This window comes from Gymnogyps californianus, chromosome 7, assembly GCF_018139145.2.
Source record: "Gymnogyps californianus isolate 813 chromosome 7, ASM1813914v2, whole genome shotgun sequence".
NCBI lineage: Eukaryota > Metazoa > Chordata > Aves > Accipitriformes > Cathartidae > Gymnogyps > Gymnogyps californianus.
The window spans coordinates 36,454,667-36,598,845 of NC_059477.1; the positions used below are offsets into that span (position 1 = coordinate 36,454,667).

Genomic DNA, 144,179 nt, shown 5'->3' on the forward strand with positions numbered 1-144,179 from the left:
TTCTCCTACAAATATTTAATGTTTATGTGCCTTTTTTTACTTTCTTTGGGGTTTGGACGAGTGTTTGGAATATGGACACTGGCTGAACAAGTATAATGGAACACTAATTACAGGTAAAAATAGTGCTTGATGACTATACAACTTAGCGGTATGAATTTTGAATGTTTTTAAGTAGTGGAGAAATCTGTTCTAAAACTATGAGGTAACGGTTAATAAGATAAAACTATAACTTTAATAATTCTTGCAAAACGTTGCTTCTGCAAGCAGAATACCCTTTACTGAATATCTGTAATTTAACATGAGAGCTCCTGCTGGGATGGGATGTCTTTTCAATGACCAGAGAGCAAACTAAAGTCGTTAGGAGACAACGCTAACAGAAAACCTCTAGAAACAGCCATATCTGATTTGATCGGCAGGAAGATTGAAGATCCACATTAAAGTTTGTGAGGTGTGGGTCTTTTGGATAAAGGCATCTGTACGTGGAAGTGCACGGGGTGATGCCTGGTGCTACCAGGAGAATACAGTCCTTTTACAATACCTGAATTTACAGCTCTCAGTGGGGAGGGAACTCTGGATATTCAGCTTATTGCAGATGTTTTTCTTTTTAATGCTACTACTTTTCTGCAAGAAGAGTATTTTGCAAGATAACCGCTGATCCGGTTCCAGTTGGAGATTGCAGAACGGGGTTGCAGACAGAGCCAGGACTCTGTGTCTTACCTGCTCAGCTCTGCTCCCAACTACTGGTACCGGCTTTTGCAACTTGCTCATTGACAAGCATTCAGACTTGCTGAAAGTTTCTGTTGATATCAGCCGCAAATCAGGTTGTTAGCAGATGTCTTCTCATTTAATCGTGTTCTACTACTGTCCTTTAAAATCCTAGTCACTGTCCTTGGTTTATCCTTGGTATGAACGACACGCCCTCCCCTCTCAAAATTGAGTGTCTAAATTACAAAGATGATTTACGAGTTTGCAGCACTTTTCACATAAACAAAATCCAAATTGCTTTCTCAGGTATGTATTTTGCGCATAGTGCATTTCAGGACCAGATTTTGCTAGTAAAATAAACTAAATGGGATGAATCAGGCTGGATACAATCTCATCCAAGTCTAATTAACTTCATGACTCCCACTGGCTTCAGTGAGAGCAGAACTCCTCCGTTAATTTTTCTTCAAATTAAAAAAGCAGCTCTCCCTTTTTAATACATGTAAAGCACTGTATCTTACAAGATAAAGACCAAACACTTGCAGGTTATATTGTACACACATCAGCAGCCAGTTTTGTTGCTGTTACAGCATATATCATCTCTGACTAAGTTGATGTTACTTATTAAAGTATCAGTTGAAAATTGGGTTAAATAGCTGTTCAGTCTACAGTTCGGAGTTGGAGGGGTGGGATGTTTGTTGTTTTCTTGTTTGGTTTTTTTTCTTTTTAAAGAGACTAGTAGTTATCAGTTTCCAATTTCACAGTCTTTTTTCCAGGGGTGCTAACATTTTGGCATGGCTCTTTCTTTGTGATGTTTGCCCTACAGCTGCTGTGCCATCAACTTTTGACTTGCGATCTCTTTCCATTTGTAGTTCTCCTTTGGTCCCATCATTTTAGGGACCGCTGTAAAGTAGAGGAGAATAATGCACTGACAGATGTATGCTTTCGTTCAGGCTGAAAAGGCCAGGGACAGATACCGTTTCACTGAGATATGCTTTAATACTATTGCTGTAAATGTAACATCAAAACATATTGTTTTATGGGCAGTGACTTAAATCTTGTCTTCATATTTTTAAGCAGCTCTATAGGTTTTTTTTTTAAATTAGTTTGTAATTTCCGAATATTATATTTAAATGGAATGTGTAAACAGCAAACTCCGTGTATCCAGTGTAAGATGTTTACTGTAGGAATGTGTTGAAAATACCAGAGGCTGAACCCCAGAATGCCTCAGATGTGAGGCATCGTTCATGTTCTTTCTTCCAGGGAAAAATAACAACGTGCAACCGTTGCCAAAGTGTCTTGCTTTTATAGGTGTAATCCTTTACATATTCATACAATTATGAACACACAATAGTATGTTTTAATTCAGCAGACCTCTCTCAACAGCACTAAGCCACCTGTTTATTAAATGGGTAAATAAAATCAGGTCCTCAAAGCTTTGATAAAGTGAGTAATAACTCCACCTTCCACACGCAGAAACTGCTTTAAAAAAATTCAGTTGTGACCAAGTGAATAATACCCTTCTCTCTGCTGGGAAGATCAGCGCCAGTGCCTTGCGCTGTGACTCCGTGTCCATTTAGCTAAGGTGGGCTATGCATGGGAACAGAATTTGTCACCTTGTGTGAGGGCTCGCAGAACTGAAGCATTGTGGACCCTGCTGTCGTCACGTTTCGCAGCAATGATAACACGTGGCTGCTTCTCTGTACAGGAAAATACGTCTGTATTGCACTGCGCTGTCGTACTTGCAAATACTGGCCCTAGGTCAGTGCTGCTTCACTGATGGCCGGCCACACAGTAGAGGCTCGGTCCTGCAGGAGCCGGCGAAATCCTTGGCTTTAAGGAGAGCATGTAAATAACGCTATGGCATTTACCGGAGCCATCCAGGCACCTGGCAATGTGCATGCAACACGTCCTGGCTCGGACTCCAGCAGCTGCAAAGTAGTTTGAAGTATCAAATAGGTTCACAATAAATCAAGTTAAACTCCTGTCTGAAGGCAGTTATTTTTAATAGGGTTATACCCACAGCTAATTTGTTACATTCATTAACAGGTCTGTTGCAGTACAGTGACAGTGAAAACCATTTTTAAGAAGTCATGGGTTTATTTGCTTTTCACAAAGGAATACAGCAGAGGAGGAGGAAACAGCAGTTTTTACCAAAGGAAAAAAGAGTAAATTTTATGAGAAAAGTTACCCTGAAGATTCTAAGAGAGCTAAAAGAAAAATATAAGGGAATATTTACAAAGCTAATTTGAGCTTGGAGAAGTTGATCCCCCTGAGCTTGCTAGGCTGACCACTGCGGGGAGGTCCTCCAGAGGGCCGTTTGGGGCAGCTCTTTGGTTTCTGGTCTGAATCATTCCCTGGGGGAGTCTCTCTCTCTGTGAGTGAAGGGGGTCAAAGTCTGAAGAATCCCTGTAGCACGGTAAATTGAAAAAAAACTACTGCAATCTGAAAAAATGGAAGATTGCTGCTTTTTGCAGATAATAATTTGGAGTCAATGAGAGTTTTTATATGTACATGAGAACGTCAGGGTCAGGCTGGTACTACATGTGTTTGGTTTGAATTCTCTCCTAAAAGGTTGATCCTTTGTCTTATTTAAATGGTTGTGTTCCACTATATTATGTTCAAGCAGTTTGATTCAGAAAGAACAGAACACAGCGGTTCAGATGCTGTCAAGTTACTGGGGTTCAACAGGATGGGATTTTTTTTAGGTTTGGTTTTGTTTTGTTTTTTTTTTAGAAAAGTAAATGTCTGTACTTTAATGGCATAGAAAAATGCTTTGTTTTCACTGTTGTAGAAAAAAACTAGGGAGAACTTTATTTTTCAATAAACCTTTTTCTTGTGTGATTTGGATTTATGATTGCTTTGTGCTTAAATGGGAAGTCTGTGAGCTGCCGTTTAGCCAAAATTGCATTTGTGTGACTTATCCTTGCAATTCTGCAGCTGGGCATTTCTGTTGCTGGCCCACCTCTTCAGAGGTAAGTCATAGCATGAACAGTCCCATCTACCCACATTTTGGCCATAAGAACAACAGACAAGTAATTAGCTTTTTACTTTGTTTTGGTTTAAACCCAAGTTGGATAATGGATAAAATCAAGCCTCATTTCAAGAGGGCAGTTTTGCCACAGCGCTAGTTAGGAATTCTTGGTTTCCTAGAAATTTCCAGCATACAAGGAAGACTGTGGAATTGCCCAGTGGCACACAGATATACAAGACTTACTGGTGCAATACGCTATGTTGTTCAAAAACAAAAGCTACATTGTGGTAAAACAGCAGCTTTAGAGAGTGTTATCTTTCAAGATCCAAGTTTAAATGCAAAGGGCTTGGATGGCTTATGAAATACGTGCATATGGAACAAGAGATCCAGCGTGAAACTTTGGACTACGCGCCTGCGTTGCTTCCGGCAGCATGGCTCCCACGCCGGGTTGAGGTTTCAGCAGCTGACAGCAGCTGGTGCTGCAGGAGCCACCGCCTGAGCCGTGCCCCGGAACGTCTCTCTGCCAGAATCACCTGAGAGGTGGTAACTTGTGTCTTACGGGGAGTGGAGTGTGCATTCAGTGCACTTGATAGGTGCCACATTAAATCACCTTGGAAATTGTAAACGCATATATCAGAAAAGACGTACAATATAAATTTCCACAGAGTGAAACTTCTTCTATGGAAGTGTCAGTTTATTTCAGTTGCACCCATTCTGCTAAAAGGCTCTTTCTGCCCACCTCATTTTTTGTTAGCCCAGCCGAGACTGAGGGAAGGGTCCTCTGTTGTCAGCTTCTGCTAGGCATGTTGAGAGGTTTTGCTGAAGGTGTCCAAGAGTAATAGAACAATTAATGCGGGAGCAGTATGTAGTAGTAAAATGAATAGTAAAAAAACCCAACCAACCAACCAACAAAACAAAATAAACACCAGCTCTTCTTTATCTGTTCTAAAAATGTCCATTCGTAACATAGCTGCTATGTACTTTTTAAAACTACACTGGCGAGAAGCAACTGCTCACGTTGTTACAATACCTTTTCCCAAGTTTTTTGTATGCTTTTATTTTTTTACATGTGGCCACACATACCTGAGTAATGCAAAATCAGAATAGTACAGAAGTCAGTAACTATCAGCTTGGGATCCTTTTTTTTTTCCCTGTCCCAATTAATGACACACAATGCTGGTAAGCAATAGCATCAATAAAATTGTCAAACTGAAGTGGGAAGGTGAAATGCCTGCAGGTTGGGAGAGGGTTTGTGACTTGGGTTCGGGTATCCGGTTGCACAGTCTGTCCACCAGCCAGAATTGGGGAGTTCAGTGCATCGTGGCTACGCATGATGGTTTGCTGCTGCGCATTGCTGGCGGTGCTTCTGCCAGAGCCTTTTATTACTGTTTCACTGAGGTGAAGTACGTGAATATCCTTCACCAGTTGCCCCTTTTTATGGGTATTTCCTTGGCATACTTCACCTCAGATTAGAATGGGTGAAAATTTTGTTGATTCTGTGTTGCTATTCAACATGCCACAATTCCCAAATGTTTCCTAACGTCAAAATGAATTAGTGGAGGACACCGCTCCTTCAGTCCCTTGTTCTGGTTATTTTTGGAAACGTTTTCCTTCCTGTTTCATTCCCCTAATTACTGTTCAGCTTTGACATTATAAGGAGACATCTGTAAAATGGTGGGCAGCTAGAAGCAGATGTGGACTGTGTTGCAGTCACATAATGGAAAAAAAATGTATGAAAATTGGAACTCGGAATAAAAAATACACACGCCGTGCAGCTGTATTGGAGAGATCATTGCGGAGCTTAAATACTAAATACTTCAACTCTCACACACTTAGACTGGGATCAGTCAAACTCCATCTGGTAGAGTCCACAGATGGAAACATTTTGCTGGGACTTTGTGCCGCTCTCAAAAGCCTCACCTCGCACTGACACTTCCTCTTCAGTGTGCAAGAGATGGAGCATCCCAGTTTACTGCCTTACGATGCCCCGTATTTATGTTTATGCTTGTCAGGACTTGCACACTTTTATTATTTTACTGATAACGGAGACTGTATTTAACTAAAATCCTGGTAGTAAATCTTTGTTGCCAAAAAATTGAATATTGTTTGCACTGAACAGGCTCCAGATGTTAAGTCTCGCTGTATGTCCTGCTTTGTCTTGTGGACCGGGCTCGGAGGTCTTTCCTCCTGGGAGACTTGCTGCAGGACCTCGGAGGAGTGCTGGCTTGTGCACATTTGTGAGCGTGTTTGTGAGGAGGGAAACTTCAAAGCGAAAAGCGCTGGACAAAAATACTGAAACAGGAATACCACCTCTAAAGAAAATGTACCAAGGTATGAGCCTTTGGTGTTCCAGCAAGTAACAACTGGTGCTTGCAACGTAAGTAATCAGTACAGCGGATCTTTGAAGTGAAAGCTGCTGAATCCCTAGAGACCCCTCTTAGCTTCGACTTCCTCCCCGCCTCCATGGGAGGGAGGAATCGATGTGGTTTGCCCAAGGCCACGCTGCAGGCTTGGGTTCTGCTTGATGGGTCTGCCCCAGTAAAAGGAGGTTGGCATTTCGTGTCACTTGGCTGTTTTAGAATAAGTGTCGCCTTCACTCCTTGCTCTGCGGTGAGGTCAAGGGTGACAATCCCTGAAGGCCTGTGTCATGAAGAAGTGAGTTCAGAATACCAAGGCTGGTGGCAACAGTGTTAGCTGACAAAATAGGATCTTTCCTAGTTACTTGCCAAACTAGCGTAGAAAAGAGTAGCCCTTCTGCGCCGGCTTTGGATAAAACGTCCTTTCAGTCTCCCTGCATCCGAGTGCTTTTCCCGGTGCCTCTGTCAGTCCCTGCTGGACCCGCACGCTGGGGTTCTGCTCTGCTCTCGCACGCTCCCAGGCAGCGGGCTGGAGGCTGCCAGAGGAGCAGCTGTGCTGACCGCAGTGAGCAGCACCAAACCGGTAACATTCAAGAACCGTTCAGCGCTGCCTCAAATACCGATCTTGTGGCTGACAGGAAAACATCAGCTCCCAAACGTGGGAGGAACAGGAGAGGGAGATAGCCCTGGGTTGTCTGCTATTTGATTTAATTATGCTCTCCAATTGCGTAACCTGGACCCGCATGCCAGGCCGCAGGAATGTGTTTTTGTGTGCTACTCCTGCTTAGTTACTGGTACTCGATAAACACAGCCACAGGCTCCGTGATGTGCTTAGTCACAGCACCACTTGGTGGCAGCGCCCCTAACACAGACGAGCACCAGACTCTTAGGAGTAGTGGTGAGAAATTACAGGTGCTGCAAGCACAGCAAAACACTTTCCTACATCCAAACTCTGGATGAAGCATCTACACAAGCCCATGCACCCCAGGGATAATCTCTGGTCAAGTAGCTTCAGCGTTTCCTAATCTCTGTTGCTGCGGAGGCAGCTTTCTGCTATCGTGGCCGCCTCTTTAATACTCCTTCCTCAGAGACTTCAAAAGAAAATGGGTAGTAAAGACATTTCTCGAGTATAAATTTGACTGGTCAGGAAAAATGCATTGTCAGGCTGGGAACAAACATTCCTGCTTTGTGTATTATTAAGGCTTAATACTTGTCTAGTGACCTAGCATCTCCATGAGCTGGCCCACAAAAAAGGATGCCAGAAATGTCTACACTTTTTCCTAGGCAGCTGGCATTGCAGAAATGCAAATGGTAGCATTAGTGGTGAGCAACTCCCTGGTACGTGCCCAGATGCAGGTATACCTAGACCTGAATTTGCCCACGTCTGACAAGCTTCTTGTCTGGGCTCTTTACGTCAGGTCCATTTCTAGAACATCATTTTCAGCAAGGAGCTTCTTTTGAGGCTCCATTTTTCCACCATGGTTGGATGACGCTTATTTATGGCTTACCTACTATTGCTAGAAGTGAAATGGGACTAAATCAGCAAGCAATGTCTGGCAATTTCTTCATGACAATCTGGGTTCAAAAAATCTGGCTTTTAGCTATAAGTGGAACATTATCGTTTTCCATTATTAAAATATGCCTCATGCCTACCTGGTGCATGGGGGGCATGGCTTGGGATTCAAGACTGCAGCTGGTGTAATCCTTACTGTGAGAGTTCTTGATAGCTTCCTTCTCTGCTGAACAATATGGCCAAATTCAAAGCATCTGCTCAGATTCGTAGTCACTTTCAGGGATTAATTTGCAATTCTGAGTTTGGCCAGACTTTACTAAGTGTCAGTTTGCAGTCTCTGTACTGGCCAGTGCTGTTCCTTGTATGAACACTGAAGCTCCTTCCTTGTGTCCTGTGCACAACAAAGAGGATTTGGCAGTGCTGACAAGCTGCTGTGGCCTGTGATCACCAAGCAAAGTATTGTGTTAGCCAGTGCCAAGTTTCAGGTGATCAGTCTGAGCGCTTTTGAGCTATTTCAGCTTTTGAAAAGTCCACCTTCACTTAGCTGGAAGCACGCTTGTTATCTCATAGTTAGAAAAACCAACTGGCGCAGACATTTAATAAAGAAAACTAATATAGAAGCTGTTACCTTTGAGAGTGGCTGGCTAGAGCAGAGTGTCTCAGTAAATTGGATGAGCAGTTATTTTCTGTTCTATTGTCATGTACCCTACAAAGTCTCCCTGATGCTAGCTGGCTTTATCAGCATGTATTTGCTTTCATTTCTGAGTATCATTATTTCCTGGTCTTTTTCCTTTTAAGTATCATCACAAGTATTTCAGTTATTTTCTTGTATTTAACTGCTAATATCAGAAATGCTTTGAAGCACCTGTGGTAACTGAAAAGTTTCTGCAATTGGTTTAAATTAATCTGATAAGAAAAAGTAGGATGAACTTGTTTAACCACATCTCCTTTTCAAAGGCCACGCAGCTGGAATCTGTACTTACAAACATCCTCTAAGCATTCCAGAGTTCCAGAAAGAAGTGTGAAACTTCATTTACTCACTGTTTAGCTTTGCTTCATGCATGAGCACATCTGCATAGTCCTGTGCTCCTACTTACACTCAGCATTTCAACAGAATTATTTAACGTTTGACCTGGGTGTTGGTTTGAATGTCCTACATACCTTCAGTGGTCTAGGACTTCTGTGTGGCAAAGCTTATATCAGGAGTTAAGTATCTTGCCACAACCAATTACACCTCCTCACTTTCCTTCAGAAGCAGTTGGCGCTGGCCTCTGCTACAAACAGGCTGCTGGAGCGCATGGCCCTGCGGGCAGCGCTTTTAGTAGTTCTCAAGTGTCATTCTCACAACTAGCAATGGGACTGGAGAAGTAATAAAGCCCCTGGAGAGGCGGAAGAGGGTAAACAGTAGTAATAAAACTAACCCAACCATGAAATGTCTAATATAGCTATGTTCAGGCTCTGGTTCCATGATTCTGAGGCTGAAGGTGCTTGAGAAAAGCTAGTTAATCAGTGGGGAAATATCTGTTCCACAGCTCACTTCGTGGAACTATGAGTTAGAGAAGCAGCATAATGGGAAAATATCAGGACTAAGCAAAAGCGTAACAAATTAGGAACTTGTGTAGGAAGAAGGGGTCTTGGGGTGGTATTTGATATTTAAAAATCCACCTGTGATGGGTACAGTGACGACTCCTATACTTTACAGTCTTTCTGGAGTCCTTGCTGAATGCATTTATGAAGTAGCTCCTTTGTCTTGTCAAGCACTGTACTTACTTTCATCTTCCTGCTGAGTGACATGATGAACTCTAACATCATCCTGTGCCAGCAAGGCACAAGCTGCATTAGCACTGATAGCAGCAATATTATAAAGTTTGCATACAAATATTTATATAAACTTAATTGATCCAAAATATGTGTAAACAAACCATAGCAGCAGAACAAAATTCATTTTGCCGTAAAGAATTTTCTGTTTCAAGCAGAACTGAGTGTCTTCTTTCCAATACTGTGCACCTCATATGGGCACTGTCAGGTCAGTGAAACCTTTGGGTGGTCTCTTCCTACACACATCATTTGGAGTTGGCTTTTACTAAAGATCCTTAAGGATCTGGCTGAGAACTTGCTAAGTGACATAGGATGGGAAATAGAGTTTTAACATCACAAAGCACCAGGAAAAAAAATCAGTGTCCCCACTGTACATCAATCACTGAACAGTCTAATTGTACATCTACTCTAGTTTAGGTAGTCTATTGTCATGTAGCTAGAAATGGGCATTTCTAGCTAGCTGGCTACTTACCGTGGTCCTATTTCACACTCTACAGTGGCCTGTCTATTTTTTATCCACCTGTGATAAACAGAAGCAACAATACTGGTTCTGCGTTGTGAAAACCAACCTGGAATATATAAAATAAAGAGAAAATGGATATAGCCAGAGAATCCAGTTTAATAGGCTGCTATACAGGAAGACTTTGTTCTATGATACATTCTGGAAATAGTTTTCAAATGTTACTTACAGATACTGTATAAAATAGATACCAGTTTTATTGAGAATACATCAAGATTCTTTGATAATTTAACCTGCTATTAAGTAATACATAAGATGTGTGATGGAAGGTGAGCAACATTTTACAGGACAATCTAAATCTAATAAATAGATCTGTATCTCACCACCAGATTGAGCCACTGCTCTGCCATCGTCAGACTACAGAGCAACCACAAAGTCACACACGCTGGTACATCTGTGTCTAGTATAATAGAAGATGAGAATCCCATTCCTCAAGCAGCTCCTCTTCCTTGCACGACTTCTGGCTTTGGTCTGTACAGTAATACTGTGTGTGCTTGTTTGGTCCATGCAAAGCTATGAACAGTGTCTCGTTAAGAAAAAACAGACTTTAAGTTGAAGAGGTATAGTTTCAGTTAATTTAGGATTAAAATGAAGTATCTCTCTGATCGCAGAAAAGTTTGTACCTGCTCTTTCTATGCGTCTATTTGAATGGGGGGGAGGAAGTAGCTACTTAAGTGTTTTAAGCAACACAGCTCTTGGTGTCCAGACTCTACGTAGGCTACTCTGTTAGCCGAAGAGGTTAGCCCGGATTGTACTTCAGTTACAGCATGTGTTTGGGAAAATACAGGCCAGAGGGAAAAAAAAACAAGATCTGAAACCAGCACTTCTTTACCCACAGGCTTATCACACCATTAAGAACACTTTCACTCTGGAATATACAACATGGCAGCTGGGTTAAAACGGCGAACTGCACGTTTTCTATTGTCACAGGAATCAATAGCATACTTGAAAAAAAAAAATGCTGCTGTTTCGCTGAATTGCAAGCAGTGTGCACATATGCCAGTTTTACAGAGAGATTTCCCATTAAAACAAACTTCAACAAAAACAGACCACGGGAAACAAACTGCATATTTAGTAAAATACCATTGGCACCACTTGCCAAAACGTACGATGCTGTAGTTTTACAGTCCTTACAGAGGAGAGGGTGTGATCTTCACTCAAACATTTCATAATGGCGCGTTTGCCTTACACGGGGTATCATATCGATAAGCAACCTGCGGAGGAAAGCACAGGAGTGTTGATGCAGAGACACAGGAAAGCCCTGGCACTGGGGTGTTCTATTTACTTATAAATATTGATTTATTTTATAAATAAAAAAGAACTTACATGTAGTAACAGCCTTATCTTGCTTTCTCCTGATCAGAATTAATTCCGCCCCACCATTAATTCTGCCCAAAAGGGAGCGTAAAACAAACTGTGTGGAGAGGGGCTCTCCTTTAGGAAGCTTGGATGCAGGGCTGCGCTGAGAAACTGAAATGCACAGCAGCCGTCACTTCTGGCTGGCGAAGCCAGGGAGGGATCAGGGGGAAAGGGACTGTTGTAGCAACCTGTTTCACACCAGGCTGCTGTAAGACGGTATCTAACAGTAGAGGAGAATTGCAGTAGTTTCACAAACTGGAAAATCAGGTAGTTGCCAAAACAGAATTCAGTTTTAGCCTTCGTTAGCCTTCGTTGTGTCTTGGTGACGCAATGGCTGAGCGCGCTGTCGAGCAGACTGATGGCATGTATGTAGCATGAGCGTCAGTGGCTGTACAAAATGCTTCCGATGCTGTTTAGTATGTTTAAAGAAATACTTTTGTACGGATTTGCCTCTACAGTTTTCCAGAACAGCTAGTTTTACAATGGAAATAGTGATTATAGTGATTTTTCCAAGAATGGTATTCCCCATTAAAATGTTAATTTAATTTTCCAAGTTTAAAAAAACCCACACAGCTTCCAGATGACAGCTTACTGCAGCCTGGCCAAGGTCTGCTTCTCAACAGGCACGATTCCAATTAACCAAGGTGCTACGTCTCCCCCTTTCTCTTATGGCAGAAAGGGGGATAAAAAGCAAACCCCTTAGTTAGGTTCCATGCAGCCAAGGGAAATTGTGGCAGCAATGAAGCGCATGGCAGAGCTTTATTTGATTTTATTGTATTTCTGGTGTCGTGAATCAAGAAAGCATCTTAAAATTCAATAGAAACAACATTTGAAACATGACTGGCTAACCTTCAGTTCAGAAGTTGCTATAGGGTAGGGCTAGGATGGAAATCACAAGCAAGATCATTCTTTAAACTTGGGCACCTTACCTTTAACCTAGACTTTCTTTGGAAAAAAACAGTGCTTAGAAACGTGCCATAAAAGCAACAGGGACTGATTTTATCCCAGATTTGTGGTTATTTTTCAAATATTTCAAACCTTGTATTTCCAAATTCAGGTATACAAAAGTCTTCTAAAATTATTCCAATTTCTTTTTAAGTCCTGGCTTCTTTCCAGCTGATGTGAGACACACGATCTTTTATCCCTTTCCACACGCTCTGCTTCAGTATTGGCAGCTAGTCTAGTAAATTCCCGTGACTGATTTTACTGGAGTTATATAAGCCTTTAAGAGCTATGGCTTATTACATTAAACAGACAGCCCATCTGCTGCACATACTGAAATACCTGCTAGCAGGAGATAGATACTCACTTGATTCCATAGGCAAATATTGTAAGTCCAATTAAAACTCCTATACTGCCATCCAGATACCAGACAGAAGAATTGTGTTTAAAAACTTCTGCACTAAGAAGGATGGAGAATCCCATTATTCCACCTACAAGAGAGTTGAAACCTAGAAGGGGGAAAAAAACAATGAAAGGAAGAACCAAATCTGAAGGAATTTGCTTTAACCATCTTGCCTAAGAAGAGAGAATCTGTAGAGAGACAAGGCATTATTACACCAGTGCCACCAGAGAGGAGCACAGACCCTCGGGAGAGGTTACACAGTGGCACCTATGCACTCTCGCACTGCATTAAAGGAGGAGGCAGTGCAATTCGTTCACATGCGGTTAGCCAGAGGTCTTTGCCACGCTTCATTTCAACAAATCACACGTGGAATAGCTAGTGTCTGACCAGTGTTTAAGAACTCTGTCACTTGTCTTGGCTGATACAAATAACTTTCCATTAATCTCCCTGTACTGTGTGTCTTGATTTGGTCAGTCCCGATTTTTTCATTCTCTGTTTAGTTCCAAATCCCAATTCTAGCTGCTGTGTGTTTCATACGGCTTTCACCTCTTGATGCTAATTTTCCAAACAGCAATATTCCTTCAAAATGCTGGACCTGCTCCATGTTGACTTTCACAGTCAAGCACTTATCTCTCTTGTAGCTTATTGTCATGAACAGAGTGTCTTTGAGCTGGAAAATAGTGGCTGGCTGGCTGGAGCCCTGAGTATGACCGCTGGAGCCCAGTTATCTTCCCAAGAACCTGGTCCCCAAAGGCTCTCACTTTCTCTGAAAAGGAGCAAACTGGAGTCCAGTATACCCAAGGAGCTCATGAAAATGGTTTTGCACAGTAATGTTTCAAAGACCTTCTCTTGAGGCTTTTTACCCCATTCCAAGTATTTATTTACATGTATTTGGCACTATAGCTTAGAGCTGCATACACTGCTGAGTGCATTAGGGAAGACATACAGGATAATCCTAGGAATATTTTCAATTTATGCCTTAGACATATCACAGGAGCTTCCTATCTATTATTCACAATTTTTATGAACATGCTTTTAGATTCCTCTTTCTTTTTTAAATCCTTTCTCTTTGTCTCCAAGATTGTCCCTTCAAAATTCTCCCAGAGCTTTTGGAATAATTAATGCAATTTTTCCTTCAACTCTTGTTTGATTGGTTATTGGTTTGGGGTTTTTCAAGTCATTCCTTGTGTTCATTTTTTTCCTCAAATTCCCTTTTTCTGATTTTTTTTTCTCAATAACCCAAAAGACATCACTGTTGTTCTAAAAAAAAAAAAAAAAAGTCACTGTGATAATGCATTCATTTGGTAGATAGGTATACTCTTTAACCTAGTTAAATGAAAAATCGAACTTGAAATATTCTATATTGCTTCGTGAGTCAACTCTAGTCAGCTGCTGCTTATAGTACATGGCCAGTGTTTTTCCAATTCCCCATGACACTTATTCCTGAATGTCTCCTTTGATCCAGACCTCTCACAGCCAGTCCTTACCTAAATCATGTTAAGTCTTTCTGAAAGATGTAGCTAAAAATTGACCTTTCCTAAGTATCCCTACAGCTGAAATACTTGTATAAACCAGCAATATTTTGATTAAGATTCACCGGATCCCTGTCAGCAGGTACTGAAATGCAAAGGAAACCCTGGCACGGAAAAGCACGTGTTACTTAGCAAGTCTGTGGCAGAACGGGGCGTACAAAGGTTTCAGGCTTCCAGTCCTGCAAAGAAAAGGGAGTTTGGGTTTTTTTGGACTGTGGCAGTGCATTCTACAATTGGTATCACAGGCGTTGCATGTAAATGCCTGATTATTGGATTAATTATACCAGTAGAGTTAAACTAATATAGACACAATTACTCTGTCAACACTCTAGAAGAATCCTGATCCTTTTTTATTCCCAGGCAGTATAACTTATACTGCTAATACATGTCGATGAAATATTGTGTGTGTGTCTATATATAAAGAATATTAAGCATAAATTAATTAAATATAAATTTAAACCAGTGTTACTTCCCCTGCTCCAGCTTAAGTCAGAATCCATCAACATGATATGCAAAAGGCAGGAATAATGCATTTTCTTGCCATTATTAGCTGATGGTTCCAAATGATCTGAAAGCTACTTAGAAAGGAAATTGTTTTCTCTTCCTGACTGTCATTCAGTCAAACCTTTCTTTGCTGGTGTGGCAGGAAATCATGTAATGGCTGCAGGTATTAATCCAGACACCATGTTCTGTGCACGAGGCTAGCACAGGAAAAAACAGGTGGCTAAATCGGGGAAGGAAACAGGTACCTAAAACCTACAGGAAAGTTGGCTGACATCACCTAATTGTCACAACTCTGCATTTGTCCTCCAAGATGTTACAAAATTCAAGACAGGAAATGGCTGGGTTTAGTATCCAAAAGGCCATGAGCTTTTGCTATAAACAAATTGTACAAATAACATTTTGCCTTATTAGGATTCATACATTTAGGCTTTAAATAGATATTGTTGTCAAGCCCTGCTCTAAAACAAAATTATTCTTTAAAAAAATCGTTAATGGACGTTGACGTGTATGAGAGAGAATTTGCTGTTTTGAAAATAAACCTATTTTTCAGGAAGAAAAATATATGCTCTTGTTACTCAAAACAGTTTGTTGATCTACAGCCAGCGATCGCAGGAGGTAAATTAGCAGGAAACAGAAAACACTAAAAAAAGATATGCAAGGGAGCGCTAAATCTGTCTCAGCTGCTGAATCACATTGTCTCCTCCTGATTGCTAATAAATCGAGTATATATGTAAATATGTCTTGTGAAAGAAGATATTTAACCACACATGGTAAGATCAGCCTCCTACATTTTCTAAAGTAGTTCTGAAGGAGAGAAAAGAGAGATAAAAAACAGACCGAGGTAATTGTATACTTTATTCCCTAATTTTTTTTAATCAAAGAATGAGCAATCTCCAGCTCAGAAGCAATATAATTAGCACAAGGATGTAATTATGGGGGAAGAGATTTCTGTGTCATACAGGAGACCAATTCAGAGCTAGATTTATTCAGGAATTTTTCAGCTAATATTTTGAAAAAACTGCTCTGTTTCAAAAACAGGCTACATTTTTTAAAAGGGAGGGTTAATCATTTGCCTGCCTAGACACAGTTCTGAAACGGTCCACGTGGCCCACTTTTACACTCTGACAGCAAAGGAAGTCAGAGTCACTGGTCTGCAGTTCCCAGGATCCTTTCCAGAATCCTTTTTGCAGGTTGGAGATCTTTTAGCTTCCAAGTGTCTGGGGTGGCAGAGTCCATGGCAAAGAATAAGATCACTGAACAGCGTGGTCTGTTGGGAGTGAATCACAAATGTAGGGAGGCAGTAGCTTAGCTGTAGCCCCTGCGCTGCTGTTTTGATTGCTTTTTTGCTTATTTTGTATTTAAAATATATAAATACTCATGAAGTATTTATATAAGTGGGATGATATAAAATATAAATACTCATAATACGTGTTATCACACATCTCCCAAAAAATTTTGAGTATGTTTAAATTGCTTAAAATAAAGCAATTGTATGTATCCCTAGAGTAAGATGAAAATTGAATTTCCTTAAAGTGAAATCTTTAGCAGAGTAAAATAACTTGTGTACCACAATCCATGAATCATTAACACCCTACTGTGTATGTTTACAGAGTGTTTCAAACTGTCCTGTGCTTGCAGATAAAATCTGGTAGAGATTTGTAGGGCGCCGTGAAATCTCCGCCATCGCTGTGGCCTCACTTGTTTGCAGCGTAGGTCCCCGTGGCTTTCTGAAGATCCACAAGCTTGAGCCTTGTCAGTAAGAGGCGTATCTGGACCTACTTTTAAAACATGCCTTTAAACATACCTTTAAAACCAGCATCAGTCAGGCGCTACACATCTGAGCCAACAGACTAGTGGCAGTAAGGTCTTCTAAGGATACAGTGGATGAGATTCACCTTGTGCCAAACTCTGGCAGGGCCAGAGGAGTGCGGGGCAGTAGGCAGGCAAAGGCTTTGTTTTACATGTGCGACGCTCCACCAGCTCTACTGAGTGGCAGGAAAAGCACTACAGTGGCAAATTAAGTCTACAGGGGGTGTGTATGAATGATGGTTGCGACTCCTGCTCAAGGCAGGGAGGCGTTTTCTGCAACAGACTTGCTTCGTTTTAACTGTAGGGATGAAATGGTTTACCAGGCATAGGCAGTGAGGATAGATGTGACTTAACCAAAGCTATATAAATTGGTGTCATATCCCCCTCTGTAGTCTAACGTCTGACTAATACACACCTAATTCATTACATGCTCTACCTCTAACTCTCTATTATTGCTTACTATCCACACATTAACTGACTTCCACCAGACATACCCATTTCAGCTGAGGTATCTATGCAAGAGGCTAGTGGTACCACAGACTGCTCTGGGGTTTGGGGTGTTTTCCATTTCCCAGTGGCCTCCTTATTTCCATGCTCTTTCACAGTTGCCCTCGTGTGGGGGTCACTTGTATCTTCTGTGTCTACAGCATTCCCTGGAAGAGTCTATAAATGCAGCAGGATCAACTTCACACTCACCATCGGTTATCAGCGCTCTGCTTGTAAGGACCTTTCCCAGCATAAATTTGATTACTGCTAAGACAGTGCAAAGGATTCCACTTAAAACGGAGACACTATACAGAAAATCATCCTGAAAGAAAAGATGTCAGACATTAGTATATCTTCTGTCGTGCCCCATATATTAAATGACAAATAGTACTAGTTATTGTGCAATTATTTGTGCCACTGAAGTATACAACCTGAGAAAAAGATACCCTGAGTGAGGACTTTCACAACAGCTGGTGCTGATTTTGCTTATACTGCTGTCTGTAATTGCTTTTGCAAACGTAATTAATGACGGTTCCAAGCAACAGATTTTGAATTGACCCAAACTCCTCAGAATCAGGAAGTTATACACCTGCAGGGCTGACTGCAGACTGCCTAGTCACCTAGTGCCTAATGCAATCAGTAATGAAGTCCCCACATGCAGGATAAAGGCTTGAGAGTAGAATCTCACACCGAAAAATCAACAAAGGTCTGGTAAGTGGGAAATAACCATTTAATATCATTTCTGATTCTGTGCTTGCTTTGGTTTTGTTTGGTTTCCTTCTTCTAAGGTAAAGTCTGGTCCAAGCTACATCCATAAGAGTTTTGATACTGATGTGCAAAGTCAGGTTTAGCTCTTTCTTAGAAAACAAATTTTCCGTGGACTTTCACTTCACAGCTACAGAAATATCCACGTATTGCTTAATTTGAATGTATAACACGGGCTCCCTAGGCTCCCTCAACAGAAAGTGTCTATGTAGGGCAAATAAGAGCAACTTATTATTGTTTAACACACGTTCTCTAAAAGGTCACCTGGAGGCACCTACCGCTTTCTGCTGACTGTTTTGTGCTTGCTTGGGGTGGGAGGAAACACTCCTGGGCGCTGAAACACCAGCATTGCAATAAAGTGCCTAAAGGGAGTCCCTGTGCCTTCTCCCCGCTGAGGTACATCAGCCCATGGGCATGCTTGCCTGCCATCTAACCACAGAGCTTTGAAATAGATTAATTTATTACTCTTAATAGAAGTTTTAATTGTAAGCTGTTGCAACATCAGTACAAATAAAGCAAATAGCAAGAATTCTTTTTTTTATCTGCAGGTCTAAGTGGGCCAGTGCCATTGGGACCCTGTTACTGATTAAAACACTCTGGCAAAAATCCCCATTGATAGTAAAGACTATCATGATGATTCATCATCAGCTCCATCCATTTTCATTATTTTAGCAGCAATTCAGAACCCAAAGAAATCAAAAAATGGTTTTGAAAGCTGCTTAGGAAGATACTGGGAATTAAATTTATGGTATAATGTGCTCACATCCCTAAATAAATCATTCTCTCTAGTCCTGGTATGATATTGAATATTAAGACAAAATGCACTGAGGGAAAGAGAGCAAAACAGAAGCAGTGAGAACACAGAACTCAAGCACTGAGTAAAGGTAGGATAAAAAGCATTTGTAAAATTATTCTAACAAAACGACTGGAAAATACCCAGGTAATTTTGGAGTACTAGGGAAGGACTAAGGAAGGACTGGGAATATTTGCTTGCTGTCAGCCTAGCAAGGAAAGTTGGGAGCTTTCAGAAGATCTGAAATGACAACAAAGCTCCAAAAGTCTGGATAAGCTTTGCAAAAAGCACTTGAAATTTGAGATCCTTGTCAAATTCATGCTTCTAAATTTTGTGCACTTTCTCAAAAATGTATATTTACCATGCCCAAAGACTTAATTTTGATAGCCTGACAAATTCTGATTGGTCTTGACATGTTAATCTAATCTCATCTAATATTTTATTAGATATTTTACCTAATATTCAATATACAGCATATGTATAAGACTTCAGAATAATCTGAAGCAGAATGATATGCTCCATCAACCTAGTCATCTCTATCCCAACCTGCCGAGTGAGCGGTCAGAGTGCCAGTCCCACGCTATCGTACAGAATGTGAGCTTCCCATAGATGCGCGAGTTGTTTGGCTTTTACTTTAATCATTGGTAACAGTAAGCGTGGCAAGCAAACCTGCTTGTGATGCTTTCAGGAGCATGAAGGCCCCTCACTCACTAAATGGTGGGTGAGGAGCAGGTGAAAAGAGCAATGCAAAGGGTGTGCAAACTTGATGCGCTCTCAGCCGTGCACAGGCCAGTGGCTAGCCCCAGCTTTTCACAGGCAACGTGTGTGGGGTGAGTGTTCAATGGAGTAATCGACAGTTCAAGACTGTTCCTCTTGCATCTCACTTGCCAATGCTCAATGACTACATGAGATCTCTTACTGCATCATCACCCCACAGACTCTCCAAAAACTTACTGATCCTTCCCAGGCATCCCTAGCTCTTGTCTTCATCTTCCTCCTCAGCAAAGCACAAGCTGTGTCATTAGCACAGAACTGAACGTTGTAGACCCAGTGGAGGTGACAGCATAAATTACTTTTTGCTATCAAAAATTACATTAGTGTTAGCCTCGGGCTGACAAAACGCAGTTTTCCTACACCTACGAAAATCTTGGGGATGGACCTACAAACAACTACAAATTCACATAATTTGGAAAACAACTATGAATCCCAGTACAAGAGATTTTGCAAATTATTGATACAGATGTTCAAAAGCCCAATTATTAATTCAGAATCTTGAAAATGTTATGCCTTATTCCCTGTGTTATAGTGCAAGGTTTCATCCTCTGCATGGCACATTATTTTGATCTGGTTTGGTTTTTTCTTGTCATGGCATGTACCATAGATCTTTGGAGTAAATTCAGGTTTTTTTCCCGCATGTGTCACTACACTCACAGTATGTGGATATGCATCTTGCCATTTGTTCCGGCTATATGGCTGTGATCAAAATAAGTCTAGCTGCTTTACTGGAATCCAAGAATGCCTTAAATGTGATACAGATTTCTGAATCAACTCATAAAGTGAATTAATGAACAGGCCTTTTATAGAGCATTCAGGCACTAGAAATTCTTCATAAGTGTGGTGGGTTTTTTTTCATTGAATCACAGAAGATAAGCTCATTTTGTTGGTAATACTAATCCAATAACCACTGATGATGCAGAAGACCTGACAAATCAAAGCTCCTTTGTTATCCCAGTGGACACAGAAAGGGAAGAAATTTAAAAAACATGCTCTTAATGCAAACGCCTCAGCACTTTCTTGCTTTAGACTGTGCCAAACAGATTTTCAGAAGACGATATTCCTTTTTTTTTTATCTCTAAACCCCTAAATCTAAGCAATAGCTAAAATCAGTCTCCAGTTGTGTGCAGCTTTTCGCAACAGCCACGGGGAGGCGGCAGATACCTCAGTAACGGAGCGCACGATGCATGAAGACAAAACCGAAGAGGAAAAAAATCTTTTAAATTCACTTTGCTCAGTACTTTGCTATGCTTTCTGGGTGTCCAGGCACCCAAGAGCTGGAAGAAGAAGGCGGCGGCACCCAAGAAGAGTGAGGCTACTTGCTCCTAACAAGAAGGTTTTGCAGATGTAAGAGATGAGCCCAAAATACGTGGCGATGGACAGCCCCTGCGGCACGTTGCCTGAGCAGGTGAGGCGGTAACAGGAGCGAAACGGCTCAAAACGCTGCCTTGGCGCTACTTTGCTGCAATGATCAGAAGCTGGAACCAGTTTAGGACAGCGGCTGGCTGCACTGGTACGCTACGAGTCAGGACATCATGGTAGGAAGCGCCTGCTAAGAGGGATTCAACAAACGACCTGAGGGAGGGCTGCGGTGGGCTAAGCACCTGGGCTGGAGCTGGGGCCTCGCGGAGGCGGCCGGCCGACGGGACACACGACTGACACGTGCACTTCGTTGCAGTGCTATGGGCTCCGAAGAGTTAAACACGTCATACTGTGGCTGTGAAATGATTCCCATTCGGCTAACTCATCCTTTGGAGAAATGAAGAAAAGAGAAGCCGTAATGGAGATCTAAATTAATAAAATAAGCCTGGCCATCTGGCACCATCTCCCTCCGGATCTTCCCGCAATCCTGCCCTCTCTGTACCCCTTGCCTTCCCATCTGACAGTCATTAAGAGCACCAAGCAGATCTAGCCAGACTCACTGTACACGTCCTTGGTGTTATTTTAATTAAAGCAGCAGCAAATTGTGACAGATGATAAAAATTTAAATTCTGATCATTTCCATATGATAAAGGCTTCTCAGTGTGGTAAATAAAGCTCTTTCCTTTTCCATTTCTTTTCATCATATTCCCTCATTACTACTACACTGTACATGAGATCTTAATTAAAGGACACATATATCTTATTAGACGGCTTCATGTGTAAACCAGCACCGTACGTAAAGCGAGGTGCCCATCCTGGACTGCCATCTCATTACACAGCACTCTAATAGCTACAATGTCCCTATTTAAGATTTATTTTATGCAAGACTTTATGCTGTGACAGTTTCCCAAAAGAAAGCTTTCCTAGGATGGTCTTTTTTCAGTCCTAGCAAAGGAATAATAGAAGTCAGCAGGCAGCTTTCCTCCACTTTATCGAAACGCATTGTCCCCACCGGCGCAGCTGAGAAGAGGGGTCTTCCAAAATGTACAGAATGTACAGAACAACAGTTCTGTACTCATTTTCGAGGATTTCACCAAAAGCAGGAGTAATCTTACGGCTTAAGGAAAATTTGTGATGGTGATGTTGTGACTTTGATCTCTTTCTGAATCTATTGTAGAAACTAAAAAAAGCCACAGGGGATGCTTCAGTGCTTGGCTTATTAGGTGGAGATATTTTAACACAATTCCCAGCCTAGTAACTAAATTTCAGCTGATTTGTGCTCCTAATCTTTTCCTAGAATGCATCTCGCTAATTCTGACACTAAAACTTTGCCTGATTTCATATATTATTTCTACCAACTCCCCTCCACCCCCCCTCCTTTAATTACAGTCCTTTCACTTCCACTTCTGAGATGTAAAAATGTTCTCATTTCACCTAAGTGTACAGTGTTGAGTAAAAAGGTATTCATTGGTATGGGAGGAAGAAGGCATGTTCAGTGTTCCCCCCCAGTGGTCACAACACATACAATATTATGATTAAAGTCTATGTGCGATCCTCCTCTCTGGCCCTCCTCGGCAGCTCATTCCCGTGTGACCTCAAAACAAGCTGCTTCTCCTGCCCCCCAACAGCTGCAGGTTTCTTTCCACTCTTCTGCCCTCTTCTTAGCTTCCTCTGGGAACCAGCCAAAGGCTGAACCACCTCCTCACTCCCACAGGAGCTGGGAATTACTGGTACCGCCTTTTTCATGCCACTTCTACCCCTCCTGGTGAAGCCGGCGTCTCATGGCGTTGCACCTCTTCTCTGCTGAGCCTTGCTCATCTTGGCTGAGGAGGTAGGGACGCATTTCTGGAATGCTACAGATGCTGCTGGCAGAAGCGATGTCATGGCTAGCCCAAAGTGAGCTGAGTTTGGGGTGTTAAATATTAATTTTGCCCATCTCTGCAACTCACCGTCTGTCTCACAGGTCCTGACAATGACCCTTCTTCAGTCCAGGTGACTGGTCACCATCCTCCCCAGCACCCGTCAGGTTCTGCTACCACCCTGCTCCCCATCCTCACCTCCACACGCTTTCCACTGCCTCCCGCTCCTCCAGGTCCCTCAGCAGCTCTCATGTCATCTGGGCCTGCTGGCTGTCGGATCACTAAAAGCCACTCTGTGCAGCATGTTACTTAACCAAAAGGGACTGGTTTCCCCCCCCTCTCCTCCTGAAGGATTCTGTTTATACAGATAGTAATGGAGATGTCTAATACAAACCCTTTTTTTAAAAAAAAAAAGGTCCAAATCTCTGTCACACTTTCTCCAAAGTAATAGTTTATGTAATCAGTCTAGAGGGAGCTTCTGGGAAGCTGGAGGGTCTCTCTCACCAGCTAACTTCAAAAGGGACAAGAGTTTTAATTGCAGTTCACTGTCAGAAAACAAACCGACAGCCCCGTGTCTGACTCAAGTAGGAGACAGTCTCTTCACATGGAGATAGAAAGATCTATTATTAGTACAAAAAAAGTATCTTATGAATGTTTAAACTTGTATCTTTGGTGCTAAAGTGCTGTGACAAAGCAATTCCACGGTGCAGAACACTTCTTCCAGAAAGAGATAACAAAGACAGGGTGTGCCGAATGCCACAGCGGGGGCACCGGGGCCAAGAACCGAGGGGCTATGAACTCCAGAGAACTATCTTAGGTGACCTTAGGACTCCTGCAAAGGGTCTGCTTGAAACTCTGAGATCACTTGTGCTTCCCATTTTCGCAGAACTCATCTACATTGTTTTAGCATCAAACAGCTATAAAACATAACTGAAAATGGTATTTGTCCACCCTCGGAAGTGTTTCTCTAGTGAGACTGCCATTTCTCCAATTAGTAGGGCATTGAGACCAGCAAGACATTTCACAGAACCTACCAAGTGGCTAGCAGTTGCCAACTTTTATTTCTTATCACTGTGTGGTAAAGTTTGAAAACAAGACTTTCCACCAATCACTTGAACAAAAAGTGAAATGTAGTTGATACGTTCTTCCTAATCCTGGCTTACTAGCTAGTTCAAGTATCCGCAACATTCTCACCAACCTGTAAGGAGCACGTGTATTTTAGGGTTAAATTAATTGTTTAAGGCCAAACACCAAACCATACATAATAAGTAACAATTATAAAACAGGATTCTAATGTATAATTAATGTATATGGTACTTTGATTTGAAATGGTAAGCAATAAATTATATATACACAAGAGATTAGAAATGTATAGGGAAGTATGTATAAGGACATATATTATGTGTATATAATCACAAGTATTATTTGCTGAATTGCTATTGACCTATAATTCAACTGTTGACATTATTAAATATATTTATGGTGTATTATTATAAACGATTAAATTAGTAAATAAATTAGAACTCATAAAGCTACACTGTGCCACCCCTAGCTTCCCATTTCAACTGTAATCAATAGTATATGATAGAATTACATGCAGCCTAATCTTTCACGTGATTTCATTTATAAAAGCATTGGAGGCGCCACATCAGATGTGCTGCATGTCTTTGTACACAAACTGATTACATTTTTCCTTCTTTGTTCTGCAGGAAATGTCAGAAATATGGCGTGATGCTTGCTTACTCTTGCAAAAAAGTGTCCCTTGCCATACTAATGAGGACAAATGCCAAACTGCATTGACATTACATGTGTTATACTATTACCTAGGGAAATGGAAGCAGTAACTGAATAGTAAATGGATATTGATTTACAACCCCAGGTGAAATTAAAACAGTCATTCTCGGTGTGGCTGGGTTGGGCTTTTTTAGCCTTCTTTAATAAACAAGAAAATGTTTGCAAATTCTTTGTGGCAACAGTCAAAATAAAATACACCATTTACACTTAAAATCATATTTATACTATCCAAGAATATATAGTAGTTGACACGAAGAAGGTAAAGGGGCAAATGAAAAAGGATTTTTATCAGGGAGATGGCAAGCATTAACACTAGCAAATGCAAATGCAAAACAATGCTCGACACCTATGCCTAATCTGAGTTTAAAACTCCTTTCTCAACATATTAACAAAACATCAAAAATTACTAAAATTTACACAGAAATCCAAGCATAATGTCATCAACAATATGCAATATCGCTATTCCTCCTTATTTGTAATGAAATGTGTGCATACTAAATCCTCAGGGTCAGTACTGGCTCTGTGGATATAGCTCTCTAAAACATCAATAAAGGAATGGTAATTCCTTTTCCTAGTGGGAATTATCTTATTACGGCTAACATAGGTTGGAGAACAAATGCTGAGAGTAACAATAGGGGAAATATTCTGAATCTGATAGCTAGGGAAAAAAAACCTATAGTAAATCATTTCTGAGCCAACAAGAAGTGATTCTATTTTAGGTTCAACACTCAACATTGTAGAAAAAAAACCCTTAAATTACATGATCTGAGAAATATTCATTTAAAATTAAGTGGAAGGGTAAACAGAATGAAGGTTTTATATTCCAAATGTCAAATACTGATTAGCTTTGTAAGTCAGGTGTATTGAACAACAGCTAAAATTATCAGAAATCTTAATTCCAAACATCCCATAAAGAAGAGCAGCTGGCCTACTTCTTCTAACACTTCCAGCAAGTGTATTACAAACAAAGAAAAAGAGGAGAGAAGGGGGAAAAAAAAAAAAAAGAGAAAGATCTGATCAGTGAAAAATATTTCCTGAGGGGTCAACGATATGAAACTGAAATAACTGCGGCATGTCATGCTGAAGCAGACCCTCAAAGAATAAAAATTCACAGCTATAGAAGAAATTCACAGCTATATAAAAAATAGCAGAAGATCACAGAAAGAAGTGGAATTTGTAGCTGTAAGGTTCCTACACATTAATGGCACACCTCTCTGTCCTGTAAAAAAATGTGGGTTTGTTGGATTTCTTGATCTTTCCACATTTTTTTTAAGTTTTCCAGGTGTACAATAGCATGTTCACAGCTACTCCTCATTGCAAACATATGCATAGCATTTGGGCAGATCCACTGTACAGCACATGCATAGAAAGTCTAAGACAGTGTCACTTAAAAATTCTGGGAAGGGCTGGGGGCACTGTATGGGCTCTATACAGCACATGTACACCTACTTTTTACAGGAATTCTTACCCAAATATCTAAGCATCGCAGCTATATGATAAAAATAGGAGAGAAACAGTAAGATTTCCTTCAAAACCAACATGTTCCAAGACAAGTGGAAAATGTCATCACATCTCTAAATTCATAAAATAAGAAAGCTTTAATTAAAAATATTTTCACACAAATGAGAATGGAGGTCACAGCCTGACAAAGAAAGTGACTTGTGCGTACGTGTTAATGCATGCAGAAACCGCGTCTGCATACACACCCCCACACAAATTTGCCTCCAAAGGAAAATGAAGCATCTCTGCAAATTCAAGGTAAGGTTACATGACAGACAGATCCTCTCTGGAACATGAAAGCTTTATTCTCGTCATTTACTCCTCTGTCCAAAAATCAGAGACCCATAATACATTTTCTGATGCTCACTAAAAGTAATGTCCAAAGCTTCAAAAATGTGGGAGAAAAAAATCCATTACACTTCTCACTGCATGTATTCAATATTGGTGGTTTCCAGACTTTCTGGACAAATAGATCCCTTCAGTTGCAGTATTTCTCCTACATCTACCTTATCATCAACCCTGTAATTCATGACTTCATTAATTAATTCATTTTAAAACACAAGAGGCAACACAATTCTATGGATCGGTTGTTGGAAAACACTGCTCTACATCGCAAGTATTGAAAACACTAGCACAAGGGATTGTATTTTGAACCCTGAGGATTAATATATATCTCAATTACTTGAAAAGAGACTTTTCCCCATGATAGTAGGAAGTGTATAATTAATACAAATACAGAATTGTATAGTAAGTGTATAATTAATTCACTGGCTAACTCTCCTGACACAGAATGTCATTTTTCAGGGCAGGCTTCTTTTTAATTCTAATATAAATATAAAGTACTGTGCACAGGGAAAACCCTAAGTTTACCTAACAGTGACAATTTCTGAACTTGCTGTTAACTGCAGGAGATGGAATCTACAGTTAAAAGTTGTGTAAAAGTATCAATTCAGTGCTCAATAGTAACTTGCAAAAATGAACATATTGTATAAATCCCTGGTGACCCCTATACCTTGAATCCTGTGGGCTCTTCAGGCTTCCTCGTCTAAAAATGGAGATAAAACTAAGAAGAAAGGTACAAAGAAAGTCAGTGATGACCAAAGATGGGCCTTTAGCCTGACCCAGTATGGCCACGGTTGCTGTTGCATATAGAGAACACACACACACGCAGGAGTCAGAATTCCAGACAAACACTTATCATTAAACTTATCCATATTTTAAACCAATTAATCTACCTAGTCATTGATATCCTGCCTTACAGGCTATCTCAAAGTTAACTACAGTCCTTGGCATATCAAGCAAGGGAACTAAAAGGAGAAATACACCATTTCTGTGTTTCCCAAGGTTTTGAAGCGCTCAAAAGAATTACAAAAAACATTGCCTGTGCTGAAAGCCTGTGTAGTGACATAGACTACCTATTATTTATTTTTACATAACACAGAGAAAGAGGTAAAACAAATAAAAAGCAGAAAAGAAAGGGAGAAGCAGTACTAAGAAATGCAGAAAGTCAGGAGCTCTAATTGTCCTCTCTTCTATGCCAGTGCAGATCAGGAGCGCTGTCATTCACAGTGTTTCAACAAAATTACATTCGGCATGGAATAAAAGAGAATTCAAATAGATGACTGAAAAATGCCTGACTGAGCTAAACCTGAGCTCCTGTCCTGTACATTAAGTAGCTCCTCTCTGCAGTCTAACAAGAAACTGGACATTTAAGCCCTTTACAGGATGGGGTAGTTGAGCTGGAAATGCCATTAACGTGTAAACCTGTCATTCTCCTTTTGGTTCTCCGAATCCTGGTGAGGATCGTCAGACCTGCGGCTGAAATCATCATATGAAATGACAACAATACTGAAGACTCCTGTTTCTAAATGTCCACATAAGTAAAAGAAAATCTGTGTTCAAAACATTTGAAAAAGTATTTAAAATTATTTCTTAGTCATGTGAATTTTATATCCTTTCTTATCAGTAGTATTTTCATGAAAGCAACTCTTCTGAGATCCACTTCAAGGACAACAGAATCTCCACATTAAAGATCTCATAAATTCTTTCCAAGGGAATATCTTTCTTGCTACATGCATATTAAGAACTGACAGATGTGTAACCGATGTATCTTATAGGCAACAAGAAATACAATGAGCTTTGCATAATTGATCCAGAATTATTCAGAAGTGACTGACTATGCTTTTAGGATTTTAATCATAGCACCTTACAATTAGTAAGAAGATTCTTAATTGCTTGGTCTGTTTCATTTCTTAAATTATAGTTGTCCATATCATACTATTTTCTCCAAAACTTACACAAATTAAAATGAACTCAGAGAAATTACAACGGCTCCCAATTTTCAACTCTGACAAAGTCACTGCAGTTTACCACAAACTAAGATGTAAAAAGAGACCTTATAGTTCTGAGAATGATTCAGTCAGTCATGATGCTCTGCACTAACATTACGTTAATCTTGAATCCCCCATGAACAGTAGAGCAATGCATTCCAAGCCATTTCTGTCTTCGAGACTGACAATACTAGCTTTGTGTTCAGCATCTGAACACCAAGAGCAACATTTTCCAGTTGGGTTTTAGCCACATTATCTCCCCTAAAATTGAAGTCACACATCTAAAATTTCACAAGACGCTTTGAAAAGTACCCACATCTTCAACGACCTTTGCTTCAAGAAAGACTAATAAAGACGTAAACTGTACCGAAAAAATCATGTGGTTATGACTCACAGGTGAAACTCATGTTGAAGCATATGTCCTCTTAATCTAGTGCAGAGCTCTTCACCTTAATTTTATACCAGTTTGGGACACCAGTGGAGTTACACTACCTTTCCTTGGTCTTAATGTTCTGTTCTTGCTCACACCACGAGGATACTTCCGGGGCATCAGAGTAGCACGTTAATATGAAATCCCAGTAAAACAGAAATCACCATCAGAAAATATTTCAGGTCACTATTTTGATGCTGAACTGGTTACTTCACTGCTATGCAAAAAGCCATTAGCAGAAATTGCTGTTCTATATGTCCACACATTATAGCTAAATTACATGATATTACAGAAATTAGTATCATTAGCAATTAGTTCATTGGTGGTCCAAGAAGTAGAAGACAGCACCCTAGATAAAAGAGTAGAGGCAGAAACTTCTCCTCCTTACTGATTTAATTTGAGCAGATTTCCACTCTGCTAAGATGCTAATGATACCGCCTGGGCAGCTTGCAGATTAGCTGAGAACATACTCGATCAGCAAAGACCCAAACAACTGGGAAGAATGACTATTTCTGCTGAGACACGGAGCAGCTAAGGGAGCATTACGCAAAAGAAAATCAGCATCAGATTCAGGCACAGCTACAGCAACTGAAAAGGTTTCTATTAAACATGCTTTTCCCCCTACTATTTTTAATTTAGTAACTCTTAGGCGTAATACCTCACTGGCCATGACATGCAGCAATAATGCTGTTCGCTCGGTCTCCCCATTTTTCAGTGTTATTCTTAGTTTACACAGAGATATCTCACCTGTCATGCAACCCTTACTGAATCAGTTTCCCACAGTGAGATGTACTGAAAGACTTTGAAATGAGAATCCTTGCCATGTCAGTTAAGAGACACTGAACAAAAGTACCATCTTTTTTCATCTCTTGTCCTAACCTACTTTCCAGGCAGAACTGCAAGGTACGAAAATCCTTTACGTGTGTCCATGTGGCTTTTACTCTGCCACTAGTCAGCCACAGTCCATGCCCTGCCAGATACATCTTTCAAACTGCTGATAGTACTTGAGTGCCTAAATGAGCGAGAAGAGTCAGCCTGATGTCACAGGAACAAAACTATTTATCCTGATGCTGTGTCAAAGGTAAGCAGTACCCACCCTAACTTTTACCTACTTGACACAGTTCTAGCGCACCAAAGTCTGAATCCAAGGCAGTCTGTGACAAAATGGATCTGTACAAATTATTCTTACAGGACACTTGAAATGTAATGGGATCTTCTCTTCGGGGATACCTTTCTGTAGCTCTGATTTCATATTTTTTTCCTGCTGTAAATGCATTTCAAAAATTAAAAATAAAGAAGCACAACACATCTGCAAGTCATAAATAACTTTGATGCTCCAAATAGGAGACATTTCTCCCCATGTAAGAAACAGAGCCCTCACCTGTAGACAGTACCTGTAATGATGGAAGAGTGAAATACAGATGACACACCTTTTAAACTTTTGTTCCTACTGCCAGAATTATTAGGGCGTTTGCCCACAATGAATTAGACTGAAACATCCAAATTAATCTGATCTACACTACCATAAATTCACCAAATGCGTGTTTGGTGAATTATTATTGCAGCCTCCCTTCTTACTTTACTTCTGCTTCACAGAGTCAAGACTATATTTTTCATTCTCTCACTAAATAGGAGTCAAACTGTAGCCAGATGCACTGTTTGGGTACGGCCAAATTAAGAGGTTGTCCTTTAGCTGGCCATCACTGTAGGGTCTCCCCTCACCCTTACCAGGATCTCCTTCAGCCTTACTGGCACAATGGCATCCATGCTCACTCCCTAACCCAGTTCTGTCAAAATGTTTTGGTTGAGTTTAAGAACTGACTAGTAAAAGTGTTTAAGCTAACCTAGATCAATTTGACAGAACCAGGCTGGTGAACAACTACATGTGCTGTTATGCTAGCAGAGCTGAGGAGGCAGTAAATTATGAAGACTGGAAAAGAGGAAAAGTAAAATGCAAAGAGAACATGAATCACCTGCAGTCAAACAATGCACCTGGCTGCAATTCACTAATGCATCAGTTCATGGGCTTTTGCTACGCTACTCATCTTTGCCCAAATTTTGCTAAACTACTGAAAATAAGTTTCTGTAGTTGCCCAGCTTCTTGGAAGTTTCCATGAGAGCACAGGACCCAGTAGGTCATCTGCAGTGCTAACAGTGGGTAACAAGCTGAAATTCCATTTTGGCTTTTTTTTTCCAGCTCTGCCTCCATCTCCTGGTTGAAAGCGAGGAGTTTAGGTTTCTCTCTAGTGACATGTTGAGAATGGTATTTGGCAGGGTGAAGCCCCGATGCAAAAGTCTGCACACACTTACAAACAGACCAAACTTCATGAAGGCTGAATACAAAAGGTCCAAGTCAGGTTATATATACAATAACTGAACTGAAGCCTCATTTTTTTGGGGCACATTAGGAATAATCTTCTGGGAGTGGAACCATTGCCAAATGGCTCTCCCAGTGAGTAGCTGGTTTGGATGAGTAGAACTCAGGGAAGTTAATACCCAGTACTGAAAGGAAGCAAGCAGGACAGGACAGAGCAGAGCTGAGAGAAAGGCCGCCGGGGAGAGCTGCTCTATAGGCCAGGTAGGGGCTGGCTTTCATAACCAAAAGAAAGCAGAGAGCAGGAGAAAAGCCCTTTGTGATACTCCATGGTGAGCCAGTCAAAAAGCCAGCTCTTTCACCCAGCATGCTCTCCTCACCTGTTTCATTCCTGCTACTCGTACATGGCTCTGGAATTGGAGGCAAGAGCTGGAAAACAAAAAAATACAACCCAAAACCACATTTTTTTCACCTTAAAAATAAAATACTGAAGCCATTGGAGTAGTAAACTGTGGAAACATTCTCCTCATAAAATTCTACTACTTTCATTAAGCCCAGAGAGACCTCCTCTCTGTAAGTGAACACCTACAGTCCTGTATAAAATCTTTAAGTGATTATGCTGAGAAAGATTTGGTCCATAAAGGTAACCATGGAGAAGAAGAGATGGGGTCAAGCCTATAAAAACCCATAAAGACTAGATTCCATCACATAAGGAAAAAATACTGCTTGAAGACTAGGGCCAGTATGTGCAGCCAGGCAGGAAAGGCACCTGCTACAGCTTCGCCAAGTTCAATGGGGCTTGTTGAAAGGAGACACTGGCCTTTCTCAGTCTCACTGGCAGTGTAGGGAATAAAGAGAACATTTTAAAGAACATGAATCACCTTACCACTTCTGGAAGCACCTTCTTCGCAAGATCATGGATGGCTTTGATCACAATACATATAGATGACAGGAGGAATATGACACCCAAGATAACACAAGCTCTGGGAAAAAAATGAGAAAAATAAAAAGAAATGTTAAGAACATATTTGGAGTTGTCAACTCTCCCACTGCTGAAGGATAACACACAACAGAATATTAATAATAAAAAAATCTTAAGGAGCTAAAGATAGAGACTTGCATTAAAGAAGAGAATGAAAAGAAATGTCCAGTTCCTCTCCAGTTCTTAAAACCTAGATTATACTGAGAAGACAGGGCAGACCAGATGATGTTTCAGAGTGAGAGAGAAAGACATGTCTCTTCTGCTTCTGATGATTTCTCATACAGTCCTCTAGAGGTCTGTTTCTCTGTTTGTTTGTTTTGCTAGGATCTCGCATTAGAAATAATCAAAGGAACTTCATTCTCTTTACCAAACCAGGACAGATGTTTGGTAAATCTGGTCAGTAGCATAAAAGAACCTGAAACATCTGTTTCCTCCCCAAATCTCCAAGAAAAAAGATTTTAAGTGCAGATATTAAAAAAAAATCAGCAGGTTAGGTGCATCACTTTGTAGGCTGTCCAAGGATCTCTCAATACCTAAATAAGGATCAGAGTTTCATCAGATTAGGTGCTGTGCAGAATTAGACTCTCTATTCCTGCTCTGCAGAGCTTACAACCCAGTCCTATAAAAAGCAAACAAATGGGTTAATGAAGAGAAGATAAAGTAACAGAGAATAATTAACAGAGAATAATTAAGTTTTGTATAGGACACAGGCACAATGAGGCTTACAAAGCACATAATGCATACCCAGAACTTCACAGTAAAAAAGAAAACTCTTGCTTTTGTTCAAACATACAGACTGATACTACTCTCAGATGGAGTTCCTCTTGCCATGAAATACTATAGGATATAAGGCTTTGACTTTCTCTACACAACCAATAATAGCCAGTCTATTACAGAATTGATAACTCCATAACTCCATTTTACTAACAGCTCTTCATATAAAATTCTATTACTATAGATAGATATACAGTAAGAGCAATTTTAATGTTTAAAGCACGAAATAGTTAAGAAGTGATATCTATATGTACATTTTTTTCTTCAAAAGTTGTATTTCCTTTGTTTGTTATTCATCATTTGGTACCTATCTGTTAGCTCAGTTTACGGATGCTATAATTATTCCAGTAGCATGCTACTATTTTCAACAACTCAGACATCAGGCCATCTGGTGGTTGGCAGCACATGTAATGTTCACATCAGGCCCAATCTAGAGACTGCAGTTGAACTGGCATTGCTCTGCCTAGGTCAGAAGATGCAGCTGCAGCAGTGGTGCAGGTGAGTAGCTGGTCATTTTATTCCCCAGCACAAGCAACACTAAACCATGCTGTGCACAACCCACATAATCCTACAGACAAGTCCTCAGTAAAGGGGCTGCCCTTCTACAGAGGAGTACAAACAATGTAGAGGCTAGCATCCTTCCTAGCAACAGAGTGGTATGCTAGATGAGGTACTCGTCTCAGGTAGGCAAAACTCTGCCACACCAATTTTAAGAGATGTAAATTGCAACGCAGCCCTCATTCTTGTTAAACATAACCTGTTTTAAAAAGTCGGCAGAAAAGGCTTTACACAGTCTGATTACCCTAGAGTCCTTCCCCTAGGCTCAAACACAAGAACAAAAATATGGCCCATCATCTGTGATAGAGGAAGAAACTCACAGGATGGATTCTCTGCAATCCTGCAGTGATAGGTGATCATTAAATGGTAATATGGATGGGAGGAAAGTTCATCTCCCAAAAAGAATGAGTAAAATTGGAACTTAGAGCGCTTTCCATTTTCTATTGCATATTTGCAAGCATGTCCCTGTTCTGCAACAGATTCTTTTCAGAGATTTGCAGTTTCATTCTGTCTGAATGGATCACCGCACAGAGATCTGTCCGGAGCCTCTTGACCTACTTTTGTCAAACTCAAAACTTTTCAGTACCACCTTTATGTATTACTTCTGTAATATTTAGCACTGCCATAATCTAAGAAGCTTACACGGCACAATCCTTCACAACAGATTCTGTTGTAATGATTATTTTACTTTTTTGGATGAGGTACCGAAACATATACCAAAAGTTCTGCTCATTTACCTGGGACAAATGCAGGCCTTAGGTAACTTGAACACAGAACTGGTCCACAAAAGTTGGCTGACTTGCCTAAGGCCATTTGCTGAGCCAGTGACAGGTTGACGTAAGATACATACACTTCATGCAAGAATATGCTGACATTTCATCTGAAAGCAACACTGAAAGAAAAGCTTTTCTATCATTCCCAGCAGGCTTAAACCAACACAGCCACAAATCTGTGAGCTGGAAAAATAGATTAAACTTCCTTGTGCCAATACGTATTGTTGAATGCCAAGGGTATGGGGGAGAGAAGACAGTGAAGCACCATCACTTTGCCTGAGCATACCTTCTATTCCCTGCACACATCTTCTGAGGAAGACAGGCGAACATTCCCTAAGGGCCTGACAGGAGCCTTGCTGGCACAGGTCTAACGTGTCCAGGGAACCAGCACTTGCCCTGACCACTGGCTGGATTCGGTTCTCACATCTGTTGGAGAGTCTGGGGTTATCTCTGTCAACTCTCCAACCACCCAAGCCTAACAGCAAATATTTTCCATCTTTGCCTATGCCCCTAGATAAGTAATGACTTCAGCAATCTTGAGCCGCTTCTCTTATTCCCCAGATCAGTTTTACTGTGTCAAAAGAATTCCCATACACCTACTTAACCAGAAATAGCCAGAAGTAGAAAGAAAAAAGGAAGATGTTAGTAACAGTGACAGGGGTATTAATAGCAGACAGAAATGCAGTCTGAGGTTTGAATCAGCGTTCAGTTACCATATTTAGCAAGCCTAGCTTCTCCTTTATATCCTGGCTTTTGGAATCCATAGCCACGCAAAATTCATGAGTAATGTCATAGTACTTTAAGTGCAAAAATACATGTTTCTTGTCTTCTTGAGTGTATTGATTTATCTGCAAAACCACTAGAACAAAATACTGCATAGTGTCTTCTTTCAATCTCATTTTCCAGAAAAACAATTTCTATCTAGACTGCAAATCATGCAAAATTCAACTACAATTGTACAAAATAAGAAACCTCCAAAAATTAAGCTGAAATTTTAACTGTAGTACATAAAAAACAAATTGTAATTGGTTATTGTAAGCTTGCTTTATTTTCAAGCCATTAGACAAGGAAAACTTTAACACAAGCCTGCTAACTTCCATCTGCTAACAGTTACTCAACTGCTTTGTAACTAAATAATGTTTCCAACTGCACACAAAGGGTGTTAGTGCCAAGGTTGTTGGCAAATGCAATTTCATTAATAACATTCAATTAAATTAGATGAGCCAACTGCCATTTCTAAACAAGCTCAAGTCAACTCAGAAGTACCCATAAAAATTCATGAAAGAGGAGTTATACAGAAGTGAGGTTTGACTGAAAACCTAGTGAAGATTTTACAGATACCCCTGGCTTGGAATCACTGTAGTGTAATAAATGTTCCTCAATCTTCAGGTCCCCCATGATCACTGTCAGCAACTCTGGAGTAACTGGTGGTCCATCTAATGCCCTCATATTCCAGAACATCGGTATCTTCTTGCTAAGCCATGAGGGTACTCTCTGTCCAGCGACACCCATGATGAACACATCTCCACGTATCACCAGTACCACTTACACCTCCAGCAGCTATTGGAGATCGTGTACTCATTTTACAGCCATTCCTATGTGAGTTAGTATAAGAGCTTCCCACTAAATATCTACAACATCATTAGAGATATAATTGATCTATAACGCAAAATAATTGATCACTACAGGTTTGACAGGCAACAGAAAAGATCTAATGAAGAATGCATGAATCTGAAATCTGCCTGAGTTCCATGTAATATATTGCTTCTAAAAAGAAAGAGGAACAATTTAGTCAAAACATTTTAAAACATAATGGAAAACCATGATTTGATTTTCAGAAACAATAAGCTTTCTGGAATCTTTCAGAATGCAGTATAGTATAAAGAATAATAGACTAATTCAGAAAGGACAAGGTGAGTGCATCTCTCTGATATCCCAGCAATAATAAACTTTTAGGTCAACTAAAGCTCAAACTTCCAAAGGTTTTTTTCTTAGAGCAATGGCACTTGGAACGTGAGAGTAATTAAAACTATATCATTAAGTTGTCGGTAAGGAGAATTTAATTGCTGTAGGTCTTGGTAGCAGATCATGATCTGCCAAAGATACTTCTTGATGTGTTTTTGATGCAGTATTTCTATCTGAAAATCCAGAAGATGAAGTATAATTCATTGTATTAAAAAATGAACTCATCAATTTTGCCAACTTTTCAATATAACTTTGTCACAGATGAAACATACTGTTAAATCAGTTGTACTGCAGCCTCAGGCATTGAGAATTAAATTATTTGGACTTTCAAAACTGCCAAAGACTTTATACAGCTTTTGAGCTTCAGTTACTGCTAGTTCACTTCTAGTGGAACTCAGAAACATGATTATGTCTAAATCCTAAAAACTAAACTCATGTCTCCAATCTAAAGCTTGGTTCTGGGTGTGCTACAACTTGACAATTTCCCAAAGAAATTCTTCCGAAAGCAGTACTACAACCCATTTATATTTATACAACCCTATAAATATCCATTTTGTATTACACCAGTCCTGGATATTTGCACTTACACCCATCAAAATAACATCAGTGTAACTGTATTACATGACATACAGCTGCCACCTCATCTTTTCCGTAACACGTTCCCTGTACAGAGCACTAATAGACACAATTCTTTATTTTGATGACAAATTCTCACAACTCATAAGGAAACCAGAAGAGGAAATCTATCACTGTAAGCACCTGATAGCATAAATCAAAAATTTGTTACTTTGCATAAGTTAATGGCTTTTAAGCAAGTAGCTAGGAAAAATACTGAGATTCAGGGGGTTCCATCTCCACAAACTGTCAATTTTCAAGCTGTTATTAGTAAGTTAACGTTTTTTTTCCTCTTTTTGTCACAAAATTAATTTCCTAAGGTGAAAAAGTCCAACTATTCAATTCATTTGCATCTAGCAGACACAGCAAAAAGCCTTCTAATTCATGGATTTATCCTTAATTCTGTCTTATATTTGTAATTATGTTACAATTCCCTACAGGTAGTGATAAGACTAAAATTCTGTAATATTTCCATCATAGAACCAAAGACTAATCTCACTCTGATCTCTACGGTGATTAATCTTCAATGTAATAAAGCAATTTTACCTTTAGCAGGGCTCTTGCCACACTGAAAACTCTTTACATGAGTTGACCCATTCCAGCCAAAGGGACTGCTCTTCCATGTAAGCAGCAGTCAGCCTGAAGACTGCAGATTTAGACTCTCAGCTACTTGTTTTGTAACATTTTGTAAAAAATAAATAGATATCAGTAATAAAGTTACAAATACACCCCCAGTGACAAGCTCTGCTATATACTGCCTCAAAAGAGGTCCAGGGTAAGCTACGCAAGGGTGACTGATAACAGAATTTTCCTCGTATCAAATGACTGCTATAAAATAGCCACTGTAAGCAGCTTCCCTTCTTAATTATCATCCTGCTATCTTTCTGGCAAATAGAATACAGTAACACAGTACCAACGAGGGTTTGTAATGAAGCTCTTGGCAATTACTCCTCTCAAGTCAATCTGCTCTCATATGCAGCAAAGGTGGTGCAACAGAATTAAGGATTCAGAAAAAATTAGTGATGCATACAAATACAATCTGCAAAAATGTGTTAACTTTCTCTTAGCAGCTCACAGAGACAGTTGTTTTGGGGCAGTGGAGAGGGAAAGGGGTCTCACCTACTTGGTAGTATATCTGTTACATCCTGGAGCCTATTTTACCACCACACTTCAAGTTCATTAAAATAGTCCCTGAAATGTGACAACACCGTGTGGAATAAAACAAGATTGTCAGTAGCAGTCTAATTACTTCCCAGTTTTGTTAACATATGATACAACTAAAATGCAATATTAAAAACCTAACCTTCTTGTCAAATACTGCACTATTCTCCCACCTTTTTTATTCATTGTTGTATCTCAGATTACTTGATCTTTTTTGATTACATGGGTTATTTGGTTTTTTATTACTTTTACCAATATAAAGAACCTCACAGAACCATAGAACAGCCCAGGTTGGAAGGGACCTCAAATCATCTGGTCCAACCTTTCATGGGAAAGGGAGCCTAGATGAGATTATCTAGTGCCCTGTCCAATTGCATCTTGAAAACCTCCCACGATGAGGACTCTACCACGTCCCTGGGGAGGTTGTTACAATGATTGATTGTTCTCACTGTAAAAAATTTCTTTCTTGTATCAAGATTACTTACCTTATTCATTGAAAACATCACTTACCTTATTCATGGAAAACATTTTAATAATTTCAGCAGAGCTACAGAAGTAAACGTGACAAAGAGAACTGTGAGAAAAGTCATTATAAACCGCTAGCATTTGTATTAATATTCTTGAGGTAGAAACTATATTCTCACATTTGCAAAGCTGCCATCAAAACAAGCTTCAGTTCCTCATCCAATTCTCTCGCAGCTACAATACTATAAATAAAAGATAATACTCCTAATTCCTACATACAATTCTGTTACCTTCCAAGAGCCGGTTTACTCTAGTTTGTTTTAATTCTTTATTTTCTTGGTTGTTAAGAATCTTACCATGATATATTTTTCTAAGAGAAATGAGTTTTCCACCATGGGAATAGTGGAACAGTTTGCCCAGAGAGGTTGTGGAGTCTCCATCCTTGGAAGTTTTCACGGCCTAACTGGATAAAGTTCTGAGTAACCTATTCTGATCTCACAGCTGACTCTGCTTTGAGCAAGAGTCTGGGCTAGAGACCTCCTGAGGCCCCTTCCAACCTGAATTATCCTATGATCCTATGAATTTTTACTCACAAAATCTTTATTTCTGCAGACTCTGTCAAGATCTTTCAGCACTAATGGCTCCTAATAGCCCACAGAAAAGGAAATGTTAAAATCTCTACAGGCTGTTTTCACCGCTGGAGTGAAGAGGTAGTGCTAAAACTATTACTTTGCAAGGAACTGTAACTTAGCATTAAAATGAGCTGCAGGCCAATAAGAGCAATACGAGCTCTAAGCCCAAGAGTAATGTGAGCTTTTTCAGTGAAGCTGAGCAAATCAGTTTTATAATGGATACGGGATTTGATCTCTGAATAAACCCACTAATGAAACCTCTGGAGTTTAAGTAAGAAAAAATTTAAATGATAAAAGTAGTTAGTTTAATAAAAACTATAAATGTGCTAATTCCTGTTTCCCTATGATTTGAAAGGATTTTAGCATTAGTGGGTGACAGAGTGAATATCATATATGGAATCATTCAGGGGAAGTCATATGGCACAACACACAAGGCAATTGCCCAAGAGGTTTTTGCTATGTCAGGAGTTAGAAAAATATTTTTGAGCATACAGTATTCATTCACTTTTTAATTCTGTATCTCTCTATACATTTTTCTCAATTGTCTTCTGTGTCTAGCCACATGACAGGAATCCTTCTGTATCTCTTCGCTTCACTGGTACTCTTGTTTTCATTCTTTTTTCCCATAACCAAATACAAGTTACATTCTGTGAATGCTTCGTCATTAGTAACTTGGAGCTTGCAATAATCTGCACCACATTTCTTCTAGATAAGAGGCAGTCAGCCTGTTTAAACAAAGCTAGGCCTACTTTCATTTAATATTTGTATTATGGCAGCTCTTATAGTCTGATTACAGTAGCCAAGTATAAAATTCCAGTCACAGCCAGCCCAAGATTTCTCAAGCATTGGCAAAATTGAATGCTGATACTCAAAGGGTGAGAACTCGGGAGGAAAAAGCTCAGGTTTTGGTCACCAACAAATGATTTTCTGGTGGCAAACCAGTGGGTTCTGGCCCATGGGGATGAAGTGGAGCACGGCAGAGAAAACAGAAGAGGACTCAGAACTAAGTCAGTGGACAAAGAATATGGAAAGGGAAAAAGTCAGAGGATGTTTCGGAGAGAAGGGGCTGAAAGTGTTTGTTCAGGTTTGCAGTCATTTGGGGCACCAAGGGATGGCTGTGGATGTTGCAGATGTGGGCCTCTCTTTGCTTTCTCTTCCCTTGATCTCAACTGCAATCCATGTCCTTCTGAGACCCACAGTTTTTCTTCTCCTCACAGCTACCTTCTCCTCCACAGCAGCCTCTGTTTGCTATCTACATATCCTAATCTGCTGTCACACAAGTGAGGAATAGGAGGAATTGAGCAAGGATCATTCCTGCCCCCAAGGAAGAGTATGTAAAGAAGCAGGGGAGAGGCCTAAGCAGCCATGCTAGGAATGTCTGCCTGCACAGCAATAGCCACCCCTGCACACACCCCAGACACAGCAGGGGCAGGTGATAGCAAAACCTCTATGGCTGGGTACTGTATCTCTACGGCAGGAAAGGGCCTGTTCAGTCTGCTGCACACTGTGCCACAAGCACAGGTCTGCTGCCCATTATTTTAAAAAGAGGCATTAAAATTACAGTGCAGCTGTTCACTAACATTTGTTCTTTGCTACCCATTCTGCAATATTGCTGAGATAAGTCTAGCCACATTTTTCATTAGGATGTCATCCAGAACTGTGAAGACTGTAAAATCTGCTTCAAACCCATTAAAGTGCTTACTCTAACAAGAACAATTACTAGCCACTGTGGCATATTACTGTAATACACAGCCAAAAGATGCAATATCAGCCTCAGTCTTGAGATTCCTGCTTCTTTGTCATGCTCTACTGCTAATCCTAAGCTTCTTTGCGTCCAATTAGACAGTTATATTGCTTGTTTATGTTTGCAGTGTAGCTTATCTATTATCAGGTTTAGTTACTGAGGAGGGCTTGGACACCAAACTGTACAGAATCACAGCTGTTCAGAGTATTTACAGCTGCCTGTTGCTGGGTGAAGAGGGAATAGAGTCACTTTAAGATGCACTTTAAAAGGATCGAAGTGGGCTTGCTGTTCATCACACATGTTCCATAATCCACCTCCAACTGCGAGAATCCAGATCAGCATCGTTACAGCTACTCCTTTTTCTCACCATAAAAAAAAAAAAAAACCAGATTACAAAATAAAGAGAATTCAAGTAATAGTCCAAGTTATCATTGAAAGCAGATTTCTCAATTATTATGTTAAAAATATACTGTGTTATCACATGGTCTAACCTCTTCTTAAAGAACATGAAGGGGAAATGCTGTTTGTATCTGAGACTCAGATTAGCTATGCTGGGGATCCATTTCATGTTGAAAATGTTATAGGCCTTCTAAAACTTTTGTTATCCTCAGGAGTTCAACTAGTCACTATAGAACAGGGTATTTACATCCTTTAAAATCATGCAGCTGAACTGGGGCAACAGTTCCATAAATAATTTGATTCTCCAGGTATTAAGTATCTGTCAATAAAAGCTAACAGACATTTCTACACCTTGGAGATTTTGAAAACTCTTACAACCTATTTTCTAGTTCCTGGTCTGCACAGACTGTACAGTTGCACTTGTGGTACACCTGCCTTATAACCATCCTCCCAGCTTGTGAAGAGCTGATCACTGCTCCTAGCCTTATAGCAGGTGATCGGAGATTCTGTCATTCCCCTGAAGCTGGAAATTAAAGCCTTTTGACAATTTCTGTAACATTCATTTTTATGGTGATTATCAAATTCCTGTACAGAACAACACCATATCCCTGATTTTATATATATCTATATCTATGTGCAAATACTAGGCAATATACACAAATACTGCCTAATCAACTACCAGTGAAGTAAAAGGGAAGGCTTTCATAAATTAAATAGATTTTGGATATAGCTCCAGTAAAATCATTGCCAAGTCTACAGATGCCACGCTTTTAGAAACAGATTTTAGAATGTATAAATATATACATTTGCTATTTCATATTTAATATAAATCCTATGTGTGAGGATTTTGTGTGTGTGCGTGCATACATGCATTTCTGCCTGAATAAGAGCAAAGTTTATGATTGCTTCACTTTTGCCTGAATATGGGATAACGGATTTATAGAGAAATGATGCAGTTTAATAAGTCAGCCTAATGAAGCACCTCTAAAACATGTATCTAGCACTGTACTTGAATGTAGTATTTCAGCTAAATACTTCAGAAGAAAGAATGGTTTAGAAGTTGTCAGTGTGGTTAAAAAGAAACTATATTTCTCCTCCTATAAAGCAGATATCCAAGCACAGGTGAACATTTATTTTGTAAACTCTGCACTGTGCTCCACTGGGTAGGAGAGACATGCATGTGCCATGTGAGGACCAACTCATGGTAGCTGAGAACTAAACAAGAGCTGCAGAGGTAGGTTCTTAGCTATTTGCAGTTTGTAGGCTATCTCCATGCATTTGACATTTTTCCAGATCACTTAGCTATTCCATTCACTCATCACAAAAGAGTTTTTCCTCCAGCCACAGAGGTTTGCCCTGAACTGTAGGTAGGTGTGGATTTTGCCATCTGTGCTTCAAGTCTCTTTCGTATGTATGGCATAGATAAAATTATCCACAGTTTTTTCAATGTGACTGATATGTTGGATCTGAATTGAGAGGATTATTTTCATTCAACACTACCTAAATAGACAGTGCTCATTTAGTCGGGCTAACCAGTACAGCAGAGCCAATCCGCACATGAAAATTTAAACACAATACATGGCAGTATTTGAAACACTAATATGCCTATTTGCTGTACTGCCCCGTTTACCTGAAGAAGCTACTTACAATCAAAAACTGAACGCAAGGCATACTCTGTGGAAAGGTAACTGACAGAGAGTACGTACCCAGGAGGCTGTCAAGCAACCAAGGAAAGGGATTGGTACACTGGTAATGTTGTAGTCATTGGGTATTATAAAAAGGCTGTTGATATCATTAATATGCTTCATAAAATGTTTTTAAATATCCTAATTCCCATGTCATACTGTTACATAGCCGTAAGTTTCACCCCTAGTGCATGAAGTCCTAGAATATCCTTGTTTCCCTCCTTCCTCTCTTCATTACATATCCCTATGTATGGATAATGCATATATATAGATATCCACATAGTGGATTCCTAGAGTTGTCTGACAACTGAAAACCCCAGTGAACCACCACCAGGTCCTTCTTTCATCAGACAGAAAAAAGGCACAACAATGCTGAGCACTTATAAACTGAAGCTATATATATACACACAGATTAGAAATAAGATCTACATCTTTACCATTGAGCTTAATTAAACATAAGGGCAGGGTAGTGAAGGATCTAAGAGATTTTCTAACTGTTGCATCCAGTATTCTAATTATGAGTCAGGTTTCCTATTTACTCCATCCCTGAGGAGTAGTCAAATATCTTTCTTAGAGATTGCTTTTAGCTCAAACTAAGTTAGAAATTCTTGGATTGAGCTCTTACAGTTGTGCTCTTCTGGATGTCAAAACAGATGAGAATACCAGTTCATTCTCCCCATAATTTAAGAACCTATTAGGAATCAAATCCTCAGGGCAGGCATTTTTCACTTGGCCAATGGGTTCAGCATTCTGACAGTATCAAATCCAGCTGCCACAGCTGAGCTAATGTACGGAGATGGAAGTTAAGTTACAGACACATAGCAAAGTTTTTAGATAAAGTCTAATTGCAAAGCTGCAAAGACTGCAACACCTTCCCAGTTCTTGATCCATTGTTTTTAAACCTAGCATAAGGTGAGAAAAGATAGGCAAAATAAATACACGAGCAGAGGTAACTGAAGCCACTTACTGTTCCAGGTAAAGCGTCATCCTACCCACAAAGAAAGAGCACTCCAGAATCATATGCTGCCCCACCGAAGATAGGAATGACTATTTTCTCCTGGCAAAAAGCTTTCGCAGCAGCAGGTGGAAATATGACAGATATCTGCACCCTTGTCTGCCACACAGTAGACTCCATCTAATTCTTGTTATTTTAATATCACTGCCAATGTTTCGGACGACAGCTTCACCGATATAAGAAAAAAAAGACAGATCTGCATTCCTTATGTACTATGACATGGCAACATAGAGCGCCACGAGTTCATTAGAAATTATTTGCCCATGATACAATGTAATTTTCTTCTTACAGTAATAAAGGAAAGAATAGTTGGAGTCTGACATATGCAATCAAAAAAAAAAAAAAACCCAAAACCACCAAAAAAAAAAACCAAACAGTGAAAGAAATGTGAGCTTTCTGCTCTTGGCATAATCCAGAATGCTCATTATGAGTAAGGTTTCCTATTTACTCTGGCACTGGGTTAAGAAAGATGTTGACAGACTGGTTTTTGGGAAACACAGAATTTAACTTGGTACCATCAACAAAATAATATATAATAAACACCAGCTGCAACTGTCAAGAATCACTATGTTAAATATGCTGTACAGAGTTAGTTTTTGCAATACTGAACATACAAGCTCAAACAAAACCCAATAGCCAAAAAAATCCTAGGAGCAATGGATCCTACAGGCATATGCAGATACCCAGTCCTGTGCTGCACTGTACAGAAATGCAAGATTGTAGCTCTGTAATGTAACAATAGGGATATTGCTTTATAGCCTAAGAAGTAGCACTACTGCATTTACTCCATTTGACCTGAGCAGGCTGCCAATGAACTCTGTTAGCTAACCATGAGCAAAGTCCTGTTTTCCTGAGCAGAGGGAATCAAATAAGAGATGTTTCCTTCGTTCACAGTTTTGAGATCTTTTCAACCAACTACACATAAAAAGCTCCACCTTTTACAGCTTTTTCATAAGGCTGTGTACCTGAAGTTTGTTACTCTGTTTTCTCGATCTTTCCTTTTTTAGTGGTATTTTTTAGTGGTATTTCTCACTTTCTCCTCACACACAGTTCCAGCACTGCAATCCAAGTCCTTCATTCCTGAATTTTACAGATCAAAGAGCTGCGCTTTGGCTGTATATCTAGTTACTAGTTCAGCCTCTCATGAGACGTTTTTCCAGGTCCCTAATGCTTCAGTCTTCTATTAAGAAATTACTTCTACTGCTATTTACTGGGTTTACTTATGCACATGAAAAACCACTGTTATCACATTAATTTCAATAAATTTCTTCCTTCAACAGAATTTAGATTTGCTTCAGCAGTCCAATAAGTTATTATGTTGCTAAAGATTTACTAAAGATCAGAATATTCAAGAATATTTGTACATTGGTTATGGAGAGCAGGAAGGGGGACCGTTCAGATTTCTTTGCGCATCTTGAATGGCTCAGTGATCGTTCAATGTTCAAATCACAAAACAGAAGATTGGATTCAGACCTTTAACCTGACAACTTGCTCTAATCGACCCTGCTTTGAGCAGGGGGTTGGACTGATGACCTCCAGAGGTGCCTGTCAACCCCAGCCATTCTATGGTGTAGCACTGCACAAAACTCTTACCATGAAGTAATAAGCTGTGCCTGGCCCGAAGCGCACAGGTCGTGGGTCTGCTATATTTTTTACAGGCTCTGGTTTATCAGCTACATCAGAATATATTCCTTCCTCTTAGTTTCTCCTCTTGTGAAGAAAAATACGGAATTGCAAGAATTTTATTTTGGTTGTAAATTTTAATCTTTTTTTGAAAATGTAGTAGCCTGTTTTTATCCTCTTTTATGTGACTGCCAAAACAGAAAGATGGTAAAGTGTGAAACTATCCAAAAAGTACCAGTAACAAACACATCAAATATTCATCCCAATCCTACATACTCTTTCATTAATGAGCCAGCTAGGCAGAATCAAGCAGTGTCTCATATGGCCTACAATCTCAAAGTGGTTTACAGCTGATCTTGGTGAATATTCATTATATTTTCAAAGCCACTTGGTATACTTAAAAATAAAGCATAAAAATTTCATCATAATTTCATCATAATTTAAGACATACCTTGAACATAACCAGATATATCTTTTCACCATGACTCAAGAAAAATTCTCATCAATAAAAGACTTGAAAAGCCTGCCAGCTTTAGCTTCTCAGGCCATCAATATCAAAGAATTTTCAAGAAGGGCAAATCGCAGAGGTAAGATAAAATATATTTTGCAGTTACTACATCTGAACCACCATGAGAATCAACAAAGATGTATATTGTATAACTTTGGTCACATGTACACTGAAAAAGTACTTTCTCATCTTGCCCCAGAAAATGAGAGAAATCAAACCATCTAGTAAAAATGAAACCCATTAAACTGAGTTAAACTCAGCAGGACAAATTTTCATGATAGTTTCAGCACTACAATTCCTCTGAAGTCAAATGGAAATGCATTGGTTCAGCTTAGCAGAACTTGGCACAGCAAGCAGTTTTGTACTGTTCATTCTGAGTACCAGCCCATGATCTGTTGCATCTCTAACTTCCATATGGCTGCATCTTAAGTAAGATTACGCAGTTCTTTTACATCTTAGCATTTTAGTCTAAGTATTTAATTCATAGCACATCATGAGTCAGGCTGTATTCTGTGTGTCTTTTTCTGGGGTTTTGTTTTTCATTCTATCTTTATGTTCTCTCCCAATGACGTCTAACAGTTAGGACTGGATCTAACGCTGCCATTCCATGAGAGGCTTCCCACTGATTTCAACAGATTTTGGATCAATCTCTTGCTGTCAAGTTTATGAAACAGGAAGTTTTATAAATTTGCAATACATAATTAATTGGCAATTCCACTTGGCTTTTGTCAAGAAGTTCAGGTTATTTTCAGATATGTTAGGATACACAGACAAATGTAATATTTAAATCAATAAAAGACAGACCTATAAATAAAGAACTAAACTGAAGTCACTCTGGCACATCTTACTCTGGTAAACAGTAGTAATGCTTTTGCAGAAACCCAGAGTTTTGCACAGGCTCCTTGTGCTGGTTTTGGCTGGGGTAGAGTTAATCTTCTTCATAGCAGCTAGTATGGGGCTATGGTTTGGATTTGTGCTGGAAACAGTGTTGATAATTCAGAGATGTTTTAGTTACTGCTGAGCAGTGCTTACACAGAGTCAAGGCCTTTTCTGCTTCTCACCCCACGCCACCAGCGAGGAGGCTGGGGGTGCACAAGAAGTTGGGAGGGGACACAGCCGGGACAGCTGACCCCAACTGACCAAAGGGATATTCCAGACCATAGGACGTCACGCTCAGCATGTAAAGCTGGGGGAAGAAGAGGGAGGAGGGGGACATTCAGAGTGATGGTGTTTGTCTTCCCAAGTAACCGTTACGCGTGATGGAGCCCTGCTTTCCTGGAGATGGCTGAACACCTGCCTGCCGATGGGAAGCAGTGAATGAATTCCTTGTTTTGCTTTGCTTGCGTGCGTGGCTTTTGCTTTACTTATTAAACTGTCTTTATCTCAACCCACAAGTGTTCTCACTTTTACTCTTCCGATTCTCTCTCCCATCCTGACGTGTGGGGGGAGTGAGCAAGCAGCTGTGTGGAGCTTAGTTGCCAGCTGGGGTTAAACCACGACACTCCTGCACTAAGGCAAAGTATGGCAAGGCACACAGAAACAGGAATAACACACAGCATGACCTAAGCACCTACATGAATTTGCACTGAACTGTCCAGGAGTCTGAGAGCAGACTTCCCCACTGAGGCACTGGCACACAGCAAAAAAGGGCTGTGAAAGACCTGGTGTAGTTATAGGCACATATGATACAAAGATTATTTACAAGGTAAGCAAGCAGCCAGGAGGAGTCATGCAACATATCCCCAGTGTAGAGGAAAAATAATTACATGCAGTCTTTCAAGCAAGAGACTGATTAAACACAACAGGAAATTAGAAATGTGCCTCCCTCAAAAATCTGACACAGTAAGAATTGCCTTAAGAGACACAACGATCTCTTCGCTTGTCGGTACTACGATGATTCTCCTGTCAGTTCTAGAAATGGAGGGATAACCAGACTGCCTATCCAGTGATTCATATTCCCAGCATATGGTAACATTCTTTCACTCGGTACTGATCTCATCATGTAACCTTAGCTGTCTTAAACTAGAGGGCATGGCAAGTAATTCATCGACTTAATTTTGCCTTATGTAAAGCAGAGGGATTATATGAAAGCAAATTAAAAATGAGCATAAAAAGCAGGAAAATATGCTCGCTACTTTGCTTGTTCACTTTACTGGCTTAGCCATAGGGATATGTTGATTCTTCTTTTGTATTGGGATTTATTTTCTCTATAAAGTACTTTACAAGGTTCACTTGAAAAAGCTCAACAGAAGGAGATTTCAAAAATATGTTAATTGAATGTTGACAGGAATCTCTGTGGACGCCCACAAAAGCAAGATACTCAGGAAATGCCTGTTAAGATCTCCAAATTTGTGCAGGAAGACTAATTTTAATCACATATTTCTGGATTTATTTTTATGAATCAATGCCACATCAATCTTTTATGGCCTTTTATTCCAAACTGTTATGTATGGAGCCTTGCCAGAAAGGAACTCACAGCGCTGGCAAGCTGTTGCATGAGCCTGAGTTAATGCATGTAAAAATACTGCTTACTGTTTTCTTAGTTTTTAGGAAAGGACTATGAAAACAAGTTATAGTCCCCTCTGTGTGGCTTTTTCTTTTTTTTTTCACTTGATCCTACCAGTTATGTAAAAGCTCAGTTTCATCAGGCTTCCCTTCTTGTAGAAGGGACTTTGTTAGAGGTGTTTCAGAACAAAAGCTACCTTATCCCCCTTTATTGTAAAATTGTAGTCCATTCCAGGGGATAGTTGAACTATCTTCAAACAAGCCAGATGGGATACTGCTAGCAATGGCAGCACAGAACAAAACCAAAGCAGATAAATGTACTGCAGTTCTCCACCTAGATGTACTCAAAATTTGAGTAGGAGGTTAAAGTCTTCTTTATGCACTAGCTGGAACAATTCTTGAGCCAGCCTCCACCTGATCTTCTCAGCTACCACATACATTGCCAACAGAAATGCTGCACAATGCACAATGATGTAGAAAATAATTTCCACTGTGATCAATACTGCACTGCAAATTAAAGACTTTTTTCCCATAGGATCTATATAGCAAGCATTAAATATGCTTACTTTGCAAGCATATACTTTTTTCCATAAAGAAGACATGCAAGTATTGATATACTCTTACTTACCAAAACAGCGATAGTTCTGTAATAAAAAGGGTGTGTGTCTCTCTCTCTTTGTACAGCAGTTATTATAAACTGTCACCCTACTATCATATCACTAATACAGGCTCAATCTTATCAGATGTTCTGTAATCTCAACTTCTAATAATATCACTAGCAGTTGAAGTGATTTATATCAAAGAGAAGGGATTCATATTCCAATCTTGTTAAGGGAAGCACAAATATAATACAAGCAGCAATTTTAAAAACATACTCTAGTAAGAATAATGGAGTAAGATGCAAAATAAAAGATTTACAAATCCATTTCAGTTTGCAAATACAGTTCATTTGATAAAGATGCTGCAAGGAAAAAAAAAATCACAAAGCCCTAACAATTACTATCTTGGCTGAAAAGAAACTGAAAATCACCAACACAGGGAGGTTTGCCTAAGGAAAGGCTGCATGTTTGGGACCAAACAGTAAGTTGGCAGAAGGAAAGAATACTTGCTGACATGACAAAATGTTTTTTGTCAAAGCTCTGGAATCTGTACCATCACAGCTTGACAGCAAAAGCTCTGCAGGCCTCTACCAAAGCCAAAAGTAATTAAGTGTACTTACATGTACTCCCTGTGTGCAGAATGCACAGCAGCTGCGTTGCTGTAACGCCACAAAACTATCGCTGATGACAAAACATCCAGGGTAGCATCAAACTGAAAGAGATACAGAGTCAATTGTTTTGTGGGCCATTAAATGTGTCCTGTACTAACAGTAATGCATTTACTATCCTGCTGCACAGGCACAAAGCAGCTTCAGATAAACCATTTTAATGAAAGCAGGATTTACATTTATTAAATTGATCTTCACATTTTTGCCATGTATTATTGCACAATGATATACTTCAGAGCTCAGGAAGTCAATCAAGGGATTAAAAACTTTTTATTTGTAATCCATCACCTGCAGAGAAGTTAAGGAAAAAAAAACCTCCATCACAATCTGCCACTGTGGCACCACAAGAGTTAAAATACTAATATGACTCTTATGCAAAGACTCTAAAAAAAAAAAAAAAAGTGTTTGAAAATGCCTGTCAAGCAGTCCTTTTTCCTGCAAAGCCACTAATTTTATGCAGTAGAAGGTTTTGTTTCAAACCAAGCAAATACTAACTTTTTTTTCAAAATCCCATTGTATCGAGATTTCATATTATTCTGTATCATCAGTAAAATTGTCATGTTTGTATTTCCAGTTAATGAAGACATGATGTCAGGTAACACGAAAAACCAGGCTTGTCCCAATCTAAGAACTTTCATCCTTAAGTCAAACTTTCTACAGAGTCAATCTAACCTTCAAATTTGAAAGTAAAAGTCAAATTATTTGAAATGAGTCATTTTGCTTGTTGTTAGGAATTTTTTGCTCTGCCACTAATCAGGAAAGTCATGGCAACTACTAGAGAGGAAAGCTGTCATCCCGAAGTCAATAGGAGTTTTACGATAGACTTCAATGGGAAAAGGTCACGTAGAGTTCAGAAGGGAACTTCAGAATTTGGCTCAAGTTCAACAACAGAATTGATTAAGCTGAGAGATTTTGTAGAAGAAAACAATGTCTGGTGGGTATCATCTATCAATGATGAGATGTAAGTATTGATATTAACTCCAATATAAGACTTAGTAGTCAGAAACTGAAAAAGTATAATAAAAGGATCTTTACTATCCTTTCCAAGGTATGACTTCAACAATATTTTTTCTAATCCATCATTGACTTTGCAAACCTTGCCATGAACTTACAATAAAAAAAAATACAGCATTTCATGTTCAGAAAAAGCCCGTTAAAAAAATGGTAGAGAATATTTAAATTGTATCTCTACTTACAGCAAATCCAAATGATGACGCACTATATCTCATTACGGAGACAGCTAAAGGAAAGAAAATATTATTTAGAATCACTTTAAATCTTTTTTGTATCCTTTCTTCTTCTCTTGTCCAAGAGCTACAAAACTAGTTTCAACATATGGGCTTAGTTTCACCCAGTTCCCACTAGAACAACCTGACCGACACTTAAAAAGGTCTACAAGAAAGGCCTTGTACTGCAGGAAATGGTTAGGTCACTCGAACGATGCCTTTCTTTCTTCCCAAACCATAATGGGCCAGACCTTAGCACAGCATTCAGAAACAGTCTGTTTATGAAACATGCTGCATTTCAGATGCAGTTTTGAGTAAAAATATGTTGAAACCACAGTTTCCAACTCTCAGAAAACTTTACATGTCTCAAAGCGCTCCTTGCTCCAGCTAGGCACAAAAATCCACCTGAACTGGCTGACAGAAAACTATGCAGACCCATTCAGACTTTTTGATTGCCATCTTTTCGACAAAAAGCCTAAAGGTAATTTACACAGCCCCAAGAAATGCTTCAAATTCCATCACATCAGTGATTTCCAATGGAAAAAGTATTAGCAGGAAAAATTTTTACCAGCTCCGATTTTGACTGCATACTGTCTCTAAAAAATAAATGAGACTTTAGAAACGGGCTAACATCTAGAAAAAACTATCATTTTTATAATTTTACTCCATGCATCTTAATTCTATCATCTCACAGTTCCCAATTCTAGGAGGTACTGTGCAAGGAAAAATACCTTTCAGTAGCTCAGAGGAATACCAGGGAAGAAGCACACAGCAACAGAAGAGGCCATCACCTGGAGACGGGACTTCATCAAACTGCAACTCTCACAGGCTAACAGCAACACTACGGCTATGTCAAGCTCTCGAGCACTGAGCAGCTCTAGTCTTCTTGCTGTGTTTTGTAGACTGTCGAATGAGAACAGGACTAACCGAACCTGTGCTCCCTGAATAAAACACACAGCGCTAGTTCCAATATTAAAAGGGCTTGGAATAAAGCCTAAAAGGATTAATTTTACTACTCTTTTACTAACAGATATCAGCTAACTTACTAAGAAAAAAACATTTTTGTAAAAATAAAAATACCTGAACTAAAAAAAACAAGACTCATCAACGACTTTGTCAATCTTAGGCTGACAAACACAGTATCTAATTTTCAGTATTCCAGTATTCATTAGAACAGCTTGGCAGAACAGAGCCGCTATGGTTTGACTGTTCTTTTCAGTAACAGCAAGCTGCAGTTCTGTGGCACTTATCTGGATAAACAGAAATTAAAATCTTGGAAAAAATAACCCTTTTCTTATTGATCTAAGACCTAGCTGTGGCCATGAGCATGCCAGATGTCACAAATATTTGGACTTTATCATCACAGTTGGACAAAACACAAAGAAAAGTCATCAAGTTCATTTCCAGATTCCCATTTTCTTAAAGTCGAAGAGTATTGAAACAGTTAGTATGGATTTACATCTCCCTCTCATTGTTAAATCATGATTTCCCACACTTCATCTCCTAGGTGAAAAAAGAGGCTATATTTCTTGGTCAGACTTGCCAGGCAAGAGCTACACTTGACAAGTTGACACTAGCTTGCAGCAATCCAGCTGCAAATTTGAACACTTCATTGTGTAATAATATATTACCTATCAAATTTTCATTGTGTGCCTCCTTAGAGGCATATAGTTTCAAAAACTGCAGAAGTTGCATCAAAAAAAATATGGGCATTCACAGGTACACACAAGCTTGCAATGTTCCTGTCGTTACTGCTTTCATATGATACAGTTCAAAGCCACACTTTTACTCCTACTTCTATTTCTAGCCTGCCTCTGTAATGGAATTAGCTCCTCAGTTTTTACTAAATTGCCAGCTTTTTTCCCCACTCTAATCCAGACTTAAAACAAAATAACTCTATGGTTCCCTTAAAAATTAATATATAATTTCTACAGGTGATGAAGTGCATACAGATAGGCACACCTTAAGAATGCTTTAGGGAACATATTTGGTGTATTTAAAGCATAAGGTCTTTAGCATGAGAACTGTCTTTATTTTTATGTATTCTACCACAGTGAACATCCACAGCACTAACACAATCTGTTTGGCCTGAGCTATCTAAAACAGTAACGAAAAACAAGTATTAACTAACAGTGTCACAAGCCTGCTTAAACCTTTTTGCTAGCTAGTGAATACGACTGGAGGAAAGACTTTCCAAGGACTGGTACCCTACAATACTAACTTGTAGTGGTAAAAGGCCATAATAAAAGTAATAATGACCATTTAAGCACTAGAAAGATATATTTTTATATTATTTATTTACATACTGGTTTTCTAATGGGGAAAAACAACCCATTTGTCTTTCTTTCAGAGTCAAATAACAATGTTAAAGCACCTTCAGCCCTGACTTCAGCACATTAATACTTCTAGCTGACAAGTATAGTCATAAAGCTCACCAGTAAGTCATCCCAGCTTAAATGGGATGTTTGTCCATGAGTCTAGGCTCTATGGCAGAGAAAGCAACTGTAATATTGGCTTACAGGTTATTAACCAATACAGTTTGCCACAGACTGACCACATCCTCTAAAGACAACGACTGGTCCCCATTCTAGGCACTGAAGGTGAAAGGACTTTTAGGGAAGTACTTCTTAGCATCCAAGAACTTGAGACCCGTGGGCAAAGGAATAACCAGTGGTCCTTATGCCTCCAGTATCACTGCCGTGCTCCAAGAGCAATGTACGGCACTGCAGGAATGGATCATAGAGCTTTTGCTGAACCCTCACCTTCCTTCTTCTCAATACACATTTTCAGTTATTCCCAGATGAGCCTCTGATGTAAAAAACCTCAGAGATTCCTAATCTCCATATTGAATCAGTACAATGGCGGGAAACAAGCAATGAGGAAAGAACAGAGCGGGCAGCTTAAAAATTCTGTGGAGCCACTGTATACATTTAGCAGCTATGCAGCCATGACAGTGGGAGCCTGCTTTTAGCTGTTTTATTGGCTAAATTGGACAGTATTTTATTACCTCTACAATAAAGCAGATAATCCTAATGCATTTTCCTGACATTTGTAAATGGAACTTGCAAGCACTCAGAAACTAAAAATAGAGCCAGCACAGTAAGCCACAAATCTACCACTGCCTCCACCTGCACAGCGACATCAATTTGTGAAGTCTGCCAACCTATAGTTCAGATTTTGCTGTAATTCATTCACCCCTTCCAAAGTGATTCCAAATAAAGAAAAATACCCCATTTCCCACACATTCTACCCTCAATAAAATAAGGGGTTTATTCATTTCCATGTGCCTCAGAAAAATCATATGACTAGGGCCTTAACCCTACAAAATCATTCCAATTTAACTCTTCAGCCATCTAGTCTCCCACCAGCTTTTGCCAAGTTTAATCCATCCAAAATGTGTTCCTGGAGAGCCAGGACGTCACAGTGACCCTGGGCCTCTCATTTCCTTCTCTGCATTGGGAGAGCACCCTGGTACCTTTCTGCACAAACATAAGAGGCAAGAAATAGGACAGGAAATTAACTCTGCCTCCAGTTCTCCCAAACAGAAAGCTTTGGGATGAGTCTGGCTACAAATGAGAGATGGTACATACAAACAGCTCCTCCAACTGTCATAAAAATCTCCCCTTACCTACTCAGAGATGGGAAAAATATTTTTAGGAAGCTCTTCTTGGTGGGACAATCACTCCATCACGTTTGCTTTGAAATTAGTCTTTTTGAAAGACACCTGGATGTCAGCACATAAAATATCATGGCTTCAGAGCACATGACCTGCACTTAGCAGAAATCAGGTAGGCAATTTGAACATCACTGGAAGTGTTGGGTTTATTTCTATATATATTACCATGCATATCTTGCAGGTTGTACAGAGTCACAAGCAAAAGGAACTGGAAGCTGTGTTGAATCAGAAGTGAAACTGAAATACAGTCTGTTTTCATTGCCCAGTGTTGGTAAAACACCAAAACCTAATGTTACAATAAATATTTCAAAATAAATCCATTCCAAGCAGAGAAAACCAAATGAGTAATACTTTCTAAAAATCCCTCACAACAACTGAAGGCAAAGAACAGACATGACTCTGATACCATTAATACTTGTAAAAAACACTACTGACCAGGACCAACAGGTACACATACATTTCCCCAGGCACCTTCTCCCCTCCCCAAAATTCTAGTAGAGCAAAATTTAAGGATTTTTATGCACACGCCTAAAATTTCTGCAGTCAGCACAGCAGCCACAAATGGCTGCTAAACAACCAATATCTCAGACACAAGTCTGCCAGACATCTAACCTACATGAGCAGATCCAGTGCTATCCATCAGCATCATGTTCCTACACCCATATTTCTACCCCAAAGTCATTGGCAAAACTGTACCAATCCTATCTACAGAAAATCTTCAGCTCATTTTCCCAGTTTATAATTGCATCAACATGGTAAAGACCCTTATTTCTGGGCAATACCATTATACCATTATGTATGTATCTACCAAGTGGAAGCATAAGTTTAATGTATATTAAACCTGGATCTTGATCTCATTAGAATTTATGACTGATTTGTAAGGAAGTCCCTAAGAGGGTTCATTTTTCCACCTGCCTGAAAGGTGTCATAGTGACTCTGTGCAGAATGAACTGCAGCAGAGTACTAGGAGATTTCTGTCCTTAGGGAAGACTCAGCTGTGGGATGTGACTCAGTGAACGGGGCTCTAAAGGAGCCAGACATCATGTCCTCAGCTCTGCCACTGCCTGGGGCATGACTGTTAGGACAAGAAACTACTCTTCTTCAGCTTTTTGTTTTTCCAGTTTCTGAATTTGTTTTCTGTACAAATTCTATACACTTCAGAGCAGCAACTGCATCTTCCAGCCTGTCTCTACTATCCCCTGGACTACAGGCCAGGCAGGGCTGGAACTTCTGGCTTCTAAATGTGTACAAAAGCAACAAAGCTAAGGAACCTACGATTTACTACTCCTTCCTTCAAAAAGAAAGTGCAGTCCCACCAAAACTATTAAACAGCTTTAACTTTTTCTTCATTTTTTTAAACTGAGATCCTTGACATAAACGAGCAACACTCTCTACTATTTAATAACAATTTACTTTACTTCTTCCATAACAAAAAAAAATCCTCAAGGTACCCTAAAAATCTTTGCAGATTCAGTCTGGCAACAAATTCTGCTGTTGGTAGTGGTAAAGCTTTCCAAGCATATCTTTCTTTCCTTGTCTATTACTCAGTTAATATTTTTTGTTTGTTTGTTTCCATCTATTGCAATGGTGAAATCTTTAGCAGCTGCAAACTTCCATAACTTCATTTACTTCAGTGAACTACAACAGTGTATATCAGTTGAAGATTTTCCTCATTTCTCATTACAGAAACGGTAGAATTTCAGGGCTTTGCGCAAAGGTTTTTCTTTGAGTTTAATCCAAACAATTCTTTCCAGTTTGCTGACATGTTCACAAAAAAAAAAATACTATTATTAGTACTATTAGTCATCTCTGACTTCAGGATTTCTATCTTAAGTCATTCATTTTTCAATGTTTCAATTTCAGAATTTTTTAAAAACCTATTTTTTGTGGTTCTTGCAAAGAATTAAACATCAGTTCTCCCTTAATTCCCTTTGTTTACGTATTTTCTGATTGTATTTGTCTTGTGGCTGCATCAGTGCCTCATGGTAAAAGATCAGAAGACTTCCATTTCAGGGGTTAAATATTCACAGTATTGGCTTATCACACAGGCAGCATGGATGCAGTTTTCCCAGACTGGTTATTCATTATACCATGGTGCTCACCAACAGCAGCAATCTCAAAGAACGGCAAAGCAGTCCAGTCCTAAATCTTACTTAGTCTTCTGATTCACTTCTGTTTAATTTGCTTTCATCTTTCATTTACTACCGAAAGAGCACTCATGCCTCCACTGGCATGTCCCACAAATGAACAGAACAGACTGGGCAACCGAGCAGGACTGCACAATCCTGAACTATGAAACAATCCTACTACAAAAAACAAGGTATAACTTATCGAATGATGAAAAAATTATCCCTGTGGAGAAAACGGTGAACCAGCTTTCTCTACAATACACAGTAGACAGTCCCCAAGAGCATACCAGCAATATGAAAAAAAAACCCCAAGCAAACACTGAATGATAGACACACACACACACACAGAGGGTAAACCTGTTCCTGATTTCAGAAAAAATAATGCCTGGGCTCTTTTAACAGCTGCTGAAATATCTTCTATATACAACAAGCCTTCACTGCTACCCTTCAGTGAGTATAACACTGAAAAATGGTCAGCCAAATATACCAAAGCAGTCAATTTTGTATTCACTTTTTCTAGCATAGCCAGAGTCGAACACGAGAAACCATTTGTTTAGGGAAAGCTTTTTGTAAAACCAGAAAGCAGGCAACTCCAATAAGGCAGTTAACAGCAATTTCCAGGGTTGCTCAAAAGTCCACGCAGGGGTAATATTACAGTATGCGCAAGCACTGTGCAGAGCAGTGCACTGCGGTGCCGGTCCTGGGAGAAAGCAGGACCCCTCCTGTCCAGCATCCCACTGCTTCACACGCTCCCTTGCTTCCTTTCTCAGGTGCCAACCTTCTGTTTTCAAACAAGATCATCTTAAAAAGCAGAACGCAAATAAATCAGAGAAAAGGAGGAGTGGTATTTTTGTTTAGTTTTGGCTTTCCAGGGGGCAGGAACTAAGAGAGGGCCCATATGTTATAGCTCCAGTTGAGCTTTATCGGGATACTAAATGCATACGTTTGCATTTAAGAACAGGAATAACAAAAGCTGAAGGTCTATAAGAAACATACTTGTTTTCCTTCCAGGTACATGGTACAAACTCTCTGCAATTGAATATATAGGTGCATAGTTTAATCTGTTCTATTTCAAATGGGGTCACTTGAATCACCCAAAATAACTCAGTGCAATGACATTAAAGCACATTGTCTTTTAATGAAACTATGTATTATTGATGCCTCAACTCCAACTATAACAACTGAAATGGTCTAGAATGTTGCAAATGCCCGTAACTGCACATTTACCAGGGAAGTTTTTGCAGCTTATACCTACAATCCACGGGCTTTGTAATTTTGAACCTGAAACTAGCTTCCAAAACCAAAGGAAGCAGTTTGGCCCTGGACAGGGACAAGGAATGAGTGGTACCTTGGCTAAAAAAGCCACAAATGACCAGAAATGTTGAGTGATATCAGACACACTCAACAGCTGTTTCTAAAGCCCTGTGGCCAAGATTTGTAACTCGCTCTATCCAAATGAAGATTATCTAGACTTAATGACCTAGGAGACTCTCCAAAGGCAAAATTTCTCCCATCTTTTGTGTTTTACTAACTGTAGGCAAATCTAGCAGAGAAGTATTCAGGTTCTACACAGCATAAAGAATTTATTCTTGGGAGTTTGGCCAGTCGCTTTGAAGCAGGTTTTACCTAAGTTAACAGAATAAGCTAGAAGACTGAGGTGAAGGTTTGTAAATGCTCATCTGACTTGAATGGGTTTCTAGAGGCTTCATAGAGATCCAGCGAACTCATATTTTATACATGCATCCCCAAACCTGTAACAGCTTAGACATAGGCTAAACGTTTTTACCAGTCACTGAAGATTTTGAATTGTTCATAAAAGACCTGAAATATGGCCATTATTCTCAGGTTCTGGTAAGTTCCTGTCCTGTGGTCACATTAGAAAGACGGAGAGATCCTTTCAAAAAGATAATTAAAGAATGGTATCGTACACAAGCTACAGCTCAGATGTATTAACATAGACTTTACATGCAAGGATTCAGGCTAACTGCAGCACAACCAACAATAAGTGTATGAATACGTACTGTGCTATGTATTGGTGTCTATATGAGAAAATTATCGTTAATTAGCTTTTTATTTAGAACATAAGCACATTTAAAAGAACATAACCAGTGAGAACTGCATCCCCCCCATCCTGGACAAGGTTATTTGTCTCCATTCCTGTAAAAAGATTCTTAACTTGAAGTTTGCCAAATTTAGACTAAATGAAATACATCAGAAAAGTCCACATGCCAAACCTCCAGATTCAGCATCTTTTTTTATTTATTTTTTCCCTATTTTTATGCTACTATTTCAAACTTCACTTGATTGTGAATTGTATTTTCAACAGTTGTGGTATATAAGGCATCAAGAGCATTAAAACAAATCATCAGTGCTGCTGTTAAAAAACCAAGCAAGTCCAGTTTGAAAGTACTCCTAAGAAACCTAAATATTTGTCCAACATCGTAAAACCTAATTCTCAGCATGCTACAAAGATTCAAACCACAGGCCTTATGACGCATACAAACAGTATTTCATTGGTTGATATTTCAGGTTCAAAATCCTCACACCAGCAGACAAACATAACACAGCTTTAAATACCTGGAATCATGCTACAGTATAACCTCTGTTCCATATAAATTGGCTGACTGAAGCGCAGCATGGAGGATTTAGATCCAGAGAGGATTTAGCTAGCTTTGCCACATATCATATTTCTTTCTAGAAGTATTCCAACTATCCCATACGTTAAATATAGTTCTTAGATAAGGGCGGGGGGGGGAATCTATCTGTGGTTCAAGTCCATTCAAGTGGGATTCTTCCTGGTGTTCTCTAAATTTAGAGAAAAGAAACCCATTTCAGCCATGGTAAACATTTAAAACCAGTCCACAAAAGCACTGCCTAAATTCTCACTTTTCCACATTAACTCTAAGAACTCTTTCTTAGTATCTGCTATCCATAATATAACAAAGGTGAATTTTCTAGTTATAAAAAAATACAGACCTGCCAGATAATATTTTCACTGGAGTTGCATGTGAACTTCAATATACAAATTTTTGACCAAAGGCCTTTTTTTCCCAGAATTTCAGTAAAATTTTAAGCAGCTCAATGGATGCAGCAATGAATTGCAAAATTTTGTATTCACCATAGAAAGTTTTCCAAATAAATTAGAATCTATTTTATTTTATTTGATGGATTTTAACTTTTTCATTCAGTATGTGTGTGGAGAGAGTTATATTTTTTGAGGTCATTATAGACATATAACTATATTTACAATTACCTCAAAAAATAAATCAAACGAAACAATTACAGTAGTCTCCCTATTTCATAGATAAGGAAACAGAACTGGATCAGGGATCTTAAGAGATATTTGAAGATCAGGGATCCAGAATAAGTTTAATAGCCAGAACAACTGGACTCTGAAGAGAGAGTATAATTGTTTGAAAAGACAGCTAGGTCTGGGTGGTTGGCACAGTCTCACACATCATACTGTCTTACTGAGTAACTTTCGACAAAACCCTTAAACATTCCCTTTTTTAGGATTCTTATCTATAAAATGGGATGAAAGTACTTCCACACTTCAGGATGTTATACACAGGGAAAATCATTTTACCGTATGGAAACATCCAGTAATTCTGCAGAGAGTGACAGCAGGCACCATAAATATTTTATCTATTTGAATAAACTGTTTAGTATTATGATCTGCCTTTTATGATATTTCACATTCTCAACGAACTGCTTTAACTTTTAGAAATACAAACTTTAACTACGGAAAATGGTAACCCAATTAGAAATGATCTGCATGATCTTTATGGCATTCCCACAGCTTAACAGTTGTAAGATACTCTATTTTTATACTAGAAGTATTTCAACAGACTTCTGAAAAATCAAAGCAGACTTCCTTTTATACAGAAAAATAGCAGTACTTCAGAAGTGTATCAAGTGCTGAAAAAACATTCATATTGAAAATAATTTTGTATTGCCCTTTAACTTGCATTAGTATAATGTAATTATAATTACTGAAACTGATGTGACTAGTGCACCCCTATTAATGGGTTATTACAAGCTCATTTTTGTCCTGCTGAAACCTCTACAACACAAATGCAGTGAGACCCATGGATGCAAAGGTGACTATTTTAAGCATCCTTCATTTTAGATACCTTTGAAAGGTTCTGAATTTGGAACACAGAAAAAGGAGTTAACGCAAAATTGTCAGTTGGACACCCAATAACGAAGACACCCAAAATAATTATGAGAAAGAGCTATTGAAAACTACATTCAAATGCAGGTAAACGAGAATATACAGACAGGCTGATACTTTTTTTAAAAAAAAAAACAATTTCTAGTGTAACAATTTATCTGTGTTCTATTTTTTTGCAAAAATCACACAAATGCAACAGGAAATCTGTCAGAAGGAATGAAGGTAAAATAATATATTTGCTTGTCACTTTCCTTGGTATTTTTGGCTGGTTCCTCCCTCAACTAACAGGTGGTTAAATCCTGCAATGCTGTTCTTGAGAAGGATAAACAGAATTAGAATAAATTCTCTGCACATACACATTTGTGATTTAGAAATCTAAGACTGCTACCCTGGCTGGAGCCCATCTGTGACTGACCCTGGTTCAACAGATCCTGGGATAAGGAATGGCCACTCTAACCTGGAATCCAGAGGGCACAGATCATGATCCGACGCAGACCTGCCCCACACAGCGGTACAGCAGGCTGCTTCTCCGGAACCAACTGTTCTCTATACATGAATTGGTGCCTTCCCCAGCACTTCCTACACTAGCCAATGACTAACGGCACAACTGAGTCCCTCTGTCGTCAGTGGGAACAACACAAGAGAGGAGCGTAATAATGCAAAGACTGACAGGTTTTCCTTATCGTAATAAATAAAATTTAAAAAAGAAAAAAGGAAGCTTATCTTCATTTCTCTATGCATGGCTTTCCTGAACACGCAAAGAATGGAACATGGTGTGTGAAGACAAGACCAGAAGAAATTCACACTCATGACATTTAGTCTCATATTAAATGTTTGTTCTCTGAGCATTTTAATGACCTTAGAAATATGAAAACCAGGGAAGATTTGAATTGAAAAGCTTTGGTCGTTGAAAAATAATTAGTCATCTTCACAGCCTTTTTCATCATCCCTATCAATTTCAGAGACAAGACACATATCACGGTACCCACCATTTTAATTAGATGGCTAGTGAGCTGCTCCAGAACCAAAACAAGCTGCCAAATACAATTAAGCAGGGTGCCAGAATATAGCACAATACTACAGAGATTTTCTTTTTACAAAGTGAGATTAAGAATGCAAACAATCCCAGACACCTCAGTGGATTAGTGGAGAAACTTTAAAACCTGGCTTTACATACACATTTAAAAAACAGCATTCCAATTTAAAGTTGCTTTTTGGTGTACAATGTTTTAGATACCTCAACTGACTGTGGGAGAGGACATCCGATGAGACTTCTGCAGCTGTAGACACGCAGCCCGTTTTCGTACGTAGGAGCCTGAAGGCCTGTTCTCAGAGGTGAGTATGTCAGGCACAGAGCACGTCATGCTAAGGACACTTCTATGTACTACTAGACAGGAAACAAGCTATTCCATACCCCATTAAATCCTTCCATTTAATCTTCAGTTTTAACAAGTGAAGAGTTCAATTCCTTCCATTTAACATCTTAAACTTGTAAAACTCTCACAGGGGCATTCCCACACTCTAAGAATCTGCAGTTTTAAAAACAGAAAATCACTTGTAGTCCCTTTACTGGTCTGTATGTTCAAGAAGTCCTGTATGTGGCATATTTGACAAAGCACTAAAATTCAAACATGGAAGAATTATATTGGAATAAAGTAATATTTATTTTGGAACTGAGGGTAAATTGGGAAAACTGCCACAATTTTACACAATAAATTTTACTGGTCAGTTTTGCTAATAAACCTAAAAAATGCTCAAACAACTATGGCAGTTCTGAATCAGCAAGTATTTTCATAATTTAATTTCATTTCAGTACTGTCCTATCAACATTTATTTACAGTTACTGTATTGTCAGATAGTTTGTGGCAGTTTATCACCTAGATTCTTATACTATAAACTCATTTCTATGGTCAGATAACTGCAAAGCAGGAGATGACTGAAAATGTTACCTTGTTTTTTATTCACTTAGACCAAAGGGCAGATTTTATCACCTATTTCAGTATATTGTATCATGGGTTCTGATCAAAGTGACATTTAACTTACATTCCTATCTCTATTAGGGAAGATTATTTTATTTGCACAAAGTAGTTAAATAGTCCAGGTAACTGCAAGTAAAATGTATTGATAAAGAAAGGAGGAAATTGCAAGCTTATATATTGCTATTCACTGTGTGTAAGCAAACTGATGAACATACTGACTTCCATCCAAGTGAACAGGGCTCTGAGGGACAAAAGAGGTTTGCTCAAAAAATAAATGATGAAACTAGGATCTAATATGTATAAAGCCATTTATTTGAGTTCTCTAAGCACAGAGGAAACGACATTTGCTGATTGCTTCTTAACAGGCCATTTTGCAAGCCCAAAAGAGAAGGTAGGAAGCCATACAAGTATAAATCTTTAAGATAGGCACTCCCTACTGCTCTCGTTCTACAAAAGCTATCCACTCTTAGTTTTATTTTAGCATTGTCTTCAATGGAAGGCATGTTGGTTCATTCTTGTATAATAATTTTACTCTTCTCTATTCCCAAATACACTTTAAAGTGTGCAAGTCCAGAAGATTCTTTCTTTGCTGGACCTTCTTTTCCCATGCTTTTTTAACTAAAAGATGTTTTACATGTTTTGTTAGCAGGATTTCAGCTCAACAACTAAAAGATAGCAGACTCTTGCTTCACTTCTCATATGGCTGCTGGAATGTAAAGAAATCTTAAAGTCTGAACTGGATTATTAATGCTCCTTTAATATGGATCACCAAGCAATGAAAATTTACCCTTCTCACGCAAATTTAATTACATATCCAAGTTCTGACCAGAGACAATTCTGCTAAATAAATCAAAAGTCAGGGAGAGGAAAAAAAAAAAAAAAGGAAATCCTCTGTGTTATCTTTATCTTTCTAGGCTGAAATATAAACAAACCTTCCAGGGAGAGAAGGAACTGTCTGACAGCTCTCTGTTGAATTTAACTGTAGGAAGGAATTGCAAGCCCTTCAGACAAATCTCTTCCTCAGACAACGTGCTAATCTTAACAATCTATTGCTAAGGGCCACAATAAAGAAGCCTGTCACCAATCCTACTTCAGTGTTGTAATATGGAGATGCTCTGCTAGCAAGGATGACACAGACACACTGCAGTCAGGCTTAGTGTACAACTCGAGAGCAAACCCGATATATTAAGTTAGCTGTGGGCTCTAAGTCATTAAGTAAAAATTACAATGAAATGTGAGTCTTAATAACAAATTTTCTTTGTTCTGTGGTTTTTAATTAAGCTTTGGTAGTAGCTTTTTAATGCAATAATTTTAAATAAACCTTCTTGGAAACATATAATGCTGATTTGCTAACAAAAACATTTTAAAACTGTTACAGTTTTCTTCCAGTTGCACAGTCTTGACAACGGGTAGCAGTAGGAAATCCTACTTAGCAATTCACAAGACCAGGAAGATTGTAACAGATTCCCTGAAGGATGCAGCATTGTAAAACTAGAAGAAAAAACAGCAAATGATTGACATACCACACTACTTTGCATCTGTCCAATCTTAGAGTAATTGGCTTGACACATCTACTGCTAATTCTGATCAAAGTAACAGAAAATTTCCTATCCTGTCTCTATGAATCATAGAATGGTTTGGGTTGGAAGGGACCTTAAAGATCATCTAGTTTCAACCCCCCTGCCATGGGCAGGGACACCTTCCACTAGACCAGGTTGCTCAAAGCCCCATCCAACCTGGCCTTGAACGCTTCCAGGGAGGGGGCATCCACAACCTCTCTGGGCAACCTGTGCCAGTGCCTCACCACCCTAACAGTGAAGAACTTCTTCCTTGCATCTCATCTAAATCTACCCTCTTCCAGTTTAAAACCATTACCCTTTGCTTAATTTATTTGGACAAAAAATAGTCCAGGTAACATCAGAAAAAATGTGATGATAAGACAGGAGGATATTACAAAGTTGTACATTGCTATTTACAACACGTAATCGTGTCAATAAAACTCAAACTACATCAATTATTTTTTTGTGTTCCATGCACAACTACTCCAAGGAGCAAGCTCTTGAAAAGTGTTATAAATACATTCCAAGGATAAAACCCTTTATGTCAAGCAGCATACACCTCTTCTTTTAACACACAAAGGGTTTTTGATGTTGCTTTTTTTGTTTTTTTCTGTTATACAGGTTTATTATTAGCATGAAACAGCTTCAAAACTAAGAAGAAAATTTCTACGTTTCAGTACACAGAGGATGTTTAAAGCAGAGCTGACGTACCCGACTTGCAATCAAAATGACTTTTCAGTGGAAGATCCTAAGCACCAACAATCCATGGAGTCATCTAAAATATCCTGACTTAATTTTTCTAAAATGATAAGCATAGTCTCTGAAAATCCAGTCTCAAGTCTTCTGCCAGTAGCACTTCTGAAAATGGAGCTAACTTTAAAAAGGTTAACATGCCTTCTACAATCATGACACCAACAGTTCTAAAAATTTTTGTTGGCAATGATATATTTTTAAAAACATTGCTTCAGATTATTGAAAATGAAAAAACAAACACACACATTTTTATCATTCTTAGATCCTCATCTCTGCTTTTAGAGATCAGCCAGTATCTAGTCATTCTCTGGCTCCATGCATAAAGTAATGATGCATTTTTTTTTCATTTGTAAATCATGTTGAGAATACTTGCTTAGTTACAAAAGGAGAAACCTAGAATTACTAATACCGGAACACTGGGCTTATATTTAAAAAATCCAGTGATCTCAATTTGTAGTCACCAATCCTGATCCTTGAGTCTGAGATTAATTTACTACAACTGGTAGGTTTTGCGACGGCTGAGAATTGTAACACTACTGTAGCATTTCATATCGGCCAAAGATGCCTTGCTTGCTATTCCCACTGTGCCGGACTTACTGCTTTCCTTCCTTGGTGAGGAAAGGCTTTGAACTTTCTTGGCCTGATGCACCAGGCCTGAGGCACCGGGCATCAACCTGATTCCCTCAATGACGCAAACACCACTGCCCCTAGTGATTTCAGTTGCCTGCTGCCTGATGAAGAAAAGATGTTCCTTTTGCAAAGCCTTCCAAGCCAAAACAGGTATTTCATATTCAATTACAGCTCTAATTATGTTAACTTATTCACTGCTTTCGATGACCTCTCAGCCTCCCTCCCAGGTACAACAACCTTTTAAGTTTACAAGTTATTGTATTGTTTTCCCTGTACAGCTCTTACTCATCTTTTCTTTCCAGCTGCCTAGTGGTCAGAGCCATATTACAATGTTAAGTATGCTTTGCTGCAAACAGAAAAGAAATTGCAGCAAGTTCATTCTGCCACTTTAAGAGAAAATGGAGAATAAAATCAGCAGTGTAAAACTAATGTAAATGATCTGAAGTTAATGTGTACAAGCATAGAATTTAGATATCTTTGTAGCAGTGTTATAAAAGAGTCTAACAAGTATTTTCCTTCTACCCCCAAGCAGGTCAGCTCTCAAGTCAGAAGATATTACTGCAACATTGAAACAAGTAGACTACATTACTACATTAAATAATATCATATGAGAAAAGTAGCTTACTTTTAGAAAGTGGAAAGAGCAAGCTACTTTTTAGTGACTGTGCAAAGAAAATTATTGTGAGTACTGGAGTACTATAAATTCACGTCGCAGTATATTTCTTGATAACTTGATTGCATACATAGGAGATAAGAGTCCAGAGTCTCAGACTCTGTAAATTTACACCATGTTGTTCAGATATGCTTATTTATTTATACTACTTGATTATCTAGCCTTCATATAATTGACTGTATTTGTAACAGCCTAAATTTACAAATTTCCCATTTTGAATAGAGTGTAGTAAACTTATCTAAAAATTTCCATGGAAGTTATCTCAATAACTTGATCAATGATACTGTTGGATAAAAGAATACTTGCAATTGAAAACATTATTTTGCAAATATATTTTTGAAATGCTGGAAAGACAATATCCTTTCTTCAAATGAGAATTTGTAACAGCTTCTCAAATATCTTAATAATGTAACTTCCTTTTGCATACTATCTTTTAAAAAATAGCCTGCCATACACTTCTTCATTCTACCAAAGAATAAAATAAAGAAAAAGCGATTGAAAGGAACAGCTAGGGAGAAAAGATTAATTTGGAGCTAGAGCTGAGGCTCCTCTGGGGTAGGATGTAGGAACGACACAGCTGCTTCAGATGCAAACCATGAGACTAGTCACAGTACACCCATAAAGACTTGAAAGGGCTTTAGAACAATTCTGAAATTTCTTCTGCAGCAAAGAGTGTATCTTTGTACATGAAAGGAGGGGATCATTCTGTACATATATAGTATAGACAGTTAGCCCTCATAATATTTGTAAAATGGATTTGCAATAAGTTAAGGCAAATAAAATCTCCTATGTGCCAGAAAGCCCTTATGACACCGAAGCCAATCTTCATGCTATATATATAATTATAGGCTCATATTTTCAAAGAAAATCATTACTTATTTCTAGCCTCCTTAGCATCTTTTATAAATATATGACAGAAAAAGAAGAGTCATGGTTCAGGATCAGTCACCAGGTAGACTACAACAAGCCCACTTTCTTTGCTGTGGCATACAGTACTACACCGTACGTTGAGTTATTAGCCACAAGACTGTACAAAAGATCCAAGAGGGATCTTGGGGCACAACTCTCCCAGCCATGTTATCCAAAGGTCTGGCATACGAATTACCTCTTGGAATGACAGTACATTTCCTACACACCTTCCAAACTGATGTAATCAAAACCCTGCAAGTGATCAGTTGCAACAGGGAAAATTCAGAGGGAGGAAAGGATCAAAAGCCTAAATCATAAACTCTAAAGACTCCATTTATTTACTTTTTTTCATTTGTTTTCTTCACATGCATTGTCTTCCCAGGAATATATAACAAAAGCAGCCACTCTTTTGTATAAAAGACTTGTGAGGAATTTGCTTTTGTCATAAGCCATAACAGAAACAAAATGACAGACTGCTACCTGGACTGTTATACAATAAAACCAATACTGATTCGTACTTGATTTCGCTATAGGAGATATGCTTCAGTTTAAATAGATCAACAAGTTTCAAACCTTACAATCGGAATTATGAGCAAACTTGCTCACTGGCATGGCTTTTAATATTCTGCTGATTTCCAGACTAGAAGAAATACCTGTGTTCACTTGTTCTTGTACTTCTGACTAATCTTGACCATTATTAGACCAAATACATCATCCTCCCCATGATTATGGCTTGCATCTACGCTGACCAAGGTTAGCTCCTCGGTGGACTGGCCCACTCAGGCTGGCCTATATCTCATCTCACAATGATACAGCGCCAACCCAAGATTGGAACCTCATAGGTTAATTCTGTATGGAGATCTGATAACGACTGACTCACATGCATTTATAGAACATTTTCATTAACATTAATTTAATTTAAAGTATTTTCAATGTAAGAGTCTCAATAGATAATGACTTATTGGGGTATGCATACTGGTAAACTACTGTCCAAAATAAGCCACTTCATTAATAACTTGGTAATTACTTCTGACAAACTATTGCTTTTGTTGAAAATGAGGTGTTTACTCAACAGCAAATATAATCGAGGAGTAAAAGGTGCTTATCAGGAGTTAGTAAGTAAATATGATGGCAAGAACTTCAAATAAAATCGTGAATGATTTTTGTTCATGCTGTACATTACTCAATGGAAACGATTTTCTCAATTGTTTCTGCTATTATTCTGTGTCATGGAACAACATGCAACAGTGATTACTTGATCCATATCTTTGATGTTCTTTAATAAATTCTGGATTAGAAGTTTGCAGCTTTATACCGATGCAAGTGGAATCAATGAATTCTTAAGTTCTGCTGTGAAAGAAATTGTAAAAACAGGTGTTGGCATTTGGGAACTGTAGTACTGAACACAGACTAGATGATTAATTTCACAACAGGTACCACAGAAAGCAGTCTTAAAGAGAAAAGTTCATTGAGACAGCTAGAAGAATACATGCATGAAACAAATGAAAACAATTTTATAAATACTCAGTAAAATTAGATATTTAAAATTAATTCAAACTGGCTGAATGTGCCAATCCAGTTTTCCCTTTATAATTTGGGTTCCACCTATCTAAAATACACAGTCTTTATCATTTATTGATACAATTAGTTTGTCAGATTCAGACAGGAGTCTGAATTAGATTCAACAATACACAGATTCTGATTTTTACACCTTAAGAAAAGGTTAAATATTTACTGTAACTTTGATTACTTGCAATTTTGGATCTGACATCAGTCACATTAGAATAGCTAAGCCTTTAACACTGTGTGATGTGTATATAAGCTCTCAGAAAAGCCATTCTACTGGTGCTAAATTTTTTTTTAATTTCTGTCTTGCAGCTGACCTGAAGTGGATGTACGGCATCTGTTTCCTCTCAGCACCACTTTCAACTTATACAGTTCCATACCAAAAAATATACTTTCTACTGAAAAAATCTCACTGCAAAAACACAGATTTAAACAGAGAACCTCAAATACTTAATTACCTTTATATGACTGTTGGAAAGAAAAATTTTTATTCCTGTGTACAATGAGAGAAGTTGTTTGGATTGTTCTGAAACATAAAATACTACCCCATCATCTTTTCTAGGCCCTTTTCAAAGCAAACCCACTGACAATGACAAAGGCTAATCACTCTGCGTGATTATCCTCCCTCTTCTATACCATTATATTTACAAAACCTTGTTGACTTGCAATGATTCACCACACTTGTGTATGGTTCCTGTAGTTTCAGAAAGACAAACATAGCATTGCCATTGGATAAACAAGGAGAGAAATGAAAAAAAAAAGAAATCACAAAATGTAAATGTAGTTATACACCTGTTTATTCTAGCTCATTTTAATATAGAATTTGTCATGAAAATCAGATCTTATTCAGTGCCCAACAAAATCAATGGAATGACTTCAACTGATCTTAGTATACACCAGACCAGATCTACAATTTCTTTAGAAATATTATTTTTTTGTTATTCATTTTCCATGTAATAAGTATGTACACCTACATAAGTGGATTTTTAACCTTTTCTAAAAATGCATTAAAACCTACTAAAAGTGAATCAGTGGCCTAATTCACTCTTGAAGGTAGCTCACTACAAAGCTCTAGACTTAAAGATCTTCAAAGAAAATGTCTTATTTTTGAAGCTAATCTAACAAAATGAAAGCACTTATGCTCTTTCAATGTTACTTAAGTTCTATGTCTGAATACCAAAGTTTCAGTAGTTTTTCCACAACTTGAGAACATTTTCAATTCCTTATAAAATTAACTTTAAGAAAAAATCCTGATCCATAGCCAAAAAAATGTCAAATTAAAGCACATCAGTATGGTACTGGTTCATCCTTAAACTTCGAAAGAAATACTTAAGAATCCACCTAAAAGTTTATTACAGCAAGGATAATGAAAATATCCTTGCTTGCTTTCTTAAAGAAACAGTAATGCATCTTGAAGAACAATATGTAACTACCTTTTATTTTACAACCAGAGAGAAATGTTGGCTGAATAAAAATATCTAGAAACAGCATCAAAGAAAACCCTGTATAATGTTATTACACAGATTTGTATAGATTATTAAAAATGTTGTAAGACAAAGAAATGTCTGCATAGCAAGTCCTGCAGAGAAGATGAGCTGATTTCCTAAAGAATCTGGTCAACTAATTATATACCTTTGATGTTACTTTAAAGATGCAGGTCCTCTCTTTGTTATAGATTTTAGTGTAATGTGTTCTTGTGACACATAACCACGCTATTAGAACATGAAACTTACACAAGCATGTATTCTTATTTTTCCTTTGCATTTTGGAACTACTGCAGAACAAGCACCATCCCCAAAGCTGCTCAAGTAATGAAAAACACAGTAAAAAAAACTGGCCAAAACCAATCCCTCAGCCCCTACACGTTACTAAGAATTCGAGAAGCTGCAATGAAGTACAACAAAGCATAATTCACATTGAATGAAAACAAATGCAAACTAGTCATTTGTACACATCTTCCAACTAAAGAAAAGGACCAGTTTAGCACAGCAAAGCGAACTATGCTTCCATGTGTTTTCGATGTATATGTAGGCACAAATACACACACACTGGGAGGAGGGAAAGTAAATCAAACTGAGCTGACAGATGTGGCAATGTACTACATTTGTAGAAACACAGAATGGTGCTAATACTGAGCTAGTCTGTGGGATAAGCTGGAAGAAGTAGAGTTGGCCTAAAACATCATAGATCAAGAAAGAGTACTGTTGACAAGTCACACTTGTCAACATCCATCACCAGTGGATCCTTCCTCAGGTCCCAGCCTTGTGTCATCAGCAGAAAACGCTTCAAATGGGGGAAAGCAAAGGGAATTGTATACAGGTTTAAACAAAGTCTTCAAACTCAACCACCCAAAGCCAGCTACTCCTTTTGTTATCTAATACAATATATGCTGCCAAAGCAAAACGAGAGAAGCAACATTCAGCTGGTTAGGCTGCAGATTCAAAACAATAGACGAGGTGTTGGCTTCAGCTTGGGCAAGCCTAAGACTTCTGCTTTGTCCATTTATGACACATCTTCAGCTGTTGCCATGACAACACTGACATCTCCCCATGCTGTGAAGTGCTCTTAGTTTAAATATTGTATAAATGAACATAAATCTTTCATATATCTCATGCGGCTATTGTTTGTGAAATGGGGCAGTATTCCTCTTCTCAGTTTTATTAGAGGAAGAAATATTATACAGATCAGTCATATTGTTATTCACTGGACACTGAAAAATTTCAACAGCCCAACCCAGCATAATGTTAATATTTTTTATGAAAAGCAGTACAGTAAAGCTCTCTGTATCTTGAGCACAGGAAAGGACAGTTTCAACAAATTTTCTGTCCTGAAAAATTCAGGTGTGTTGGAAAACGAGACCTCCACAATAACTTACTTTCCATGTAAAAACTTAAGCTAGCTCAAGTAAAAGAATTTTTAAAAAATGTTTCAATATTCTAAGTGAACATTTTGTGGCAATTTCCAATTAATAGTTTTTGATATTTGAATTCCTTTTGCATATTATTCATAAACATTGAAAATTTTCTTAGGATAACAACACTCCCATCTGTCTCTAGCTGAAATTCAAAGCACAAACATGATGCCATGCTTTCTCTCAGGGCATTCTGCACTTGAGAATCAGTAAAAACCCTTATAGACAGGGTACAGCTTCTATTATCATGTACATGTAAACCTGTAACAGTGATTCCATTATTTTCAATTCTACATTCATAAAAGTATTTGAGATAAACCTAGAAATAAATTAGATCTTCCTAGTTTTCTATTTGATTAAAGACATTTTAGAACAAATACACAAACAAAGAGAAAAAAGAACAGTCAGTCCTTTAAAAAAACAGTACTTTTCCACTACAAAGGCCTATGAAGACGTTCACGTAGGTATTATAATGTAAAACTGGCACCCAGTTCATATGCTGTTATCACTTTACATCACAGCTTTTGATACTGATGGGTTGCTTTAATAGGGTCATCTTCTAGGGGGTGGACCTATGTCTTTGCAGACAGAGCTGATAATTTCCATCCACATTGGTACAAAACAAGGATGAGTTTATTTAAGACTAAAAGTAGCTCATAGGATTGGGAGTGCACATACTGCACTAGACACTGTTAACATTAGAGACAGTGTGTTTCGACTACCCTAATAAATCCACATCCTTCAGCTCCTTTGCCCACAATGGAAATCAACCTCTTGTGTGAGCTCTCTATCCTGTGCCCTTCTTTCCATACAGAGAATACGGAGCTTCTACTAACGTCTCATAATATATATGTAGATTTTCTATTACTTATATATAGATATTCCAGAATAAGATGACACTGGGGAACAGGGTATTTTTGTTTGCAAATACACAGCAATGCTGTAATGACCTACAAGGAAACGCATTAAATAAGATCAGACTCATCTTTAATCACTCCCTGTATATTCCTTATAGACAGGCAGACAGATAGATATTTCATCTTCTCATTTTTCTTTTACACTGACTTTTTGTGGCTGCTGTAGCATTTAAACAGAGTTAATCAGTTCCCTCCAGAGCAAAGGCAAGTACTATAAACAGAGCTGCATGGCTCAAGGGATGTTCAGCAAATGTGTTCAATCAACACTTGCTCCTTCTGGAATAAAGAGGATGTGCCTCTGCATCAGATTTAGCCCTTGTCTACTGTTTGAGTAGTGTGGCAGCCTCTGTCTGTGCCATAATATGATTTGGACTGAGGCGAAAAGGGCATAGGGTTATTCTAAAACTGTATTGCAATGCCCAGTTTTCATCTAATGAGGATTATCTAATTTACATCTGAAAACCTGAACCTACTGCAAATGTGCAAGTTACAAAAGAAGGTGTGTGCAGGGCTGGAGCTGCTGGTGGGAACGCAGATTTAAATTTATTCTGCCAGGACTCTTATTCTATATGAGCATGTTAATTATTATCACTGGAATAAAGATTTTATTAAGCAAATGAATAAAATCTTGAATCACAATATTATCCTTTTTTCTGATTAAGTTAATTATAATTGAAAATAGCAAGCTTACGAGCATAGCATTTGCTGGCACATGAGATGGTCTGCTGCTTTAAAAGGTGATAGCAATAGAGAAGTCATTTAGTCACAATATGCATTAAAGAAAGGATTCTTATGAATGTCATCAATAAATAAGTATCAAATAGTAGTCCTGATTCTGTAAACCCCCACAGAAAATGGCAATTTCAGCCACGTTTAATACCTCATTTAAACTGGTAAGATTACCCATTACTCATAAGCAACTCTCTCATTATTTTAGTAGATTATAGGTTAATTATGAAAAGATTTGGACCTTTCCTGACCTATCACTTTACATCCCTGAAATCCATTAAGGATAGATAACACAGGGCCATTGTTGCACGCAGACACATAGGTTCCTTTCATCTCTAGAGCCAAGTTGTATGACTCCAATTTCCCATTAATTAGATAATCTTTCAGAGGATTATTTGCTAATTATCCTCAGTAGGATTTCAGCATATGAAAAAATACACAGAAAAAAAACACAAAGACTTGTCTAAGAAACCTGGCATGCTATATGGAGCACAGTATGGGAATACACCACAGATGCTTGGGGATCCTTCAACCATGACATTCCAGGTATAACAATCTAGTTGTGTTAACTGCTCCTGGGCAACAGAGTACCCAGGGTCTATTATATTTCAAAATCATCCACCACCAGGCAGGACTTTAAAATAAGATTATTTTACTAAAAAACATGTTTAAGCAACTACTTGACAGATTTGGAAACAGGCACAAAAAATAAGTGTGATATCTAATAGCTATGTGTCATTTATTAGCTATGGGAATTTCCTTCTTTTTCATTCTGCTAGCAGAGCTGAAGACAGACACAGAAGGGATTTCTGCACTTGTAATGACCAAGGACCAATTCTTAGACAAAGCAAGTTTTCCAAGCAGTCTCTTCCCAAACAGAAATACTTGGTTGGGTGGGAATCTTCCCTTGTAAACCGCCCTACTAAGAACTCTTTAATTTCTCAGTTCTTCCTGTAATGTTTAATTCTGACAGCAAATTCACTCAAGAAATATTTGCAACTTTCTTACTAATGAAATACTATTTGTGGCAGGCTTACTTTTAGCTATGCGATGGTGCTTTTGAAACATGCAGCCCTTTCTGCCAGACCTAAAAAGTATTAACGTGGTTTATTAATAATATATTCATATGATGCAAATATGATTCATTCTGCCAGAACAGCTTAAGTCCTGGTACATATATGTATTTTGAGAATCACTTCTCACACAACAATGTTAGTGACACTAAGAAGTGCACCTTACTATTTGCTTATGATCAAAACTATCTGTGACGGATGAATTCAAATTTGAGGAGTCTGATATATTTGGGCAAGGTTACAACTTTATCACAATTCCAGGATTTGGAGGGCATGAGTTTCTATACACTCTTGCTGCCTACATGGTTTTTGCAATACCACATAAATAAAGGTATTAAGATGACTCGATATAGTGGTCAAATGGGCTAAATAAGAAATGTTGAACTGCTGCTTCTATTAGAGCTGAACACATGGTAATAAACAAGCACCAGCGGACAGTATGTGCCTGAATAAACCTGCTTTTTTCAGCCTTGCAATTATAACTATCCATGCTTTACAGACTTTCTTTCACAGTCCTTCACTTTCCTTCACAAAGTTAAACCACAGTTGCCTGATACTCATGTGACCAGCTGACATAAAAACTGTCTAGTTCTGGGTTTTGAGTTACTACATGTCCACCAAATGCTACAGAGATTGCATCTATAACCAGTAAATCTCTCCCAAACTGCTAGTCAGTTAACAAATTAGACATCTGTAACCAGAAAGGATGAAACAGGAAGAGAGCTGTCAGACTTATCCTAGAAGTAGCAGAGTTTTATTCCTTCACCTCCTCCCAGTTAACCAAAATATGGCACAGAGTTTTGGCTGCTGCTGTCCTTGACTGTTCTGACTTGCTGCTGCCATATCCTCCTCCATTATTTCCACGGCATAGCAATGCCGGTTCTGTTCCAGGATCTCCTACACCCAAAATCTGAGCAGCAACGTGCAGTCACATGACTTGATGCAACTGAGATAAGCAAAATGATACCTCAGCCAACTATCCAGCAACCAGAAAAACGATGGATCAATGCTGGCAGCAGCAGACCACAGTCTTGTTTGCTGCTGAGTGAAGCATTTGTAGCACGTTTGACAGCAGCAGACACAGCCAAGTCCGTTTATGTTCCAGCAGCATGGAAGCATCCTGCCAGCAACTCTAGAGCCACAAAAATCCTAGCGAAGGCATCATCTAAGTTCATTAGCCTCCAAGTACTTACTGGATGCGAACTTTGGTCACTGAAGTCAAGACTATTCTGAGAAAGTCAAGCATGTTTATGCAGTTGTAGAACTTGGATGCCTTGTGTATACATCAGAAGTTTGAAAAAAACAAAAATGTTGTATACGTGTCTGTAGGTGAAAAAAGCGTCTACCTCTTTTGGTGATTTAAAGGAAAGGTAAAAATCCTTACCTATAATAGATACATAAATACTTCTTATGCTACATTTCTGGTGTAATGTGCTGATGTCTTGAGTTACTGTAGATTGAGTATACTCAAGAAGATAAACATTACTGTCCTGTAATATACCTGCACTTGTATACAGCATTCTCCTGCTGAGATAACAAGAATATTTTTTAGTTTGACAGAAAGGAAATAAAAAAAATGTACGAACTGCTCAAGAAGAGCTGATGGTTTACCAGTAAAGAAGACTTTATTAGAGCACTTTAGAAATATCTGGATTAAATGTGCACCTCACAGCACTGCCTATACTTCCTTGAGGGATTGCTTTTGTAAAGAAGTAAGGCACCTAAGTTTTGAAGTTAAAATAATGAAATAAAAGATACTCCAGTCTTATGTTCTTTTAATTATCAAGGAAGTAATGACTGTCAAAATGTGTTATATTTCAAAATCTTGTTTTTAAAATTATCTACTATTTTCAAACTCATCACTGAAGGGTCATATATGCTATTCAGCACATCAGTCCTTGTGATAACATTTAGAAATCTAAGGGATATTTTGTTATTATTACAAACTTCATGGCCATAAAGATATTGTAAACAGATTATTCTCACTATACCCCATTGAAGATTTCTGAGGACAGATACTGTTATTCACATATACCACAGGGTAAGGAATTCAGTCTTCGAAAAAGGAAAAATAATTACCACCACATATATTTAATGCACATCTGGTGGCCCAACTTCAAAAATCGGCAGTTGCTCTTTCTTCAGTAAATGTTTTTATAGTTATGTAACCATGTAGTCATGCACATGATCTGAAAGCAGGACACTAACACAATGTTAGTGGGGTCCAACTCACCTCATGCCTCCCAAGGAAGGCAAACACATTTTATTCAGAAAAGGAAAAGATAAATTATACTACGTAATATGAAATTGTTACACTGTCTGTGGCATATAAATGAAATGTCCATGAGTAAATATGGTGGATATTCTGCAGATGTTACAGATGTGGTCAGCATGCTGTCATATTCACAGAATTCCCAGAGCAAGCAAAGCGAACAGCGAAAGGGATATTCAAAACAAACCCATCTGGACAGTACATTTAAGCAAAACAATGTCCCACAGGAATGAATGTGCAACTAAGGGTTCAGCTATTCTTCTCTCTTGGTACAGCTAAGGTCGAGGAGGAGAATACATCCCTAATCTCTGCATTACCATTATGAGAATAATTTTTAATTGAAATTCTCTGGTATATGCATTTGCTGCCAAAATTAGCTCCCCTTATACTTGTTCACTGAGAGTACAAATGTAGTGATGCTTCAGGCTCACTTCTGGATAGTGTAAAGGACTGCATCTAGTGTGTACCTATACATAATTATTACATTTCTATTGGCATCAAACTGCAACATAATTTTGAGTTCCTTAATTGTACCACACAAAGACTACTGGCATTAAAACTTAAAGAGGACAAACACTTGCATTTTTATTTTCTCTTTCCAGTTGTCTGCAATGCAATCTAAAAGGCCTTGCATTAGATCCAATATACATATTTAAAAAAAAAAAAAAAAGTGTTTGATTTCTATTGTTAAAATAACTAGAATAAAACAATGGGTACAAAGTTTCATAATTATAATAAGCAGCCCTGGAACAGACTTCTTCATTTTCCTTGGCAAACTTCCTATTACAAATGCAGACCTTGAAACACAAATATTACTGTCAACAACAAAAATAATTTGTATTTATATCTATTTGTGGGCAAAATAGATGGACTTAATGACACCAATCATGCCACTATAGTCTACCATAATAATATATTTTAGAAAATTATATAAATACTCACCTTATAAGTAGGGGTTTTTTAAAAGACTCATTACAATCTCCCCAACAAATATTGGATGTTCTAGTGTTTTTAGAACCACTGTATGATTGTAGTCAGTCTTTTTCCAAAAACAAGACTTAATAACTCACAAAAGACCAGAGTAAAATTTCCACACGAGTACAAAATTCATACTGCTCTGGTACAGCGTAATATCAGTTTTGCTGCTGAAAATGCTTCTGCACACACCAAGTTCCTAGAAACTTACTTTTTTCAACTCTTATTGAGGAGTCACATGCAAACCTTTATACAATTAACAACTTGCAATCTAAAGTCATCCTGGAGATGACTAACACAATTTGGCTGAAAATAAGAACAGATTTCAATCATGAATCAATTTCAATTCAAGCTCTAGCACATGCACAGAGGCAGTCCCATTTATGTCAAATGGTATCCAAATTTAAACAAATTCAAATAAATAAATGTGAATAAATAATATATATAATATTGCTGCTTATTCTGAAACTTCCATTTCTCCCAATCCCTCCTCTTCCTCCCACCCTTCTGATATACTAAGAATATACTCCAGTAAATCTTGGATTTATCAATGAAGTAGCCAAAAAACCAACAACCAAACCTGTTATGAATAAGGTTCCCTTTCTTTCCCCCACTATACCTAATTTTCATGATCACCATATGAATCTGATGATCTGTATTCTTCTTTTCTCAGTTTTTATATGCATTTCCTTTATGATATACCAGACTGATCAATTACAGGACTGACAACTGTCATAATAAAGAACTATTCCTAAGATGAGCCCTAAGTATTTTTCAACTCTATTATATAGTAAGCCAAAGCTGCCTGGGGTAGTTCAAAGTTCAGAATCTCCTATGTCTGATTTTCAGCTGCTGAAATTCTGAATTTGACAAGTGGTAGCTGTTGCGTCTTATTCTACAGAATGGGGTGTTATACAGACATCAGCCTACAAAACACCTGAACCTCAGAGTAAAACTGCCTCCTGGTGCTCACAGTATTAACACTTGGTTTTTACCATTACTTGGGCAATCCATTAGTATACCAATTCTTTAGATAACTATAGCCATGGACATTACAGTTAAACACAATCTATTAAAATATGTAACAAGCACAGGAAGTTGAATTTAACACAACAGCCGTTTGCTACTCCTCTGCCAAAACAGAGCCTCAAAGGATTTCCAATATCAAAAATCTGAATAAGAGGTGAGAAAAAATAATTGACTTGGAATCATTAATCTTCAGTGAAGGACCTTTACTGGTCAAGACTTACGGCAGCTGATGACAGCAGTAGGTATTATACTACAAATTGAAGATGAAATCCTGGCTCCAAAGTCCATGCCAAATTCCAACAGTACTTTTGAGCAATTCTTAGCCCTTCTGACTCAGTTTTTGAACTGTCAGTTGAGTGGGAGGTGTGAATTGAGGAAATGTTTTCATGAGTTTCCTCATTTAGCCATTTTTCCATAACATACATTGGCAGAGCTCAGAGGGAAAAAAAAACCCACCACTCTGCAGACTGTTCACTGTTTTCTGAGTGAATTACTCAGCTTTTTAGCTAAGCCAACGCTTACACCTCCCAGGGTTTCCAGAAATGCTGAAGGCTGCAATTCTTACTCCTCAATACAAAGAACCAAAGCCCAGGAACAATTCTCTTTCTACGATCATATTTTTGCAGGTCCCTCATCATATAGAAATCCACATGAAACCTATTAAACTTCAAGCTATTACTGAAAGGAAAAAACTGCTTGGAGAGTTCAATGCAAAGAAGAAACATGTATGCATACATAATAGCAATTATTGTCATAACTTCAATACTTATCAAAGCTTGAACTTCAGAAAAACTTAAGCAGGCTGGAGTAGGTAGGAATTCCAGAGAAAGAAGGCAAAGATATCTCTGACTATCACTTAAGCCAGGAGTTGGCAGTCTGATCTCTGGGGTCCCATTTCCAGCTCTGCTACTGCCTGATTCTGTGACTTCAGAGAGTATGATACAAAACGTAAAATGTAAAGATCCCTGTAGGGCCGAATCAGCTCAGTAAGTTTTGGCCTGCCTTTATGAATTCATGACAGAGAGAATAAGAAACATCCATCTGCCTTTGAAACGCTGACCTGAAAGGGGACGAACCTTCAGCATTCCTTGTCTGCGAGAACAAAATGTCAGGACTCAAGTCATCACTACAGATCAGCTTGGTGAGAAGGTAGATAGAAACAAAGGACATAAAGCTGCTGGGTGAAGGCATATGGAATAGGGGCACAGGGATTCAATTTTGTTCAGCAAAAGCCTTTTAATGGGTGGGCACATAAAGGCACGGAGGAACCCATTACTAAACCTAAATAGATTCATTTCACTTCTGATGGTATGGCATCTTTAGACACTGCGACTGTTTCTTGGGCTATGTAGAACAAACAGGCGTTGGGTGAAAAGGTCAGACCTAGAGTTTTCAAGAGCAGGACTCTCCAGGCTTTAACTGCTTCATAGTTTCAGGACCCTGAGTATTCTAACCATTTGCAGAGGTGCCTGCCTGGCCCACCTTTGGCAAAGTGGCCTTAAGAACAGCTGTCAAGATATGGGTGTGTGCTGGTTTTGGCTGGGATAGAGTTAATTTTCTTCATAGTAGCCAGTATGGGGCTATGGTTTGGATTTGTGCTGAAAACAGTGTTGATAATACAGGGATGTTTTAGTTACTGCTGAGCAGTGCTTACATAGGGTGCGCAAGAAGTTGGGAGGGGACACAGCCGGGACAGCTGACCCCAACTGACCAAAGGGATATTCCAGACCATAGGACGTCACGCTCAGCATGTAAAGCTGGGGGAAGAAGAAGGAAGGGGGGGACATTCGGAGTGATGGCATTTGTCTTCCCAAGCAACCATTACGTGTGATGGAGCCCTGCTTTCCTGGAGATGGCTGAACACCTGCCTGCCGATGGGAAGCAGTGAATGAATTCCTTGTTTTGCTTTGCTTGCACGTGTGGTTTTTGCTTTACCTGTTAACCTGTCTTTATCTCAGCCCACAAGTGTTCTCACTTTTACTCTTCTGACTCTCCCCCCCATCCTGTGGGGATGGAAGTGATGTGTGGGGGGAGCGAGCGAGCAGCTCTGCAGTGCTTAGTTGCCAGCTGGGGTTAAACCACGACAGGGTGCAAGTGTAAAAACTACTAGTGAATGAAACACTCAAAAAACTGTCTACAAAGTATCTGCCCAAAACTGATTATGCTAAAGAAGATTATATAGGGGGAAGCATGAAGAAACTTTTGAAACAAAGAAACATAAACATTTGCAATAACAGCAGGGAAGCAGTGGTGGAAACAGCAGTCATCAAAACCAGGTCTGGCAGTACCAGAAGTCACTTCACCAGCATTACAACCTCAGCTTACAATTACAGCTACAGAGCAGCCTCCTTGTCAGACCCCATGAGGAGCCGGCACTCTAAGCTGCGGGGCAACAGTATGGGGTACAACAGGTAGGGACCCTGCATGCGTATGACCTTGCAGGGTCCCCAAGGATGTGGGTTAGCAGACACATAAAGTATGAGCACTCACATCTCCAACCGGAGGGGTGTGTGACAGGCCCAGCACATGCCCAGAGAAGACGTGTTCTCATAACCCTTTCTTTCTGTAATGAGGGGGTGGGGGTGCACATATAACCTTGGGGGGACTAGGGTTAGTTATAAAAGAGTATTTAGAAATTTGCTGTGGCATATAAATATTTTGCAAGTGTCTAATATTGTGGTTTATCCATTGCATTGCTGATATTGATCCTTAATGTGCAATTTACTGATTGCCAGTTAATTACATGTCATTAATAAATCAATAAACCACGTTGATCCATGTTTGATTTAGTCTATGTTAACTGAGTAGTTTGTCCCTGCAACCAGTATTCAAATTGAGTGCCACTGCAGGAAGAAATCCAAAAGTCACTATTGCCTAAATAATTACCTGGATGTCCCCAAATAAAAAATTCCTTTGTGGGCCACAACATACATGGAGAGCTCCAGGGCAGACAGCATTTCCAGTCAGAAGAGCAATGCTCTCCAGATACACTATAGCTCCCTACACACATAAATCCAGGCTATCATTGTATTGCTGTATGCCATTATACATGCAAACTACAGAAAGGCTTTTGTATTTCTGCGCTCTATTCATAGAGTACTTAGCAATGGTTGGGAGAGAGCCCATACTCCAATAAATAACAACTAAACTTTGTTGCAGTTACCATTGGGAAAAGGGCATTTTAAGTACAACCTACCACCAAGAATCTCTGAGATCTCCTCAGTGTGAGACAATATTGCTTTGCATAGCAACAGCCATTATGCACAGAGTCTGCAGAAATGTATTCCAATGGATCTCTAAGCCTATTACAGCTGATTTTATTTAAAAGATAACAACAATTAAATTAGCAGGGAGATTTAAAAAAGGAGAAAAAAATAAAATCCAAATACATTTTAAACATAATGCTTTCCAACGGGTCAAATTACTTATCTTTTCCATGTCTACCATTATGAGAGCAGTTTTCAGTTACGCTGGTTTACTAATTGCCAGTCTCCCCACAAAACATTGACAAAACAAAATAAAAAATAACAAACAGTAGAATACACAGCACTGGTTTCTCAAGGGACCCATATATGTGTTGATGCATGACTGCAACATGAATAATTCAGAATCTTCCTATCTGAAAACGGTTTTTACATAACTAAGGTCTAAAACCTCTTACATTCATTAAGAAAGATTACTAGCAACAACTGCAAATTCTGAGATTTCTTATTGTCATTAGACTTAATGGTTAGAATGCAAGTTCTATACAGGCAAGGGACAATGATCTCCTGTCTGTGCTCTGCATCTTCTGAATAAATCATTCAATAGCTTTTCCTTAAAATGCATTTTAATGATATTGATCACTCAGGTGTGTCACATTAAAAATGCACCATTTAAAATACTGTTAGGGCAAACAGCTAAATAAAAAGCTAAAAGGAAGCTTCTAATAAGCAACAGTGTGAAGTCTGCCAACCGGACAACAATATGCCATTTTGTGTCATATCACTGATGAATCTGAGCAACTGAGGTATATACTACATGGTTCTCAGGGACTCACTCTGATGCAAAAGAAAATCCTTAGCAGGAGGGAGGAATGGCAGTGGATCCTACAACAGCCATCTTCTCTTCTACTAGGGGAAGACATTCCAGTTCTCTGCTTTTTGGAGACATTAGTAGATGGTGTACATTAGCAAGTCCTACAGTGACTTTTATTTATGCCAAGGCACTCACAATTATCACAAGGATGCTGAACTTGGGATGGGAGTGGGAAGGGTAGCATGAGAGAAAATGCTCTAGGCTACCATTTTTGCAGTGTCCTAAGTCCAGTTAACTGTGTTGCATGCAGTTCAAGTAGACACCAGCGAAGCCCTACAAAATTCTCTACTATATTCTGTCACTTGAGTGTTAGCAAAGGATGATGTCCAATTAATGGTTAGCTTTAAACATTTTTTAAAGCAGAAAATGTGTTTATGCTTCCAAAGAGCAGCCTCTTCCAAGAAAAACAGTCAAAGCACCAAACCATAAATGAAATATCCTATAACCTTTTATAAGTGATCTCTCTAATATTAAATAAGGTTAAATGAGCCTCACTAAAATGATTCCATTGACGTATTTATGTTTCGTGTTTGTGGCTTTTGTGTTCCTCTGCAGACCCCAATGATAATAGGGCAATTTAACATACATGCACTACCCATTGCTATCCCATTAGCAAAAATATAAAGCCCAGCTATCAAAAAATGTCTGATGGTTGTGATCCTTAAACTGTATACCAACAATCTAAGGGCTGCCTATGTAACTCCAAGGATTTAAATGCATTAGAAGAGCAAATACTGAAAAGTACTCAAGTTCCTCCTGCCAGACTGATTGATAATAGACATCTAAGTCCATAGCGTAAGTTTTAATTCATAACTACTTCAGAAATGGCACACACACTGATCAACAACTTACATATGTTTCTTTCTTCAAAGCAGAAGATTATTCTGTAAAATACAAGAACTTTACATATTGTCACTTACTAATTTCTGGGTTTTGCTGAAGACATGTCTGGAAAACCAGTGTTGTCCTAACAGACACTTGAGATTAAACTACAGTAAGACTCCTTAAAGATACACAAAATGAGTCAAACACCTCTTTCTGTGCATGTATAGTGAGACCTGCATGAGCAAACACACGTCAAAGAGTTGAAATGCATTTGCTCGTAAACCTAAGTAAAATGTGATCAACTAACAGATCCACTGAGAAAGTTTCATTTTCCAATGAAGCTTTGAACCTTCTTTGCAGGTAAGGTGATTGGTTCAACTGCCATGGCTTATACACAGCCACACAGCTGAGAGAAGGGCCACTATTTTAATAAGAGGAGTGAATGGTGAATGTCCAAAGGGACAAAATAAGCAGGAAACCAGAGAACTGCTACAAGGTAGCTGAGCAGCAAGGAAGCACAACTTCCCATGCCATTTGCTGTTTCATTGCTCTCTCCAGTACTTTTGGTTCAGGTTCGCACAAAGTAAGCCCACAGGCCAAGTATATCTTGCAGCCACCAGCAAGACTATACTGTATTATGTTATAAATGATATTTCAAGAACACTGAATAATTTATATCAAATATCACTTGTACTTCCAAATGCTAAGACATCAGAAGGCACTATTCCAGAATAGGAAATAATCACTGCATAAGTTGGAAGGAACTGTTCCCCTTAGGCAAAATATTAGCTACCAAAAATATAAGTGAGATTTTCAAGTTCCTCCAAATGTTTTCGACTTGCAAAATCAGAACCAGAAAAGCTCATGCTATGAAGTCAGTAGTGCAGCAAAGCACACAGTCCAACCATCCCCTTCAGGTACAAATATTTAATTGGTCTTTGTGGTGGGTTGACCCTGGCTGGATGCCAGGTGCTCACCAAAGCCGCTCTATCACTCCCCTCCTCAGCTGGACAGGGGGGAGAAAATGTAATGAAAGGCTCGTGGGTCAAGATAAGGACAGGGAGATCACTCACCAATTACCATCACGGGCAAAACAGACTCGACTTGGGGGGAAAAAAATTAATTTAATTTATTACCAGTCAAATCAGAGTAGGATAATGAGAAATAAAACCAAATCTTAAAAACACCTTGCCCCCACCCCTCCCTTCTTCCCTGGCTTAACTTTACTCCCGAGTTCCTCTACCTCCTCCCCCTGAGTGGCGCAGGGGGACGGGGAATGGGGGTTTGGGTCAGTTCATCACACGTTGTCTCTGCCGCTCCTTCCTCCTCAGGGGGAGGACTCCTCACACTCTTCCCCTGCTCCAGCGTGGGGTCCCTCCCACAGGAGACAGTCCTCCACAAACTTCTCCAACGTGAGTCCTTCCCACGGGCTGCAGTTCTTCATGAACTGCTCCAGCGTGGGTCCCTTCCATGGGGCGCAGTCCTTCAGGAACAGACTGCTCCAGCGTGGGTCCCCCGCAGGGTCACAACTCCTGCCAGCAAACCTGCTCCAGCCTGGGCTCCTCTCTCCACGGGGCCACAGGTCCTGCCAGAAGCCTGCTCCAGTGTGGGCTTCCCACGGGGTCACAGCCTCCTTCGGGCATCCCCCTGCTCCGGCGTGGGGTTCTCCATGGGCTGCAGGTGGATATCTGCTCCACCGTGGACCTCCATGGGCTGCAGGGGGACAGCCTGCCTCACCATGGTCTTCCTCAGGGGCTGCAGGGGAATCTCTGCTCCAGCGCCTGGAGCACCTCCTCCCCCTCCTTCTTCCCTGACCTGGGTGTCTGCAGAGTTGGTTCTCTCACATCTTCTCACTCCTCTCTCCGGCTGCAATTGCTGCTGCGCAGTAACTTTTTCCCCTTCTTAAATCTGTTATCCCAGAGGCGCTACCACTGTTGCTGATGGGCTTGGCCTTGGCCAGCAGCGGGTCCGTCTTGGAGCTGGCTGGCATTGGCTCTGTTGGACAATAGGGGAAGCTTCTAGCAGCTTCTCACAGAAACCACCCCTGTAGCCCCCCCCGCTACCAAAACCTTGCCACATAAACCCAATACATTTTTAAAAGACTATATATGATGATAAAAAGTCAGTATTAGGAAACAAAAATACGAAAAACTTGGGCTAACAGAATTATCCAGTAAAAACACTGCATCTGGGAGACAAAACAGACAGAATTCATTACAGAAGGAAACGTTCTCATATTGCAGTAGGGGAAATAGGGTCTATTCTTGGATATATAGATTTTGCACAGTATCCAACCAGTATCAAGATTATAAAGTATTCTTCAATAAGGAGGGCTTTCAGCCCTTGCACATTAGATCCTGTAAGTCCAATATTTCTGCAGGAAAGAGCACTTTACTTGGTATGGAACTCCACAGTAGGCTTTTGATTTAGCTCAAAAAACATTTCCTCTGTAATGCAATGAGATGTTTTAAAAAATGGAATTTTTAAATGAAATTTTCTAGCAGAAAGTCCTATGCCAGACATTTGAACCACTGATGATAGCATGACAGTTTTAAGTTTCTCTATAATCCTCTCATGGAGTTTCATGTCACTTTGGAAATTTCTACACAATTTCTTTCAGTGGTCTTTCTTATTCTAAGTCCATGAACATCTTTTTGTTGATACGCACAATTTTAGGGATCAAGAAAGTACACAGTACCCCCAAAGAAGTCTCTATTTCTACATAAGCTCTTCATTTCCAACATTGCCTTAACCAAACCTTTTCACATGAATGGTTCGTTGCATAATTACCCTTTAATTATCAGATGAAATAGATCAGACACCTCAAAGGCACTTCCTTTGATCGTCTCACTGTTTTAATAGCAATGCGTCCTACCCAGCTGACATGTGACGTGCAAAAGCTGATGGTGTAAAACTCCACAGTGGTAGCACCTTCAGGCTCTGACACAAACATAGCTTTAATCTATTCATTTATACAGCACACAGCTTGTTAAAATAGCTTGGTGTTTTGAGTTGGTATAAATTTAACTCATGGTGTAATTTTTAAAATTACGATTTCCCCCAGTAGATTGCTTCAAAGCAGAGCTGTAAATTTGTAAGATTCCTTCTGAACCCTTGCACTAATAAAATAAATATTTCATTGGAAATGATTTTGCTATTTTTTCCTCTTTTCAAAAGTCAATGCACATTTAGGACTACTATGCAGTGAACTCAATTATATTTGTTATTGGAAGTACCCATGAGGACTATTACCATCCTCTGCTTTCTTTCTGATAGCGTTGTTACACATGGAAAATCAACACATGCCCAAATCAGAGTGCAGGTCAGATGCTGACTATACATAACTATTTGTTAGTAATTCATTAATATACTTCTCAGCTATACAGCAAGCTTTTAATCTTTGATTCTAATGAAATGTGCTTCAACTAACACTTTGTGTTTCCCAAAGATATTTGTTGCAAAAACATGCTTCACAAACAGTTATTAAACAATCTTTTCATTAACACTCACAGACTTCCTACTGAAATTCTGAATGCTTACTGAGCATTGACTCAAACTTCAAAACTTCATAAGCTTCAAAACCTGACTTCATAAATTTCAAAAACTTCCTGTTAACACAGGGCACACCATGACAAACACAATGTTAAACTTCACTGTTCTGAAATCCTGAGTTGCCAATCCTCAACACATAATGGGTTAGATTTTGAAAAGAAGAAACCTGATAGAAGACCAGCATCCTGGCCTATGAGTCCTTTGGAATTAATAAACATAAATATGATTTTGAAAATATTACAGACAAACTTCCCTTAAAAAGAAGAAGGTATGGAAAAAAGTTGCAATATTTCTGTAACAACTCATCTTAAGCAGTTTAAGAAAAACACCAAGTAATGCAAAACTATCCACTGTGAGAACATTCAAAGAGGTGATCTGAGATACTAAAAGTCAAAATTAGGCCTCTGAAATCAGTATTCAAATTATTCTTCCTCAGTGTAACCTTCCCAGAGCACAGAACAGTAAAAAGGATCTGATTCACAGGCATTTAGCTGCTAGTGATAAATAATAAACCAAAAACATAAAATACTGCAACAGAGTACAGATTCAGGATCTGAATCTGTAGTTTTGCGACATGATCAAGACAACAGCAGACTTAGGTCCAGGGAAACCACAGAAACAGAGGACCTGGTTAAAATGCCCTTGAAACCACATGGCAAGGTTATCAATGTTGATCTTATTTAAAGCCAGGTAACAGCCTAAGAACAGGTACCTGCCCCTGAAGTCAATAATCGCTGTATGTATAACCTAGACAGCAGACTTTCACCTAAGAATGATAAAAATGTAATAAAAAGTATAGTGTTCAGAATGGTTTAAAAAGTGCTGTTTAAGCACTTGAACAAAGCATAGTTTGAGATCAAAAACAAATGGGCACTTAAACAAAAACAACACAAAAACAGGGATAGGGAAAAAAGGGAGGGGAGTAGAAGAGAAAGGCAATATGCAGTTCTTTTAAGTTTTATAACTTCTAAAATAGTATCTTAAATTATTAAGCATGTAATTTAATTCTAATGGAAATTTTATTCTACAGGCTATTTCTTCAGAAGAGAAAGATTTTTCCCTATTTTTCAGAAGATTTATACCCACAGGAAAAAAAAATTAATTAAAGAATAATGATCTGAGGGGACAAATTATCCATTGATTTGTATCCCAACAACCCACCATGTCCACCAGACCTGACTCTGAATTTGTATTAATCTTCCTTTAAGAACAAATAGCACCACAACAGAAAACTGAAATTTGGACTGCATCTATTTTCTCATTCTCTCCAGCTGGAAGAGAAGAGCAGAAGCGCGCTACTTGTTTGCTCCTCCAGAGGTTGAAGTACATGCAAACACAATTCCTGTCTTTCTTAGGACTGTCAATCTGTCACTCAAACAACAGTGTTTAGGGTAACATTCTTTTCCAGAATAAGATTGCTTCTCCTTCTCCAACCTTTCGTTTTCAATTTTAAACCTCAATTACAAAAGAATTGCTTTCTCAAGTACTTCTGGAAAACCTAATTTAATTTTTCAAGATGACAAGCTATTCAGTTGCTAGGGGACTGAAAACCATTCAAACAAATGTCAACTGCTTTGAAGTCCACTACTTACAAGGCTGACCTAACTCCAGCTAAAGGCAATTAACCATATGAACTACATCAGCAAAACAGACTCATATCATGAAATATCAGAAATACCACATCATTACTTGTACAGTGAGCACAGAAGAGAGGAGGTTGCTTAATATTCTTAATCTGCTAGATAAATCATCTATCTTTCCATTAAAAAAAAGCTAAGAAACTTTCCTGATTTGAAAAAGGGTTTAATCTGATAGGTAAGAGTGGAAATGCATAAAGAATTCACGTCTCCAGGTTCTGTTGCTTTCACACCATCCCTTAAAGCTAAATTCTGCCTTTCTATAATCCAAGCAAATCAGGGGAGAAAGAAAAGAAATTGTCAATTAATTTTGGACTCGCAAACTTGACAGTTGTTCAAAGCAGCTACCCCTGCTATTTTTACTCATCTCAAAATTCAACAGCGCTATGTGCAGCGTTATGAATCACTATGTTATTTTCTAAACCAGCTCAGATTTAATCATCATTTCACAAAACAGAAAAGTAACACGATGTTCTGGATCCTTCACCAATATCTGTGGAAGTGGGCACGGCACTAAAGGCAGACACTATGTATGAACTTTTAAGTGTGATTCAGGATCGTAGCCTACGTGAAATAAAATACAGAGTACAGTAGCCCTTGCCAACAAGAAGGTGAATGAAAAATTGAGAAGATTAATAACTGTCAGTGACAAAACTTTGTCATCTTTCCATCTGTCAAGTAGACAAAAGTTTGTCTCTCTATGGAGTAAGAAGGAAATCCGGCTTGCCGTACCTCTGTATTGCCGTTAGCCACTGAAAACAGCATCCAGCAGTATTCTTAGGCTTAGATTTTCAAACAGCCTATGTAAATGGATCCAGGGAGCATAAAGGATATGTCCAGTATACTTCTAAATACTGTAAATAAAACTGTATACTAGTAAATGCTATAACCAAAGCATTGCAATTTCCTTCATGTCAATATTTAAACTGATAAAGATATTGTACTCTGAAGTAGCTATTTTCATAAGGGAAATAGAATAAATAATACTAATATAAAAATGCCTATATCGTGTCAGATTTTCTACTACCACAAAACAATAACTAAAGCTTTGAAAGTTAACAAATACTGGAGACAAACAGATCTCATGTTTTTTAATCAGAATATGAGTCATTTAATAAAAAGAAGTTGAATTCCAGAATGGCATACTTTTTCCAGGATGGAGACACCTTTGAAAATACCAGCCTTAATTTTCATTTTTCAGGAAAAGAAAATTATTTTAAGTGATAGGGAAAGTTGTGTACCACACAAAGGCATACACAGCAAAACAGACCACCTGCTTAATTCTCAGCATCAGCCCACCCAGAACAAGCAGGCCTCAGAGAAAGCCAGCATTTCAGAGATGTCATCTGAACAGTAACTGCAGTCTAGGTTGTACTAGTCTCTTCTTCCAGCATTTTACATGCACCGATTCACAGCACCTTACACCATTTTAACGGCAATTTGCCTGAATGGCTGTAGTGATGGGGGCAGGAGCAAAGATAAAATGAGCTGTACAGCAATGCAGCCTTCTCCCTTAGCCTGTGATCTGAAGCACTTTTCTTGCTGGACAGTGGTAATGGGGTTTAGTAAGTCACCCTTTTTGAAATAGAAATAAAAAGTTATTATTTCCATCTACTACTGGAAAAAGGCAACAGAGGGTGCAAAAAATTGGCCTAGAAAGCAGAGCATGTCAGTGTACAACATAGAATTGAAACATGATGCTTCTTCCTATAGGTAAGAAAGTCAGTCTTACTGTGTACAAAAAAGAAAAAGGGCCTGTTTTTATTATTTTCTACGTAAAAAAAAAAAAATTAAAACTTAATAGCTACATTTTCAACAGCAGCTACTGCTTCTTCTCTGGTTCTCAGTGAACACCATTATATATCAAAGATTATAAGTCTTTCAAAATGGACCTAAAATTGCACTTAAAAATCCCAGAACCTAAAATCAAAGGGTGTTTTTCTCATCATTTTCTCATCAGTGCCCACTGCCTTACCGGCAGCATTCCACTCTGTATCATTATCACTTCCATGAAAAAATAATATAAATTTCATTTTTAGACATTCCATAAAATCACAGCCCATTATAAACAACAGGAATTCACTCCAATTTCAGGGTCCGAATTTGTTTTTTCAGTTTTTTAAAACCCTTGCTTCCAGACACTATAACACAATAGAATTGCTCCTGTACTAACATACAATCCTTCTTTGCTCTAACCTTTTGTCCTTCCAGAGAGCAAGAAGCAAAAAAAGCAGTGTTTTCCTAAGTAGCCATTAGATTTCTCCTAAAATAAGAATGGGAACAGATGAGGCAACAGAGACATAAAGCACTGTTAAATATAATTGTGGGACATGAAGGGTTGGGTTTTGTTCTTCCACTTTTAGTTGAACACCACCACTGAATCTGAACACAGCAAGATTAACAAATTACTCATGAACAGAAAATTATATTCAAGTTACAGATTTCATCATAGCAACCAAAGGCAGAAAACATTCCAAAAAGGCCTTACAAGCCAAATGGAATGTTTTTAACGGGGGAAAACAAATACTCCTTGGAATTCTTAATACTGTTGGCAAATGACATTCTGGACCTATTGAAGAAAGAGGAAAAAATCCTACAAAAGCTTCACTGGGGCCAGGGTTCTCATCCCTACCTCAAATTTTACAGTGTTATACCTATGGGTAACATGGAAGCATGAAGTTTTGATCCCATCCCACCCAACCTCAGTAGGAGGACTGAAGATGATCTAAAAAGACAGTATTAGAATTCTGAATGATCTTGATTTTTTTTTTTCAATAGATGAAAATATGAGGAGGAAATTCAACAAACCCATATGCAACTACACTAAAACCTCCTTCAAGGTCCTAGGTACCTTCTTCTGTATTTCTGTGATTTCTGTAACTATCCTAGCACTGTCATTTTTACCTAAAACTGGTGGAATTCTATACTATATTCTACACTATACCAACACTTGGAAAAAGATATCCCTTCCTGAAAATGTGAAAGCCTAAGACCATGATCTTACTAAGGCTTATGAATACAATGTGAATAATCTCAATTAAAACAAAACTGAACAATTAAATCAGTCATTTAAAGTTCTAATTTCTGTTTAATTTCTAATTCTTCACCTTAAATTAGAATGATTAGAACTGAGTGCAGCCCTCAAAATCCAAGTGCAATGTGGTGACAGAAAAATTAAGCGACCTACCAGCCCCAGAACTAGAAAGTGAATTTAGATTTTCTAGAGCCTATCATTTGCCTAAGCCAAAACAATTAACTCACATTAAAAAAACCCTGGACTTTACAAGGTAGTAGATGAAGCACAGGTAATAAATGAATATATTCTGTCCTGCTAACTCCATTGTAGGGACAGTACCTAGAGGCAAAGGGACAGAGGAGACATTTGAGGACAGTTTACTGATAACTTCTTAAACCACAGTAGGAAGGTTTACAGAGCTTGATTGCTTCAGTGAAAATCCCACCTCTAAAGCATGAACAAGTGCTCACTGGAAGTATCTTTGTAATGGGAATGTCTGTCTTTGAAGTAGACTGATTCTTAGGTTCATTAGTCTGCTGTTTCCAAACACCTACAGTGCTGAGGGCATATTGCCTGGTTGACCATGCACGCTTATTGGTTTCATTTTATTTTGTGGCACCTATGTAACAGTGAATTGGAAAACATAATCTAACTAGCTCTTTTATATATTTTTATTCTTTGCCTTTCATGCACTTTTTTGCAAAGTCAAATACTCCCAGCTATTGATCTCACCCTATGTCAAAGGATTTCTATTGATTGCAGCGAAGATAATGAATACCCAGTATCTCCCAAACAGAACCCCTTTGTCAACATCTTCTGCTGACCCAGGATGTTGACTTTCCTTATCTTAATTTTTTCAGCATCACAAGACACGTACCATACCACATGAACGTAAAAATCAATTCTGATTAAAGTTACACAAGTGAAATCAAGGCAGATACATTACTGTGAGTAGGAGAGCTACACATCATCATTAATAGGATACATTTTATTAATTACCCTGCATCTTACCTAACGTCCTAGTGAAATCATTGTATACACATACAAAAAGTTAGAATGTAGAAAACAGATTATAAATGTTTAGTTCTAAAAGGTGTTCTTGCACCATGTAGTAACTAACACTTTTTGCAGTTCCAGCTCACTGCAAATGTGAAGCCTAGGCCACCAGGAAAGGAAAAGCACACTATTTGCATTCATTCCTAATTGGGCCCCAGAGACGGACACATTCAAACTGAAGATCAAATCTGCTGCTTGTCAGAATAAAATTGCTGTGTAACTGCGAAACTGCCTGTAAAGCACAGGTAGCAATATCACTTCTTAAACTACAGTTAACTGTGAAATGTATCACTTGGATGATAGTTAAATAGATTCATTACAAGCAAAGGTCAGGTCCTCATGTGTCCTCTACTTTTGATGAATAACCTATTTATACTTGCATGAGAAATTCGGGGCGGAGGGGGGGAAGACACAGCTGAACAGCACGAGCATCAGCAAACACAATTCTTTACCTTCAAAAGTGCCTTTTCTCCAAAGATTTCTGAGTGTTTCGAAAACTGACAGTCTAGGACACTCTCCTTCTGAATTAAATCAGTTTTGTATAATTATCTGCTGTAAGCAACCTTGCTCACTGTGCCAGGCAGCCAGGGAATTGACTGTAGTGCACAAGAGTGCAAGCCTGGTTTTATAACCCTTGTCCCTCAGCTGCCCCAACCCTCTTGAGAGCTTACTTCGTCTGAAATTGAGAATGCATTTTTAGAAACACGGCATCCATGCAATGTAATTCCTTATTACATAGTACTTAGCAAGACACCACATAGTTTGTGCTCTTGCTTTAAATCACAGTATCTGCATGCTTATGTTTATACATTCACATTAGATTTCCAAACCAATTTATTAGTCCTGCAGCTTCTTTGCAACCCAATTTTGTAATTTGTTTTCCCATGTGCCCTCTATTATGTAGGACAGGATGACTGAATATCACCTCCTTGTTTATAAAGCGGTGCGCTGCCAAGTTTGGTGGGTTTTACCCTGAATTATCCACTTCAGAGTCCATTCCCATATGTGCTTAGCATTGACATCTCCAGATTCCATCCCTGCTTTCCAACTGGAAGCATGTCTGCTTTCTTGAATTATGTGAAAGTCATGCAAATCCTCAGGTCCACCTACATTTTTAAGACCGTCATTAAAAGAAAGGCTGATTGTTCTCACTTCTATACAATATCATAGTAAAACCAAGAATACCCAAGGGGAAAGAAAAATCAAAAAACTCCCGTCTTTAAAAGCACTCAAGTCATCTGCCCATATGATGATTAGACAAGCCTTTTGCTTTTCCTCATTCCAGGGACATCAAGCATTGCCAGTGTACATGAGAACAGTGAAGACACTGGGACTGAAAGCAGCTCTGTAAACAAAGTCTGTTTCAAAGACTTGACAACCACCACTTGTGACACACAAGACACCGAAACCTTCTCAGGCCTGACCTGCAGACCCAGTAGATTCACTGTTAGCACGTAATCTTCTATCCCTAAGAACTCCTCTGTATGTCCTCCCTAATTCCCATCCACATCCTCAAACGCTGACTATGCCATATGAGGCTGCAAGAGCTTTAAAGGTCAGGCAAGACAACAATTCTTTTGTAGCTCTTCCTCAAATCATCTACCTGAAGTTCCTCTCCACACCAGGCATTGAAATGACAAGTACAACTGGCTCAAAAAAGAATACATCATCACAGAAACATGTACCTTGTACACTCAATAAGTGATGTGCATTTGATCATGAAAAATGGATGTCATCAGTGATAACCATTGTCTCTCAATTTTTAAACAAACTTAACACAGTATTTGGGGTGCTTTTTTTGTCTTGTTTTAAATCAGTACCATATTTAGCAAACCTTTTTTCCTGTACTACAGAATTTTGCATATTATTTTGGCTTGCTTTTTGTAAGAGCAAAATTTAGCAAGGTTTTTTTCTGCTCAGCAAACTGCATTGCAGCAGGAAGCCTATGCAGAAAATGCATACAGTACACAGCAAGAGCAACAAATCACCAACTCCACTAAACTCCAGTGTGCCTAACAGTCACTGCAAAACAGCATTTATTTCACAGTGAACTCTAAGCATACGAGGAGGAGATATAAAGTGAAACTTTATATGCAGAAAGTTGTTTATTATGGTTCTAAGACAACATGGCAAGACTGTCTTCTCCATTCTAAAATAGGTGGTGGATACAAACTTTCAGCCACCTAAGAAAACCATCAGGGACACCATTCTGGATGTTCACATTGGTAGACTTCCTTAGCCTTCACAAATGGATTCTTGCTTAGTTTTTCAGCTACAAGGATTAGGGGGACATCCTCCAACACCATAGAGATCTTCAGCGACATACATGCTTTAGCTACTCTGACCCATTAGACTCCCATTTCACTTCCCTCTGTCATGCCCTGAAAATATTCACAGCTCAGTTACAAATTATCAGCAGATTCTTACAGAGTAGTAAATGCAGTGACCAATCTGTCTATATATTCTGTGAAAGATGTAACTTACCTAGTTTTAGAAGGCCACACCTGAGCCAGCCAAACCCCAAATGCCTGTTCAACTCCTGGCAGAAAATAAAGCGAAGAAGAAAAGAATAAAGGAGAAAACATTTGGTAACCTCATGGAATCCAACTGCACTTTTGATGCAGCTTTAAAACCTTACTTTTGAACTGCAGAGTGCTGAGCTTTGTGACAAAAACCTCTTATCTTCAAAACCTCAGGCTCAGTTTTTCCCAAAAGAAGTAAAAGTACGTGAAATAAATGTAGCATAGCCCTGCAAAAAATAACATCAGACTTGTGCTGACATGAAAAGTTACACTGAACATTGGGTCAAACATACAGCTAAAAAAATAGGTTCTTTCTTGAAAGTCAAGGCCTCACTAATGTGTTCCTGACAACTGTCAATGGTTAAAACTATCTTACTTGCTGCTTAAAGAGACTTTAAAATTTTTTAAACTGCAAATCTCCATAAGGATCTCTTCCTTGATCTCAAAAACTTCATGCACTTAGAATTCAAGGCAGGTTATTTCCTAGCATTCTCCTGTCTTCTTTTATTTCTCAATGGTACTCATTTGACAGCAATTTTAAGTTGTAAAAAGTTCTTTCCAACATCTATCTGGCCAATGAAAATGGTTACTCAAAGAAACAGAAGAAACAAGTTTCCCAGCACTGAAAAACAAATGTTAGTAGCATTTACCTTTCTCTACCATCTACCAAAGGTAGAAAAGAAAAAAAGAAAAAGGTCCAAGTCCCCAAGCACTTCGCTTCATGAACTTCGAGAGGCATTGCACAATGCGAAGCTGTTCCACCAACAGCCTCCACCACACACAACTGCACAATCCTGTCCTCTTACTCTTAATTGTCTATGAGGGCCTTTACTCTGTCCCAGTTCAGCAGCAAGTGGGCTAACTGCATCACCAAAATACAAACAAGAATAACACCACGTTCCTCAAAACCCACCAACCCAAAACACATTGCTCAACTGTAAAATTACTACTGCCTAGGCAACAAGAAGTCAAATACATCTAAACACATTCAATCACAAGCATTACAACATTAAAAGTTCTGTGACTCTGAAATAGTTTTCACAAGGTAAACCACAACAAATGACGGAAATTATCCCACAAATCAGGAGGTCTAGTACTGAGATGAAGCAGCCTGCAATACCTGCCTAGAAATGTACATACAAAATTCAGAGCACGTTGTCACTATGGAAGACTTAGGATACACATAAACGTGTCAAATACTGTATAGCAAAACACTCCAATTTTTTGGCAGAAAATTCAGTTACTTTTTCATGTATCAAAACCTGATGTGTACAGATGGAGAACAAGCTTACAGCAGTAAAATCATTTTCCCAAGGCTACAAAGAAAGCTTGGGCTATGCCCAGATTTAGAATAGTCCCTGGAGCAAATTCTTGGCCCAGTCTCTGTGAACCTAGTAGGATCTGAGTTAGCGTTAATTCACCTTTTTTCCTCAGCATTTAAAAATGCTTGTGAAAGTTTAAACAGGCTACCTTAAGCAAATAGTATCTCACAAAAATGAGGTACAAAACAAGAGTTACTATGGAAAGAATAAGAAAATGCTAAAAGGAGATGTAAGTCTGAAAACACCTGATATAGTGTAAGTTCATCCTATCATTTGCCATAAGCTTTAGGGCCAGATGCTTATCTGTTTCAAATTGAGATAAGCCCATGGAAGTCAACAAATCTAGGTACTCCAACTGAAGATGTGTCCCTATAAATTACTTTAAGTATATTTAGAAGATTTCAAGCCTAAAGATTCCATAAGCCATTAAACATTACTTGCAACATTATCTCTTAAATCCAAGTCTTGTTTTCATCCACCAGATGCTTCTCAGCAGGGAAATGTACACATGATAACCCAATGAGTATCTCTTAGTGGGAGAGCAGCAGGAAATCTCCCTTTGAGCAGGGTTTGCTCAAGTGTTCACCAGGATTCAAAATAACAAAATCGGATCATTTTGCTGCCCACATCTCCATATCACATGTAATTTTTTTTTTTTTTTTTTAACACATGCACAAGCAGTAACTACAGGTTTCCCACGATCAGAACTCACATGGTAAAAGGCAAATAACTATGAATTTTACCTCCTTAACTAACAACCTGTACAAATTAATTTGCTGACCTATTTTTTCATGGCTAGAGAGAATTGTTAAACAATCTCTCCTCTTCTTGTTGCAGCTAATTACACACAGAAATATCAAGTCATGATAAATAAAAAGGAGACACAGTTTATTATTAGTTTCTAATGTGCCACAAAGATGAGCAAACGAATTGGCTCTTTTGGGTACTATTAGTTCCACATAGTTAGACATTATAGTCTGATATATGTTAGCCGCAGCAGCAAGTCAGAGAATAGTGATGTCTATCAAGTCGGGAGGTAGACAATAATCCTCCAGGCATACATATAGCCCTCATTTGCTCTCTTACAAAACAACAAGCTAAGACTGATGCCTTTCATCTGCCTTTCTGTGTCCCTAGCAGCATGCACTTACACACACACAAATTGATCAACATGAAACAATGTTAGTACAGGCTGTCTTTCTTTTTCTTGCGCTGTTTAGCAGTTTTCTCGTAACTCTTTAGCCATGTAGTTAGGAAGTGATCTGCCACCACTGCAATCACTATCAGTTTTGTCACTAGCTTCCATGATGCTAGCCAGGTCTGATGCTGGTTACTTGGCTCTGCCCTATGTTTTCCATGGAACTGTTAGAAACGTTTTTCTAGGATTAACTCAAATCACACTAAATGTGAATTTAACTGTTCCAAACATCACAAATCTGTTATTAAATATCTGAAGCCATCTGTTGCTTTGAAAGAGCATTCTTATCATGGAAGGATCACAAATCATTCTTTTGATCAAGGTAAAGCTAGTTATGTGGTTTCCACAAAATACTGTTTCTAAGGGACTGCTTTCTAATGTGGACTTCAGCACTTCAAGTATACCTTAACCTGTCTATCAGTTGTCTATCAGGCCTACCATAATGGGAATGCATGGAGCTACTTTTATTTTCCCCAGCTACACATCCTAGCTGACACTGCAGGCTGCATTTCCATTCTCTTCTATCTCCCACTGAATGATAATAAATCTTTCCTCTAAAATTTGAGATTTTTCTTTTCAGAGCCTGGGGAAATACTGTCATTTTTTGGCCACTGAAGTGTTTCATTAAAAAATGTGATCTGAGGATAATGCACTTAGAGGTATATTTTCTTCACCTTGATATATTGAAAAGATACATTATACTTAACAGTTCCTTGATGCATAATCTTTAATAGCAGAAGATAAACAGTCTTCGTATCTGATGAGAAGTCTTCATTTAGGATTCAGCTGAGGATCCTGTTCTGCAGTAGATCTTACTCATGTTCTCAGCATTGCAGCTAGCATGAAAATGGCCCAGAGATCTCTCCAGAAAGGCACAGTTCATGGTGCAAGTACCAAAAGCCACTTATTCGGCAGCAGTTCCTGGAAGGCAGATGCCTCTTGTCTAACTATTTTTACAGTATTTGTCAGACTATCCCCCTTCCTCTGCAGTTTTTCTGTCTAGCAAAAATACCAGCTGGTTATTTCTGGTCACTCTTCTTTGACTAAGCACTGACTAATCTGCTTCTTCTAACTCTGAAGCTAAGCTTATCTGTCCCTTTTTCTGCACATCCAGAGAAAAAAGAACGGTAATGGGCCATACACGAAAGTCAGAAGAGATACTTAGGAGCGCTTTATGGTTTTTCTGGAGAAAGCTGGTTTGCAAATGAAGGTTAATATCTATTAAAAGTTATCTTGCCTTCCCCTATCTCCAGACTTTTGGTTTCAGTCTTTACCAAAGACTTCTGATAATCCTAATTTGAACAAAACTAATTTGACCAGGTTGTACTACCCTTTTAATACAATGTATCAAAGTTCTCCAATCTTTCAACCTGAAAGACCTGACCAACTGACACTACAGTTGCTTGACAGGATATCAAAATCTATGAACGCAAAATAGAGATCAGAACAACTGCAGACCCTTATCATCCAAGTACCATCCCCTCAATGAAAAAAAAAAAAAACCCAAACAAAACACACCACCACAAAACAACCCAACCCCACGGTATATTTACCTATTTTTATTTTAGTGTAATATAGTGTAATATTTTCAGTAAGGTACAATAACAGATTGAACAAACCACACACACACATCATTTTACAATGTGCCAGAAATGCACACCACTCCAGTGGACAAGCACAGCTGTTTAACGGAGCATAATGGGGTTCTAGTACAGTTTACCACCTACAATGATAAATAATAATTTTTTCAAATGAAATAATAGATTAATTTATCAAACTGGATTTTTCACAAGATCAGTATTAACTTGTCTTCTCTCAAAAAGTGTCATAGCATGTAACAAATAGGAATATCTAGGACATAAGTTTTATGCTCTTGCTGGTGGTATTTTCGGAAACAAAAGTGTCCTTCAGCTAATACTGGGTTATCAACCTCAGAAGGGGCAGTGCCACCTATTCAAACAACATCACCCTCCGTTATAATAGATTTTCTCTGCTACCACTCTGTGTGTACCGACAGTCTCTCAGATGCTCCCATTTCTCATCTAGCACTACCATTGCTTCACCAGAGTTGGCAACAGGGAAGCACATGTGTCAGCCAACCAACAGAATGTTCTACTGCAACATGGTATAGATCTGCTGGGAGCTATATTGCATTGTAAAGAAGCAGATATTATTATGTGATTATTTTACTGTTATTACGTCCTCCTACAGTGCAGGTATACCAAAACAAGATGAGTCATCTGCAAATAAAACTCTGCACTGAAAAACTATTAAAATCTAACAAGATTTGACTTTCAGTGAAAGGAACTCAAACACTGTTACTGAAAAATCACAGAGAATAAGTGTCAAGAAGTAAACACCAAGCACTATCAACCTCCCCAGTAAAGCAAAAGTTATAAACGCTATTAAAAAATTTAAATCAGGTACAAGTTTACATTTTGTTGCTTACATTTTGTTGTCTACTAAGTTAAAACTTAATGAATATTTTAAAATTTCTGGCAGAAGTAAAGAAAACCTAAGGAAAAGAAAGCTGTGTTCTGATATTCATCACTTTCGCTGCTGCCTGAGAAGTTTGTTTTAATTCAGTAGTGCTTTACAACCTCACAAACTTCAAACAATAAAGTGATACTGTACAATGAATATTAAACATCCATTTTCTTTCATTAATCTTGATTTTCAGCTCCAGGTACAAAGAATTACAAGTTCATCTTTGCCAACAAGCAAAGAAGCATGTTTTTAAATTGGGAGAGCAGAGAAAATATCTCATGATCTATGAAAATCAAATTCTACTGGTATATCAGGCATTCATAAAGAAATCTGTTAACACATTCATGCCTTTGCACAAGATGTAAGCCTGCAACAGCTGAGGTACTACTTTGTGGAACTGATACTACAGCGATTGATTGAAAATACATTTGACTTTAAAGACTGCAGTGATGTTCCTTCAAAGGGCAGATGTACAACCACTTACCTATGTGATATACCAAATAAAGCAAGAGTAGCAATTGAGACTTGTACTAGAGGATCATTTAAATTCAATTTCATACAGAAAAAGTCAAACAGTTTTTTTACGGACAACAGTTAATACCAATCACATGCAATAAACCTAATATTCCTTCCTTTTCTAACTGTTTTTGTCTACTTTTAGCCAAGATGCACATTTTTCATCCACTACAGACTAGGGATGGCTATAGGGCACATTATTCCCACACCACCCAGTTATCGCCAAGTGGTGTGCCTAAAGCCTCCCCATTAAGTGTTCAGTTCTTCTTTTCCCATATGTAAAATTCACGCTCCACCTACATCTATCTCCAATGGCACAGTATAATTCTCTCAGGGATATGAGTAGGATCCATGACACCAGCCCAATTACTTAACATTGCCTAGTTATTTACCTTACTTATTTGTAAATTGTACCTTGCTACACTGTACTCTCACAGTTGGAACCTTTGAATCATTAAACACAAAGTTGCCTTTAATGAAATCCTGGCAAAACTGAAAACCAAATTTTGAGTGTCTAACATCTCCTGCTATAAAATAAATATTATATATATTAGAATATGTATATTATATATATTTTATATGGTATAAATTATGTAATATAACATAGATGTTAATTCATTTAAAGGACATTACTGTTCTTATTGGTCTAGATATTGCACAGACTTATTTCAGACTTTTGCACAAAAAAACCCACAATCTCAGAAAGGAAAAACAAAAAAACAAAGGAAAGAATTGTGATTATGATTTTTACAATAAATAGCCTAGACTTAACATACTTGCGTGTTCCTCATTCTTCATGAAATGATGTTATAGTGCTAGTTTTCCCTCAATATCAGCATCCTGCTTTAATTTCAAAATTCTTTGAGATGATCTTCTCTCATGAGAAAGGAATCAGTACTTAGCACAAGGAATGATTAAATTGCAATTTTCTAATGCAAAAATACAACAGGCTCATATGTTTTAAAAGTTAGCATTTAAACACAAACTCAGTTGTTTTAATAAACTTCCACCACAGCAACAATTTTTTAAATTGTTTACTGTTCAAATACACAGAGATCATTATATAGCCTGTTCTAGATTTCACAGACTCCTATCACCATTTTGCCTGCCAACTAAGGAAAAGATTTCATGACGTGTGAAGCATTGCAGATTTTAGACCTATACTTCTGTTCAACAGCTACCAGTCTTGAACTTGACATCCATATGCTATTTTCTCCTCCCAAGAAGTCACTTAGCGTTTGGTATGCCTAAAAAAAGACAGGCCCTTACTGGCCTCTCATTTCATTTTCAGTGAATGAAAATTGCATTTTGCTGTTACAAAGTACAGACTGACCTAACAAAAGGCTATACTTTGCCAGTGCTGCACAGGCAATAGATTTTTTTGTCCTTTAGATCTTATGTATAACATGGTTAGGACCAAACTCTGGTTTTGACTGTAGTGATGCAGCTATAACAAGGACGATAGGGTTGCACAAGTGTCACCAATATCAGAACTCTACCTTGGGAATCTAAGTTCTATATTTCATTAACACTTCTGTGAGACTACAGCCCTGAAGCATCTGTCTTTCTGTAACTGATGTAATTAAATGCCCTGAGAAATATGCAAAATGAGGGATCTGCATACTATCATACAGCAGTTCTATTCTGTATTTAGCCTTTACTTGGTTTTAAGGGTCTACATGGTATTGTGACTTGAAATGTAACTTTCTGAATAAATGTAATGTGCTCTACTGCCAAAAATAAAAAACCCTCTCAGGTCTTTAGGAGTGAGAAATGCAATTCTGTATAGCTCCTGAAAGAGAAAACACAAAGACCAGGACTTTTCACGTGGTCAGCGATCCTGGAGAATTCTGTTTAGGTACCCAGCTGAGACATTCTAAAACAGGCCTGAGTTCTGAATGCCCATCATTTGTCTGAAATTCAGTGACCTTTAAAAAATGTTGAATTGGATATCCAAACTAAAGAGCCTCAGAACCATGAACTTTCACCTATATTCTTTATTAGTAGGATTATTATTATTCACAGCTGTGCCCAGGGTATACTAAGTATTGTGCAAACATAGTGAAAGCCCGCATATATTTAATTTTTCAAGCAAGAATAGGAATGGGTCACTGCGAAAATGATATATTCATCAATAAATTAATATAGTCACTCCCCAACTCAGCTGTCTGAGTAGCATGCCTGAGATGAGGAGTGACAGATTACATCAATATGTCCACATCTGAGTATCCAGAGGATAACACCTTCAATTGTTCAATGTTTGTCCCATGTAACTCCATTTGCAGCACACCAGAGTAGCATAATAGGGGAGGAGAATCAGCAGTCTTGTCCTACAGCTAACCAAAATGAGATTTTATGGCTCAATTTAGTCATTCCAATGAAGAAAGGGGACCTGGATCCATACTTTCTAAGGTTTGTTGGCATTTCGATCTGTCTGTTAGAGAGTCTGAACTGGGATGAAGCTTTAAACTGAAAGCAAGCTCTACCCTGAAATTTCTATGTGTATGGACCCCGCATTTCAAACAAAATGCCTCGCTAATCCCAGTATGTGGAAGCTCACTTTAATAAATCATTTTTCAGTAATTCATTTTTAAACAGATGATTTTATACAAAATCAGACTGTCAGTTTCTCTGCATTTACTTGTAATATCTTATCCATGGGCCAATAGCTAATCCTATAAAATACCCCCACTTACAGAATTGCATCTACCAAGTTTCCACCTGAGATACTATACAGATTAATAGAATCATAGAATCATTTAGGTTGGAAAAGACCTTTAAGATCATCGAGTCCAACCATAAACCTAGCACTGCCAAGTCCACCACTAAACCATGTCCCTAAGTACCATATCTACACATCTTTTAAATGCCTCCAGGGATGGTGACTCCACCACTTCCCTGGGCAGCCTGTTCCAGTGCTTGACAACCCTTTCGGTGAAGAAATTTTTCCTAATGTCCAATCTAAACCTCTCCTGGCACAACTTGAGGCCATTTCCTCTTGTCCTATCACTTGTTACTTGGGAAAAGAGACCGACACCCACCTCACTACAACCTCCTTTCAGGTAGTTGTAGAGAGTGATAAGGTCTCCCCTCAGCCTCCTTTTCTCCAGGCTAAACAACCCCAGTTCCCTCAGCCACTCCTCAAAAGACTTGCTCTCTAGACCTTTCACGAGCTTCGTTGCTCTCCTTTGGACACACTCCAGCACCTCAATGTCTTTCTTTTAGTGAATAAAATTCACCTTCTCAAAATAACAGTGCATATTTACTACACCAGACTAAACACTTACCAGGATAGGACCTCAAATCATGGACCTATTGGTTGCACTCAAGTTTTCAGTTATTTCTATAAAGCTAAACCCTTAAATATGTCTGTGCTGATCCAAAAGGAGTGATATCTAAAGCAGCCATGAGGACAGATTTCACAACCTGCCTGCTATTTCCCCAGCATTTTGCAAATAGCTCAGCGTCAACTCTTCCTGTGATGCATTAGCATGCAGGGCCTATTCAGGCGTGCTCTGACCACACTGGGACAGGCTGTCTGCAAGTTCCATTTTGACGGCTGCCTCATGAAAGCCCTTCACAAAGCCTACATTTACAAAGGCATACATTCTAAATCTTTACTCAATCTCTGACTACAAAGAGAGCTTTTAGTGCAGAATTTGGTCTATACATTGTTTTGATATATTGATATGACTACTCCATTCACTGTGAAACAATTTTAGCTAATCAAATCAGGAAGATGAATGAACAAACTACATTCTGTGAATCACAAGTCTACACTGGACAAGAAATATCAGATAGAATGAGAGTTTGTTTTCTGCTTTGACAATATTATCAGAGATTAGCTGTTTGAGCAGAAATTAAACTGTAACAGCAAAAGTTATATTTGCATATTTTTCAAAATTATGTTTTAGTAACATAAACGTCAAGAAACTAAGAATCATGGGTTTCAAAACACCAGAGTTCCATTCCACTGTAATAGTCCCTTGTCTTCGGTTAGGATTCTGAAACTAGGCTCAGTATGAACCTACAATACTACAGCTACAGAAGGGAGAAGTTATAGTTGTTATTATGAAATGATTTAGACTGCAGCCTTATACTATACATATATATGTTGCAAAAAAAGATGTTCATATTATGTTATCTTTCTTTTCTTGTATTACTGTAAAACAGAAACAAATAATTCTATTAAAATTATTATTCCAGTAGTTACTTGGAGTGCTGAGGAATAAATTAATGTTCATTTTAGTAATTTTAGTCTCAGTTTATGACTATATGATTTATAAAAATGTAAATCCACTCTTTATAAGAATTCCACAAGCATACATATTTCAGGCAGCATCAAAATGAAAAGTGAAATTAACTTATTCCTCAGGCATCTCTCAGTATCTGACCATAAAAGTATTGCACAAACCCACAAATGTCAGAATATGCATAACTGATTCTAGGCGAGCCTAACTTTCAGTCGCTGAAGACGATACCATAGGGCTCCGCTGACCTCAAGGATCTTACAAATTTAAGTCTATAAAGATTTTACTGAAGCCTTGTGCAACTCTATGCTGGAAAGCAACACCTTCAACAGCATCCAAAGCCAATGAGATCACAACCATTACCAGAGTGCAGGAGCTGTATTTAGAGACAGCAGCCGAAGCTTCCAAATTGTCTTTTACAAGTACAGCACTTCTGCAGTAAAATTCAGTATATTAAGAAGTACCTGACAGTAAGAGATCTGTCTTTCAGCTAAAGGAAAAAGCCGATTTTATGGTTTGTGTAAGTCCTACTTCTCAATATTGGTGAATGAAAGATGACGATTTCATTTTCCCTTAAGCAGCCGTCCTGCTCCATATCCAGTCTAGCCTAGTTTAGATTGCCAGACCTAAAGAGACCAAACACATTTTGATGTATATGTCAGCATTTCATCTTCTGTGTTCCAATATTTCAGGCCACAAAACAGCCCATTCCAGAGAGAATACATACTATACACCTGTTATGTAGCAAATATACGACATGTATATAGGTATATCATAATTTGAATTTATAGACTTTTATAATACACTATACACAGGTTCTTTTTAATAGTAAGTCTAACACACAGAGTTCAGATCAATGGATCTTACACCTCATGTGCCATAGATCATTACCTAATAAGGAAACTACTTGATAAATCTTACGTTGATCTGAATACATAAATCTCTTTCAATATTACCAAGCAAATGTTCAGCTGGAGCATCATCATAATCCCACGGAAAGAAAACATCTCATACCAGTCAAGATAAACCACTCCAACTTACTCTAATGCTGGAAAAATATAGCTTTGGAAGCAAACAGACTAGTCTTGAAAGGAAGGATGGTGATCAGGCTGCAACCCTCAAGGGAGGGGGCAGACCATAAAACAGAAAAGGAAGTCTAGTTACAAACACTTGGTTGGAAAAGGAGGCTCCTGAATCACTTCCCCACTGTCCACACAGACCATGCACAGAGGTATCACTCCCCTTAGTATTTTCCTTACTCTCCATGTCCTCCATTTCTTCAACTACAGTTATCAATTAATGTCAGTTCCCTGGCCTAGTATCTTTACTATATCATGTGCTGCTGCAAAAGCAGCACCATAAGATACACCTGCAAGAAAGTATTTTGAAGCATATAAGAGGATAAAACAGAAATTTACAGGAAGAATTTACAGGGGAATCAGAAAGAGTAGTGAGAATACAGTCAGCGTTGCCCGACAATTAGCACAGCAGGTCCCCATTTTTCACTGGAACGGAACATCAGGGCTGTATTGCTAACACTTTACCATTACAGACAAGAGGTAAAATGGAAACAGGATGCTTTAAATAGCAGGTGTTTGCAAAGAATTGGCAGTGTCAGACACCCCAAAGTGACAACTAGTTATTTATATCAAACAGGTAGCAAACTGGTCACCTGGCATGTCTCCCAACTCATAGATTGGCTAGAGGAACCTGCTAAAAGGACAGCACAAAGGAAGAGAACAGCCAACATGAGACGATAAACTAAGTAGAACTGCTGAAATCGCATGGGGGAGCAAAGTGATTCTAGAAGAATGTATTTTCCTCAAAGATTAAAAAGTTTTAATACTAAGTATATCAAAAGCCCTGGCAATGCTTTTGTGGCATGTAAGTTAACTGTCAACTGTCTATTAAGAGTCTGTCTATACAGATTTAATATGTATCTGTGTGCTGCTTCCTCTTTCATTCTTCATAAATTTAGCCCCTTCAAACCACGAGGAAAGATACATTCCAAAGACATAAAACTACTCAGCTACTAACAGCTCATTTCAGTAGTTCAATGCCTATCCATTCCAGCTGAGTATGCAGTCACAGTATATACAGGCAGGGACTACCTTCTCTGCTGGTTTTTTTGTAGGGTTTCTAAACACTGCCAGAGTGCCAGAAATAAGGAAAACAGAAAATAAAAGCTTTCGGATAGCCTTACTAATCTTAGAAAATTTTTAAAAAGACCCTTTTAAAAGAAATGGAGTGTTTTAGTTATCCATTTTATACTTATGTCTTGCAACTCTGACAAATGAAAACATAAAATAAAATGAAGCCATTTCTCAATATTCCCTAAAATTATATTGTTAATAGGTAATAAAATTATTCTATAACATAGTTACTTACTTTTATGTTGCTTCAGTAGCAAAGACAGACTATTGCATTTTTATGAAGCAGAACAAAATGGAAACTCAGATGTCCTGCTTTCTTGTTAACATTCAAATTCTTTACAGTGTCAGATTCTGCTTTTAAGTATTCCTTCTCTTTTCTCTTCTTTTTGAATCAAGTTATTGTACCTGTGTTTCTATATAAATTGCTCCAAGTAACGTATGTTGAGTTTTCAGAGACCATTTGGTTGGATTCTAATAATCTCTCCTGGGAGCTGACACCAACTTCCAGCAGCAGGTCATACACTGCAGATTAGAATAATAAAACACATGCTGCTGCAGCTTGGGGGGGGGGGGGGGGGGGGGGGGGGTGTAGAAAGCAAGTCTGTCTTTATGAAGCTGAAGAATGATGTTTTGAGACATCTTAGATGTCTCCTAGACAGAGCTTTCCTTTTGTTTATATAAACACTTAAATCCAGTCACTTATGGTTTTTCCTTCTTTTAAACAGAGAATGTGCCATTGCAAAGATGTTGTTCCAGATTCCACATTTCTTTTTGTCCTTATAGTAATGCAGTGTTATTTAATGGAGCAAGACAGAAAGCTGGTATTTTACAAATTTGCACTGAACTAAAATGTATCTTTATTTACATAATGTAGCATTTTTTCCTGTTTTGAAATAAAAGAAATATATTTCATTTTTTCCATATAAAAGTGGTTTGGGTTTTTTTTCCAAATTCTTTGTGTAAAGGTAAACTAGACAAATGTCTTGAAACTTAAAGAAAAACACTGGCTTAAAAAGCAACTGGTACTTCTCCTCTAGATTAGCCTTGTGTTAGGGTATCTGTCAGTGTAATACAGATAAATTATATATTTCTTCCTTACAATTCACTATTCTTTATTATAGCGTTCCCACTACAAATCCCAGGTGGATTAAGACTTGTCATATTTGACCTCTTTGGTTAAAGGCAATCCACTGCATAATGATTTTTACACTATTCTGTAAAATGAACAGTTCCACATGCATAAATGCTAACAGGAATCAACATCTCCTGTTTCTTTCTCTGACCTTCAACAACCCTATCCTCTGCAGAAAAAAACAACAGTTTTACTAATTTATAAGCACCATGCAGACACAAGCAGTCTAAAGAGAAACCTCTTTAGCAGTTGCAAAGAAAAAACATGAGAAAGCTGCCACAAAGAGAGAAATTCTGAGAGCCCAAACGAAAAAAAAAAGGAAGAGGTGTGAAGATTTAAAATATTCCCAATACTCACTGAAAGCAGCCACTGCAAGAGCCAGTGTGACAATAATGGAGACCCAGGAAACCCACAATGCCTTCTTTCTGTAGCTTTGAGCTTCATGAGGTTTTAGCCTTGTACTGCTTTCTAGTAAACCTGATAAGCAATAAGCAAAGAGGGTATGAACAATACATTGCTCCTTCTAAAAACACAGCTGTGTTAGTTCAGACCTAGATCACATATTTACATTCTATATTACATACAGAATCAATACAGAATCAAATCCTGCTCACATTATTAAGGTTAAGTGAATGAAGTCACCAGAAACATATGAGTAAGCAAGGAGAGCACACACAAGTTGTTTTGATTTCACATAGAAAGACCCACACATCAATGACTTTAAAAGAGCACTGCAATTGTAGGGCAGTTACGGAAATTCACATCACTTATGTTTTCCACCTGTACATCCACACAAGAAAGGGCTCAGTCCTATACTCACTCAGATCAAAACTCATTTCAGAACTTCAGGATCCTGAACATAATTAACATAGGAGAAAAACTCGTGCTCACCAGTCTCTGCAACATAACCTACCAATGCACAGGAATATACTGCACATATTGAGCATGGAAGTAGAAGCAGGCATACTTTAGAATCAGAGCTATCACAGTTGAAAAAACCTCTTGAAGCATAATGTTCTTCATGTGAGGTAAGAACACATCCCCATCTAGAACTAACTGAAGAACCAATTCTGTCCTTACTGCAATCAGCATGGAAGTCTGTTGACCACAAGGGAATGGGATTGCTTTCTCTCTTTTCTCACGCTTTCAATTTGTGGCAGTCTTTTGTCCACTCAAATCACAGAGAAGAATTCAGGTTAAAACTAAAGAAAATAATAACATTCTTTGGTTTTCATTCTCTCAGTCTGAGTCTTAAGCCACTTTTAAAATGCATGCAGAATTTAACATATTTGCCTTCTGTATATCCCATCCAGATTCTTTTGTGCTTAATATATTCATCTAATTTGAAACATACATTCTTTTTCACTAGCAAGTTCCAGCTCAAATCTGCTTAACTGGAGAGAACGCCTGATGGCTTTTAATTTTCTTAATGAATTACTCCAGAAAATGTGGGTGGTTCCTCTTAGATGACCACTTTTCAGAGGGACTTGCCTGCACTGAATGCGTTGAACTGGGCTGCCAGTTTAATAGCACAACCTTTCAGTAGCTGGTCTAATGTCTTAGACAAAGGGTTGAGAATAGGGGCTCTAGCAGACTCAGCAGCAGATGAAAACATAACAGCTGAAGCTGTTACTATCCTCACCTTCCCCAGTTTTCTCTCTGATGGCTATTGCCACTTTCAAGGCAGGGACACCTGATCTGGTTATCAACATACCCCTGAATCCACGCCGTGTTTAACCAAGTTTATTAACGTTAACAGATATTAATTTCAACTGACTGTAATATACTGGCTGAAAACTGCAATTGTTTTGGAATCAATTCAGAAGTGAATCAGACATCTCTGCCTCAGGGGCAGCAATGTGTCAGCAGAGGGGCAGGCATCCAGGGGTGGTAACAATTCAAGCCACCAGATTTTATTCTGCCACTTGAAGTCTGTCAAAATTACTGGTTCTAATCCTAGCATAATTGGTGGGATTCATGCTGTCTTGGAAAAATTCTTCATGCTTTTTTCACCTCAATTACAATAAAGCAGAGAGCGTGCGTTTATGCTAGTTCAGAAAGCCACTGTGAGAATTTCATGCTTGTACTGTGTTTTTAGAAAATTTTAAATATTACCTCACTTTTGTGCTACACACTCCCCTCTTTATGAATGGAAAAGAATTTGCAAACTTGCATGCAGGAGAACTACTAGGCCCTATATTAAAATGACTTCTCTTTCTTATTATGTGCATTCTTTGTCTGTTTAATACATGAAAACAACCAGATGACAACTCTGAAAGGTTTGAGTCTTTTACTGGTAGTACTGCACAGCTATTTCTCACATAACCCGCTTTCATTTGTGTGAAGAAATATTTTTTTTTCCCCCAATGTTTGGCCTATCTTCTGCCACTACATATAATGATGCACAGTTTAATTGCTGTCTGATATGACGTAATTTAACAATACATCTTGAAACATAGGAGAGATTTCTACTAATATAACCATAGAGAAAACACATCTTCTCACATTTTGTGTGTTTGCCCCTCCTGCCCCCTCCCCAAACCAAGGATTTTAAATTACAGCCCAAATCTTATTGGAATGTCAAGCAAAGTAGGTTTGCTTAGCCAATTTTGATTCTCAATATTTCAAAGCTCAAATAAACACAGATCAGAATGACAGACATCCTCACCTGTTTCTTTCTTTAAAGACATCCTATAATTCATGGCTACAGCTCACTATTACCTGGGAAGTCCAACATACACAGTTGATACTTACAAATCAAATAATATCCTAATTAAATTGAGAAATGAATAATAAGCCCCACAGCTAGTGCAGCACTGCTGATTACTATTCACATGTCAAGCACGTGTCCAGTATGACAGAGACTGCAATCCTTATAAAACTGAACTACTTCTGCTGTGTGTGTGTGTGTGTTTGTCTTTCTCTGTCTCTCTCAAAATGGCTGGCATACTCTAGCTGTCAGAGATGTGATCCCTTCCTTCCTAAAATAATTCAAATAAATTCTCTGTATTTACAATTTTCATCCCTGAGAAAGATCATGTTATTCTTATGAGTGTCCTAGGGGACAGCACAAAAAAATACAAACTCATTCACATTACTACCAAGCCCGTAGCATGAAAATTATTTAGAAGTAACAAAAGCTCATTAATTTACACACAACAATGCAATTCACAAGGTAAACCTCCATATTTTTTCCACTGACCATAAGAAAACAAGTTTTAAGCATCCACAGGAGGCTGAAAGATAATCTTTCAGTATGACCTGCATTGCTACAAAAATAAAAAGTCAGTATCTACTGATAAAATTCCTCCGCCCTGAAATGAACACACTGAGTAATTTTATTGCCATTAATTTATTTAACACATAGGTAGCCTTAAGGTAAAGAAAAGATGATGCGCTGGTTAAATCCACTGGATTTTTACTTTATCTTTCAGTACCTTCATATATTAACAGATTTTCTTCCCATAAAAAAATCAGGATAAAAAAACCTGTCTAACAGTTGCAGAACACAAGCTTGGCATATTTGTGAAGTGATTCTAGGATATTCTTTACCATATGCTGACTTACCAGAAGTACTTTTCTATTTGGCTAAGGGATCATTTTAAAATGTCAAGTTAGAATTTGTGGAAGAGATAAGGCTGATAGAAAAATTGTTCACCTAAGATGTTAATTTAAGGACCTCATCCACAAAATTATCACTGATTTTGGATCTGGCTCTTAAAGAGAAAATATCTTGTTCCAAAATTTAGGGTTAGTTTTTATTTTTAGCAAACATGGAAGTATCATCTCTATAACTGGATCTGCTATGATTCATTGGAAAGGATCATAAGAAAAAGTACAATCTAAAAGGACAGACTGTAACAATTTCAACAGGGACAACCTGCAAAAAGCATACCAGATTTTCCTCTACAATGACTGGGAATTATCCTGGTAGATGGAATCGGTGACTATAGGAAAGGCTAAAATAAAGCCACTGCAAGGGCCATAGAAAGAGCATGAAGGCAGAGAAGGAAATAAAATCAGCAGCTTTAGTCTCATCTCCCTCCTAGAAAGAGATAAGGTTAGGTACAACAGATGCTCTCTCTTTTTGGAACTACCCTTAATACCAAAAGGGCCAGCTTTCATCTTTATCTCTGTCATACTGGGCACAAATTAAAAATTTCTGTAATCAAACTTCCATGTTTGAACCATAATCAAAATTCCTGATTCCCGTTATTTAAAACAGAACTGAAGCCTCAAATTGCCCTCAGTCACAATGTCTGTCCTCTGCCATTGGTGGTGACAGCGAGGGTACCCCTGGAAAAAGGGCTGTCCCCAGCCCCGACATGACTGAAACCTGTCAGGGAAGACAAGACGGTGACTGCTCTTCACCCTTACTTCTCTACTTCGTGTCTAGGATTTGTGAGCAGGCACAGGCATTTGGAAAGCTGGGGAAAAAACAGGAGATACAGGGGTTACGTGTAGGATGGGATGAAGACCGAGAACACAAAAGGGACTCCAGGATGCTGGAAGCAGAAAGTAAGAAAAGGCAACAGAGAGGCTAAGGAAAGCCTATACGTGAAATAAAAAATGGAGACAAATTGTGTGGAAGAGGAGCCTGGAGGCGTTCTGGAAGACAGGGCAATGGGGAGGGTTAAAATGGCAGCTGCCTCTATGGGCAGCAGGTTAAGCGAGTGCCTCACACACCGTTAACAGATGTCCAAAATCGGTGTGCTTCACATTAAAGAGTAACACGGTTTGGAAGCAGGCAGTTTTCCATCCCTGGTCAGATATTTAGGCAAATAATAAAAAACGAGTTATGTGGAAGTGCATTATACGGTAGGGGAAGGGAGACAAGGAGTAAGGTAAGCACCCTGACTTCGCTACCCAGCCTGGGCTGTAGCGGACCACCACAGAAACGCCCCGCTGTGCCCCTGCTCGGAAGGCGGCTGCCACAAGGCCCGCCGGCAGGTAACCTTAGCGGCCTCCCTCTTTTCAGCGGCGAGAAAACCTCCGGCACTGCCTGGCACTGCCTGCCCCTGCCGGGAGACCCCTGGGCCCCCGCCGCCACCGGCGTCCCTCGGCCCAGGCTCTCCCCCTCGCCTGTGGAGCGGGAGCGGCGCCATGTGCCGCCGCCAGCTAGCACCCGCTCCCCCGCCAGGCAGGCACCGGTTTTCGGGCGAGGTGGGAACAGCCACGAATAGAGTTTATAAAAATATTTTAAAGCTGTCGCGGGGTGCTCGCACGAGAACTAAAAAGGGGAAAAGCTTCGAGGGCGGCGCGGAGGGGGGGACGTTAAGCGAGTGCCAGCGGCGGGCTGAGGGGAGGCAGCCGGGGGCGCTGAGACGGCGGCAGGGGTAGAGCGGGAGCGGGGCCTGCAGGCCCTCACACCGCGGGAGGTCGGGGCTGCGGCGAGGCGGGGGGGGGGGAGGGAAGAGCAGGGGGGTCCGCAGGAGACCGGGGCGCTGAGAAGCACGGCGGGCGGCTGCGAGCAGAGAGCGGCTAGTGGGGACAGTTAGGAGGGCAGGAGCCGGTGTGGGGCTGCCAGGGCTGAAGAAGAGAGGGTGGGAAGGGCTGCTGTGGCGGAATGAGAAGGAGGGCATGGGTCCAGGAGAGCGAGGCGTGAGGGTGCTGCAGGGAGGGCGTAGGAGAAGCTGTCGGGGGTGGGTGTTAGGCGTCTCGGGACGGAGGGGAGGTGATGGGGCACGCCACAGAGGAGGGCAGCGCGCAGGAAGGCGGGTGCGGGGTGAGGGACGGGCGGGTGCTCACCTCTGTCCTCCAGCCCCTCGCTGAACTGCCCGCTCTCCCCGATCCGCAGCTGCTCCTGCTGCTGCTCCCGGGGGGGTACCGGCGGGCTGGCCCCGGGAGGCTGCACGATGGCGGGGTCCGGAGTGGTGTCCAGAGGGGCAGCGGACGGCTCCATTTCTTGCGGGGCGGCGGGAAGCGGCTGGCGATTGCGGCAGCGAAGCGAGGAGCGAGCGGAGCATCCAGCCCGGGTGCGAGCCCGGGGAGAGGAGGAGACTCCGGCTCAGAGCATCAGGGAGACGGGGACAGGCAGCAAACAAACTCCGCCGGCTGCTCCCCGCGGCCGCCTCATCACTAACCTCGCCGGCGGCGGAGGAGGGGGGCAGGTGGGAGAGCGGTGCCGCCTCCCCGCGCTGCCCTTCCCCTCCCCGCCCCAGGGAGCACCTCCGGCGGCGGGAGCGGCGCCGGGCTCCGCAGCGGGGCGGGGGCGGGAGCCGGGGCCGGGCGGCAGCTTGCCCCCGTGCCGGAGCGGCGTGTGAGGGGACTGTGGGGGCAGGAGAGGTGGCGGGAAGGGCTCTGGTGAGTGGCCCTCAGGGGATCCTCGCCCTCGAGAGCCCGCAGGCACCTGCGAAAGGTGCGGCAGGACGCTGGGCTTAAGGTACGTCCCCGGGGCCGGCCGAGCAAGCGGGAGACCTGCCAGCCTCCCCTCGCCATGGCGGGCTCTGCCTTCCTCCTCCTCCCGCTACCGATTCTCTCAGGGGCAAGAGTTGTCCACTGACTGTCCAAACCCGGAGCCTTTGCACAGCAGAGTGAGAGGCAAACGCCTCACGCCGCTCCCGAGGGCTGCGGGTGCTGGCCCTGTGGTGCAAGGCCCCGTCCGCCTCGCCTCCCCTCACACAGGTAAAGCCCCAGCGCTCCCGTTTGCTGAGGGATTTGCTCATTCCCCATCGGCCGTAGCCCTTTTTCAGGATCAGAGCCGAATCAGCACACATATGCACCTCTCAGACCCCCGCTGCGCTGACGTTTTGTTATGCTGACAATTGGTTTTACCAATATTAGCCTAAAAAGTGTCCTAGAACATACAGCAGTCTCATGCTGAAGCATGGAGAGCTGGAGACTTGCTGGCATTCAGGGCTGTTCTCAGTTTGCTCACCTGCTGTTCCTAGGGCTGCAGAAGAACGTCGGGAAAAAACTAAAACATTAGGAGAACAGAAATGTAAAAAAAAATTGAAAATTTTACTGATATATCTGTGCCAGAGCTGTTCTCTTCTCCGCTGGTTTCTAATGACTAGACAGAGAGGTGCAAATAAACAAAAGCATTTTCTGTGTTAGCAGTTTCCCAATTGCATGCTTACTAGCATGCAGATAAATTTTGAAACTGCATTGTGTTTTGACTTGAGTCTAGGAAAATATCAGAAGACAATTAGACATTGCAGCCCAGGTCCTCAGCTGATATGTATGGATATAATCCCCATTGAAGCTATATGAAGATCAGGTTGCCTTTCTCTTTGGACAAATTAGCAAATTTGGGGAGTATAGAAAGGCCAGTAGGAAATTAACATTTATGCTGGCATAGGGACATGATTTTATAAGCTGTCAGAATCTTGCTGATGTCAGCCTTAAAAAAAGTTTTGCAGTAGTTTAGTAATACCTATTGGGGAATGGTTGGTGAAACATTACTACCAAAACGTCTTAATTTTAAAAAATGCCTCTTAATGCCGTATGCTAATCATCAAAATCTTTTCAGCTGTATTTTAAAGCATTAATTATTTGAAAAAGTAAATATAAGTAAATGTTAAGGTAAGTGACATAAAATATTGTTTTAGAAACTGATTGGCATTCTGGCAACCCTGTGGAATGGAGATGGCTGTTACGGTGTGACGGACTGGTGTTTGCTTTTTACCTAATCTTATGATTTCTTTGTGTATAGTCTACCGTACCTACTATATGAAATGTTTTTGAAGTATTCATGCCTTTCGCCTAAATTTCATCTTCACCGTTAGCTATCCTACCCTGCTTTGTGATCCCAGAGCTCTCGCTTTTCTAGTTGGATTGGCATTAATATGAATATAAGCAATGCCGAAAGTATTTTCTTTTCCCTTGTGTAATGGATACTAAATTACAAAGTGCCTATTTGATGTTAATGTCAAAAGAGGTTCTCATGTGCATAAGCTAACACAAGTGAGTTCCTGTGAGGGAAGTGTTGATTTTTGGGTTTGGGCTGAGTTGGGAGGGGTTGGAAACTAGTAACTCCACAAAACAAATATGGTTATTTTCTTTATGAGCCATTTCTTAACCTCTGGTGACGTTGAACCTGCAAGATATGAGAGAAGATCTGTATGTGCATGCGAGAGATGAATAAAAAGTAGAAAAGACTTATCTTTTGTTACTTGCCATAAATAATAGATTGTCATGTCTCTCTATCACTTAAAATGTGTTTGTAAAGTGAGAATCCTTAAATGAGTAGAGTCAGTATTGTAACCTGGTCAGAGACAAGGGACTGGGGCCAAATCACTTTTCAGGACCTGGCAGGGATACAGAAACCTTTGGTGAGTGAGTTTGGGGAGACACTCTCCCATGCAGAGTGCATCCAGTACAAGCCATGAAGAGTCCCTTGAAATTGCTGCAATGGATATAACACTCCCTAATGCAATTATTGCAGGATCCTTCCTCTTCTAGGGAGATAAGTCCATATCTCATCCATTCCAGTAGGAACCTTTTTATTCCTTGCATAAATGAAAAATTGACTAGTGACTCCCATTGGATACTACCTCCTTTCTGTAAGTCTCTCTATTTTAGTATTCTTATAACTTCCAGAAATCAACCCAAGAGGAAAGTGCCTGGAGATTCCTAATTCCATTTCTTTAAAAGGAGGTGAAAGGGGTAGGTTTCCAAATGAGTTGGAGGAAAACAGGAACTAGGAACACCGAACCACAAGTTTTAAACTTTAATATGTTGCTTTTTCTTTTTTTCAGTTGTTCTCAATTGCTGTTCTTACATAAAACTGTGTCTGGCAGGGGCTGCAGCTGTCTCTATTTGTATAAATGCTATAGTGTTCAGGCTATAACAAAGAATATGAGGCTGCAAAGAGTATCATAGTTTCTTTTAAATGCCTCTCCTCAGTGCTTTCAAACGTGTCCTCATGTGAGAAGGGATATACTCTGCATTTAGCAAATAAAAATTCAAAACATTAAGCAGATCCACTATGAAGACCCTTTCAGATCAGACCATTATTTATATAAGCTAGCTACTAAGAAGCAGAAAGACTGCCATATCATAGCAGCTGGAAGCTTCTCTCCAGCATTGCCTCTTATTTCTCATGACACCTCTTTCACCCAAAATATATTCCATTGGATAAAGATGTAGGGCTAGGGTTTTAAAGACGTGGATCCTATTTTCCAGCCCTGTTGGAATTCTTGTGTAGGAAGCCTGTAGGCAAAGTCAATGAAGAGAAAAAGGCCTGACCCTAATAGCTATATTATTATATGATTTTATTTCTTCATCCCTCAAACCTCCCTTTTTTGGATATGAATAAGGAGATGCCAAAATCAATTTAAAAAAAAAAAAAGCCACATCTCTCGATTCAATCTAAATAGACTGACGCTATCCCATATTCTATAGCTGCTGCAAGATTAATACACACTTGCAGAACTTTGTTCCCAGCTGGAACTACCTGTAATTTCCATAGTATTTTGAATTCCAGAGAAAGGTGATTCCAAACGAGATGGAGGTCTCTTGTACCACAGCAACCAGCAACAATGAAGAGAACTTCTCGTGTTTTTCTTCATCTGGATTGTCTGTAGTCTGGTTTTGCTGTGGTTATTTGTGGTGGTTCTTTTCTTTCTTTCTTTCTGCCCTTCCCCTTCCTCCTTTAAATAAATGAAAAATATCAATCAGATTTGAGATTCTTCCTCCAGGCCCACCTTAACTCTCAGCAGTGTCAGAGAAAGAACTTCAATTATATTTGACGAAAATTGGATTAGGTCCATCATTTTATACTTTTCCAAGGTAGGCATTTTCCTGAGGGAATAAGCAATCTCTTGCCAGTAGGCTGGCCTACTTTCCTAAGTTACAGTCCCTTTGTTTCACTGAAACATTATTCCCATACTACCATCAGCACCCATTATGGGATGACAAAGAGTAGCATGGTGCAAAAAGGCAAAAAGAATGTGGTGCTGTTGCGTCATGTAGAGTGAAAGTAGAACCAATGGGTGACAATGGCAAAACACGTCCTGGTCCGTCAGTGAGATAGTGGTCACTATATGAATGCAAAATATTTGTAACTCCTCTTCAGTCTATGTGGAGTTGAAAAAAAAACATTTTCATTGTAAGCAAGTTTGGATATGTTAGCATTATATGTTCATTTATCAGTCTAAAAATGAGAGCTGCATCTATTCTGGACTTTTCTGTTTTTCCTTTTCTTTTTAGGGCTACTGACTGGAATGTTTTCACCTGCATTAGCAGAACACAGTGGTGCATTCAGAGGCTCCTGAGAAGGAAGTTTGCTTGGTTTCATTGATGTTAACTAGTCAGTGTTCCATATTGACCATCATCTTAAGTGCAGCACTTAAATTAAGAGCACTCTTGCATATTTGGAAAGAGTTGGTCAGCTGGCCCAGTGATTATTTTTTAGTATGTTTAAAGGCATAAGAGCAAGATAAGATAATAACACTGTCACTGTTCACCATTTTGTTTGCAGGGTTGCGTTTTATACACATTCTAAACACAAAACTGTCTTTTTCTGGCAACAAAATACTATATTTGTCACTGGCATTGTATTGCAGTATCAGGGAGTGCTAATGTAAGCCAGGATGGTTTATTAGTTTGGTCTGTCGACATCTCATGCCTGACATTCAAAAGAAAATGCTTCCTTCTTACTTTCATCAATGTGCCTTTCATGGAACTACAGCAGGAGGTAATGGCATCCCCATTCAGTTTTACGGGAGACACATCTGAAACAAAACCAAGTACCAATCCAATTCTAAATGGACAGGCAGACATCAGTCCTGTAAAAGTCATCACTATAGATAATCTTCAGTGTTACTCCTCTAGGACCAAAGTCTGAGACTGATTTATCCTGATGTTCCTAAAGGCAACACCTTTGAGTAAGTGTTTGTGCTGTTTAAATGCTCTGATAGTTTGCACTACAGCTACCATTTTGTGCCTGTTGTGTGGATGAGATGGTAAGATACTTTAGATCATTTTTTGCCATTTAGACACATGTCCTCTGCTGAAATGAATAGATTAAATAAGTCTCTTTAGTGATGAAAACCTCTAGATTCTGTTTTTCACAGCCTCTTTTCATGAATCTAATCTTTTCTTTTAATAGTCCCTTGACCATCTTGTGCAGTATTGGCTACCATAGTTTTCTTTTACAAACATACAAATTAGGCTACATTTTGTAGGATGTTTTTTAACTTTTTGTTTGTTTGTTTGCTGGCTTACTTGATGGCACATAGGCAAAGGCAGATACATATTTTGCTGTTGTTGATTGCGTAGATCACTTGTAGTCCCACAGCATGTTCAGTGGTCAACAGCATGACAAATTCTACACTAGGTTCTTTTAACTTGGTCTAGATACCTCTCAGCCTAGTATTAGTCACCCTATTTTTTTAACTTAAAACAATAATGATGATGTTAGTTCAACAATGCTACATTAATTTTTAAACTGCAGAGCACGCTTAAATTATTATCCAATGTATGGAGGTCATTTACTGTTTTTCTCTTGCACTGGGTTAGAGTTTAAATGGAAATCATCTCTCTTCTTGGCATTTTTAGACTGAATATTAACTTGGGTCAAAAATAATACGAATGTTATTTTGAAAAAAGAATATGATAATTCAGTATCTTTTCCTTCAGGCTATGAAAGAGTGCCTATAATATGATTCCCAGAGAATACAGCATGTGGTGACCTTGGTAAGTAATTGATGACACCTCACATAAGCACTTACTCTTCCTCTATATGATGTTGTTGCAGGATCATATTTGCCATAAATGCCAAAGCTAGCAAGAGCCACAAGCATTAATAAATTCCATTGTGGCAACAAAGGAGGAATAAAAACATAGAATGCAAAATATGTCATCTTAAAGTGAGCAGAAGATCTTGAAAAAGATTCTTCACAGTGAGCATTTTCTATCTTGAAACTATTTAAAAAGCTGTTTTCAATTCGAGTTAAAATTGCTATGTAAATATGGGAAACCAAAGGTTTACCCACAAAAACTAAACTTACTATTTTGTTCAGAGAAACATTATGCAGTCATGCAAGACTACATGCCTCTATTCCAAACAATGTTATTTCTTTATATCACTAAAGACATTTTGTTTCCAGTTTTTATGTAACTGAGTAAAACTGACTTATTTAACAGTGGCTTTATTTCATTGATAATATTCACAAGTATTGAAGAGGAATGGAAGGGAAAATGAATTGAATTCTAAAGAGGTAGCAACCTGTTACTTAAGTAATAATCTTCCTCTTTTTTTTCTTTTATTTTTTTCTGCTTCCCATGCTCTCTTCCCATGCTACATGGAGAGATCTTTCTTCTTCCAGTAAGACTCTAGCCATAGCCTAATAGATGACATGAGTATAAGCAGCTGAGATATCATTTGTGCATCAAAGAAAAGAGAAAAAGAAAGCTAGGAAATTCCTAGGAAGCAAAAGTCAATATAATTTTGTAATAAAATCCAATGACTTATGATTACCTGATGATAATTCCTATCCAAAAGGATAGGACTTAACGACTAGACACTTCGAACGTATTTGCATAACTTCATGTTTTCTCCCATATCTTTGCAAAAATTATACACAATTTTCCATTAAGTTTATGTGATTAACCACGGGATGAAGTGAACTACAGAAATCACAAAACATTCTTTTTATTATATACAGATTGGGTCACTTTTCCTATTGCCAAGCCAATGCCTATTCCTCCTGATGTGCCTGTCTACCAAGGCCTTTTTCCACTATGTCAGACCTAAGTTTTGTTAAGAAGGCTGTATGCAAAGGTAGACATACATTTGTTTCCTAGTCAGGTTAGACTTATGCATTTGTGAAATATTTATAGTTTATAAATTTAACCTTATGCATTAAAAAAATTTAAGAGTCAGAATCCCTACCTTGAAGGTAAGGATTTAATGAGAAAAGGGACTAGGTGCATTTACTTATGGGATTTGCCTGTGTCAGAAAAGAGATGTAATAGATTTTATGGGGAATAGCACCCAACTCACATCTGTTTTCTCTTCCGGTATTTTAAACTCTAATTTGTGATTTGGGTTAATATCTTATTCCTTGGCAATTAGTGTCATTAGCAAGAGAGTAATTTCTCTTTTTTTTGTCTTGCTGTATTTTTATCTTTTATCAAAAGACCATGCATAAGTATTTAAGGGAATGATCTTTCTACTAATCTATAGCAATAACATTTATATTGCTTCTACTCTACTGGTAAGTAAGTACTCCACAGCTCACTTGTGCTGTGAGTTGTCTGATAAACTGTATGATATGATAATATTTATGTGTTGTTTTGAATAGCTAATCCACATTGTTTAGTGAGTTGGAAAAGAATATCTTATCCTTTTCTTATGCCAAGTGAATTGTATGTAGGGTTCTGCACATTCCCACTTGAGTATTTAGCTAGGATGATTATAGAAAGTGTTTGAAAAAAGAATGATAGCCACAGCCAAAATGAATATTTTACAAAACATGTTCTTCATAACCAGGAAACTATACTCATTCCATTGTGTGCCAGTTTGGGGTGGTTTTTTTTTTTACATCTGCTCAAGCAGATGTTTGACACTTTAAATCATTTAACTCTTCTGGGTTTTGATGGACATCAAATTCCTGAGTACCTAGTGGAATCTGTTACCCACTTAATGTTTTTTGTTTGGTTCTTTTTGTTTCTGCTTTTTTTGCTGGAGGAAGTAGAATTAGTTTCCTGAGTCCTGGCATGCAATTTGACTTTGAATACTTCATTTTAATGGGAGATGCTGTAGGTAAAATCATTAAATTCTTCAGATACTAATTTTTGGAAGAGTCAAAAATAGTGGGTTAGGCAAAATAATGTCAACAACACATAGAGCAGTTTTAATAGGTTTCTGTATCCTTTATTCTCATGATATATTCATTGTTTCTCATCCTCTTAGGTAAAAAATTCAGTGGTCAATAGGAAAAATAGGAGACAGTGACAATCCCTTTTGTAATTTTAAGAGAGTGAATCATGTAATTCACAACATTCTTCTTGTAAGAAGAAATGGGAGCCATTTTTTTGTGGAATTCAAATCCAAAAGTTTCTACTTTGTTGCAGCTAAGCCTTTCTCTGTGTGCAACAGTAGCAAAAGCAACGGATCTCTATTTGATCTAGCATGATGAAATATGCTGTGAATATTGACATTTATCTATCCATAGTGAATACTGTCTGATCTGGATTTATATAAGATGGATAGGGTAGTTGGTTAATAAGCCTACTAAAACATTTATATTATATTTAGCAGTGATACGGCGTTGCGCATGGCTATTAGCATTCGCTAATTTTACAAGGAAGAGGAGCATCTTTAGGAAATTGAAGAAGCACTTTTCTCCATAGAATGAAGAGTGTTAAACACACTTCACCTATGAATGTCTTTTTAAGCAACCAGTAAAATTCAAATTTAAAGGCAATTGAAGTTTGGAGTTCGAAATGCCAGTGAAATTTTGAACCTCCGCTGCAATAAAGTTGTCCTGTAACCAAAAAGGAAGAGGGAGATGTCGGTCATATAATTTAATCAGATTATGACAAAATTCAATTTCTGCCTCTCTCAGATTTTCTCTAAAGCTGTTGATGGTGCCTAAAAGTAATCAAAGGAGAGGCAGTCATATAGTAATGGAGACAGCTTCCTCTCCACCATCAAGACTACACATATGTTCAGTATCAAGGTGCAGGGAGGCTTCAATAGCCACAGAAGTTTCACTTAATTTTCACATCGTTTTATTAGAAAATGTGTATTTTAAGAGGTTTTATTTAACTGATAAAGTTTGTATACTTGGATTCATTTTACTTTATCCATTGACTATCACAGCTGTCACTGGACTATACAAATTAGGTATAGTTCTACTTAGAAATTCAGGCAAACTGAGGCAAGCTCTGTAAAAAGAAGTAATATGTTTTATTAAACCAACTGGTGTAATTCATTTCCAACTAATACGCTCAGAAAGTGTAGCTAGGTGTACAGTCTTCATGACTTCATGGAGGATTTGTGTGTCCAAAAGTGCCTGCTTTTTTCACCTGTTGGTCTAATTAAAAAAACCTATCATCTATAGACTTTGTCTTATGTTTGTACCAAAGTGTCTTCATTTCATATGTCTGGGTTTTGTCATATTTAGGATCTCCATGTATAATTTGTTAGCAGGAGATACATCATAAGATGATTTTTCAGGTTGCATCAACTATGAGCCGTATTTGGGTCAGATGATAGGATTTTTCTGTGTCACAAGGAAAGTAATTTCTTTCTATAAAGTTTGAAATTCTGCAGTGGTCAGCGCACAGAAGGACAAAAAGCAAGAGCACTCAACTTTGGTTTTTATTTCAGTTCCCAGAATCACCTCAGTTTCACTTTAGTAAGTTCTACAAATGTAATTCTTCATTTGAGACTCAACTCGTTGCTTACAAAGAAACATTTAGTTGCTGTCTTGATAACGCTATGTGCCAGCACTATGTCTTGCCCTGCTGGTTGGTGAATCATAGATTGGGCTGGCAAGCTGAATTTAGTAGGTGGGGCTCCCAACAGGCAGTTAACCATGGCATATGCTGTAAGTATAGGAAATACAGACTTGGCTGTAGGGCAGTACTAGTCAGTACTGGGGTCCACGCTCAGTGTATGAGGCTTGACAGTTCTGCCTGGCACTGCAGGCGGATGTATGATCTACATCGCTCATGGTGGTCATTATCAGTCGATGATTTGAACTGCTAGAACTGATGCAGCTGATGTCGGAGCTCGGTTTATGGGTTTTGGTAGTTCAAGTCTGAAATTGTAGTAGAGTGTCTGTGCCTTGCCCACATCTGTACTCCATGCTATTCATGTCAGCAGCTGTTCAGATGAAGGTGAGATAAAGATGCAAGGGGGTAAGGTGACGTGTTTTTTAATTAGCTAGACTTTTAACAAGTAGGCTAATATTATAGCACAGACATGTGAAGGAGATAAAGGCCTCACTGCGTCAGTTCCAGCCCCAAAATATTCTTACAGACCCACCACACATTTCATGTGCAAGAGGAGCCCAGATTCTGCTCTTGGAGCAGCCAAAAGCACTTCTTACATCAGGCAATACTTGTCAGGGGTTATTAGTGCTTCAGTATAGTTGTTATTTAGTTATAAAATAGATCTGACTTTTTGCTTCTTGGCTCTTAACCTACACTTCTCCAACTTTGCTATGCATCAGCATTATCTTGGCTCATTTATTTGAGCTTTGCATGGAGACTGAGAATTTGGACACACACAGTCAATTCATGCCCATAAGATACATTTTTTCCATTATTCTTCTGTTCAAAAACTGTTTTACTTCTTCAATAGAATTGCTTGTTCTTCTTCCCTTTTCAAAAAGAAGAGGAAAAATAAGCAGCATCATAAGAATGGATAGCCTGAGCCAGTGGTCACAAACTGTGTCTTGAGATGTTCAGATAGGACATTAGGAAAATATTCTTCGCTACGATGTTAGTGCAGCACTAGAAGAGGTTACTGAGAGAGGTGGTGGAATCTCCCCCTTGGAGGATTTCTAAATTCAGCTAGCAAAAAAAGCCACAGGTAACCACAGCTGACCTGGTATAGTGGTGCTTATAGTCCTTCCCAGAGAAGAGAGTTAAACTAAATGATCTCCATAGGGTCCTTCAGGTCCACACTTGTATGATTCAACCAATATAAACATCAGGGGCTATGTAACTGTGAGGTTTTACCTAGTAAATGATAAATTAAGTAATATCAAAATAGGTTGACACAAAATGTGCAGAGGTTTAGAGACAGTGCTAATTCAGGCCTAAGAGCAGGTTAATTCACCAATAAAGGGCAAGTGCTATGTTTTTATGAAGGATAAAATTCTGATGACTTACTCCTCTTGGATTGTTCCTTTCCTGTTGATTTTAGAAGGGCTATTAATGGAGTATATTACTTATCCAATACAGACAGTCTCTCTAGGCCCCTTATTCTACTCTAATGTTTTTATGACAAGCCTACTTCCTTTACCTTGTATAACTTTGATTTTTTGGCTCTTTTTTCACAGTTTGCTTTTTTATCTATGGGCATAGAAAAGTGACCTCATAAAGATGAAGATCATTAATTCTGAAACTCTCCAGAATTACAGGTTGTTCTGGCTGATGTATCAGTAAACTTCTTTGAATTGTCTCCTTTATCAGCTTGAAGTGTGTGTAATTCTGTTGACCAAAAAATTCAATCTCTAAATAAAATTCAATTAGGAAAGAAAATCAAGAGCCTTCCAAGGTCTGTTTCACATCCTACAATCATTATAAATACAAGTTCACTGAGATTGTTTGGCGTATCTTAACTTTGAGGATAAAATATCTTTGGAAGATATTTAAATTTTGTGAAGATCTTTTTCATGGAAGCTTTGAAAATTAAGTTGTAGTTCTTTTGCTTTAAATTTAATTCAGTATGAAATCTGTCAAGTGGTTGCAACACTAATTAGATTCATATTGCATGGGATATCTAGACAGACTTGTTGCATCTATACTTGTTGATTTTTCCACTAGATGGCATTATGCATTAACTGCAAGTTAATTTACGAGCTTAACTATGATTGCACATGCTAAAGATTTAAAAAATAAGAAATGATCTATTGTGCTTGCTGTTATTCTATGCAAGAGTGAAAGAACTGTGGCTTAAAAATCACTTGACCTACTTCTACCTAACAGTAACCCAATCCATCCTTAATGCATCAAATATGGATTTACTCAGAGCAATAAAGGAAGTCAGCCATGGCAACAATATCTGATCCTGTGTGTAGTGCGCCTTTTAGAATAAAACTCTTCCAACCTTTTCTGCATTTAATGTTTAAAGAGTGACTTCAGTGCTGCAAATTGCTTCCTTTCTGGCTACATGGCTTCAACTGAAGTGATAGGAAGTGTCCTAAGTAAAGCTGCAATGCTGAAGATGGCTTTTAAATAAAGAGTCCCATATGAGCATTTTTTTGTTTAGTAGTTAATTCAGGATAGATTATCAGAATAATTTATCGGTGCAGGTTTAAATATAGATATGCTGTTGTTTCCTCCACCCAGATGAAATGAACTATTAGCAATCCTTTACAAAATTACGTGGTGCTCAAGAGTGAGATTTCTAGAATCATAGAATCATAGAATGGTTTGGGTTGGAAGGGACCTTAAAGATAATCTAGTTCTAGCCCCTCTGCCATGAGCAGGGGCACCTTCCACTAGACCAGGTTGCTCAAAGCCCCATCCAGCCTGGCCTTGAACACTTCCAGGGAGGGGGCATCCAGAACCTCTCTGGGCAACCTGTTCCAGTGCCTCACCACCCTCACAGTGAAGAACTTCTTCCTGACATCTCATCTCAATCTACCCTCTTCCAGTTTAAAGCCATTACCCCTTGTTGTATCAACAGAACTTAAGGTCCTGACCAGTGAAGCACCATCTGATGTGGGGCAAAGGTCTAATACCTTCAAAAGAACTGACTAGTGGGATTTTTGTTTTAATCCCAAGATTTGTGGTGATGAGACAAGGAGAAATCGGCAGTCCCAGCAGCAAGAAGGCAATGGCAAGGATTTGGTATGTGAGAAGCAAGGAAGCAGCACTAGTGGTTTCGAGGGTGAAGAGGGAGGAAATGAAACAGGGGCAGATAGCAAAGCCAGAGGTGGAGGAAAAGAGGAACCATGGAGGGAGAAGACTGTGGTGACAGGAAGGCCCCAATTTTTCATGCCAGGCTTGCTAATTTTTTTATGTGTGCTAGTGTGTGTAGGTACATGGGTATTAATTTTAAATCTGTATTCTGGGGGAAAAGAGAAGAGGTGGTCCTTTGTTTTAAACTTGTCTTCCAGAACTCGAGATAATATTCACAAAAGAGGGCTCATGAAATTGCTGATCACATACGTATTATCTAGGGTACACTTCTCTGCATTCTGTATTCTGAGCTGGCTTTTTTCTTGATTCTTTATGTAGAATGTAAGAGGCTCCAGGCTGGAAAGGGGTAATCTAATATAATAACGTGTAACTGTAAGAGGAGGTGTAGAATACAAGCTGGATGAACCAGTTCAGTTAGCCTGGGCCAATAATGGAAAACCACCCAAGGCCAAGAAAACATATAAATATTAGCTTAGTATTAAACAGGTCTTTTAAATTCTCATGGTGGTCAAACACATAATAGAAGAGTAGTTAAACTTGTCCTTAAGGTTGACTCTGAATCAGGCTTTTGTGAAGAAGACGTACCAATGCCACTTGTAAAAACTTAGGAAAAACATTGCCATAAATTCAGGCTGTTAAACTATTTGTGTTTTCTATTTAAAACTTTATTTTACTTATGCTATCCACTGAGCTTTAATAAACTATAATTTTAATTGTCCTATGCAGTGCATGGCTGTAGATAATGCAATATATGATTCTTTGACATAGAAGTGTTTACGGTTTGTATTTGCCTATGATGGTCAATATGACTCAACTCTTTTGTAACACTGATATAAAAAAAAATGTCATGATACCTGCCTTCTACCACAATACTGTTAAGCTTTTTGGAAGCCTAGGTCAGTAGGGTGGGCGTCAGGAAATTTTGGACAGGCATCCATCTTTTTCCTAACACTACTCTCTCCTTTCTTAATCCCCCAGCTCATATTGCAGAGGCCAGAATCTGCTCACAGGTACATCGCTGTACGATGGGGACTGTAACACAAGTTAATGCTGGTGGTAATGTCTGGCACCTCCTGTCACGCTCAGGTATGGGACCATTTACTTATTCCAACCAATTCAGGCTCACACTCTGCTCTTGCAAGATCTTGCGTTTACCCTGGGGGCTTTGCTCTTCTCCAGTTTTTTGCTAAGAACAGAGGGAGGCACCACCAACTAGGGAGGAGGGGTGCATATGTTTGGAATTGCAGTAGCATCCTGCAATAGTATCTGTACTTCTAGTCAGTGACCAACAGCCAGGCTGTGAAGGAAAGAGAAGGCAGGAGCAAATACTTGGCAACTGGGTCAGCAGGGGATCCTGTGTCATTCCTGGCAGCACAGGTCTTGATAAACTCGTGATTCCACTGGACCTAACTATAGGCATCCAGACACTGATGTCTGAACATTATTATTTCTGGTTCCCAAAGGGCAAAATATACTTGCAGTATACATGGCTTTTATGTTAGGGAAAAAAAAAAACCAACACAACCCACCCACCCCCAATAAACCAGTAAAAGAATTAAATATGAATTCTCCATGGGAACATAGCAGAGGGTCCATCTTGCTGTGGTAGCCCTCCTTTGCTATTTCCTGGCCAGCTCCCTAGCAAGCAGGTGAGTGTCAGAAAGAGGTGGTATGCACAAAGTATAGTAATACAGGTGAGAATGAAACAAATTCTGAGATTTGTTGATACAGAGAACCACATAAAACAGACTAATTTAAGAAGTCATTTAACTGTATTTCAGTTATATTGTTGAAGCGCCTACAAACTGCAAGTATGGACTAGGATATAGTTCCACTGAATTAGAGCAACTGTTTTCCTTTTGTCACGTGAGATGAAGAGACTGAATGTAGGTTTTAGTTGGTTAGTAATATTAGAAATTAATTATTGTTAATTGTATTATTGGTTAATTTTTATAAGCGCACGTATTTTGTTACTAGGATCCAAAACTTGAGAGCTTCACAAATGGTATCAAATCTTATTACTAATTAGCAGATTTTCATATGAAAAAGGTTAGTGACAGGACTTCCTTTATTATTTGGTAAGTGGTGAGCATTTAGTGAAAATCAACATACAAACCCTAGTGTTTGAAGTGTGTATTCTACATTGTGATCCAAAGGGTAGTGCTCCAAGCCCCCAGGAGATTTTAATATGTTCAGTTGTTTAAGAACATACAGCGGAGATGAGCAAGCGTGTTAGAAAAATGGATATTTGGAAGCATGTATTTTCTTTCTGTTCCTAGAATTGCTGTAGTACTAGAGACAAAGGAATTTTAAAAGACCCATTCACCAACCAATGAATTATATGAATGTGTAAAACATTCATTACAAATTCACTGTACTTAGCAGCAGTTCAACCCAGCTGTACTTTGACATTGCAGCGTCAGCCACAAAATCAGACAGCACAAGCTTGCGTCACTGCGGGCAAAATCCATTTCAGTCAATATGAAATAAGTGCTCTATGTGTATAGTGCAATCACTGTTTGGTGCCCCACTTAATGCACTACAAATTGCAACCTGTAGTTTTCACAGTGAGCTGCACAAACATTATTAACAAATTTATGATTTATAATGCAGTTCTGTCTTTTTGAGGCACCATACTGACATGGGCAATCAGACATAATCCAAAACCAGCACTCTAAACTGCCCTTGCATTTAATTACTGAACTCTGGGCAAAGTTTACCTATAATTCCTCATTTAAATTGGTCTGTCTTTCCAGTGGCTCAAAACTACTTTTTGAACCATCGCTTGATAGATCTCTTCTGAAATAACTGGATTTCCTGGTGACTTAGTGGGCTTTCTGTTGGGTTCAAAATGATTAATTATAATAGAATAGAGTACTTCTAAACCACCTGCAATATTTTTAGATTGTAAAAAAGTTAACATGAAATATTAGGTTGAGATGAGTGGCAATTTTCCTTGAAGAGGAAAATACATCTTATTTAGGAAGTGGCTTTCTTTATGACCTTCACACTCAGAAGTGAACACAGATGTTTTGATGTATCTGCAGTACAGTCCTGGCTGTAACTGTGACCAAGAAAGTGCAAATTTCTTAATCTTTTTCAGCAAATAAAGAAAAAAAAAATCAGGCAAATTAGTAAAGCACACTTAAACACAGCCAGGAAATCATGGATCTTTTTTCAGTAATTGTGAAGAAGGTTGTTCATCCTGAGAGGATGTTGGTAAATTCTAAATGTTCGAATTAAAAAAAAAGACAGTACCTGCCTTTTCCCAAGAGGAAAACTTAAGTATGATAGTTGAGAAAAGAATTCAAGTTGCAATGTAGAACTAACGTTCTACATACATCAGCAGTTGCATTGGATTAAGTCTTTTGTCTGGATTTTGTATGGCACAAATTGTAAATCAAAGTGCACCTTACAGGTTTCTCAGTGAGAAGTTGTTTGTTTTTTAAAATGGATAACATGATTGTTTAGCTGTGACCATAGTATAAATTTACTGAATCATTTTTGAAAACACACGCTTTAAGACTGTAACTTGGTGGAGCTTTTATGCTTACTAGAGCATATGGAACCAAAATGACTCCTCAGTGGAGTTCCTAAGTTAGTGGTCTGGACTCACTCCACAGTGCTTTCAGTATAAATCTTGAAGCCATTCTTTCTGTGCTCTCTGTGCGTGCATATAATTGTTCGTAGAGCTTGTTGCATGTAAATATAAGCAGGACTGAGGTGAACACTCAGGTATGAATGCAGCGATTAGCATTTGCTTAACTTAGTAGTACTACCAATTCTAGTGGTCCTACTGTGTTTTAAAGTTAAGCATGAATTTAAATATTTATTAGTGAACATGAATCAAAGCATATGTTTCCATTTAGAATGGAACCCTCCCCAGGAAAGGCAAACTGAAGGTATCTTATTGGGGAAACAAAAAATCTTTCTTAAAAGCCATGGTAAAAATGTTAATGAGTAGCCTTCTAAAGGAGAAAAGCCAATACAATAGGTAATATTCTTTCCTATTCCACTTGTGGAACTCACAGGCTAAAATAAAATGATCAGAGCTGGGTGACTGAATTCAATCATGGTGTAAGCCCATCAAATTCATTGAGTTTTCTAGTCAGTGATGGGTTTGGCTTTGGGATAATAGTTATTTGTAAGAGTAACCAGGATTTGCAAAACTTTTCTTTTAGTTGAAGCATTATTTCTAGAGGTGTTCTGTGTTATTAATACACAGTCTTATGCTGCTTTGTATGGTTGGTTTACTAAAGTAATCCAAGTCCTAGCTACTGTCATGCTAGGACTTGAAATAAGTGGGCACATCAACCATGTATGTAACTATGCTTATTTACCCGTTATGTAAATGTCCTACTGCATATTTCTAAATTATCTGTTAGTCAAGAGCAGATTGAAATGCATAAAGCATTTTGAAAGATTACTAATTTGATTTTGTATTTTGGAATGGAGCTTTCATTTGGGGACCATGTTATTATTTGTAACGGGCTTTTATTTCAAGACTTCTAGTGTAAAAAAAAAAAAAAGATATTCATCTGTTGAGATTCATCTGACTGATGAGTTGCAAGCTACATCTAGTAATGATGGGACCCAACTTTCAGACAGAAGGTCAGTGATAGATTGGACATTAGGAAAAATTTCTTCACTGAAAGGGTTGTCAAGCATTGGAACAGGCTGCCCAGGGAAGTGGTTGCGTCACCATCCCTGGAGGTATTTAAAAGACTTGTAGGTGTGGCACTTAGGGACATGGTTTAGTGGTGGACTTGGCAGTGTTAGGTTTATGGTTGGACTCGATGATCTTCAAGGCCCTTTCCAATGTTACTTTAGCTGAAGAGTAAAGAAAAGATCAGATAATTTGCAAAGAAATTAGGTACTGACTTTGCTGTCTGGTTAACGCTTACTAGTCAGAATTTTGCAGTTTGGATATTGCTTTTCAATCAAATTGCTAGGGAACTTGTTTTACCTAGTAATACTTTTTTTGTGTTGAACAGTTACTCATTAAGTTATCTTAATACAATGAACTGCTAATAGGATATTCTGTAAACCTTTACTGAATAACAGTTCTGAGCCTGTGGAGCAGCAATATGGCCTCTTCTGTGTTACAGAAACGTAGTCTGACCTTCTGATTCAACTGTAAATTCGCTTGTGACCAGACAACACAGCAATACTTCCAGCAGTAGTCATATTAGATTTGCTTGAAGTAATGCTAACCATCATGTAATCCTCCATAGTGCTAGTCTTCACTCAGGAACAACACCAGTGGGACAGTATGAGTATCGTGACTATCTCCTTATAGTCCCCCAGCAACAGCCATTGTTTTTTGCAGCTGACAGCTTTTTCTGTGAGATGTTTGCATTAAGGTGGTAATCATTAGGCCAAAAGTTTGCTTTGATTGCTGGTATGGCTTCTGTGGAAGAAGCAGAATGAGTGAAAGCTTCGATATTTGGATCTTTCTTAATTCCTGTGATAACCTGAACTGTGTTCTCACTCTGGTCCATAATTTGAATATCTTCTGGATTTCAAAAGAAACAATTTTGAGGCATAAATCCTATCTTGGAATTAATGTATGAGCAAAAATAAATCCTGAAACTTAAAGACAGAAAAATGTTTGTATGTGAACTCAGCAAGTGAAAGCAGGCTCCAGAAATCCTCTGTGGAGGCATTCCTCTGCCAAGCTCCCTCCTCCAGATGAATGAATAAAGGCAGCTGCAGTACTAAACCCTAAACATTTACATCGTAAACATCTGCATAGTTGGAAAGGTCTTTGCTTTGGCACTCAATGCTGTAATCTACAGATATCAATATTGCTGCCTCTCAGAAACTCAGTAAATGCATCATCAGTCTAAAGCCATGGCTAACCACTTGCACAACACTTACTGGGAGCCAGGGTTTCATCTTAGTCCCTTGCAGAAGACCTCTTTGGTGACAGGGATTCACAGCTACTCAGAAATGATGGAACATAAAACTTCATGCTCAAGCAGACCTTGAGGACCCAGGAAGAAGCCTGTTTCATTAGCCCAGTCCTAGTAGTGCAGAGAAAGCATAAGCATGCTTCTGCAGAGTTCTAGAGGCAGCTGTAGGAATTTGTTGAAGCAGCTGAACAAATTCAGATCCTAGGCTTTTCTGTTGGTTTCTTGGCTTCCTTTCCGAAGCAGTAAAAGCTCCGAGAAGACCATTCTTATCCCCAAAATTCAGATGCCCCCAAACAGTGGCATAGAGAGGCCTCTGCAAGGAGAGGAAGGTGGGAATTTGTGTATCTAGCACACAGGAAAGAAAGTTAAGACAACATTTGGCAAGAGTTACTATTTATTTATTTTAGACACCAACCTTCCAAATAATTGCAACAATCTCAGATGTTACCATGGGGTATTAACTTGAAAATTATGACTTTTTACTATCAGTATCTGTAAGCTTCATTCCATCTGTTCTTTCTGGCCCACGTTTATGCTACTGGTATCTGTCTGGTTGCTCCCACTGCACAAGAGTGACACTTGGCCTGATACGTGCTTAAATAGAGTCTTTTTTATTTGTTTGTGTCTACACATGGAAAAAAAATAAAATTCTATTTTACTTGTACTCACATTTTGCAAAATACCTATTTAATTATCATTTTTGATAGAACATTTCTATGCAAGATAAATGCATGGTAATTGTAAATTGCAGAATTGCAATTGTAGTGTATTAAGAAAATAATTATATTATTTGAAAGATAGCCATATATTTTTCTTTTGATTTAGAATACTAGTTGAGTTTCAACAATGTAATATTTTCTAGAAACCTGAAAATAAATGAGGATTTATTACAGCTTAATTTACACAGCAGAGAACACGGTAATGGTCAGGAATTTGGCATAGGGCACGTTGTTTGCTTTCACCACTGTGTGATTCATCAGAACTCTTGCTAGGCTAGCAGTCACAAAGCAGTGCGGCGTGCTGCCAAAGGCGTCAGCAATCTTGGCCACCTTTACACTATAAATTTTAGTGACACAACTGTGGTGGCTGTGGCAGGTCTAATAGAGAGACCACCTGGTGAGCATCATCTGAGTTTGTACAACCATAAAGCTTCACTACACAAATTTAATAGTTAGATCTTGGAAGCATCAGAGATGTATCAGTACAGCATCACATCTGAGCTAAAAAGCCCAACTTCTCTGCAAGGCTAAACTGATTCAGATACAGACCAGCATCAGCTCTGATGTTTGTCTAAACAGAGGCTCTTTCAGTTGTTTGTTTCTGCAAAGGCTTTTGAATAACAAAATGAAAAATCTACTCTACTTGTCTTCAGTATTTAATGAGGAATACACCTGCACTGCTGCCATCTTAAGCTGATTTAGTTGGCTCTAGATTGGAGATGCGTGTACCTTTTCTATTGCATTCTGTAAATGTGTCTAAATGAAACACAGACATTGCAATCCAGCTAGCTATGCAAGCCATCAGGAGTTTAGACAGTCACACTGGAGTGTTTGGTACATGGCATTTAAGAACAGGGAGTCATAATGCCACCCGGTCTCTGGGATACATCTTCGCTAAGGACTTTACTGGTGTAACTGTAGCTGGACGTGTCCTCCTGGTGTAGCTATGCTAGGTATACTAATGTCTTCCTATCAAAAATAGCATCTACTGTAAAGCACTTGAGATCTACGTACGGGAAGTGCTACATGGGAACTGCATAATGTTATTCCTCATTAGAAGGAAAACCATTACCATTGTTATTATTCCCTGTAGAAGGGAAACCAGACTGTTTCCACTAAAGTCTGTGTTCTCTGGAGTCCCAGAAGAGGATTAAGTTCTGTGATTAGGCTAATTTAATAGGAGAGGTTTAATTATTTGATACCACACAAAAAATAGAATTACGGACTTTTGCATCCTTTCTAAATGTGACATTTCCAAGCAGGTCTGTAATGGCAGTCTCAAAGGACCGGTGCAGTCCCCAGCACAGCCAAAGGACAACCTGTTGCTAAGCAACCAACATAAGTGCGCTGCTCAACATTTATTTCATTTGGAAAGGGACATATTCTTTAAGTACTTCACCTTAGCTACTGAGCATAAAGAGTTTTCCACTTGTTTTTCCAGAGCTATGCACATGTGTAAAATAGCCAATTTGCACGAACAAATGTGCAATTTAAAGAGCAGGTGCCAGAGAAGAACAGGCAAAACTGAAGGTTTGAAAAACTGGCACAAGTATTTTAGCCCTTTCTAACATCAGCATCCTGAATTTGCTTCTCTGCTTCTGTGTTCATCCTACTTGAAAACGGGCTGCCTTGACAGCATGTATGTGGCAGAGCTGTCTGCAGAGTTTACCGATGTTTGTTGATGCACCCTCTTTTGAAGAATGCTCTGTCATGGCTTTCCCACTAATACGAGGAAATACTTTCTCCCTGATAAACAAAGGCCAGAACTGGACCCTGACTTCCCAGCCTGAAGACTCCAAATCTCAGGTTCTGTAATTGTTTCACAAAAGCAGCTAAATAACTTTGGAAAAGAGCATTTAATGCTCTACATCTAACACCACTTTCACTTTAGTGCTTGTCCCTATAGTGAAATAAAACCCTATAGTTCTGCTAGACTTGGGTCCGCGTATCTGAAATCAGCCCTGGCCTGAATAGTCTCTAGCTAAATTGTCCTGAAGGAGTTGTTCATCTTGTTTCCCAGTCTAAAACCACACAAATAGAAATTAGATAATGCACAAAAATAATATGGGAAGTTGGTCAAAATCAAGAATGCAGTTTGGTTTCTAATGGTCATAATAAATGCATGTTTTATTGCATGTCATCTTAAAGATGCATGTGCCATGCATAAGTGTACTGAGGTAGGTGGGGCATGCCATCTTAATATATGTCCCATCTTAATGTATGGAGGAGGCTACTTTTGGCTGGGAAGAAGTCTGTATGCATTTTAGTTCTCCTCCCTAGCAGATGTAGCAAGTACATTCATTGACTGATCTCTTTTATTTTTTTCTGACCAGCTTTGTGGTCTCATCCAAATGCTCTAGGATGTAAATTATCTGTGGGTAGCCCAAGAATGGCTACAGTTCAGGTCTTATATGGTCCCACAAATGGTAAAATGTAACTTTCTGTTGCCCCAGACATTGCGTATGTGAAAGTTTCTGTCTGGTCACAACCTCCTGCCTAACAGCACAGTGAACTTAAGCTCAGCTCTGTCTGTGTAGGGCCATCTGACACAGCTGCAGGTTTTCCTGGCTATTGTCGGCAATTCCTGCACCTCTGTATCACACTCCAGAAATTCACAACCAGGTGAAGACAGATAGCAAGGGCCATGCTAAAAACCATCGTGTTGCACTAGGACACAAAATCAGCATAGAGACTGAGAGGCATAAGTCACTCACTGTTATCAGGCAGATTGTCCAAAACATCAGTGAAGGTGTCCTGTTTTTCAAATCCACGCATTCGAAGTAGGTGGGCTGTCTGGGTAACTGAAGATGCTTTTGTTTGTAGCCACTGACTATCTTTCTGCTGATGATCCAATGGATCATATTGGATATAGGCAGATGTCTTACTGTCCCTTTGATCAAGTGAAATGGATACAAATTTTGCCTTTGACTGGTATGGTTTCCAAGTGATGTATTTTGTTAAATGAAATGCAGTGTGGGAGTACTGCACTGTTTGCAAGCTAAGCTGTGTCTTGGGAGCAGCAACTAACAACTACATCTTTTTTTAAAGCTGAGAAAAGTAAAGTGTAGTGTTGAAGAAATGCTGCTGATCTCTGCATGGTAGCCTGCAGCTATGGTGACTTAAGAGAAGAAACTAGGTGTCAGACTATTCAGATACACAAATCTCTTCCTGCCCCTCTCCTTCACTAGTAGCTCTGCTTTCTATGCTTAAATAGGGAATTGTCTTCCAGACATCTCTTTATTGAAAGACTCACCTTAACTCTTTGCCTCATGTCTATGGATTCATAGGATTCATGACACAGAGTTCCCACAGCTGAATCAATACCTTCTTACCTCTGCTGTTGTATATGCAGGAACATTGCGTGCCAACAGGCTAACACTATAGTGCTAGATTATATAACGTAGCTGTCACATTCGGGAGCAAGAGAGCAAATTTGCTGCTTAACCTGGCAGCCTGGTCATGAAGAGATTGGTTTTGATTTTGAGATGGACATAATTGCTATTTTCAATCCCATGGTTTTGATCTGTTAAAGTGAATTATTGGCTGTCCTGCTTTATTTAGGGAATACTCTCCCAAAGCTGCTGCTTCCTATTTCTTTTGAACATTCAGTCTTCAGTGATCTTACGTTGCAGAGAAGCATACCATCAAGCAACCAACCAACCCTGTCACGAAGAGTTGACTTGAACAATAACTCTAAGAAGGTTAACTGACGAAATCAAAAGCAGACTTGCTTAATGAGTGAACAAGCAGGGAAATACAAGAGTCCAATTTTTTTTTTATCAAGTCCAAACAAAATAACAAAGTCAGAAAAAGGATGAAACAAAATGGGCCGCTTGTTTTTCAAGTTGCTTGATTTCAAGTTGCAAGATACACAACAGCATTTAGTTTTGAAAAAATCAGCATTTTTCACTAGAAACAAATTAATCAAGAAATGGTTAACCAGCTTTTGCAAGAAGACACCATGTGAGTGGCATACATTGAAATAAAACTATAGAGGAAATAAATTACAGAGAAGAACACAGCACAAATAAAAGACAAGAGTATCTTGAGGAAAGAAGTGTAATACTAAATTGAGTAAAGGGCAAAACATGAGATATAGTTTCACAGAAAAACTGAGCTAGCTCCAGTTAAGCTTAACTTAGGATGCAGGAACTGTTTGCCGTATTAGCTGGTGAACTCCACTAGCATTAATTACTAAGCTAATCTGAGCCATTCTTCTGCCAGATCTTGAGCCAGCTTGAGAGGCTGTAAGCACCAGTATGCAGTAGCATGTGTAAATATCCTAAGTGAACTAATAATCAGAAGGGGGAAATAAAGTGCAGAGCATAGATTTGGCTACAATTCAATATTTCTGTGATTTTTTAAATGTAACTTTAAAGAAAATGCAAGGGAAGGAAAAGAGAGTAGATGAGGAGGTATGACTATCTACCAAGGGTATATTATATGCTCTCTACAAATTATTTCAGAATCTAAGAGGGAGAAAGGAGGAAATTCAAGTCAGCATGTTTAATACATCTATTCTAATTCAATTTTATTGAATGATTTTCAATTGTAAACAAGCTCGCAATTTAGAGTCTGTGTAAAATAAATCCCTTTATAGTACCAATACATTTTCCCTTTGCCCTCAGTCAGCTATAGTTTATGCATTAACAGGGACTTTCTGCTAGAAGCCTTTGTTCTTTTGGAGAGCCACTCCTCTGGGATTAGGCTCCCTGGTTGGCCACTGTACTGAGCTCTCCTGATAAGTCAGCAGGTGGATCTGAACAGCAGCCAAAGTTAATAACCTGCTGAACCAGGGACAGGAAGGATAGTAGCAATTACACAGAAAACATTTTCATTGAAGGAGTATTTCTCCTTTGATACTTCAAAAATGAGAATTGATATTCATAGCCACATTCTACCTAAGGAATGGCCTGACCTAAAAAAGGTAATAAGAGTTTAGATATTCAGTGCCTTATGTTAGCAGCAACCATTGCTACCAATGTAATTTTTGAAAGAACAATGAATGAAGGGTTCTGTTATAAATATCTCTAGGTTTTTGTCTAATTTGATTTTTTTTTTCAGATATAAGATACTTGTATTGCATTACTTTGCAAAGCAAGAGTCCCACTAAGAAAGGGATGGAAAACTGGGCTCTGTTCCCCGCTCTTTACTTAGTCTGAAGCAATTCTTATATTTTTGCTTGGTTTTTTGTGAGACCTAAAATTGTCAGATGATGAGGTGTAAATTCCACTTTCTTGATAAAACCAGAGCTGTCAGGTTCCCAAATGGTATTCACTTTTGTTTTAAATAAGAGAAATAAGCAAATATTAGATAAGATTAATGTTACCTAAGACAAAAGTCATTCACATCTTATACCCACAGGCATGAAAGTCATTAAATTCAGTAGAAGTGGGGTCACTCTAAGTACAGTTAATTGATGATGAAGATCATTTTACTAATATCTGTTATTTTTTCAGGTACTGGAAAGAAGTAACATATTGTATTAAAAATACAAAATCTCAGTTGTCAGAACACTGAAGCTATAAGTCAACTTGTCTTAACTTTGAATCTTTGCATGGTATTATTATTATTAAATGACATAAATTTATTTTTGTCAGTAATAATTTTCATAATCCTGTGAAAAGTATTTGAGAATGGAAAGTGTCATTTAGGTTTTCATGTAATAAACCTAATCCTTTTCTTATTTCAGATTATCAAGTCCATGTAGTTATCTCATTCTGAATTAGGTTTTTAGAGTTATTGCCTAAATAATTAAAATCACAATTCAATATAGAGATGTCTGATAACTTTTTGATTCATAAGGGATCACATCTCCAGTGCTACAAAGGGTACTGAAAAAGATCCCATGAAACTATATTTATATATAGTTTATACACACATATATATAAAATTATTTGCAATTAAAAATTGCATTCAGATTTCCAGGATAGCTATTTTTTATAACTCTCTAATGTTTCCATTCATGATAAAAAAATCAGAGTAGAAAAGACCTGCATTGTTGCATCTTTCCTTATTGTAATTCTGTGTTGGTTGTAGTTTGAATGAACATTCCCTGTGTCTGACAGTAGTATGGAACCATTTGATTTCATTGTGCCTTTGACAACAAAAGGATACCATTATTTCAGCCATGCTCTTAGGCATCTGACACACTAACTGAAACTCTGTTTTACACTGTACATTTCCTTCACTTAATTATTTTGAGGTTGATGATGGCAAATTCTCAGGTAAGTGTTTCATATGTATTAGCTCTGTGTTTCTGTGATTTTAGACAGTCCAGTATCAGTTCAATATTAGCCAGGGAGCAGCTGGAAAATATAAACAGCATATTAAAAAAAAGTCATGAGAAAACCTGGCATTAAGAACATACATAGGATTATTTCTACTTTCACTACTATTAGTAGTGAAAAATAACATCATTATGCATAAAACCTCCTGGAAAGGAATGTTTGTTTCCTCGTTTACCTAAGAAGGTCTTTTTAAACATCTATTTGAACTTCCTATTTGTAATAATAAGAGCTTCTCAATGAAAAACACATATACACGCGATAATGTAGGTGAGATGACATATATTTTTTAGAACAATTATGTGGTTTTTTTAAATGGATAGGAGTTTAAATATCCAGACTACAAAGACAGGTTACTCTTGCTTGTTTCAGATTTTGTTGTCCTTGTTTGTGCAATATCCCTATAAAAAAAACCTATAAAATTCCTCATTCCAATTTTACATGATCTAAAAATATTTTTTTTGTCTGTATATACTTTAAAAGGGCAATAAATTCACTGAGAGAAAATCACCCCAAGAATCCCTTGATGTTCACAGATATACATCAAGACTGAATTCACTACTGGTAGACCCTGTAGGCCAGTGTTGCATTTATTTAAACACTGATGAAGAGGCAAATACTGAATTTTTAAAAGTTAATTTCCACCTGCTAGTTTTTGTTTCCTCTGTTCTAAAGATTGAGCGATTCAGTGGTTTATTAATGGGCCCAGAATAGAAAACAACTCTCAGAATTCCCTAGAGTCCTCTGAAAATTCAAGCCATTAACATAGTTCTCTACATCTCATGCATGGAAAACCAATGAGGCAATCCTAACGTGCACACAGAGTGCTAAACTTTTCTTTCTTTTTTCCAGCCTTATAAATACTGAACCTTGAACCTAAAAAATTCTATTGTCAAGATACTTATTTAAGAGCTTAGGAACCCATAATAAGTATAAAAATCCATAGAAATACATGAAATAAGGATTGTCAATACATCCAACTAGTAACTGAGGGGAAGAAAGAAGAAAATAAGTTAAAAAACAGACTGGTGAGTTTCTCTATTGCCTAAATGCTCCTTGAGCACCTTTAAGGTACTCATTTGCTGCACAGCTTACAATTGCAATTAGCATGGTGCTAGTGAAAACTTAAAGTTCTCATTAGGTGTCACTCACAAAATTTTCCCTAATTTAAATGTTTTTATATATATATAAACCTATAAATTTAAATAAAATATACATAGCTACATAGTGAATCATAGCTAAATAAAACATACATAGCCTCAGTCCTTAGCATCTCTGATTGGCTGAAGTCAGGAGGCTTGGCTCTGCATGCCTACGTTAGGAAAGCTCACAGTGGCATTAAGTAATGATTTGTTATCACAGGAAATTCAGGACTGTATTCAAATTGTTTACACTTCAGTGAAAGAAATGCCTGCTTTCACTCAGTTTCCTTTGAAATGTTTCTGTACAGAAAAATGGGAATTCTGAGCATTGGTTTCAGTCTATGACAATATTTCAAGATTACATTTATTTCTAATCTGATAATTTATGAAAGTAAAAGGAAATCAGCATCTTTTGTAGGTTTGGGGGTTTTTGCATAAACAATTTTGATTCTCTCTGGAAGAATCAATGAGCATCTAAGCTTCTTTTTAGCTTCTCTTGGCTGTTTAAATATTAATAGACAAGAGACTGACCTTCAGTCCTGCTGCTGAATCATGGAAGCTGAAAAGTGGAATCAATACATCTTTGTGCGATTAACTGATCACAGATTGGAAAATTGTCAGCTCAATTTTCATATTGTCAAATGCTTGATTTAATTTTTTCTGTGTTAAAATCATTCCGGTTAGAACCTCAATATAGTAAGCAACTTTAAGCACTTTGAAATCAGTTGTAGGACTTACTTAAAAATATTGTTGAACTGGGAGCTAAAAGTTCAGATCTACAAACACTGTTAGTCCAGTCCAGTTAAATTTCAGCACTTCTGCTGAAGTCAGTGGGGCTACTCATAGGCTCAAAGCTGAGCATATGTGTAAGTGTTTCTCCTGAATGAGGTACTGCTGGATTGCAAGAACTGAAATTTTTATTATTATTGCAGAGTGCTAACTAGCACTGGTTTTTTATTTTTTTCTTTCACAGAGATACGGATATGGTGGATGGGTACAGCTGGATCATCACTGCAAGGTTTGGGCTGTTTGGTGCTCTAAGCTGATCTTGTGTTGTCATCAGGAATACAAACTCACAGTAAATCTATTAAAAAGCAAAGTGGCAATAAGATTGGCTATGTCTTTGATACAGATTTCTCTAGAGGTCTGTCTTCTATGAAGTAATATCACTCCAAGTCCTAATATACCTCAGTAGAATTTTTTGCTTGAGAAATGAAACTCACATTCTCTTGTATGAACCAGTATCCAGTTTTCATCATCATCTCATTTTAACACTTGGAATGGATAGCTCTAAGGAATTCTTTTCAATAAGATAGGTCAACCTAAAGCAGATTACATGTAGATTATTTTTTAGTTAAATGCAGTCATCTGTATGAGAAGCAAAATCAAAGGGAACTGCTATTTTAGTAAAAGTTAAAGAACTTGGATGTGAAAATGTCTTCACATCTGAGTGAAAGGGAAAGAGTAATTTCTGTAACTTTATGACAAGGAGAAAAAGTAGCAGAACAATACGGACAATCCATAGATTTGGGGACCATTATGTAGAAAAGTAGAAGTGTGAGGTTTATTGGCAAGTAAAAGGCAGACTGGGTCTGATTTTACGTCACCTTTTTGTCACTGTCCACTCTATTAACTTTGCAAAGGCACTTCTGAGCTACATCAGTACAACTGGAACAACACGTCTCCAGGTGCCATGAGCCTATGCTAACATTCAGAATCCATCTTGCTGGTACTGAAGTTAGCAGAATACATATATTTACTCTGATGGGGACAGAACTGGTTTCTTAAAGGCTTGATTCTGATCTCACTCAGAGCAGAGCAAATCGGCAGTAATTTCAGTGACATTCACAGTGACACAACAATGTAAAACTTCTGAAAGCAAGATCAAAATGTTGCAGTTTATCTTTTGATAAAAGCATTAAAAAATTACCAGTATTAGTTCTTTTTTTACAGAAGTGCACAAGGACCTAAGAGAGGTAAGGCTGATACGGCAAAATAATTCCCTTTGTACATTACTATGTAGGTTAACTGTACCAGCTAGTTTTAAACATGTTACCTCTGTTACCATGTAATAACTTTGGCAGCCTGATATCCCTGTCTATCTCAAACACTGTCACAGGAAGCCAGCTTCCTCCTGTGACCTGTCAGCTCCCCACTCCTAGGAATCTTTTGGAGAACCTCGCTGCAAATGGCATTGGCCTCTGGAAAGAGGGAGATTAGAAAGATGGCATTAAAAAGAGGTCTCAGGAGACCTCAGTTCACTTTCCACCTCACTTCATATGTACCTGACCTAACTTGAAAAACTTCATCTGTAGTTGCCTACCACAGCAATGTTGTGAGTTGTACAGATAAAGAAGGGATAAAAGCAATGCAAGGTATTAGCCAGATAATTAAGGAAAAAATATGAAGACAACAGAGGTTGCGTAGATAAGAGCAGAGAGAACAATGTGGATATAGTAAACTGCAAGACAAAAGATGCAAAGTTAAGAGCATGAATAGCTCAACAAAGAGTGTCAGCACATAACCCACCTAAAGCATGTGAAGAGTGCAAATAACTGGCTAAACCCAGCTATGTTATATAATGGCAGGCTGTATGCACAGTGTTTTACAAGGGTTAATCTGTCTCTGTCTTCTGAAATTCAGACATGATCTCAATATAGGAATTCTATACTGAAAACTAGAGGGATAAGTGATAGAAAGATTTAGTACTTAACATTTTCAGGGTGACACTGCCTCTCCCTATTTGGGTAACCTTATAAAGAAACCCAATCTTCTTCATTGTTTCTTTTTGTGACTTGGCTAATTCATTAATTCTCTGTAGAGATTCAACATTTATTGTCTTTAGAGAAGCAAGACTTGCATCTTCCAGGTAACCAAAGTATTTAAATATATAATGCCTGTTAATTTCAGTGGAACTAGACATTCCCTCATCCCCTTGTCACTTTGCAAAATCATACTTCTTTGTGATTGTATATATGCTTATATTAACTGAAAAAAGCTGATAAAATGGATACAACACTGTGTCTATTTATTGCAATCTAATGATACACACACTGTTGTTATTCTATAACATGCAAGGCTATGCTGTCAAATGCCTAACAATCATTTATGAAAAAAGACCACAGAATAT

The 144,179-nt window shown here is 38.7% G+C and overlaps 2 protein-coding genes across 2 annotated transcripts in view; one reads left to right on the top strand and one right to left on the bottom strand.

Moving 5' to 3' along the window:
* Positions 1 to 11,037: 11,037 nt before the first annotated feature.
* TMEM163 (transmembrane protein 163) lies at positions 11,038 to 114,336 on the bottom strand. Its single transcript, XM_050900390.1, has 8 exons — positions 114,183 to 114,336; positions 108,792 to 108,911; positions 50,708 to 50,751; positions 49,464 to 49,555; positions 31,727 to 31,823; positions 17,130 to 17,241; positions 12,553 to 12,694; positions 11,038 to 11,098 (listed from the first exon to the last, which is right to left on the bottom strand). The coding sequence occupies exons 1-8, from the start codon at positions 114,334 to 114,336 to the stop codon at positions 11,038 to 11,040; spliced, it is 822 nt and encodes a 273-aa protein (XP_050756347.1).
* Positions 114,337 to 138,490: 24,154 nt separating this feature from the next.
* The window catches only part of ACMSD (aminocarboxymuconate semialdehyde decarboxylase), a 24,450-nt gene continuing 18,761 nt past the window's right edge, over positions 138,491 to 144,179 (top strand). Inside the window, exons 1-2 of the mRNA XM_050900300.1 lie at positions 138,491 to 138,547; positions 142,023 to 142,067. Coding sequence (XP_050756257.1) covers positions 138,491 to 138,547; positions 142,023 to 142,067 — 102 coding nt within the window. The remainder of the gene's footprint in view (positions 138,548 to 142,022; positions 142,068 to 144,179) is intronic.

Bases quoted from the DNA above. Each gene is read 5' to 3' on its own strand.
- TMEM163 (XM_050900390.1), bottom strand. From the start codon at position 114,336: ATGGAGCCGTCCGCTGCCCCTCTGGACACCACTCCGGACCCCGCCATC. The intron at 31,824-49,463 runs GTAAGTACACTT...TTTTTTTCCCAG, and splicing joins TCTGCACACAGGGAGTACAT to AGCTTGTGTTATCTTGGGTG. The intron at 17,242-31,726 runs GTAAGGTGATTC...CTTTTCTTTCAG, and splicing joins AGAAGGTGCTTCCAGAAGTG to GATGATTTTCTGTATAGTGT.